This window comes from Bos javanicus, chromosome 21, assembly GCF_032452875.1.
Source record: "Bos javanicus breed banteng chromosome 21, ARS-OSU_banteng_1.0, whole genome shotgun sequence".
Lineage (NCBI taxonomy): Eukaryota > Metazoa > Chordata > Mammalia > Artiodactyla > Bovidae > Bos > Bos javanicus.
This window is the reverse complement of record NC_083888.1, coordinates 27386263-27530441: the sequence shown is the minus strand read 5'-3', so window position 1 is coordinate 27530441 and position 144179 is coordinate 27386263. Positions and strand designations below refer to the sequence as shown.

The 144179-nt window shown below is 41.9% G+C and overlaps 1 protein-coding gene and 2 long non-coding RNA genes across 3 annotated transcripts; 1 reads left to right on the top strand and 2 right to left on the bottom strand.

The window, feature by feature from the left end:
* The first annotated feature begins 45511 nt into the window (after positions 1–45511).
* Positions 45512–46106, top strand: LOC133234282 (large ribosomal subunit protein uL22-like). The gene has a single exon (XM_061394621.1). The coding sequence runs from the start codon at positions 45551–45553 to the stop codon at positions 46103–46105; it is 555 nt and encodes a 184-aa protein (XP_061250605.1). The 5' UTR covers positions 45512–45550; the 3' UTR covers position 46106.
* Positions 46107–53435: 7329 nt separating this feature from the next.
* LOC133234280 (uncharacterized) lies at positions 53436–88933 on the bottom strand. The gene is made up of 3 exons (XR_009732095.1): positions 88531–88933; positions 57569–57767; positions 53436–57119 (listed from the first exon to the last, which is right to left on the bottom strand). It is a non-coding gene; the product is annotated as an uncharacterized LOC133234280 (long non-coding RNA).
* A 13637-nt stretch (positions 88934–102570) lies between these two features.
* On the bottom strand, positions 102571–128911 carry LOC133234279 (uncharacterized). The gene is made up of 3 exons (XR_009732094.1): positions 128406–128911; positions 103483–105095; positions 102571–102863 (listed from the first exon to the last, which is right to left on the bottom strand). It is a non-coding gene; the product is annotated as an uncharacterized LOC133234279 (long non-coding RNA).
* Between the last annotated feature and the right edge of the window lie 15268 nt (positions 128912–144179).

Below are 144179 nucleotides of genomic sequence, written 5' to 3'. Positions count from 1 at the left end.
ATACTGTTCTCCCTAGTGGATCTCCTTTGTACATTTCCAACCACAGTGCAGGATAATTCTCTTCTCTCCACACCATCTCTAGCATTTACTTTTGGACATATCTTGAGATGGCCATTATGACCTGTGTGAGGTAATACCTTGTTGGATTTGCTTTGTGTTTGTGTAAGAATTAGTGATGCTGAGAATGTTCTCAGGTGCCTAATCACAGTCTGTATGACTTCCTCCAAGAAACACCTATTTCTGTGTTTGGCCCATTTGTGTCTTGAGTTGTTTGTGTCTTTGATATTGAGCTGTATGAGCTGTCTGTATGTTTCAGAGATGAATTCCTTGTGAGTATCTTCATTTGCAAACATTTCTTCCCATTCTGGGTTGCATTTGTCTTTCATTTAGGGTTTCCTTTGCTATATAAATGTTTTATGGTTAATTAGATCCCCTTTTTTTACTTTTTATTTATTTTTCATTCATCTAAGAGGTGTATTCAGAAAAACCTCACTGTGATTTATGTCTATGTGTGTCCTGCCTATGTTTTCATTAAGCCTTCATAGTATCCATCCTCACATTTAGATCTTTATATTTTTTGGAGTTTATTTTGTGTATGGTGTTAGGGAGTATTCTAACTTCATTTTCTTTGCCTCAATAACCACCACACCATCCTCCACACATCCTCTATTACCCGTTTATATTCCCAACATCAGGGGAGGAACATTCCCTTTTCTCCACACCTTCACTGGCGGTGATTTGTAGAGTTTCTGAGAATGGCCACTCTGACTGGTGTGAGGTGATTACTTGCTGTGGTTTCGATTTGCATTTCTAATATTTAACAATGTTGACATCTTTTCATGTGATTCTTTTTAAAGGATCAAAAATTACATTTGACATTCTGTGAAAAATGACAGAATGATCTCACTTCATATTCAAGGCAAACCATTCAACATCACAGTAATCCAAGTCTATGCCCCAACCACTGATGCCAAAGAAGCTGAAGTTGGATGGTTCTGTGAAGACCTACAAGACTTTCTAGAACTAACACCAGAGAAAAGATGTCCTTTTCATCATAGGGGATTGGAATGAAAAAGTCAGAAGTCAAGAAATACCTGGACTAACAGGCAAGTTTAGCCTTGGAGTACAAAATGAAGCAGGGCAAAGGCTAACAGAGTTTTGTTAAGAAAACACACTGGTCATAGCAAACATCTTCTTCCAACAACACAAGAGACAGCTCTACACATGAACATCATCAGATGGCCAATACCAAAATCAGATTGATCATATTCTTTGCAGCCAAAGATGGAGAATCTCTATACAGTCAGCAAAAACAAGACCATGAGCTCCTTATTGGCAAATTGAAGAAAGTAGGGGAAACCACTCAGTCGTTCAGGTATGACCTAAGTCAAAGCCCTTACAATTATACAGTGGAAGTGACAGATGCAAGGAATTAGAGCTGATAGAGTGCCTGAAGAACTGTGCATGGAGGTTCGTAACGCTGTACAAGAGGCAGTGATCAAAACCATCCCCAAGGAAAAGGAAATGCAACAAATCAACATGGTTGGCTGAGGAAGCCTTATGAATAGCTGAGAAAAGAAGAGACGCAAAAGGCAAAGGAGAAAGGGTAAGATACACTTACCTGAATGCAGAGTTCCAGAGAATAGCAAGGAGAGATAAGAAACCTTTCATTAGTGAACAATACAAAGAAATAGAGGAAAACAATAGAATGGGAAAGACTAGAGATTCTTTAAGAAAATTGGAGATACCAAGGGAACATTTCATGAAAAGACAGACACAATAAAGGAAAGAAATGTCAAGGACCTGACAGAAGCAGAAAATAAGAAGAGGTGGCAAGGATACACAAAAGAACTATAATACAAAAAAGATCTTAACGACTTGGATAACCACCATGGTCTTGTCACTCACCTAGAGCCAGACATCCTGGAATGTAAAGTCAAGTGGGTCTTAGGAAGGATTACTATGAACAAAGCTAGTGGAAGTGATGGAATTCCAGCTGAGCTACTCAGATCCTAAAAGATGATGCTGTTAAAGTTGCACTCAATATACAATCAAATTTGGAAAACTCAGCAGTGCCCACAGGAGTGGAAAGGGTCAGTTTTCATTCCAATCCCAAAGAAAGGCAATGCTAAAGAAAGTTCAGACTACCACACAATTGTACTCATCTCCCACGCTAGCAAAGTAATGCTCAAAATCCATCAAGCTAGGCTTCAACAGTACGTGAACCAAGAACTTCCAGATGTACAAGCTGGGTTTAGAAAAGGCAGAAGAACTAGAGATTGCCAACATTCATTGGATCATAAAGAAAACAAGGGAATTCCAGAAGAATATCTACTTCTGCTTCACTGACAGCACTTAAGCCTTTGACTGTGTGAATCAAAACAAGTTGTGAAAAATTCTTAAATAGTTGAGAATACCAGATTACCTTACCTGCCTCCTGAGAAACCTGTATGCAGGTCAAAAGCAACAGTTAGAACTGGACATGGAACAATGGACTGGTTCCAAATTGGGAAAGGAGTACGTCAAGGCTGTATATTGTCACCCTGCTTATTTAACTTATATGCAGAGTATGTTATGCAAAATGCTGGGCTGGATGACTCACAAGCTGGAATCAAGATTGTCAGGAGAAATATCAACAACCACAGATATGCAGTTGATACCACTCTAATGACAGAAAGTGAAGAAGAACTAAAGAGCTTCCTAATGAGGGTAAAAGAGGAGAGTGAAAAAGGTGGCTTAAACTCAACATTCAAAAAACTAAAATCATGGCATCTGGTCCCATAATTTCATGGCAAATAGATGGGAAAAAAGTGGAAACAGTGACAGACTTTATTTTCTTGGGCTCCATAATCACTGCAGATGATGACTGCAGCCGTAAAATTAACAGACACTTGCTCCTCGAAAGACAAGCTATGACAAACGTTTCTTCAGTCGTTCAGTCATGTATGACTCTGCGAACTCATGGACTGCAGCATGCCAAGCTTCCCTTTCCTTCACCATCTCCCAGAGTTTTCTCAAACTCATGTCCTTTGAGTCGGTGATGCCATCCAGCCATCTAATCCTCTGTTGCCCCCTTCTCCTCTTGCCCGCAATCTTTCCCAGCATCACAGTCTTTTCCACTGAGTTGGCTCTTCGCATCAGGTGGTCAAAATATTGGAGCTTATTTTCAGCATCAGCCCTTCCAATGAATATACAGGGTTGATTTCCTTTAGTATTGACTGGTTTGATATCCTTGCAGTCCAAAAGACTCTCAAGAGTCTTCTCTAGCACCACATTTCAAAAGCATCAATTCTTCACTGCTCAACCTTCTTTTTGGTCCAACTCTCACATCCATATATGACTGCTGGCAAAACAAGTAGCTTTTACTCTAACATATGGGATATTAAATTTGTCTTCACACATTGTCTGCTATATTTAGACTCTTGGTTCATACTCCATGTAACCATGTACTGTGGTAATTAAATACAATTAGAAACAAAGCTTTATTTTACAGATATGGTTTGCCTACCAGCAGCATAGGAATGTTCCATTTTCTCCAGCCCCTATTACCCTGGTATGACATCTCAAAACTCAGAAACTTGTTGATATGATTATCAATTTTGTTTTAGCTCAGTTTGAACAGAGAGCAAAAAAATGAGGGGGGCCAGTTTTTTCAGGTCTCTTTAGGGAGAAAGGAATCTATTAGAAGACAAAGTACATGCAGCCTGTGTGCTCTTTTGAGTCACCCATTTTTTGCAGGAGTTTTCTTGTATTTGTTTTCAAGTGTGATCTTTCATTCATATCATAACCAATATCAGAAGAAACTAATTTGAAACAATGGCTTACTTCTACTCAGAAAATCTGAACACAAAGGAACCAATGTGAACTGCAAAGATCAGGGTGCCAAACTTTTAAGAATATTTTAGGTTTGCAAATAATAACTAGTATTGTTTTTTCAAGAGTATATTTTTACTCTAATAAATAATCTTTTCCAGAAAGCTTTTAGTGTGGCCACCTCCTGCTGGAAGCCTGGGATGCTGGAATCAGGCCACTTCCTGTCTGTCTGTACAGCACACTGTGCTGCACTCTAAGAATATGTGGGCTCTCCCCAGGATCTGGACCATCACAGGGCCATAGAAATTGGTAACAGTTTTGTTTTGCTTGTTGAAACATTTAATGACAAAAGTTCTTTCAATTCCTGATGTGGCTGAAATGTGGAGCCCAGTGATGATTTCTTTAAGAAATGTACATCCTAGTTCCCACATGAAGGTGAGCCCTCAGTCCAACGATGAGAGACCCTGCATGTGTGTGGCCTGTGGCTCCTAGGAGAGCAGCTTTAAGCTAGTTTAAACCTGACCAAGTTCTGTCTACATGGTAGATTGAGACCTCTCCAGTTCCTGTCTAGGGGTTCCCTTGTGGCTCAGATGGAAAAGAATGGCCTGCAACGCAGGAGACCCAGGTTTGACCCCTGAGTTGGGAGGATCACCTGGAGAAGTGAATGGTTACCCACTACCAATGGACAGGAGAGCCTGGCAGGCTGCAGTCCATGGGGTCACAAGTGTCAGGCATGATAATATTTTCATTTCACTTTTCAAGTCCTGTCTACACTGATTATGTTTAGACAAGACCGTGTGCTTTCTGCAAAAGAGAACATTTAGACCTGATCCTGTTTTGTGTGCACTAAGACAAGGAGACCTGAGTACAGAGCTGGCCTGGCCTCTGTCGGGGAAACTCCGTGCCTGCGTCTGAGCGTCAGTGCTCAGATGCCTGGGCTCTGGAGCTGGGGTGGGCTTCTCTGGGTGACCATGCTCTCCTCTGAGTGGGCTTCCATGGCCCTCCTGGGGGTCAGTGCTGCGGTCAGGCTCCTAGTCTGTCCCCCGCCAGGTTCACCTCCCTGCGGTTCCTGGAGACCCCTCAGGTGGCTACCTGGTAATCATTCCAATTTTCCAGCACATTCAGGTTGAGTAGGGAGGCAGGTTCACCTGGTGAATTGGTTCCAGGGCACAGGGATTGACAGGCAAAAAGTCAATGGGCAGCAGGTGAGGTTGCTGCTGTGCTCTCCTTCCAGTTGACTCTCTCCTCGGAAGGGAACAGAGCTGCCCCTCGTCTTTCAGCCCAGCTCTCCTGTTTTCTCAGCACCTCAGTGGGGCAAGAAAGACAGAGCCTGCCAGAACCAAGGTAGTGTGTTCAACTCTAGCATGAGCTTTCAAACCAGCAAAAAATCACACAGAACCAGAGTGAAAACAGGAGAGACCTAACTTCTCAGGGACAATTGTGAGGAGAGGAGACAGTCACTACACTTCTTTCTAGGATCTTAGGGGGTCTCGGAGATCTGGCTTGTTTACATATTGGGGGCCCTCTGACCACAGCCATGGTTTCCTTGTCCTGACTGAGGGGACATGTGACCCCAGGCAGGGGGTCTGGGGACCATGTGAGTCTTACCCCATCTCCATGGGTCAGGATCACGTGTATGGGGAGACCACACACACACAAAGCTAATAAAAAGGGAAGAATACATGACAGCTTCACTTGTGTGCAGGAATTAATACTTTACAGTGTTCACTTTATACAGGCCTGTGCCTGTTTGCCTCTTTACCCCTGCGAGGTTCACCCTCTGTGGGGTTCCTGGGGCTCCCTCAGGTGGCCACCTGGTAATGATTCCAATTTTTCAGCACATTCAGGTTTAGTAGGGAGGCAGGTTCACCTGGTGAGTTGATTGCAGGGCACATGGATCTGGCAAAAAGCCAATGGGCAGCAGCTGAGGTTGCTGCTGTGATCTCCTTCCAGTCGACCATCCCTCCTGAGCAGACAGCAGACCTCCCCCTCGTCTCCCAGCCCTGCGCCTGGCGTGTTTTCTCAACACCTCAGTGGAACAAGAAAGGACTGAGCCTGCCAGACCCAAGGTAGTGTGTTCAACATTATCAAGACACCTGTAAAAACAGTTAATATCACACAGAACCAAAGGGAAGAGAGGAGGACTTCTCTGGGACAAGCATCGGGAGAGGAGACCAACCCCACACTTCTTTCTACCATCCCAGGAGATTACAGGAACCCACTCGTTTCCACCTTAGGGGCCCAGCAGAGACCTGGTGTCCTAACCGAGGGTCGTGCGAGCCCAGGTGCAGGGTCTGGGGAGGTGGTGTCACCTGGAGAGTGTGGAAGTGTGTCCCCAGGTTCAGGGTCTGGGGACTGTGTGGGTCTCACCCCATCCATGTGGGTCAGGATCCCGTGTACACAGAGACCACAGGTCTGCTCTTTCCCTGCAGTGTGTCCTGTCCCCTCGGAGATTCCCAGCATCTGAATTGAGAGTATTGCCCTGAATAACCTGTGGTCCTTTTCCTTCTCTTCATCTTGTCGCATTCACATGAGGTCAGGCGGGTTGCTGCTCTGTGTTCTGCTGAGTGAAAACCTTTGGTGGTGTCGTGTTAATATCAGCATATCCCATATCTAATCATAGGGGTCACCACTGTCTGGTGTCCCCTGGACCGAGCTCAGGTAATTTATTTTATATTGGAGCAGAGTTGATTTCCAGTGTTTTGTTTGTTTTAGGTATATATGAACTTCATTCAGTTATACATAGACATATATCTATCCTTTTACTGTTTTTTCCCTCATGTAAGATATTACCATTTTTTCAGTAGAGTTGCCTGTTCTTTTCCATAGGTCCTTTTTCATTATCAACTTGATATATATCAGTGTGTATATTTTCATTCCAAACTCTTAATTTATCCCTCCCTTCTAGCTTTGTTTTCATAATCGTAATTTGGTGTTCTCAGTCTATGAGTCTGTTTCTGTTTTGTTCATTAGTTTATTGGTATGAATTTAAAGATCCCACTTGTCTGTGATATCTTAGGGTAGTAGTGTTTCTCCCTGACTTACCTTACTTACTATGATAATTTCTTGGTACATCTATGCTGTTGCCAGTATCATTATTTTTTCTATTTTTTGACTGAGTAGTATTCCAGTTTATAGATGTACCACATAGTCTTCATTTTTCTGTCACTGGACATTTTGGTGGATTCTATGTCTTGGCTATTGTAAATTGTGCTACCTTGAAAATTGGGGTGCACGTGTCATTTCAAATGATGAATTTCTCCAGATCTAAGCCTGGGAAGGGATTGCAGGATCATATGATACATCTATGTTTAGTTTTTCAGGGAACCTCCACGCTGTTTTCCATAGTGGCTTCACCATTTACATTCCTACCGAGACTGTAGGAGGATGCCCTTTTCTGTACATCCTCTGCAGTATTTATTCTTTGTAGATCTTTTCAATGATGGCTATTGTGACCAGTGTGAGGTGATACGTCATTGTAGTTTGATTGGCATTGATTTAATAATTACTGATATGGAGTATCTTTCCTTGTGCTTTTATTATTTTATGCCTTATGAGTACAGTTTACCTCTTGAAACTGACTTCTTCAAACTTGGCCCTGTTTTGGAATGCTTTCTCCTAACTTACCCCAGGACATTTCTTAAGGTCAGGTGTCATTTACAGCCTTGTCTGACTTGTGACTATTAAGAGCCCTTCAGCACCTGTTTTATGACTTCCCAGGTGGCTCAGTGGTAAAATATGCGCCTGCAATGCAGGAGACTTGCAGGAGACACGGGTTCAATCCCTGGGTCAGGAAGATCCCCTGGAGCAGGAAATGGCAACCCACTCCAGTATTCTTGCCTGGGAAATCCCGTGGACAGAGTAGCCTGATGGGCTACAGACCATGGGGTCACAAAGAGTTGGAGACAACTGAGTGACTAAACAACAGCAGCAGCACCTGTTCTAAGGTGTATATGTTGATCTGAACCAGCTAATCACTCTCTGCAACCCCCTCCTTTCCATTTTGGCAACCGTAACTCTCTTTCCTAAGTCTGTGAATCTGTTTCTCTTTTGTAATGAAGTTCATTGGTATCCATTTTTAGATTCCACCAGAAGGGATATTCTATGATATCTGTCTTTCCATCTCACTTCACTTAGTATGGTCACCTCTGGTTTCTTCCCTGTAACTGCAAATGGCATTGTTTCATCCTTATATATGTCTGAGTAATACTGCACTGGGTATATGTGCCCCATTTCCTGTAGCCTTTCATCTGTCCTAGTATACTTGAGTTGCTTCCTTGTTGTGGCTGTTGTACCTAGTGCTGCCATGATCTTTGCGGTACAGGTGTGTTTTTAAATTTTGGTTTTCTCTGTATCTAAACCTAGGTATGTAATTGTTGGGTCACTTGGTACTTCTATATTTCGTTTTTTAAGACCCTCCATAATGTATTCCCTAGTGGATGTACCATTTTATATTCCTACCAACAGGGTAGGAGGGTTTCCTTCTCTTTATACCCTCTGCAGAATTTGTTCCTGTAGGTTTTTTGATGTGGCCATTCTGATCAGTGTTAGGTGACACCTCGTTGTACATTTGATTTGTTTTTCTCTAAGAACTCGTGATGCTGAGCATCTTTTTATGTGCTTTATGACCATCTCTATGACCTCTCTGGAGAAATGTGCAGTTAGATTTTGGGGCATTTTTAATTGAGTTTTTTGTTGTTGTTTATGCTGGGCTGTACTAGTGATTTGTATGTGTTTGTTTCAGATGTACAGGAACTTGGTTCAGTTACATTAATACATAATATATATCTATTCTCGTTTGGGTTCTTTTTTCATATAGGTGACTAGAGTGTGTTCAGTAAACTTCCTTATGCTATTCCATAGGTACTTGATGATCGTCTATTTGATGTATATTAATGTGTATATGTTAATTCCAATCCCTTAAATTATCCCTCCTGCCTGCATCTGGAGGACAACAGGTCACTCCAGATCCATTGTGGAGGCACACGGCCTGCTACATGCTCCCTCAGCACCAGGACGCTCCAGCCTTGGGACCCAAGCCAATCAGGCTCCAGGGATGTGACACTAGCCTTTTTTTAAAAAAAATTTTTTGACCCTTTCCTACTTAAAATCTTTTTCTTTTAAAAAATTTTTATTTTTTAATTAATTTTATTTGTAGAATAAGTACTTTACAATATTGTGATGGTTTTTGCCATACATCAACATGAATCTGAGTTGTCCCCGAGTACCAGCTTTGGGTGCCCTGCTTCATGCGTGGAACTTGTGCTGGTTGTCTGTTTTACATGTGCTAATGTACATGTTTCAGTGCTATTCTCTCTCTCAAATCATCCCACACTTGCCTTCTCCCACTAAGTCCACAAGTCTGTTCTTTACATCGGTGTCTCTGATTAGAGTCAGCATTTCTTTTTTGTTTTTTCTGTTTTTTTCCATCATTTGAACTGAAGTATGTAGGTGAATTACTATCTTGTGGGTGTTTTTTTTTTTTCTACCACAACTTGTTTCATTTCTATTAATACGTAAATATATATATATTTTGGGGGTTTTCCCATATAGGTTATTACAGAGTGCAGAGTAAGTTTACTTGTGTTATACAGTGGGTCCTGGTCATTTATTTTATAAACAGTATTGGGCATATATTAGTCTGAAGTTACTCATTTCTTCATGCCCCACATCTTTATATATTTGTGACTGGAAATTTCTAAGTCTATGAGGCAGTGTCTCCAGGCAAGAAATTAATTTTTATGCATCTTTAGATTCCACCTAGGAGCAATATCATAGGATACTCGTCTCTCCCTGTCTGCCTTCCCATGGCTGAACATGGCATTATTTCCTACTTCTTTATTATTGAGAAATATTGTGTTATGTATATGTACCCCATTGTCTGTATCCATTCATCTGTTCTTCTACAATTAACTTGATTCCCTGTCTTAGCTGTTGTATGTAGTGGGGCCAAAATCACAGGGTTACCCATTTCTTTTAAAATTTTGGTTGTTTCCACCTAGCTTTCTCGATGCTATCCCAGTCCAGACATGAGATACAGCCTGCTCAGGCTCCAGGGATGGGATAGCAGCCTAAGAGAGGGAGGTTGCAGGGAATAAAGTAGGCATTGCTTTTTTTCTTTTCCTCATGCTGGTCCTATGTTGGAATATAGTCAATTTGTAGTTTTGTGCTTACTGTCAGTGTAAAACACTTGATTCAGTATTGACATATACATACAGGATGTCTGTTCTTTGGATTCTTTTTCCATAGAATTTACTGCAGAAGGTTGAGCAAAGTTCCATGTGTGTATATGTACCACATCTTCTTTAAGCTTTAATCTGTCAGTGGACATTTTCATGGCTGTGTATCTCGGCTATTTTAAGTAGTGCTGCAGTGAACATTGGGGTGTGTGTGTCATTTTGAATGATGGTTTTATCAGGATACCAGGCCCAGGTGTGGGAATGTCAGATTCTAGGCGTAGTTCTCTTGAAAGTGTTCTTTTTTTGGCATGTGATGACTGTCCCTTTCTAGTGACTATTGCCAGTGTCCCTTCCCACCAGTGGTGTAGGGAGGTTCCCTCTCCTCCTGGCCCTCTCCCCCATTTATTGTTTGTGGACTTCTGAGGGTGGTCATCCTGACTGATGGGATTCGATTTCTTGTTTTGATTGGCATTCCTCCTGTAATAATTTGAGATGCTGAGCATATTGTCCTGTGAATGTATGGTTTTTTACTTTTCTTTTTTTTTCTCCTTCATGGTTGTGCGGAAAATATACCTGTTGCAGTTGACGTTTTGATAGTGGGTTGTGTTTGTAATTTATTTCTGGAATATTCTCCCTAGGACCTTTCCTGAGGGTAACTGTCATTAACAGCCCCTGAGGTCTTGTGAATTGGAGGTGCCAGTAAGCACAGGTCTGGCTTCCCTGGTGGCTCAGATGGTAAAGAATCTGCCTGCAATGCAGGAGACCCAGGTTCAATCCCTGGGTCGGGAAGGTCCCCTGGAGAAGGGAATGGCAACCTACTCCACCATTCGTGCCTGGAGAACCCCACGTTCAGAGGAACCTGGCAGGTAAGCACAGGTGGTCAAGTTATAGTTACAGAAAATATCCACACGGTGGCAGCAGTTTTCATTCCCAACTCTGGTTCTTGGGGCAACCAGAACCTAAGGAAGAGTTGGCTTACTAGGCTGTGAACTGGAGTGGAATGTACCTGAGCAAACACCCAAGGGCCTGCGTCTCACTACTCGTTCCCCCTAAAGCTTCACCCCTTTCCTCAGACTTTCCTTATCCCAACCGGGGCCACAGCACCCTGCTGAGGTGCTAGGAGGCTGCACTCTCAAGAAGGAGGCTTAAGCTGTGAACCCCAGCACCAGGAGAACTGAAAGCTAGGTGGCATTTCCAGGGTCCTTGAGGCCAGATGATCGTCATATCGTTTGGGTGCACTAGGGACTATGATCCCTGTCAGAGCAAACCAGAAGTTACAAGTTTAAGAGGGGGCTCAATTAAGGGCACCCTGTCTGGCGGTTTCAACCCCACCCCAGTCCAGCCTTTGGACCGAAGCCTGCTCAGGCTGCAGCAATGGGATAGCAGCCAGGATCAGAAAAGTTGACAGGAATAAACGGGCAAGGTTTTTCTTTTTCTATTCTTTCCTTGAATTTCATGCCTATGGCATGCTGGAGTATAGTTGGTGTGCAATGTTGTGCCTGTTGTCAGTATCCAGCTACCTGAATGAGTTATGATCTGTATGTAAAGCATATGTATTCTTTTTCAGATTCATCTGCTGTAAAAGTTATTGCAGAAGGTGGAGTAAGTTCTCTGTGCTGAATATCGTGTCCTTGTGGAGTATCACATATACAGATTTCTGTGGATATGGTAGAGAGATGGATTTCTGTGGAAGGAAAAAAGGGGAAGGAGACAATGCTTGTGGATTATCTATTACAGATATACATTTCTGTGTATATGTTAGTCCTGACTTCCTAATTCATCTTTGGCCCTTTGGGTTTTTTAAGTTGTAATTGAATTCCTTTGTATCTCTTTTTTTCTTTTGCGTAGAAGCGATATCACTTGCTATATAGTCTTCCTCTGTCTGTCTGACTTCACTTAGTGTTTGATCCTCCAAGATATATCCCTGTGGCTCCCAGTGGCATAATTTCATGATTTCAATAATAGTTTTTCATGGTTGAGTAATAGTTCATTTTCATCATTCTTTTTAAGCTTTAATCTGAAGGTGGACATTTTGCTGGATATTTTAACTAGTGTTGAAGTGAACGTTGGGGTGCATATGACTTCTTGAAAGATGGTTTTCCTGGGATATAGGTAAATGTATGGGAATGTCAGATGGTAGGCTTAGCTTGCATTTATTGTTTGTAGACTTTTGAGGATGGCCAGTCTGGTGAGATTTGGTTCCTTGTTGTCATTTTGGTTGGCATTCCTCCTGTTATAATTAGGGATGCTCAGCATCTTGTCCTGTGGCAGTAAGTTTTTTCTTTCTTTCTTTTTTTTTTTCTCCTTTATGGTTGTGAAGAAAATTTACCTCTTGTAGTTGATTTTTTGAAAGTTAGTTGGATTTGTAATTTTTTCTGCAGTACTCGACCCAGGACCTTTCATGAAGGCATGTGGTGTGGAAGTCGCTCAGTTGTGTCTGATGCTTTGTGACCCCATGGACTATAGCCTGCCAGGCTCCTCTGTCCATAGAATTCCTCAGGCAAGAATACTTGAGTAGGTTGCCATTCCCTTCTCCAGGTATCTTCCCTACTCAGGGATTGAACCCGGGTCTCCTGCATTGCAGGCAGATTCTTTACCACCTGAGCCATCAGGGAAGCCTTCCTGAAGGCAGCTTTCATTAACAGCCCCCGAGGTCTGTTGCATTGGAAGGAACAGTAAGCACAGGTGGCCAACTTGCAGTTACAGAAAATGTCCACAAGGCGGCAGCACTTTCCCACACCCAACTCAGGCAACCAGAGCTTAAGTTTGGGCTTGCTAGGCTGTGATTTAGAGTGGAATGTGCCTAAACATGGAACAACAGACTGGTTCCAAATAGGAAAAGGAGTATGTCAAGGCTGTATATTGTCACCCCGCTTATTTAACTTATACGCAGAATACATCATGAGAAACACTGGGCTGGAAGAAGCACAAGCTGGAATCAAGATTGCCTGGAAAAATATCTATAATCTCAGATATGCAGATGACACCACCCTTATGGCAGAAAGTGAAGAAGAACTAAAGAGCCTCTTGATGAAAGTGAAAGAGGAGAGTGAAAAAGTTGGCTTAAAGCTGAGTATTCAGAAAACTAAGATCATGGCATCTGGTCCCACCACTTCATGGCAACTAGATGGGGATACAGTGGCTGACTTTATTTTTGGGAGCTCCAAAATCACTGCAGATAGCAATTGCATCCATGAAATTAAAAAACACTTACTCCTTGGAAGGAAAGTTATGGCCAACCTAGACAACATATTGAAAAGCAGAGACATTACTTTGTCAACAAAGTTCCATCTAGTCAAGGCTATGGTTTTTCCAGTAGTCATGTATGGATGTGAGAGTTGGACGGTGAAGAAAGCTGAGCACCAAAGAATTGATGCTTTTGAACTGTGGTGTTGGAGAAGACTCTTGAGTGTCCCTCAGACTGCAAGGAGGTCCAATCAGTCCATCCTAAAGGAGATCAGTCCTGGGTGTTCATTGGAAGGACTGATGTTGAAGCTGAAACTACAATACTTTGGTCACCTGATGCAAAGAGCTGACTCATCTGAAAAGACCCTGATGCTGGGAAAGATTGAGGGCAGGAGGAGAAGGGGACAACAGAGGATGAGATGGTTGGATGGCATCACCAACTCAATGGACATGAGTTTGGGTGAACTCCAGGAGTTGGTGATGGACAGGGAGGCCTGGCATGCTGCAGTTCATGGGGTCACAAAGAGTCGGAGATGACTGAGCGACTGAACTGAATTGTGCCTGAACAAGGGCTTAGTCTCAGTACTTCTTCCCCCTCAAGCTTCACTCCTTTCCTGCAGACTAATCCCAGCCTGGACCACAGCACCCTGATGAGGTGCCTAGGAGACAGCACTCTCAGGAAGGAGACTAAGCTGCGGACCCCAGCACCAGGAGATGTGAAAGCTAGGTGACTTTTCCAAGGTCATTGAGGCCAAAGTGTCAGGACACCATCAATTGTGTGCCCTAGGGACTGTGGTCCCTGCCACATCATACCTGAAAATACAGATTTCAGAGGGGCCTTAATGAAGAGCAACCAGCCTGGTCGATTCAACATCACCACAGTCCAGCCATGAAGACAACCTGCTGAGGCTCCAGGATTAAGATAGAAGCCCAAGTCGGGTGAATGTTTCATATATGAAAATAGAATTTTCTGTATATTCTATATAAACACAGTGCAAATTTAATGAATGAAAATACAATTTTCTATATTTCATATATGAAAATATATGTGCATACTTAATGTAAAAAATATAATTTTCTATTTCTTATATGAAAGTATGATACATGCATGAATTTTCATGTATCAAAAGATGAGTGCACATTACATGGATAAAAAGTAGAATTTTTGATATTTCATATATGAAGAGATGGGTGCATATATTACAAATGAAAATATACTCTTCTATATTTCTTATATGAAAACATGGGTGCATAGTTCATGGATGAAAATGAAATTTTCCATGTTTCATATATAAAAACATGCATGATTTCAAAGATGAAAATAGAATTTTCTATACTTCATATGTAAATCATGGGTGCATATTTCAAGGATGAAAATAGAACTTTCTTGATGTCATGTATGAAAATGTGCATATTTCATGGATGAAGATTGAATTTTTAGTATTTTATATATGTAAACATGGGTGAATAGTTCATGGATGAATATAGAATTTTCTTATTACATATGTGAAAACATGGGTGCATATTTCATATATGAAAACATTTTTGATAGTTCATATATGAGGCTATGGGTGCATATTTCATATGAAAATAGAATTTTTTATATTTCATATATGACACTGGGTGCATGTTTCATATATGAACATAAATTTCCCATATTTCTCATGTGAAAATATGGGTGCATGTCATACATAGAAATAGAATTCTTTGTATTTCATAGATGAAAATATAAATGCATATTTCATATAAGAAAATATTTTCTGTATTTCACAGATGAAAATATAAGTGCATATTTCATATATGAAGAGAATTTTCTATATTTCACAGATATAAATATAAGTGCATATTTCATATGTGAAAGAGAATTTTTCTATATTTCATAAATGAAAAGATAGGCACAAATTTTATGCATGAAAGTGGAATTTTCTAAATTTCGTATAGGATAAGCCCAAGTGTAGTAATGTCAGACCCTAGGCTTAGTGTCTTGATAGCTTTTCTTCAGGCATGCTGACGTGTCCTTTGTTGTGGTTGTTGCCAGTGTACATTCCCATCGACAGTGTGGGAGGTTTCCCTTTACTCCAAACTCACTCCTGCATTTATTGTTTGTACATGTGAGTATGGCCATTCTGACTGGTGGGATTTGATTTTTCTTTGTCATTTTCATTGGCATTCCTCCTGTAATGATTAGGGATGCTGAGCATCCTGTCCTAGGTGGAGGTATGGGGTTTGTTGGGGTTTTTTTACCCTTTATGGGTGTGAGGAAAATAGACCTGTGTCAGCTGGCTTCCTGAAAGTCGTTTGTGTTTGGAATTATCTTGCAGTACCCAACACAGGACATTTCCTGAGGGCAGCCGTCAAGAACAGTCCCCTAGCCCTTGTGAATCAGAGGTGCCAGTAAGCACTGGTGGTCAGTTGTAGTTACAGGAAATGTCCACAAGGCGGCAGCACTTTTCGATGCCCACCTCTGGTTCTTGGGGCAAGCAGAGGCTTCGGGAAAGTCGGCTTCTCCGCCTGTGAGTGGAATGTGCCTGAGCAACCACTGAAGGGTTTGTGTCTCACTGCTTTTTCCTCTTAAAACATCAAACACATATCCATCTTGATAGCATCAGTTTTTCCACCTTAGCCCTCTTGATAGCTTTTTTGTGATCATTCAGAGACTGTCCACATACTGGTTGTAGTCAGTGTATATTTCCACCTACAGCTTGAGGAATTCTTTTCCTTCCATGCTGTCTCCCATAGTTCTAGTTTGTCAAATTTTGACAGTAGCCTTTGTGAGTGGTGGGATCTGACTTCTCATTGTCGTTTTGATTGGCATTCCTGCAGCCTTTAGGGATGCTGAGCATCTTGTCCTGTGGTGGAAGTTTGATTTTGTTTTTGTTTTCTCTTTAAAGGGTGTGAGGACAATTTACCTTTGGGAATTGGCTTCCTGACAGTTGGCTGGTTTGGGAATATATTTCTCCAACACCTGCCCCATGGCATTTCCTGAGGGCAGCTATCATGAACAGAACCTCAACCCTGGTGAATTGAGGTGCCTGCGTGTGCCCATGATCAAGTTGTAGTTACAGAAAATGTCCACAAGGCGGCAGCACTTCCGCCTGCCCAGCATTGGTTCCTGGGGCAACCAGATCCTTAGGGCCCGTTGGCTTCCTGGGCCGTGAAATAGAGTGGAGTGTGCCTGAGCAAGAAGGAAAGGGCTTGAGACTCACTACTTTTCCCCCTAAAGCCTCACACAAGCTAATGTCCAGACTAATGCCTTCCAGGTCCAGAGCACAGTGCTGAGGGCACTTAGGTGCCTAGAAGACTGCCCTCTCAGGAAAAGAGGCTTGAGCTGGGAACCCCAGCGCCAGGAGAGGTCAAGCCTAGCTGAATCTTGTCTTCAAATTCCCGGAGGGCTTCATGCCATGTGGGACTCTGGTCCCAGCCAGAACATAACAGATAGTAGTCCTTTAAAAATGGTTCAACAAAGGGCACCGTGCCAGGCTGTGTCCACCCCTCCCCAGTCCAGAGTGGGACCCAAGCTTACTCAGCCTCCAGGGATGGGATAGCATCCCAAATCAGGGAGGTCATTTATAATAGAGGAGGCCCTGCTTTCCTTTCCTTTAACATCTTGCCAATACTACATTGCAGCATTAGTTCAGTTCAGTCACTCAGTCGTGTCCGACTCTCTGCGACCCCATGAATCGCAGCAAGCCAGGCCTCCCTGTCCATCACCAACTCCCGGAGTTCACTCAGACTCGCGTCCATCGAGTCAGTGATGCCATCCAGCCATCTCATCCTTTGTCGGTATAATATTGTTGTTGTCAGCGTACAGCTGTTTAATTCAGGTATTTCGTATCTATGGGGTATCTCTATTGTGTGTTTGGACTTTGTACAATAGCAAGTTGAGTGGCGTGCTTAGCATCAGGTCCTTGTGAATACCCCCTATTTCCTGCAGCAAAAACATGAGCTCAGGTTCTCCTGCATGAAATACGGAATTCTCCATATTGCCTTTTCCCTGCATCTTCATCAGCAGTTATTGTTTGTCGAGTTTCTGACCATAGCCACTCTGCCTTCTGTGAGGTGATACCTTCCTGGGGTTTCAATTTGCTTTTCTAATATTTAGTGATGTTGACCTCTTTTCATGTGATTTGTTTTCAAGGAAGAGTTCAACTCACCTCTCCAGAATGGCTTCTTTGAACTCAGACCTGTTTTAAATTTTTTCTGATGACCACCCCTAGGACATTTATGGAGATCAGCTGTTTTTTACCTCCAGACCCTCTGACTTTGAGAGTACTCAATGCCCAGTACAGCTTTTCAAGTTGTATGGAAAATGGCCTGGAGATGGCAGCTTTATTCAGCCCCACACGTTTTATTTCCGTGTAATTTCATTTTAGAAAAGAGATGGTTTCTGAATGTATATGTTTCAGGTGTACAGGAAATTGACCCATTGGTGTTTAGGCCTTCATCTGTTCTCTTCCAAGTTCTTGCTCCCATCTAGGTGATTACAGTGTGTTGAGTAAACTTCCATCTACTATTCAGTAGGTTGTTTTCAATCATCTGTTTGATACATATATGTTTGTCTACGTTAATTCAAATCTCTTAATCTATTTTGCCTGTGTCTAGGATTGGGGACTCGTGCAGAGGACAAAGGGACTCCAGGAACATCATGGGGTCACATTGCCTGCCACATCCTCCCAGGATCCTGAGCCCCACAACAATCCAGCTGTGGACCCCCAAGCCTGCCCAGTCTCCAGAGATGTGAAACCAGCCAAGGTAACCATGGGATGAGGGGAATAGAGTCAGCATATCTTTCTATATTTTTTGTGTTTATCCAGTTATTTGAACTTGATATATGGGTTAATTACAGCATGATGGGTGTTTTTTTTTTAATTCATAGCAACTTGATTCACTCATATATAGATGTATATTTGTTGTATTTTGAGTTCTTTTCCTGCATAGATTATTACAGAGAGTGGAGTATCATTCCTTTTGTGGGTCCTTGGGATTGATTTTGGAGAAGGAAGTGGCAACCCACTCCAGTATTCTTGCCTGGAGAATCCCATGGATGGAGGAGTCTGGTGATTTATTTTCTAAATAGTAGTGTGCATATGTTAGTTCAAGTAGCTCTTTTCTATGGGTCAAATATGTTTCTTCTCTGCTAACAATAAGTTCTTTTTTTCTAAGTCTGTGAACTGTATATCTTTGCTCAAGGAGCTCACATGTTTTCAATTAGATTCCACCTAGAAGTGATATCATATCATATTTGTTGCTCACTGTCTCTCTTACTTCAGTTGGTTGCTATGATCATCTCTACCTTCTTCCCTGTGCCTGAAGATTCCATTGTTTCATTGCTTTTTATGGCTGAGTCATATAGCATTGTGTGTGTATCCCATGTTCTTTGTTCATTTCTGTGTCCTTCCACACTTAGGTTGCAGCAGTGTCTTTGCTATGGAAACCAGTCCAGCCGGGATGGCATGGGTACCCTTGTCTTTGAAAATGTCGCTTCTCCCTGACTGTATGCCCAGGCATGTGACTGCTGTTTCTGAACACAATTCTATTTTTAGTTTTAAGGAACCTCCATATTGTTTTTTTCTAGTGGATGAACCATGAACATTTTTAATAATCTCCAGATTAGTTTCTAGACAGGATCTTTATTTTTAAAACTTTCCCATTTCAATTTTACTGATGTTTCTTGATTGTTTTCTGTGTTTGTAGCTATCCATTCATTATTTCTTTTCAAATTGAAGTACAGTTGATTAATATTACTATGTTTACTGAACATAGCAATTCAGTATTTTAATGGAATACACTCCACTTAAGGATATTACAAAATTGTGGCTTTATTTTCATCTGCTGCATACTATATCCTATTCATTTACTTACAGTATTCATAGTGTTTTTATCTCTCAACCTCTACCCCAGTCTGGCAGTTCCCACAAACAAATCCCCACAGGTATCCGTTCATTTCTATATTTGTGGTTCTCTTTCTGTTTTGTTGTTGCTGTTGTTCAGTCGTTCAGCCATGTCTGACCCTTTGCAACCCCATGGACTGCAGCATGCCAGACTTCCCTGTCCTTCACCATCTCCTGGAGTTTTCCATCCAACCATCTCATCCTCTGTCCTTCCCTTCTCCTCCTGCCTTCAATCTTTCTCAGCATCAGGGTCTTTTCCAATGAGTTGTCTCTTTTCATCAGGTGACCAACGTATTGGAGCTTCAGTAACAGTCCTTCCAATGAGTATTCAGGGTTGATCTCCTTTGGGATGGACTAGTTGGATCTCCTTGCAGTCCAAGGGACTCTCAAGAGTCTTCTCCAGCACCACAGGTCAAAGGCGTCAATTCTTCAGTGCTCAGCCTTTTGTATTGTCTAGCTCTCATGTCCATACATGACTGCTGGAAAAACCATAGCTTTGACTATACAGACCTTTGTAGGTAAAGTAATGTCTGCTTTTTAACATGCTGTCTAGGTTTGTCATTGTATTTCTTCCAAGGAGCAAGCGACTTTTAATTTCACGGTTGCAGTCACCATCTGCAGTGATTTTGGTGCCCAAGGAAATAAAATCTGTAACTGTTTCCATTGTTTCCCCATCTGTTTGCCATGAAGTGATGGAACCAGATACCATGATCTTCATTTTTTGAATGTTGATTTTTTTTCACTCTCCTCTTTCACCTTCATCAAGAGGCTCTTTAATTCCTCTTTGCTTTCTGCCATAAGGGTGGTGTCATCTTCATATCTGAGGTTATTGATATTACTCCTGGCATTTTGCATGATGTACTCTGCATAAGTTAAATGAGCAGGGTGACAATATACAGCCTTGATGTACTCCTTTCCCAATTTTGAACCAGTCCATTGTTGCATGTCCGATTCTAACTGTTGCTTCTTGACCTGCGTACAGGTTTCTCAGGAGGCAGGTCAGGTGCTTTGATATTCCCATTTCTTTCAAAGAATTTTCCACAGTTTGCTGTGATCTACACAATCAAAGGCTTTAATTCTTTGAAAGTTTTTAATTCTTAAAAGTTTTTAACTTTATCAAAGTTTTTAATTTTATGACTTAAAAATATATACCTGTATTTTATATATGACACATATACCTCTTTTTATATGTTATGCACCTATATTGTCATATAAGGGATATATACTGATGTTTTCACAATACATATGTACTTATATTGCCATATATGAAATATATACCTCTAGTTCCATATATGAAATATATATTGAATACTACTGAGCTAAATAGCAAATGAAAATTGGAAAGTTTTATAAATAGAAGATTCCATCAAGAAACTGATTTTGAGATTTTAAAAAGTCACATTAAGTAGTTTTACTCTTTTAATTTATGCTTTACAAAGAACTTATCAGTGAAGTCAAGGCAATTAATCTAAATACAGGATAATTTTCTTATTTTTACTTAAGATGCTTCTGTCAATGTTCTCTGACAAAACATTTTATTTTCATTATTTCTGATGCCTACATATTGATTTAAGTTTACAGTGCCCTCTAAATAGAAGTCATTTAGCAATCGTCTAGTTTCAAATTAAGACTTTTGTATGTATAAAGATGTAAGCCTGTGTACTTAATTAGAAGGATTATCTTGTCTCTAAAAGCATTACTCAAAAGGCACAATGATTTTCATTATGGTCCATGGACTGGTATTTGCAAATATAAATCAGAAGCTCTGGAACTGCTGTCTGAGAATTTTAGTTAATAAGCCATCCAGGTGATTCTGAAGCACTGAAGTTTTAGAACTATAGCCCTGGAAGTCCCAGCAAAACTCACATTTTACCAAGCCCAAATTGTACGAATTAGTATCATTATAAGTTACAGTAAAATTTTCATTCTTTTGGTTAAAGAACAATAGCAAATAAGTGTATTTTGCAAATATATATGTATATTTTCATATATGAAATACATACCTACGTTTTCATATATGAAATATATGCTGAACACTACTCAATCATAAAAAAGATTAAAATAATGGCATTTTCAGCATTATAATCCTAGAGATTATCATAAGTGATATAAGTCAGAAAGACAAAGAGAAATACCATATGATATCACTTATACATGAACTCTAAAGTATAACACCAATGAACTTATCTATGAAATGGAAACAGACTCACAGATACAGAGAATTAGTGTTTACCAGTGGGGATAGGCAGTGGGAGGGGCAAGAGAGGTGTAGAGGATTAACAGAAACTACTCTGTATAAAATCAATATGCTATAAGGATATATTATACAGCACAAGGAAATACAGTCTTTATTTATAATACCTTTAAATGGAGCATAATCCATAAAAATAGTGAATCACTATGTTGTATACTCCAAACTAATATAGTATTGTAAATATACTGTACTTCAACTTAAAAAATTGTTGATGGCTATCTACACAAAGAATGAAGTAATCAAAAAGAGTAAAAAATAAGCAAAATAAAAATGTGAAATTTTTAAAAATAGAAGATTCCATCAAGAAACTAATTTTGATGAGAATTTTAAAAATCACATAAAGTAGCTTTACTCTTGTAATTTTTGCCTTCCAGGAACTCATTAGTCAAGTCAAGCCAACTAATCTAACTAACATTAAACCTTACCAAGCTAAGGGCACTGAGCACATTTTGTCACCAAGTTTTTCCAAGATGCCTCTAGTTGGCAAAGGTTTTTTTGACTTTAACCTTTCTTATCACTAATTGTAGCTATTTCAGAACAGTATTGTTCTGGTAGCAATATCATGTGGTCTAATAGGTCCTAAGATCACATTACCAAGGGTTTTCTTTTTAAATGAACAATTTAAAAAAAAGTCATGCTATACTTCATCTTGTCAATGTTAAATTTCTCATTGGAGAGGAAGTCACTTGTGAAGCTGTTAGCCCCAAAGCCTTCTATTCTCAACCCAAGGTGCTCCTGTCTTGCATTATTAGGAATCTGAGAACTGCAAAGTGAAGAGATTATCGTGTTGAAGCAGCTGGGAAGTGACCAGTTTGAAGTAGTCTCTCTGGGCAGGTGGGAGGGGCAGTATGATGTTCTGTTAAGATGATCAAGGAGGGCTCCATGCCAGATGATTTCTTCCAGGAGGCCCAGACCACCAGGTAAGTTTCTTCTGGGGAATCGTGGTTTAGCCCTCACTATGAGAGGACGTTCATGCTAACAGGTCTGAGTGTAACATCTGTAGGGCCTGAATCAAGAGTCCACATATCATAGAATATATAATGGAATATTACTCAGTCATAAAAATGAAATAATGCCATTTCAGCAGCATGATTGGATGTAGAGATTAACACATTAAGTGAAAACAGAAACACAAATATCATAGGATATCATTTATGTGTGAACTCTAAACTATGATGCACATGAATTTCTTGACAAATCAGAAACAGTCTCAGACAGAGAAAACAAACAACATTTCCAAAGGGGAAAGAGATGGGAGATTAATTAGGAATTTGGTATTAACAGATAGATACTACTATATATAAAATAGATAAGCCCCTCCTGTATAGCACAGGGAGCTGTATTCAATATTTGGAATCACCTAATAACCTGAAAGCATGTATGTGTGTATGTTTATATGTATATATATTATATATCTTTATATATAATAAACATAATGTATATTATATACTATATACATGTAATATATCTAACTGAATCCCTTTGGTATACTCCTGGAACTAACGCAGCAACATGAAACAACTATTCTTCAATTAAAAATGTACCCATTTTTAATAGAAAAAAGAAGAGTCTACATATCATTGATACAAATATTTGAAGTTTAAATCAATTTAAAACACATCTTTACATCTTTAAAACTGCTTAAAGATGCATAACTGAGCTCATCGCCTTGAGTAACATGGTAACTCATGTCCCTATAGTTAGACTAAGAAGAAAGGAAATAACTAAATATGTAATCCTTATCTGTGATAAAATTGTCAAGTTGACATGTTAAACTTAATTTATTTTACACATCTGAAAAGTAAAGAATTTATCCTATAATGCTCCTCATTGTTAATTATTTGAGAAGTACAAATCAAGACTTCAATGAGGTACCACCTCACCCTGGTAGGATGGCTGTCATTAAAAAAATCTCAAAACCAATACAATATTGTAAAGTTTAAAAATAAAATAAAATTTTTAAAAAATCTTCAAATAACAAGAGTTGCAGAGGGTGTGGAAAAAAGGGAATCCTCCGACACTGTTGGTGGGAACGTAAATCAGTGCAGTCACTCTAGAGAACAGTATGGCAGTTCCTCAAAAAACTAAAAATAGAGTTAGCACGTGGTCCAGCAATCCCACTTCTAGCCATACATCCAGACAAAGCTATAGTTCAAAAAGATGCGTGCAGTATTCTAAAGAATGTGTGCATACCAACTCCAGATCTGACAAGAAACCTTACTCTCACACCTGAGATATGAAATTTGTTTTCACATATAGTCTACTATATTTAGATTCCTGGTTCATACTCCATGTAACACCATAGTGTCATAATTAAGTCCAATTTGAATTTTAGTTTTATTTTTCAGATGTGGTTTCCCTCCAGCAGCGTAGGAGCACTCCCTTTTCTCCAGGTCCTGTTTCCCTGGTATGACATTTCAGACCTCCAAAACTCTTACCTGCTGATATGAATATCAATTTCATTTTAGCTTAGTTTGAACAGAAAAGCAAAATATCAGGGGGCCTATGTTTTCTGCTTTCTTCATGGAGAAAAATGACATTGTTAGAAGAAAAAGTACCTGCAGCTCATGTACTCTTTGAGTCACTAATTGTTTGCAGGAATTTTCTTACATATATATGTGTGACCCTCGTAGCTCAGTTGGTAAAGAATCTGTCTGCAATGCAAGAGACCCAGGTTCAATTCCTGAGTTGGAAAGATCCTCTCAAGAAGGAAATGGCAATCCACTCCAGTATTCTTGCCTGGAAAATCCCACGGACAGAGGAGCTTGTCTGGTTACAGTCCATGGGGTCACAAGAGTCAGATGGGACTTAGTGACTAAACCACCACTAAACCACTGTCATACAGCTAATTACAATTTTGTGGGTGGTTTGCTTTTTCCTTTTCCTTCTATCACAGCTTGTTTCACTTTTACATAGATGTATAAATGATTTATTGAGGTTTTTTTCTGTATAGGTTATTACAGAGCATGCAGTAAGTTTCCTTGTGTTACACAGTGGGTCCTGGTCACTTACTTTATCAATAGTAATGTGTATATATTAGTCTGAAGCAACTCATTTCTCCATGCCCCACATCTTTATATCTTGGTGACCGAAAGTTTCCTTTCTTAGTCTGTGAGGCTGTGTCGCAGGCAGTAAGCTCATTTGTACCTATCTTCAGTTTATACCTGGAAGTGATACTATAGGATACTTCTCTGTCCTTGTCTCCCTTACTTCACTTGGGATGATTCTCTCTACTTTCTTTCCTGAAGCTGTACTTGGCATTATTCATGAATAAGCTGTACTTATTCATGGTTGGAAATATTGCATTGTGTACACGTGCCCCATTCTTTGTTTCCATTCATGTGCTTCTATAATTAGCTTGCTTCCCTGTCTTGGTTGTTGTACCTAGTGGGGCGAAAATCATAGGGTCACTCATCACTATTAAAATTTTCTTTGTCAAAACCCAGCTGCCTGGACCCCAGCCTAGTACAGACATTAGACCAAAGCCTGCTCAGGCTCCCAGAATGGGAGAGCAGCCCAAGTCAGGGAGGTCAGAGGGAATAAAATAGCCATTGCTTTTCTTTCCCTTTTCTTCTTTTTACTCTCATGCCGATGTTCTGTTGAAGTTTAGTCAACTTGCAGTTTTGTGCTTCTCAGTGTCCAGCCAACTGATTAAGTTATGAAATATATATACAGCATATTTTTACTCTTTTTTATCTTTTGACATAGTTTATTGAACAAGGTCGAGTAGAGTTCTCGGTGCTGAATATCTGGTCATTGTGGAATATCTATGACAGCTACAGATTTCTACGTATATTGGAGAAAAATATTTCTGTGAATACGTGCATGGAAGGAAGAAAGAAGGAAGGTAGGAGATAATCCTTGGGAATTATCTAAATCAGACGTACATTTGTGTTTGAATCTCAGAGTCCCTTTTTGTGTTGTAAATTAGTTCCCTGTTATCTCTTTCTTTTATTTTGCTTAGAAGGGACATCATCTGCTATTTTCTTTGCTGTTGCTGACTTCACTTAGCGTATGATCCTCCAAGGTCCATCCTTGTGGGAAAAACTGGTGTAAATTTATAATTTCAGTGGTGGCCCTTTATGTCTGAGTAATAGCCCATTGTATATATGTACCACATTTCTTTAAGATTTCACTTGTCAATGAACTTCTTCTTGGGTCTATATCTTGAGTATTGGAAGTAGCACTGCAGTGAACATTGGGGTGCATGTGTCATTTTGAATGGTGTTTTTCATAATACAGGCCCAGGTGTGGGTATTAAAATCTTAGGTTTAGCTCTCTTGAAATTTTTTATTCTTGCCTGTTGAGGCTGTCCTTTCTAGGGCCTGCTGCCAATGTCCCTTCCCACATCGTGTTTAGGAGGGTTCTGTCATCTCCCGGCTCTCTCTCCCATTAACTGTTTTCAGACAGTATGGCCATTCTGTCAGATGGGATTTGATTTCTTGTTGTCATTTTGATTGGAATTCCTCCTGTAATAATTAGGAATGCTGAGCATCTTGTCCTGTGGCTGTTTGCAGGGTTTTTTTCTTTTCTTTTCTTTTGACTTAAACGGTGTGAGGAAAATTTACCTGTTGCAATTTGTTTCTTGAAAGTTGAGTATGGAATTTATTTGTGCAGTACTGGCCACAGGACTTTTCCTGAGGGCCACTGTCACTAACGGCACCCCAAGGCCTTGTGAATTGGAATGGAGGTACCAGTAAGAACCTGTGGTCAAGTTGCAGTTATAGGATATGACCACAAGGCGGCAGCACTTCTTCATACGCAACTCTGGTCGAAGCAACCTTAGAAGTAGTTGGCTTCCTGGGCTGTGAATTCGAGTGGAATATACCTGAACAAACAAACACCCAAGGGCTTAAGTCTTACTACTTCTTTCCCCTAAAGCTTTACCCCTCCCCTCCAGACTCATGGCTACCTGGAGCACCGCTCCCTGTTGAGGTGCCTACGAGGCTGCACTCCCAGGAAGGAGCCCTTAGCTGGGTCCCAGCACCAGATCCCTGGATACTTGGTGACTTTACCCTGGTCCTCGAGGCCAAGGGTCAGGCCACCATAGTTGAGGCACACTAGGGATTCTGACTCCAGCCAGAGAAAACCCCGACAGTACAGGTTTAAGAGGAGTCTCAATGCAGGGCACCCTGTGCGGCTGTGTCGGCCCCACCCTAGTCCAGCCCTGGGACTCAAGCCTATTCAGGTTCCAGGGATCAGAGAGCATCTCAAGTCAGGGAGGTTGGAGGGAATATACTAAGTCTTACTTTCTTTCCTTTAATCTCAAGCTGATGGTATGTTGAAGTATAGTTGATTTGCAGTTTTGTGCTTGTTCTCAGTGTACAATGGACTGATTCAGTTATGCGTGTGCTGTGCTTACTCGCTCAGTCGTGTCTGACTCTTTGCATGGACTGCATACATAGACTGCATACAGCATATTTGTACTTTTAAAAAAATGTTTTGTCATAGAGGTTATTGAACAAGGTGGAGTAAATTTCTCAGTGCTGAGCATCAGATCTTTGTGGAGTATCTATTAGAGATACAGATTTTTTGTACATGTGCAAAAGAAGGAAAGAGATAGTCCTTTTCGATTATCTATTACAGCTACAGATTTCTATCTATATGTTAGAGATAAAGATTTCTTTGTATATGTGCATGGAAGGAAAGAAGAAAGAAAAAGTAGGAGGAAGGCAGGAGATAATCCTTGTGAATTACCTAGTGAATATTTCTGTGGGTATGTTAGAGGTAGATTTTAGTGCTTATGTGGAAGGAAGAAGATAATTCTTGTGGATTATGTATTATAGATACTGATTTCTGTGTATACATTAGTACCAACCTCCTAATTCATACCTGGCCCTTTCCTTTTTTTTCTGAAAGCTTTGTGTTTGAATCTTAGTGTCTCTTGTTGTATGGTAAATTACTTCCCCTGTATGTCTTTTTTTTTTTTTTTGGAGAAGGGACACCATCTGCTATGTTTTTTCTATGTTGCTGACTACACTAAATATATGATCCTCTAACATCCATCCTTGTCTGGATAATAATTTCATAATTTCATGGTGGTTTTTCATGTCTGAGTAAAAGCCTAATGTATATATGTACCATATTTCTTTAAGATTTAATCTTTCAGTGGAACGTTTCTTTGGTCTGTGTCTTGGCAATTAGAAGTAGCACTGCAATGAATGTTGGGGTGCATGTGTCATTTGATGGATGGATTTTTGTAATACCGGCTCAAGTGTCGGTCTTAATGTCTTAGACTTAGCTCTCTTGAAATTTTTCTTGGTTGCCTGTGGAGGCTGTCCTTTCTAGGGGCTGTTGCCAATGTCCATTCCCACGGACCATGTAGGAGTTTCCATCATCTCTGGCCTCTCTCCCCCATTTACTGTTTGCATACAGTCAAGGTGGCCATTCTGTCAGATGGTATTTGATTACTTGTGATTTTTATTAGGATTCCTACGGTAATCATTAGGGATAGTGAGTATCTTGTCCTGGGACATTTGGGGTCTTTTATTTTATGTTTTCCTTAAATGGTGTGAGGAAAATTTTATCTGTTCCAATTGGTTTCTTGACAGTTGGTTGTGTTTGGAATTTATTTCTACAATACTGGCCGCAGGTATTTTCCTGAGGGCATCTGTCATTAAGAGTCACACAGTCTTATGAATTGGAGGTGCTAGGAAGCAAGCGTTTCTCTGAAATGCGGGAGACCTGGGTTCGATCCCTGGGTTGGGAAGATCCCCTGGAGAAGGGAAAGGATACTCACTCCAGAATTCTGGCCTGGAGAATTCCATAAACTTTATAGCCGAAGGAGTCCCAAAGAGTCAGACTGGACTGAGTGGCTTTCACTTTCAGGAAGCAAGCATGGGCAACATATAGTTACAGGAATTGTCCACAAGGGGGCAGCACTTCTTCAGGCTCAACTGTGATTCCAAGCAACCAGAGCCTTGAGGAAAGTCGCCTTCCTTTTGGGTGAATTAGAGTGGACTGTGCCTGAGCAAACACCCAATGGCTTAAGTCTCACTATTTCTTCCCCCAAAACTCCATCCCTCCCCTCCAGACTCATCTCACTGCTCCCTGCTGAGGGACCTGGGAGGCTGCCCTCTCAGGAAGGAGGCTTTAGCTGGGGACCCCAGCACCAGGGGCCCTGGATACTTGGTGACTTTACCCTGTATCCTTGAGGCCAGAAGATCAGGCACCATTGTTGGGATGTAGTAGGGATTGTGGTTCCAGCCAAGGCAAGCCAGGTAAAACAGTTTTAAGAGACATCTCAATGAAGGGCCCCAGTCTAGCCATGGGACTCAACACCACCCAGGTTCCAGGGATCGGATACTGTTCCAAATTAGAGAGGTTGAAGGAGTCAACTAGGCTTTACTTTTTGTTTCTTTACTCTCATGCTGATGCTATTTTCAAGTATAGCTGATTTGCCTTTTTGTGCTTGTCCTCAGTGTATGATGGACTGATATAGTTATGGCATATACATACAGTGTATTTGCATTTTTTTATTCTTTTGCCATAGAGGTTGTTGAACAAGGTTGAGTAAAGTTCTCTGTGTTGAACATCAGTTTCCTCTGGAATATCTATTAGAGATACAGATTTTTTTGTACATGTGTAAGTAACGAAGGAGATACTATTGTTGGATTATCTATTACATATACATATTTAGATGTATGTGTTAGAGATAAGTGTTTCTGCATATATGTGTGTGGTAGGAAGGAAAGAAGTCAAGAGATAAACCTTGTAGAAAACTCATACACATACATATTTGTGTGAGTATGTTATGGATACAAAATTTAGTGCCTTTGTGGAAGGAGAGTGAAAAAGCTGGCTTAAAACTCAACATTCAAAAAACAAAGGTCATGGCATCCAGTCCCATCACTTCATGGCAAATAAGTGGGGAAACAATGGAAACAGTGACAGACTTATTTTCTTAGGCCCCAAAATCACTACAGATGGTAACTGCAACCATGAAATTAAAAGACTGTTGCTCCTTGGAAGAAAATACATAACAAACCTAGGCAGCATATTAAAAAGCAGAGACAATACTTTGCTGACAAAGGTCCGTCTAGTCAAAGCTATGGTTTTTTCCAGGAGTCATATATGGATGTGAGAGTTGGACCGTAAAGAAAGCTGAGCACCGAAGAATTGATGCTTTTGAACTATGGTGTTGGAGAAGACTCTTGAGAGTCCCTTGGACTGCAAGGAGATTAAACCAGTCAATCCTAAAGGAAATCAATCCTGAATGTTCATTGGAAGGACTGATGCTGAAGCTGAAGCTCCAATACTTTGACCACCTGATGCAAAGAACTGACTCTTTAAGAAAGACCCTGATGCTGGGAAAGATTGAAGGCGTGAGGAGAAGGGGATGACAGAGGATGAGATGGTTGGATGGCATCACCAACTCAATGGACATGAGTTTAAGCAAGCTCCAGGAGTTGATGATGGACAGGAAGGCCTGGCATGCTGCAGTCCATAGAGTCGCAAAGAGTCAGACGTGACTGAGCGACTGAACTGAACTGATGTGAAAAGGAAGAAGGAAGGAGATAATCTTTCCAGATTATCTGCTACAACTACAGATTTCTGTGTATACATTAGTACTGACCTCTTAATTCATCCCTGGACCTTTCGTTTTGAGGATTTTTTGGGAATTCTTTGTGTTTGAATCTCAGAGTCTCTTTTTATGTTGTAAATTACTTACTGTGTATCTCTCTTTTTAAAATTTTGCCTAGAAGGGACATCATCTGCTATTTTCTTCCTCTGTTGCTGATTTAGCTTAGTTTATGATCCTCCAAGGTTCCTCCTTGTGGGAACCATTGGCATAATTTCATGGCAGTTTTTCAAGTCTGAGTAATAGTCCATTGTATATATGTACCATATTTCTTTAAGATTTAGTCTTTCTATGGAATGTTTCTTTGGTCTGTGACTTGCCTATTGGAAGTAGCACTGAAGTGAACGTTGGGGTACATGTGTCATTTGATCTTTTTCATAACATAGGCCCAGGTGTGGGTATTAAAATCCTAGGCTTAGTTCTCTTGAAATTTTTCTTTTTTTTTTTTTTTTTTGAAATTTTTCATTGTTGCCTGTGGAGGCTGTCCTTTCTAGGGGCTGTTGCCAATGTCCATTCCCATGGAGCATGTAGGGGGATTCCATCATCTCTCAGCTCTTTCCCTCATTTACTGTTTGCATACAGTCAAGATAACCATTCTCTCAGATGGAATTTGATTTCTTGTTGTCGTTTTGATTGGTATTCCTCCTGTGATAAATAGGGATGCTGAGCATCTTGTCCCATGATCATTCAGTAGTTTTTCTTTCTTTTTTCCTTAAAGGGTATGAGGAAAACTGACCTTTGAAACTGGCTTCTTGAAAGTCAGTTGTGTTTGGAATTTATGTCTGCAATACCTACCGTAGGACGTTTTCTGATGGCAGCTATCATTAACAGCCCCTTGCGCCTTGTGAACTGGAGATGCCAATAAGCACCTGCCTTTAAGTTGTAGTTATAGAAAATGTCCACAAGGCGGCGGTACTTTTTCATGCCCAACTCTGGTTCCATCTGCAACCAGAGCCTTAGGGAAAGTAGGTTTCCTGTTGGGTGAATTAGAGTAGAATGTGCCTGAGCAAACACTCAAGGGCCTGTATCTCACTACTTCTTCCTCCTAAAGCTTCACCCCTCCTCTCCAGACTCATCAGTACCTGGGGAAGGGCTCCCTGGTGGGTGCTTAGGAGGCTGCCCTCTCAGGAGGGAGGCTTCAGCCGGGGTTCCAGCACCAGGGCCCTGGATACTTGGGGACTTTACCCTGGCCCTCAAAGCCAGAGGGTTGGGCCACCATTGTTGGAATGCACTACGGATTCTGGTCCCAGTCAGATCAAACCAGACAGTATAGGTTTAAGAGGAGTCTCTACAAAGGGCACTCTGCCAGGCTGTCTTGACTCACCCCAGTCCAGCCCTGGGACTCAAGCCTACTCAGATTCCAGTGATGGGACAGCAGCCCAAGTCACGGTGGTCAAAGGGAATAAACCAGGCATTACTTTTCTTTCCTTTAATCTCATGCTGATGCTATGCTAAAGTATACTCGATTTGCAGTTTTGTGCTTGTCCTAAGTGTACAATACCAGGACTTCCCTGGTGGCTTAGATGGTAAAGCGTCTGTCTACAATGCGAGAGACCTGGGTTCGATATCTGGGTCGGGAAGATTCCCTGGAGAAGGAAATGGCAACCCACTCCACTACTCGTGCCTAGAAAATCCCATGGACGGAGGAGCCTGGTGCAGGGTACTGCCCATGGGGTCACAAAGAGTCGGACACGACTTCACTTTAAGTGTACAATGGACTGATTCAGTTATGACGTATATATACAGCATATATACTTTTAAAAAATCCTTTTAAAAAACAGGATCCTTGTACTTTTAAATCCTTGTACTTTTAATAAATCCTTTCACCATAGAGGTTATTGAACAAGGTCGATTAAGGTTCTCTGCTGAACATCAGGGGCTTGTGGAACATTAAATTAAAGCTTTTTTTGTTCATGTGCAAGGAATGAAGGAAGGAGATAATCCTTGTGGATTATCTATTACAGCAACAGATTTTTATGTATATGTTAGAGATAAGTATTTTTGTGTATATGTGCATGGAGGAAGGATGGAAGGAAGGCAGGGGATAATTCTTGTGGATTACCTAATACAGATATTGATTTCTCTGGGTATGTTAGAGACAAAGATTTCTGTGCATATGTGGAAGGAAGGAGGTAATTATTTTGAATTCTCTATTACAGATAGAGATTCCTCTGTATATGTTAGAGATACAAATTTCTGTGTATATTTCAAAAGAAGGAAAGAGATAATCCTTCTGGATTATCTATTACAGATACAGATTTCTGTGTATATGCTAGCATTGACCTCCTAATTCATTATTTTGCTGTCACTTTTTCTTGGAACCTTCTGATTGTGTTTGAATTCTGAGTCACTGTGTTGTACATATGTTCCTTTGTATCTCTTTTTTTAATTTTTCCTAAAAATGGCATTATATGGTATTTTGTTTCTGTGTCTGGTTGACTTCACTTAGTCTATAGTCATCCAAATTATGATAGTTGCATAATAATTTCAGCAGCCATTTTTCATGGCTGAATAAGAGCCCATTGTATATATGTACCACATCTTCTCTAACCTTTAATCTTTCAAAAGACGTCTTGCTGGTTCTGTATCTTGACTATTGTAAGTAGTGCTGCAGTGAGCGCTGGGGTACGTGTGAATTTTTGAATGATGGTTTTCTCAGGATATAGGCCCAGGTGTGAGTATGTCATGCCTGAACTCTCATGGGCTGAACTCTCTTGAAATTTTATTTTCTGGCCTACAGAAGCTGTCCTTTCTATGGCTGTTGTCAATGTTCATTCCTACCGACCATTTAAGGGAGTTCCCTCTTCTCCCATCTCTCTCCCACATTTAATATTTGTAGACCTGTGAGGATGCCCATTCTGACAGGTAGGATGTAATTTCTTGTTGTCATTTTGATTGGCATTCCTCCTGTAATATTTAGGGATGTAGAGCATCTTGTCCTGTGGCCATTTGTTTGTTTGTTTGTTTGTTTTTTCATTAAAGGGTGTGAGGAAAATTTACCTGTTACAGTTGGCTTCTTGAAAGTCAGTTGTGTTTGGAATTTATTTCTGCAATACCTGCCCCAGGACCTTTCTAGTGGGCAGCTGTCATTAATAGCTCCACAAGCCTTGTAAATTGGAGGTGCTAGTAAGCACCAGTGCTCAATTTGTAGTTATAGGAGATGTCCACAAGATGGCAGCACTTTTCCATGCCCCATTCTGGTTCCTTGGGCAGTCTGATCCTTAAGGAAAGTCAGCTTCCTGTGCTGTGAATTAGAGTGGAATATGCCTGAGCAAACCCGCAAGGGCTTGTGTCTCACTACCTCTTCCCCCTAAAGCTGCACACTTTCCCTCCAGACCCATCCACACCTGGGCCAGAGCACCTGGTGAGGTGCCTAGGAGGCTGTGCTCACAGGAAGGAGGCTTGAATTGGGATCCCCAGCACCAACAGACTTGGAGTCTAAGTTACTTTTCCAGGGTTTGAGGCCAGATGGTCAGACAACCATCCTTTGGTTGAACTAGGGACTCTGGTCCCAGCTGGAGCAAACCAGACGGTACTCAGTTAAGGACACCCTGCTCAGCTGTTTGACCCCACTACATGGCAGTCATGGCTTCGAAGGCTGCTCAGACTCCAGGCATGGGTTAGCTATCCAAGTCAGGGAGGCGGGAGGAAATTAACTAGGCTTTGACTTCCTTTCCTTTTCTTTAATCTAATGCCAATGCTATATGGGAATATAGTTGATTTGTCATTTTTTGCTTGTCATCAGTATACAACCACCTGATTCTGTTATGATGTATGATTATATAAAGCATACCTGTTCTTTTTTTGGATTGTTTTGCCCTAGATGTTACTGCAGAATTTCAAGCAAAATTCCCTGTGCTGAACATCAGGTATTTGTGGAGTATCTGTTAGACATACAGATTTCTGTGTAAATGTGGATGGAATAAAGGAAGGAGATAATCCTTGCAAATTGTCTATTACAGATATAGATTTCTGTGTATATGTTAGAGATGCAAATTTTGTGTTTATGTGGGAGGGAGGAGCAAGGAAGGAGATATTCCTTGTGGATTATCTATTGAAGATACTGATTTACATATATATGAGGAAGGAAGGAGGTAATCCTTGTGGATTTTCTATTATAGATACAGATTTCTGTGTATATGTTAGAGATACAGATTTCTTTGTATGTATGGAAGAAAGGAATGAAGGTAGGAGATACTCCCTGTGGATTATCTATTACAGATACATATAGCTGTGTATATGTTAGTCACAAATTTCTAATTCATCCCTGGCCCTTCACTTTTTTGTGGAGGGGTGGGGAACACTTTGTGTCTGAATTCTCAGAGTCTCCTTTTGTGTTGTAAATGAGTTCCTTTGCATCTCTTTTATCATCTTGCATAGAAGAGAGGTAGTGTACTATTGTCTTCTCTTGACTGGCTGATTTGGTTAGTGTAAGTCAGACCTTCTTCATTATCCATCCCCGTGGCAACCAAGGGCACAGTTTCATAATTTCAGTGGCAGTTTTTCATGGCTGAGTAATAGTCCATTGTATACATGTATTGCGTCTTCTTTAAGCTTTAATCTGTCAGTGGACATTTTCCTGGGTCTGTGTTTTGTTATTGTAAGTAGTGCTGCAGTGAATATTGCATGATGGTTTTTTGAATGATGGTTTTTCAGATAAGCCAGGTGTGGGTATGTCAGAATTTAGGCTTAGTGGTTTTTTTTTGAAGATCTTTTTCTAGCATGTGGACTCTACACTTCTAGGGCTGTTGGTAATTTCCATTCCCACTGTGTTGGGTAGATTCCATCACTACCTGACTCTCTCCCACATGTATTGTTGCAGGCTTGTGAGGATGCCATTCTGATAGGTTGGATTTGGTTTCTTGTCATTTTGATTGGCATTTCTTCTGTAACAATTAGGGATGATGAGAATATTGTCCTGTGGCAGTTTGGGTGGTTTGTTTTTTTTTTTTCTTAAAGGATGTGAGGAATATTTACCTTTTCCAAGTGTCTTCTTGACAATCAATTGTGTTTGAAATTTATTTCTGCAATCTCTGCTGCAGGAGCATTTCTGAGAGTGTGCATGAGTGCATGCTAAGTCGCTTCAGTTGTGTCTGACTCTTTGCAACCCTATGGACCATAGCCCACCAGGCTCCTCTGTCCATGGGATTCTCCAGGCAAGAATACTGGAGTGGGTTATCAAGCCCTCCTCCAGGGGATCTTCCTGACCCAGGGATCAAACCAGCACCCTTACGTCTCCTGCATTGGCAGGCAGTTCTTTACCACTTTTGCCACCTAGGAAGCCCCAGTAGAATCGTAAAAAGTCATTAACAATTCACCTAGTCATATAGAAAGAGGTCAAGCTGTATCACCAGGGCAAACTATTAAACTTCACATGGAATGGTCAGACTGAAGCCTGCGATGTGGGAAGTATCCATTGACATGGTGGTCTCACCATGTGCCCCCTTGGCGATGACTGTATTGGCTCAAGGAACAGCTTATTGGGTAGTGGACCTTGGTCCCACCACAAGCCTTCCCTTTGAAGGAAGCAGTGCATATCTTTAAAACTGCTCAAAGATGCAAAACAGAGCGCATCGCCTTGAGTAACATGATATCGCATGTCCCTATAGTCAGACTAAGAAGAAAGGGAATAACTAAATATTTAATAAATCCTTATCTGTGAAAAAATTGTGAAGTTGAGATGTTAAACCTAATTTACTTTACACATCTGAAAATTAAAGAATCATCCTATAGTGCTCCTCATTGTTAATTGTTAGAGAAATGCATATCAAAACTTCAATGAGATACTACCTCAAACTGGTCAGAAAGGCCATCATTTAAAAATCTCCAAATAACAAGTGTTGCAGAGGGTGTGGAGAAAAGGGAAGGGAACCCTCCGACACTGTTGCTGGGAATGTAAATTGGTGCAGTCACTGTAGAGAACAGTATGGCGGTTCCTCAAAAACACTAAAAAGAGAGTTAGCATATGATCCAGCAATCCCACTTCTAGCCATACATCCAGACAAAGCAATAATTTGAAAAGACACATGCAGTATTCTAAAAGAATTTGTGCATACCAGCTGCAGATCTGACAAGAAACCTTACTCTCACGTCTGAGGTATGAAATTTGTTTTCACATATTGTCTACCATTTTTAGACTCTTGGTTCATACTCCATATAACCACACACTGTCATAATTAAATCCAATTTGAATTTTAGTTTTACTTTTCAGATGTGGTTTCCCTCCAGAAGCATAGGAACACTCCCTTTTCTCCAGGTCCTGTTTCCCTGGTATGGCATTTCAGACCTCAAAAACTGTTACTTGTTGAGAAGAATATCAATTTCATTCTAGTTCAGTTTGAAGAGAGAAGCAAAAAATCACTGGGCCTATTTTTTCTGTTTTCTTCATGATCACGGGGCCTATTTTTTCCATTTTCTTCATGGAGAAAAATAAAACTGTTAGAAGAAAAAGTACCAGTAGCTGATGTGCTCTTTGAGTCACTAATTACTTGCAGGAATTTTTTTTTTTCCCCAAGTGTGACCTTTCATTCATCTAGCAACAAATAACAGAAGAAAGTAGTTTGAAACGATGGCTTGCTTCTACCTAGAAATTCTAAACCAAAGAAACAACAGAAACTGCAAAATCGGATCGGGGTGCCAAGCTTTTAAGAATATTTTAGGTTTTCAAATAACTAGTATGCTTGCAATTACAACAATATATTTTAATTCTGATAAAGACTAAACTTTTCCAGAAGGTTTCCAGTTTGATCACCTCCTGCTGGAAACTTGGGATGCAGGAACCAGGCCAATTCCCGTCTATCTTTACAGGACACTGGGCTGCACTCATCTCCTCTGGATCCTGACCATCATGTGGCCATAGAAATTGGTAACATTGTTGTTTTGCCTGTTGAAGTATTTAATGACATAGATCCTTTCAGTTTCCTGATGTGGGTGAAGTGTGGAGCCCAGTGATGATTTCTTCTTCAAGAAATGTAGATCCTAGTTCCCACATAAGGGTGAGCCCCCTGTCCAACGATGAGAGACCCTGCATGTGGGTGACCTGTGCCTCCTGGGAGACCAGCCCTAGACTAGTTTGAACCTGACCAAGTTCTGTCTACATGGTAGATTTAGACCTCTCTAAGTCCTGTCTACACTGATGATGTTAAGACGAGATGTTTAGACATGTGCTTTCTGCAATGACATTTAGGCCTGACTGTACTCTCTGCACTGGGACATGGGGACCCGGGTGGAGGCCTGGCCTGGCCTCTGTCTAGGAAACTCCGTGCCTGCGTCTGAGCGTCAACACTCAGATGTCTGGGCTCTGGGGCTGGGGTGGGCTTCTCTGGGAACCGTGGTCTCCTCTGCGTGGGCTTCCCTGGCCCTCCCAGGGGTCAGTGCTGCGGTCGGGCTCCTAGTCTGTTTCCTGCCAGGTTCACCTCCCTGGGGCTCATGGAGACCCCTCAGGTGGCTACCTGGTAATCATTCCAATGTTCCAGCACATTCAGGTTGAGTAGGAAGGCAGGGTCACCTGGTGAATTGATTGCAGGGTGCAGGGATCGGGCAAAAAGTCAATGGGCAGCAGGTGAGGTTGCTGCCGTGCTCTCCTTCCAGTCAACTCTCTCCTCCAAAGAGAACAGACCTGCCCCTTGTCTCCCCGCCCTGCGTCTGGCGTGTGTTCTCAACACCTCAGTGGAACAAGAAAGGAGCAACCCTGCCAGACCCAAGGTAGTGTGTTCAACATTATCATGACAGCTGTAAAAACAGTTAATATCACAGCAGAACCAAAGTGGGGTGGGGGAAAGGAGAACTTCTCTGGGACAAGTGTGGGGACAGGAGACCAAGCCTACACTTATTTCTGCCATCCCAGCAGTGACAGGAACCCACTTGTTTCCACCTCTGGGGCCCAACCAGCAGAGACTCGGTGTCCTAACCAAGGGCCGTGGGCCCCGGTGCAGGGTCTGGGGATCGTGTGGGTCTCACCCCTTCCACGTGGGTCAGGATCCTGTGTACACGGAGACCACATGTCTGCTCTTTACCTGCAGTGTGTCCGGTCTCCTCTGAGATTCTGTGTCTGAGTTGAGGGTGTTGCCCTGATTAATCTGTGGTTCTTTTTCTACTCTTTAACTTTGGCATTCACATGAGGTCAGGCATCTTTGGGCAGGTTGCTGCTCTGTGTTCTGCTGGTGGTGTCACATTAATATCAGCATATCACACAGCTTATCATAGGGGTCACCACTGTCTGGTGTCCCCTAGATTGAGCTCAAGTAATTCAATTTGTGATTTGTTATTTTATATTGGAGCAGAGTTGATTTCCAGTGTGTGTTTGTCTTAGGTGTATATGTTATACATAGACATATATCTATCCTTTTATCAATTTTGCCTCATAGGATATTACCATTTTTTTTCAGTAGAGTTCCCTGTTCTATTCTATAGGTCCTTTTTCATTATCAATTTGATATATATTAGTGTGTATATTTTCATTCCAAACTTGTAATTTATCCCTCCCTTCTAACTTTGTTTTGATAATCGTAATTTTGTTTTCTCAGTCTATGAGTCTGTTTCTATTTTGTTCGTTAGTTCATTGGTATGAATTTATAGACCCAACCTGTCTGTGATGTCTTAGGATATTTGTCTTTTTGCCTGACTTACCTTACTTAGTATGATAATTTCATGGCACATCTATGCTGCTGTCAAAATCATTATTTTTTCTGTTTTTTGACTGAGTAGTATTCCAGTTTATAGATGTACCATGTAGTCTTCATTTTTCTGTCACATTTTGGTGGATTGTATATCTTGGCTGTTGTAAATGGTGCTACCTTGAAAATTGGAGGGCATGTGTCATTTCAAATGAATTTCTCCAGATCTAAGCCTGGGAGGGATTGCAGGATCATATGATACATCTATGTTTAGTTTTTCAGGGAACCTCCATGCTGTTTTCCATAGTGGCTTCACCATTTACATTCCCACTGAGACTGTAGGAGGATTCCCTTTTAAGTACATCCTCTGCAGTATTATTCTTGGTAGACCTTTTCAATGATGGACATTGTGACCAGTGTGAGGTGATATCTTATTGTAGTTTGATTGGCATTGATTTAATAATTACTGATGTGGAGTATCTTTCCATATGCTTTTATTATTTTATACCTTATGAGTACAATTTACCTCTTGAAACTGACTTCTTGAAACTTGGCCCTGTCTGGAATTCTTTTCTCCTAACTTACCCCAGGACATTTCTTGAGGGCAGGTGTCATTTACAGCCCCGTCAGACTTGTGACTATTAAGAGCCTTTCAGCACCTGTTTTATGGCTTCCCTGCTGGCTCAGTGGTAAAGAATAAGCCTGCAAAGCAGGAGACTTGCAAGAGACATTGGTTCAATCCCTGGGTCAGGAAGATCCCCTGGGGAAGGAAATGGCAACCCACTCCAGTATTTTTGCCTGGGAAATCCTATGGACAGAGTGGCCTGATGGGCTGCAGACCATGGGGTCACAAAACAGTTGGACACAACTGAGTAACTAAACAACAACGGCACCTGTTTTAAGGTGTATATATTGATCTGAACCAGCTAACCACTCCCTGCCCCCCCTTTCCCTTTTGGCAAGCATAACTTTCTTTCCTAAGTCTGTGAATCTGTTTCTCTTTTGTAATGAAGGTCATTTGTATCCATTTTTAGACTCCACCAGAAGGGATATTCTATGATATCTCTCTTTCCCTGTCTCACTTACTTCACTTAGTATGATGGTCTCTGGTTTCTTCCCTGTAACTGCAAATGGCATATTTCATCCTTATATATGTCTGAGTAATACTGCTCTGGGTATATGTACCCCATTTCCTGTATCCTTTCATCTGTCCTAGTATACTTAAGTTGCTTCCTTGTCTTGGCTATTGTCATGATCTTTGGAGTGCAAGTGTGTTTTTAAATTTTGGTTTTCTCTGCATCTAATCCTAGATATGAAATTGCTACATGGCTTGGTACTTCTATGTTTAATTTTTTAAGACCTTCCATAATGTATTCCCTAGTGGGTGTACCATATTATATTCCTACCAACAGTGTACAAGAGTTTCCTTTTCTTCACATCCTCTGCAGAATTTATTGCTCTAGGTTTTTTGATATAGCCATTCTGATCAGTGTTGGGTGACACCTTGTTGAACATTTGATTTGTCTTTCTCTAAGAACTATTGAAGCTGAGCAACTTTTGATGTGCTTTATGGCCATCTCTATGACCTCTCTGGAGAAATGTGCATTTAGATCTTTTGGCAATTTTTTATTGAGATTTTTTATTGTTGTTGTTGTTTATATGAGGTTGTACTAGTGATTTGTATGTGTTTGTTTCAGGTATACAGGAACTCGGTTCAGTTATATTAATACATAATATTCATCTTTTGTTAGAGTGATCATTCTGACTGATGGGATTTGATTTCTCATCGTCATTTTGATTGGCATTCCTCTTGTAATAATTAGGGATGCTGAGCATCTTGTCCTGTGAAGGTATGGTTTTTTGTTGTTTTTCCTCGTTATCATTGTGAGGAAACTATACCTATTGGACTTAACTTTTTGATAATGGGTTGTGCTTCTAATTTATTTCTGGAATATTCTCCCGAGGACCTTTCTGTCCTAGGGGCAACTGTCACTGATAGCCCCCAGGGTCTTGTGAATTGGAGGTATCAGTAAGCACAGTTCAGGCTTCCTGGTGACTCAGATGGTAAAGAATCTGCCTGCAATGTAGAAGACCCGGGTTCAGTCCCTGGGTCGGGAAGATTCCATGGAGAAAGGAATGGCAACCCACTCCAGTATTCTTGTCTGGGCAATCCCATGTTCAGAGTAGCCTGGCGGGTAAGCACAGGTGGTCAAGTTGTAGTTACAGAAAATGTCCACACAGTGGCAACAGATTTTCATTCCCAACTCTGGTTTTTGGGACAACTGGAATCTAAGAAAAAGCTGGCTTCCTAGGCTGTGAACTGGAGTGGAATGTGCCTGAGCAAACTCCCAAGGGCTTGTGTCTCACTACTTGTTCCCCCTAAAGCTTTACCTGTTTCCTCCAGACTCATCCCAGCTGGGACATCCCTGCTGAGGTGCTGCACTCTCAAGAAGGAGGCTTAAGCTGTGAACCCCAGCACCAGAACTGAAAGCTAGGTGGCATTTCCAAGGTCCTTGAGGCCAGATGATTGTCACATCCTTGGGTGCACTAGGGACTATGATCCATGTCACAGCAAGCCAGAATATACACGTTTAAGAGGGGGCTCAGTTAAGGGCACCCTGTTTGGTGGTTTCAGCCCCACCCCAGTGCAGCCTTTGGACCAAAGCCTGCTCAGGCTGCAGCAATGGGATAGCAGCCAGGGTCAGGAAGTCGGCAGGAATAAACTAGACAAGGCTTTTCTTTTTTTATTCTTTTTTTAAATTTCATGCCTGTGGCATGCTGGAGTATAGTCACTGTGTGCAGTGCTGTGCCTGTTGTCAGAATCCAGCCACCTGATTGAGTTATGACGTGTACGTAAAGCATGTGCATTCTTTTTGGATTCATCTGCTGTAGGAGTTATTGCAGAAGGTGGAGCAAAGTTCCCTGTGTTGAATACCTGATACCATACAAGGACATGGTATCTGTTACATATACAGAGTTCTGTGGATATGGCAGAGATACAGATTTCTATGGAAGGAAGATATATATTTCTGTGGAAGGGGATAATCCTTGTGGGTTATCTACTACAGATACACATTTCTGTGTTTATGTTAATCCTGACTTCCTAATTCATCCCTGGCCCTTTGGTTTTATTTATTTACTTATTTGTTTATTGGAATTCTTTGTGTTGAATTCTCACAGTCTCTCTTTATGTTGTAATTGAATTCCTTTGTATCTCATTTTGCCTAGAAGGAACATCATAGTCTTCCTTTGTCTGGCTGACTTCACTTAGTGTATGATCCTCCAAGATCTATCCCTGTGGCTACCAGAGACATAATTTCATGATTTCAGCAGTTGTTCTTCATGGCTAAGTTCATTTTCTGAATATACCATATCATTCTTTTTAGGCTTCAATCTAAAAGTGGACATTTTGCTGGGTCTTTGTTCAGGCTGCTTTAACTAGTGCTGAAGTGAACACTGGGGTGCATGTGGCTTCTTGAAAGATGGTTTTCTTGGGATATAGGCCCAGGTGTGGGAATGTCAGATGGTAGGCTTAGCTCACATTTATTTTTTGTAGACTTGTGAGGGTGGCCAATCTGGTGAGATTTGGTTTCTCATTGTCATTTTGGTTGGCATTTTTCCTGTAATAATTAGGGATGCTCAGCATCTTGTCCTGTGGCAGTAAGTTTGTTTATTTTTCTCCTTCATGGTTGTGAGGAAAATTTACCAGTTGTAGTTGACTTTTTTGAAAGTCAGTCGGGTTTGTAATTTTTCTGCAATACTCACTCCAAGACCTTTCCTGAAGGCAGCTGTCATTAACAGCCCCCGAGGTCTGGTGAATCGGAGGTAATGGTAAGCGCAGGTGGTCAAGTTGTAGTTACAAAAAATGTCCACAAGGCGGCAGCACTTTTCCACACCCAAATGATTCCTCAGGCAACCAGAGCCTAAGGAAGTGTCGGCTTCCTAGGCTGTGAATTAGAGTGGAATGTGCCTGAACAAACACCCAAGGGCTTAGTCTCAATACTTGTTCCCTCTAAAGCTTCACCCCTTTCCTGCAGACTAATCCCAACCTGACCACAGCACCCTGATGAGATGCCTAGGAGGCTGCACTCTCAGGAAGAAGGCTTGACCAGGGGACCCCAGCACCAGAAGATGTGGAAGCTAGGTGACTTCTCCAAGGTCATTGAGGCCAAAGTGTCAGGACACCATCAATTGTGTGCCCTAGGAACTGTGGTCCCTGCCACATCAAACCATAAAGTACAGATTTAAGAGGGGCCTTAATGAAGAGCAACCAGCCTGGTCGATTCAACCCCATCACAGTCCAGCCATGAAGACAACCTGCTGAAGCTCCAAAATTGGGATGGAAGCCCAAGTCAGGTGAATATTTCATGTCTGAGGACGAGATTGTTGGATGGCATCTATTATTCATGTACAGAATGAGATGGTTGGATGGCATCGCCGACTTAATGGACATGAGTTTGAGCAAGCTCCAGGAGATGGTGAAGGACAGGGAAACCTAGCGTGCTGCAGTCCATAGGGTCGCAAAGGGTCAGACATGACTAAGTGACTAAACAACAGTATATCCTATATGAACACACAGGTGAAAATTTAATGAATGAAAATTCAATTTTCTATATTTCAGATGTGAAAAACATGTGCATATTTCATATAAGAAAATAGAATTTTCTGTATTTCTTATACCAAAGTAGGCATGACTTTTCATGTATAAAAAGATGGGTGTGTAATTCATGGGTGAAAATGGAATTTTAAAAATTTTATATATGAAAACATGGGTGTATATTTCATGGATGAAAATGGAATTTTCCATATTTCATATATGGAAACATGGATGCACATTTCACATATGAAAATAGAATTTTCTGTATTTCATGTATAAGTCATCAGTGCATATTTCAAGGATGAAAATAGAACTTTATGTCATGTATGAAAACATGGGTACATATTTCATATATGAAAAAGAATTTTTGATATTTCATATATGAAGCTTTGGGTGCATATTTCATATAAAAATAAGATTTTTATACTTCATATATGACACTGGGTGCATGTTTCATATATGAACATAGAATTTTCCATATTTCTCATATGAAAATATGGGTGTGTGTCATACATAGAAATAGAATTTTTTGTATTTCATAGATGAAAATATAGATGCATTTTTCATATATGAAAGCATTTTTCACATTTCACACAGCAAAATATATGTGTATATTTAATATATGAATAGACAATTTTCTATATTTCACAGATATACATATAGGTGCAAATTTCATATATGAATAGAGAATTTCCTATATCATAGGTGAAAATATAGGTGCATATTTCATATGCAAAACAGAATTTTATATATTTCATAAATGAAAAGATAGGTGAAAATTTTATATATGAAAATAGAATTTTCTATATCATAGCTGAAAATAGTTGTATATTTCATATATGAAAGTAGAATTTTCTATATTTCTATAAGCCCAGCTGTGATAATGTCAGATCCTAGGCTTAGTGTCTTGATAGCTTTTATTCAGGCATGCCGACATTGTCCTTTTTTGTGGTTGTTGCCAGTGTACGTTCCCACTGACAGTGTAGGAGTTTTCCCATTACTCCAAACTCACTCCTGCATTTATTGTTTGTACACTTGAGGATGGCCATTCTGACTGGTGGGATTTAATTTCTCTTTGTCAGTTTGATTGGCTTTCCTCCTGTAATGATTAAGGATGCTGAGCATACATCCTGTCCTAGGTGGAGGTATGGGGTTTGTTGGGTTTTTTTTACCCTTTAAGGGTGTAAGGAAAATAGACCTGTGGCAGCTGGCTTCCTGGAAGTTGTTTTGTGTTTGGGACTTAATCTTGCAGTACCCGCCACAGACATTTCCTGAGGGCAGCGGTCAAGAGCAGCCGCCCAGCCCTTGTGAATTAGAGGTGCCAGTAAGCGCCGGTGATCCGTTGTAGTTACAGGAAATGTCCACAAGGCGGCAGCACTTTTGATGCCCACCTCTAGTTCTTGGAGCAAGCAGAGGCTTCGAGAAGTCAGCTTCCTGTGCTGTGAAAAAGAGTGGAATGTGCCTGAGCAACCACTGAAGGGCTTGTGTCTCACTGCTTTTTCCTCCTAAAGTATCACACACACACCCTTCTTGATAGCATCACTTTTTCCACCTTAGCCCTCTTGATAGCTTTCTTTGTGAACATTCAGAGACTGTCCATGTACTAGTTATAGTCAGTGTATATTTCCACCTACAGCTTAGGGGATCCTTTTCCTTCCATGCTGTCTCCCGTATTTATAGTTTGTCAAATTTGACAATGGCCATTGTGATTGGTGGGATCTGATTTACATTGTCGTTTTGATTGGCATTCCTGCAGCCTTTAGGGATGCTGAGCATCTTGTCTTGCAGTGGAGGTTTGATTTTGTTTTTTTGTTTTGTTTTGTTTTTTCTTTAAAGGGTGTGAGGACAATTTACCTTTGGCAGTTGGCTTTCTGACAGTTGGCTGGTTTGGGAATATATTTCTCCAATACCTGCCCCAAGGCATTTCCTGAGGACAGCTATCATGAACAGAACTTCAACCCCTGTGAATTGAGGTACATCATCAAGTTGTAGTTACAGAAAATGTCCACAAGAAGGCAGCACTTTTGCCTGCCCAGCATTGGTACCTGGGGCAACCAGATCCTTAGGGCCCGTTGGCTTCCTGGGCTGTGAAACAGAGTGGAATGTGACTGAGCAAGCAGGAAAGGGCTTGAGACTCACTACTTCGTCCCCTGAAAGCCTCACACACGCATCCTGTCCAGATTAATGTTTTCCAGGTCCAGAGCACACTGCTGAGAGTGCTTAGGTGCCTAGGAGGCTGCCCTCTCAGGAAGGAGGCTTGAGCTGGGAACCCCAGTGCCAGGAAAGGTCGAGGTTAGCTGAATCTTGCCTTCAAATTCCTGGAGGCCTTCATACCATGTGGGACTCTGGTCCCAGCCAGAATGTAGCAGATAGTGGGCCTTTAAAAATGGTTCAACAGCCTTTTCCAGTAAGTGGCCTGAGGTGACCCCTAAAAATGGTGCGCTATTCACTTGACCCAGAAAACCCCACAAAATCATGCAAATCAAGAGGTTCAAATCTTCGTGTTCACTTTAAGAACACTCGTGAAACTGCCCAGGCCATAAAGGGAATGCATATCCGAAAAGCCACCAAGTATCTGAAGGATGTCACTTTACAGAAACAATGTGTGCCATTCCGTCGTTACAACGGTGGAGTTGGTAGGTATGCACAGGCTAAACAGTGGGGCTGGACGCAGGGTCGGTGGCCCAAAAAGAGTGCTGAATTTTTACTACACATGCTCAAAAATGCAGAGAGTCATGCTGAACTTAAGGGCTCAGATGTAGATTCTCTGGTCGTTGAGCACATCCAAGTGAACAAAGCCCCCAAGATGCGGCGCAGGACTTACAGAGCTCACGGTCAGATCAACCCCTACATAAGCTCTCCATGCCACATTGAGATGATCCTTACTGAAAAAGAACAGATTGTTCCTAAACCAGAAGAGGAGGTTGCACAGAAGAAAAAGATATCCCAGAAGAAACTGAAGAAACAAAAACTTATGGCCCAGGAATAAATGCCACAAAAAAATAAATGCAAATAAAAGTAAAAAAAAAAAAAATGGTTCAACAAAGGGCACTGTGCCAGGCTGTGTCAACCCCACCCCAGTCTGGGAGTGGGACCCCAGCCTGCTCAGCTTCCAGGGATGGGATTGCATCCCAAGTCAGGGAGATAGATAAGAGAGCAGGCACTCCGTTTCTTTCCTGTGCTTTAACCTTTTGCCAATGCTACTTTGCAGAATAGTTGATCTGCAGTGTTGTGACTGTTGTCAGTGTACAGCTGCCTGACTCAGTATTACGTATCTGTGAGGTATCTCTTTTTTTTTTTTTTTTTTAACCTTTGCCATAGAAGTTCAAGCAAAGTGCTGAGCATCAGGTCCTTGTGGAATATCTATCTCAGATACACTTCTGTGATACAAAGAAGGAAGGTAGTAGATCATTTTTGTGAATTCTCTCAGAGATAACAATTTCTTTGTATAGGTTAGAGATACGGATCTGTGTACATGTGGAAGGAAGGAAAATAGGAAGAAAGGGTAATCCTTGTGGATTATCTACTACAGATACAGATTTCTTGTCTGTGTAGGTACCTACCTCCTAATTCATTCCAGACCCTTCAATTTTTTTGTTTCTGGAACCCTTTGTTTGACTTTGAATTCTCAGAGTCCCTCTTTGGGTTGTAAATTTGTTGCCTTCTATGTCTGTTTTTATTTTTCCTGGAAGGTATCTCATATACCATCATCTTCCTTTGCCTGACTGACTTCCCTTGGTGCATGATCCTTCAAGGTCCTTCCCTGTGGCTACCAGTGTCATAATTCCCTAATTTCAGTGAACGTTTTTTAGGAGTGAGAAATAGTCTACCGTTTATATGTATGACATCTTGCTTAAGCTTTAATCTCAGTGGAGATTTTGCTGGTTGTATGGCTTGGCTATTGGAAGTAGTCCTGCAGTGTTCGATGGGGTTCATGTACCTTTTGACTGATGGTTTGCTCAGCATATAGGCCCAAGAGTGAGAACATGAGATCCTAGGTTTAGCCTAGGTGATTACAGTGTTCAGTAAACTTCCATCTGCTATTCAGTAGGTCGTTTTCCCTATCATCTATTTGATACATATAAGTGTGTCTATGTTAATTCAAATCTCTTAATTTACTTCACCTGTATCTAGAGACTGAGAACTCCTGCAGATGGCAAGAGGCACTCCAGGAACATCGTGGGGTCACCGGGCTGCCACATCCTCCCAGGACCCTGAGCCCACAGCAATCCAGCTGTGAGCCCCCAAGCCTGCCCAGTCTCCAGAGATGTGATACCAGCCAAGGTAACCATGGGATGAGGGGAACAGCGTATGTTTCTATATTTATTCTGTTTATCCAGTTATTTGAACTTGAGCATATAGGTGAATTACAATTCAGTGGGTGTTTTTTTTTTAATTCATAGCAACTTGATTCATTCATACATAGATGTGTACATGTTGCATTTTGGATTCTATTCCTGTATATGTTACTACAGAGAGTGGAGTATCATTCCTTTTGTTACCCAGTGGGTCCTTGTGATTTATTTTCTAAATGGTAGTGTGCATATGTTAGTTCAAGTAGCTCTTTTCTATGGGCCCAATACATTTCTTCTCTGCTAACAATAAGTTCTTTTTTCTAAGTCTGTGAACTCTGTATCTTTGCTCAAGGAGCTCATACGTATCCATTGTTAGATTCCACCTAGAAGTGATATCATATTACATTTGTTGCTCACTGTCTGTCTTCAGCTGCTATGATCATCTCTACCTTCTTCCCTGTGCCTGAAGATCCCATTGTTTCATTGCTTTTTATGGCTGAGTAATATAGCATTGTGTGTGTATCCCATTTTCTTTGTTCATTTCTGTGTCCTTCCACACTTAGGTTGCAGCAGTGTCTTTGCTATGGAAGCCAGTCCGCCCGGGATGGCATGGGTACCCTTGTCTCTGAAAATGTCACTTCTCCCTGACTGTATACCCAGGCATGTGACTGCTGTTTCTGAATGCACTTCTATTTTTAGTTTTAAGGAAACTCCATGTTGTTTTTTTCTAGTGGATGAACCATGGACATTTTTAATAATCTCCAGATTAATTTCTAGGTGGGATCTTTATTTTTAAAACTTTCCCATTTGAATTTTGCTAATGTTTCTTCTTGAATATGTTTTGTGTTTGAAGCTATCCACCCATTATTTCTTTTCAAATTGAACTACAGTTGATTGATACTACTATATTTGCTTTGGGTTACAACATAGTGATTCAGTATTTTAATGGAATATACTCCATTTAAATATATTGCAAAGTCATGGCTATATTTTCCTCTGCTGCATACTATATGCTATTAGTTTACTTACATTATTTATAGTGTTTTTATCTCTTAACCTGTATCCCAGTCTGGCAACTCACATAGACAAATCCCCACAGGCATCAATTAATTTCTATATTTGTAGGTCTCTTTCTGTTTCGTAGATAAGTTCATCTGTGTAATAATTTAGATTCAACATAAATATTATTTCATATAGTAGTTGCCTGTGTCTTTCTGAGAAATTTGGCTTAGTATGAGAATACGTAGTTTCATTTTCCTCAAAATAGCATTATTTCAATTAGAATTTTCCATATTCATACAGGAAATATGGTCGCAGATTTTCCTATAAGAAATATTAAAGTTGCCATGTTTCATACAGGAAAACATGAATGGAGATATTCCTGCATGGAACTTGGAGTTTTCCATCTGGGCACACATTTTCCTGCATGGAATTTGGAGTTTTCCATATTTCATACAGGAAAATCTGGGCACATATAAAAATATGGGAAATACATTTTTAGAATGAACTCCTTTTGAATCATTCTCTAAAGAAAATAGTCAAAAAAATTTATATCTTATAATGGTACTAATTATCACAATGTGGGCTTGGTAAAATGTGGGTTTATCCTGGCCTTTTGGCATATTTGCTTCGTTGATAAATTAATTGGATTGCTTTGAATAATTAGTTCTTCCTGAAGCAATGATTAAAAGGGTCAATCTAGCTTCTGTCAGTTTTAGTAATCTCATTCAAATTAATTTCTTGATTGGATCTTCTATTGTTAAGAATTTCCCACTTTCATTTTGCTACTTTTTCTGCTTGATTTTCTTTTGTGTTTGTAGCTATCCATCAAGTATTTTTTTAATTTAAATCAGTTGATTAACATAACTCTATTTGTTTGCAGTTACAACATAATGATTCAATATTTTTACCGAATAACTCCATTTATGCACGCATGTGTGCCTGGAAACATGTGTATACACATACACATGCTATTGTTTAGTCGTTCATTCGTGTCTGACTCTTTGTGACGCTGTGGTCTGTAGCCCGCCAGGCTCCTCTGTCCATGGGATTCTGCAGGCAAGAATACTGGAGTGGATTGCAATGCCCTCCTCCATGGGATTGTCCTGACCCAGGGATCGAGCCCACATGTCTCATGTCTCCTGCACTGGCAGGTGGGTTCTTTACCACTAACACTACCTGGGAAGCCCTAAATTCTATTTAAATATTACAAAATTATGAGCTGTTTATTGGTTTTGGAGATGAATTCCTTGTGGGTATCTTGGTTTGCACATATTTCTTTCCATTCTGGATTGCTTTTGCTGGGCACCTGCTTTTAAATTGAAGTAGGTCACATTTTCCTATTTTTGGTTTCTTTTTCATTGCTCTGTGAGATAGATTAAAAAAGACGTTGCAGTTTTTATCATCACGTGTCCTGCCTATGTTTTCCTTAAGACTCTCATAGAATCTCTCCTGAACTTTAGATCTCTCTTATTTGAAGTTAATTTCATGTGTTGTGTTAGAGAAGTATTCTAACTTCATTCTCATTTTCTTTATTTTAATAACCCTTGCTCAACCCTTCACAATGTCTGTTACCAGTTTATATTTCTGGCATCAGGGGAGGAACATTCTCTTTTCTCCACATCTTCATCAGCATTTATTGTTTGTTGAGTTTCTAACAATGCCATTCTGCCTTCTGTGAGGTGATACCTTCCTGGGGTTTCAATTTGCATTTCTAATATTTAGTGATATTGACCTCTTTTCAGGTGATTTGTTTTCAAGGGTGAATTCAGCTTACCTGTCAAGACTGGCTTCTTGTAACTCGGCCCTGTTTTGAATCCTTTTCCGATGACCACCACTAGGGTGTTCGTTGAGATCATCTGTTTTGTATTTGTCACTCCCTGTCTCTCTTACTTCACTTACTATGATCATCTCTACCTTCTTCCCTGTGCCTGAACATGGCATTGTTTCATTCGTCCTTCTGGCTGATTAATAAACCATTGTGTGTATATATATCCCATTTTCTTTATTCATTTCTGTGTCCTTGAACACTTAGGTTGCAGCAATGTCCTTGCTATGGAAACCGGTCTGGCAGGGATGGCATGGGTACCCCTGTCTTTGAAAATGTTGCTTCTCCCTGACTCTATGCCCAGGCACATGACTGCTGTTTCCTAAGGCACTTCTGTGTTTTATTTTTTCAAGATCCTCCATGTTGTTCATTCTAGTGGATGAATCAATGGACATTTTCAGTAATCTCATCCAAATTAATTTCCTGATGGGAATTTCTATTCCTAAAATTTTCCCATTATTTTGCTAACCTTCATTCTTGATTATTTTTTGTGTTTGTAGTTATCAGTCCACTATTTCTTTTTCCACTGAAGTATGGGATACAACATAGTGATTCAGTATTTTAATGGAATATTATCCATTTAAAGATATTACAAAATTATGGCTATATTTCTCTCCACTGCATACTATATCCTATTATTTTCTTACATTTCAGATAGTGATTTTATCTCTTAACCTCTACCCCAGCCTGGCCACGCCTACAACCAAATCCCCACTGGCAACCACTAGCTCCTAAATTTGTGAGTCTCTCTCTGTTTCGTGTGTGTGTGTGTGTGTGTGTTAGTTGCTTAGTCGTGTCTGACTCTTTGCGACCCCATGGACTGTAGCCTACCAGGCTCCTCCATCCATGGAATTTTCCAGACAAGAGTACTGGAGTGGGTTGCCATTTCCTTCTCCATCTCTGTTTCATAGGTAGGTTCATTTGTCTCGTATTTTAGATTCTACACAAATGTGATTTCTTATGGCCATTTTCTGTGTGTTTCTGGCAACCTTGCCTTAGAATATGTAGATTCATTTTCCTGAAAATAGTATAATTTCAATCAGAATTTTCCATATTTCATACAGGAAATAATGAGCAGAGATTCTCCTGCATGGAATATGAAATTTGCCATATTTCACAGAGGAAATTATGGGCATAGATTTTCCTGCATGAAGTATGAAATTTTCCTGCATGAAATATGAAATTTTCCATATATCATGCAGGAAAATATTGGCACATATAAAATATGGAAATTACTCTTCAGAGTAAACTCCTTTTGATTCATTCTTTAAAGAAAATCATCAAAAATTGTCGGTATTTTTTAATGGTATTAATTATCACAATGTCATAAAATGTGTCTGGTAAAATGTCTTCACCTGCTTTCTTGTCCATATTTATCTTGTTGTTATCCTGTTGGTAGATTAATTGGCCTCATTTGACTAATTAGTTCTTTTTGAAATATAGATTAAAGCAGTAAATCTAGTTTCTGTTTTTTTCAAATAATCTCATGCAAGGAAACTTCTCAGATCTTCTGTTGTAAGAAATATCCTATTTTCATTTTGCTAGTCTTTTCTTCTTGATTTTCTACTGTGTTTGTAGCTATATTTCAAGTATATGTTTTCAAATTGCAGTGCAGTGTTTAACACAACCACGCGGTTTTCTCAGGATATAGGCTTTTCTCAAATCCTAGGCTTAGTCCCCCTTGATAGTTTTTTTCCAGTCATTCAAAGACCGTGCATTATACTGGCTGATGCCATTGCATCTTCCCACCAACAGCTTAGGATGATTCTTTTTCCTCCAGGCTCTCTCCCAAATTTATTTTTTGTAGACTTGTGATGATGGCCATTGTGAGTGGTGAAATTTGATTTTCCATTGTCATTTTGATTGACATTCCTCCAGCATTTAGGGAATATTAGCATCATGTCCTGTGGTGGAGATTTGCATTTGTTTTTTTTTTTTTTTTGTTTTTTTTGCCTTAAAGGGTATGAACACAATTTACCTTTGGCAGTTGGTTTCCTGAAAGTCAGCTGTGTTTCAAATTTTTCTCCAGTAATCTGTCCTGGACATTTCCTCAGGGCAGTTGTCATTCCACATTCCAGGCTCTGCCACACATTCCAGAAGTCGGACAGAAGCCTGCTCAGCCTCCAGGGATGGGATAGCACCCCAAGTCAGGGAGGTTGGGGATCATAGAGTAGGAACTGATACTCTTTCCTTTAATATTTTCCAGACACTACCTTGCAGTAGAGTCAATTTGAAGTGTGATTTTTGTCAGTATACAGCTCACTGATCAGGTATTTAATGATCATGTGGTATCTCTATTCTTTTTTTATTTTGGCCACAGAATGTCAAGCAGAGTGCTGAGCATCAGGTCCTCGTAGATTATGTATCCCAGATGCACTTTTTTGTGCATAAAAAAAAGAAAATACTTAATTTTTGAGGTATGTCTCTTAGAGATTTCTGTGTATAGGTTGGAGATACAGATTCCTGTGTACATGTAGAATGAAGGAAGGACGAGGATAATCCTCATGGATTATCTATTACAACATTTCTTGTCTATACAACATTTCTTGTCTATACAACATTTCTTGTCTATGTAGGTGCAGTTCAGTTCACTTCAGTCGCTCAGTCGTGTCCGACTCTTTGCGACCCCATGAATCGCAGCACGCCAGGCCTCCCTGTCCATCACCAACTCCCTGAGTTCACCCAGATGCACGTCCATCGAGTCAGTGATGCCATCCAGCCATCTCATCCTCTGGCATCCCCTTCTCCTCCTGCCCCCAATCCCTCCCAGCATCAGAGTCTTTTCCAATGAGTCAACTCTTCGCATGAGGTGGCCAAAGTACTGCAGTTTCAGCTTTAGCATCATTCCTGCCAAAGAAATCCCAGGGCTGATCTCCTTCAGAATGGACTGGTTGGATCTCCTTGCAGTCCAAGGGACTCTCAAGAGTCTTCTCCAACACCACAGTTCAAAAGCATCAGTTCTTCGGCGCTCAGCCTTCTTCACTGTCCAACTCTCACATCCATACATGACCACAGGAAAAACCATAGCCTTGACTAGCCGGAACTTTGTTGGCAAAGTAATGTCTCTGCTTTTGAATATGCTATCTAGGTTGGTCATAACTTTCCTTCCAAGGAGTAAGCGTCTTTTAATTTCATGGCTGCAGTCACCATCTGCAGTGATTTTGGAGCCCAGAAAAATAAAGTCTGACACTGTTTCCACTGTTTCCCCATCTATTTCCCATGAAATGATGGGACCGGATGCCGTGATCTTTGTTTTCTGAATGTTGAGCTTTAAGCCAACTTTTTCACTCTCCTCTTTCACTTTCATCAAGAGGCTTTTTAGTTCCTCTTCACTTTCTGCCATAAGGGTGGTGTCATCTGCATATCTGAGGTTATTGATATTTCTCCCCACAATCTTGATTCCAGCTTGTGTTTCTTCCAGTCCAGTGTTTCTCATGATGTACTCTGCATAGAAGTTAAATAAGCAGGGTGACAATATACAGCCTTGACGTACTCCTTTTCCTATTTGGAACCAGTCTGTTGTTCCATGTCCAGTTCTAACTGTTGCTTCCTGACCTGCATACAGATTTCTCAAGAGGCAGGTCAGGTGTTCTGGTATTCCCATCTCTTTCAGAATTTTCCACAGTTTATTGTGATCCACACAGTCAAAGGCTTTGGCATAGTCAATAAAGCAGAAATAGATGTTTTTCTGGAACTCTCTCGCTTTTTGATGATCCAGCGAATGTTGGCAATTTGATCTCTGGTTCCTCTGCCTTTTCTAAAACCAGCTTGAACATCAGGAAGTTCACGGTTCACATACTGCTGAAGCCTGGCTTGGAGAATTTTGAGCATTACTTTACTAGCGTGTGAGATAAGTGCAATCGTGCGGTAGTTTGAGCATTCTTTGGCATTGCCTTTCTTTGGGATTGGACAGAACTCCTAATTCATTCAAGGCCCTTTACTTACTGTTTTTTTCTTGAAGACTGTTTGACTTTGGATTCTCAGAGTCTCTTTTTGGACTGTAAATATGTTGCCTTGTATGTTTGTATTTGTTTTGCTGGGAGTGTACCTCATATACCATAGTCTTCCTCTGCCTGACTGACTCACCTTAGTGTATGATCCTTCAAGGTCCATCCATGTAGCTCCCAGTGTCCTAATTCCCTAATTTCAGTGGTGATTTTTAATGAGTGAGAAATAGTCTGCTGTATATATGTACACTTCTTGTCTAAGCTTTAACTTCTTGTTGGAGATTTTGTGGGTGTGCGTCTCAGCTACTGGAAGTCGTGCTGCAGGTTTGTTGGGGTGCTGGTGCCTTTGGATGGACGGTTTTCTCAGGATACAGGCCAAAGTGGGGGAATGTCGGATCCTCAGTTTAGTAGGACTTGATTGTTTTGTTTTGTTTTGTTTTTTCAGGCATTTGGAGACTGGCCATGATACTGGCTGCTGCTGATGTATATTCCCACTGAGAGCTTAGGGCAATTCTTTGTCCCCCAGACTCCATCCCATATTAATTGTTGGCCATTGGGAGTGGTAGGATTTAATTTCCCATCGTCTTTTTGATTGGCATTTCTGTAGCAATTAGGAATGTTGAGCATCTTGTATGGTGGGGGAGCTTTGGGTTTGTATTGTCCCTTTTTTTTTTCCTTAAAGGGTGTGAGGACAATTTAGCTTTGGTTCAGCTTCCTGAAAGTCGGCTGTGTTTGGAATTTATTTCTCTGGTACGGCCACAGGACGTTTCCTGAGGATGGCTGTCATTCACAGAACCCCAGGCCTTGGGAACTGAGATGCCTGTGAGCAAGAGTGATCAAGTTGTAGTTCCAGGAAATGTTCACAAAATGGCAGCGCTTTTTCAGACCCACCTTGGTTCCTGGGGGCAACCAGAGCCTTAGGGCAAGTTGGCTTCCTGGGCTGTGAGAAGGAGTGGAATGTGCCTGAGCAAATAGGAAAGTGCTTGAGTCTCACTACTTTTTCCCCCTAAAGCCTCACACAAACACTGTGTCCAGACTAATCCCTTCAGGGTCCACAGTACACTGCTGAGGGTGCTTAGGTACTAGGAGGCTGCACTCAGGAAGGAGGCTTGGACTGGGTTCCCCAGCACCAGGGGAGGTTGAGGCTAGCTGAATTTTGCCTTGAAATTCCTCGGGGCCTAGATGCCACGTGGACTCTTGTCCTAGCCAAACAGAGCACCCTGAAGCCCTTTCAAAAGGGTTCAGTGAAGGGTTCCCTGCCAGGCTGTATCGACCCCACCCTGATTCAGCAGTGGGACCCAAGCCTGCTCAGCATCCCAAGTCAGGGAGGTTGGGGTGGGGGGGTGGTCATACAGTAGGAACTGCTATTCTTTCTTTTTCTTTAACATTTTCCAGATGCTACCTTGCAGTATAGTCAATTTAAAGTGTTGTGATTTTTGTCAGTATACAGCTCCCAATTAGGTATTTAATCATCATGTGGTATCTCTATTCTTTTTTGATTTTTGCCATGGAATGTCAAGCAGAGTGCTGAGCATCAGGTCCTTGCGGATTATGTATCCCAGATACACCTTTTTGTGTATACAAAGAAGGAAGACACTTAATTTTTGAGGTGTGTCTCTTAGAGATTTCTGTGTATAGGTTGGAAATACAGATTCCTGTGAACATGTAGAAAAAAGGAAGGACGAGGATACTCCTCATGGATTATCTGTTACAGACACGCATTTCTTGTCTGTGTAGGTACGGAACTTCTAATTCATTCAAGGCCCTTCATCGATTGTCTTTTTTTTCTTGAACACTGTGTTTGACTTTGGATTCTGAGTCTCTTTTTGAATTGTAAATATGTTGCCTTGTATGTTTATATTTGTTTTTCCTGGAACATACCTCATATACCATAGTTTTCCTCTGCCTGACTGATTTCCTTTGTGTAGAATCCTTCAAGGTCCATCCCTGTGGCTCCAAATGTCCTAATTCCCTAATTTCAATGAGAAATAGTCTACCAGACATACGTACCACATCATGTTTAAGTTTTAACCTCTCACTGGAGAGTTTGATGGTTGTGTGTCTTGGTTACCGGAAGTAGCGCTGCAGTGTTCCTTGGGGTGCCTTTTGACCAGTGGTTCTCTCAGGATCTAGGCCCAGGTGTGGGAATGTCAGATCCTGTACTTAACCTCTTTGGAGAGTCCATTTTCCAGGCTGTTGCCATCGTATTTATCCAGAGACCTTAGCGGCATTCCTTTTCCTCCAGGCTCTCTCCCGAATCTATTGCTTGTAGATTTGTGGTGATCGTGATTGTGACATTTGATTTACCATTGTGTTTTGACTGACATTCCTTCAGCAATTAGGGATCCTTAGCACCTTGTCCCGCTGTGGAGGTTTGATTTTTTTTTTTTTTCCTTAATGGGTGTCAGGACAACTTGCCTCTGACAATTGGGTTCCTGAAAGTTGGGTGTGTTTGGAAATTATGTTTCCAGTACTGCCCCAGGACATTTTCTCAGGGCATCTGTCATTAACATAACCCTAGTCCTTGTGACGGAGAAGGCAATGGCACCCCACTCCAGTACTCTTGCCTGGAAAATCCCATGGATGGAGGAGCCTGGTAGGCTGCAGTCCACGGGGTTGCAAAGAGTCAGACACGACTGAGCGACTTCACTTTCACTTTTCACTTTCATGCACTGGAGAAGGAAATGGCAACCCACTCCAGTGTTCTTGCCTGGAGAGTCCCAGGGACGGCAGAGCCTGGTGGGCTGCTGTCTAGGGGTCACACAGAGTCAGACACGACTGAAGTGACTTAGCAGCAGGAGTCCTTGTGAACTGAGGTGCCAGTGAACTCCGGAGATAAAATAGTAGTTACTGAAATTGCCCACAAGACGACAGCACTATTCAGGCCTCCCTTTGGTTCCTAGAGTAACCAAAGCCTTAGAGAAAGTTGGTTTCCTGGGAAGAGAAATAGAGTGGAATGTGCCTGAGCAAACACGAAAGACCTTGAGTGTCAGGACTTTTTCCCTCTAAAGCATCACACAGACACCTGGTCCAGGCTCATCCCTTCAGGGTCCACAGCACACTGCTGAGGGTGCTTGGGTGCTAGGAGGCTGCACTGTCAGGAACGAGCCTTGAGCTGGGAACTTCAGCATCATGCAAGGACTAGGCTTGCTGAGCCTTGCCTGCAATTGCTTAAGGCCTTGACGCCACTCACAGCCCTGACCCCAGCCAGAATGTAGGAGACAGTAGACATTTCAACAGGGTTCAACACAGGGCACCGTGCCAGGCTGTGTCAACCACCCCCAGAGCCAAAGTGGGACCCAAGCCACCTCAGCCTCCAGAGATGGGACAGCATCCCATGCCAGGGAGGTTGGAGATCATGGAAAAGGCACTGGTTTACTTACCTTTCTTTAACATCTCGTTGATGCTACAGCACAGCATTGTCAATTTGCCATGTTGCGACCGTTGTCAGTGGACATCACAGGATCCAGGTATCACATGTCTATGAGGTATGTCTATGGTTGTTTGGATTTTTGCCATAGAATAATGAGCAGAGTGCTGAGCATAGGGGCCTTTGAAATTATCCATCTCAGATACACTTTTCTGTGGATACAAAGAAGGAAGATAGTTAATTTTTGTGTTATATCTCTTCGAGAAAGAGATTTCTGTATATAGGTTCGAGATACATATTTCTGTGTATATGTGGAAGGAAGAAGGAAGGAAGTGGATCATCCTTGTGGATTATCTTCTGCAGATATACCTTTCCTGTCTGTGTAGGTACAGACCTCCTATTTCATTCACAACCCTTCAGTTGGGCTCGATAAAGGACAGAAATTGTATGGACCTAACAGAAGCAGAAGATATTAAGAAGAGGTGGCAAGAACAGATAGAAGAACTGTACAAAAAAGATCTTCACGACCCAGATAATCACCATGGTGTGATCACTCACCTAGAGCCAGACATCCTGGAGTGTGAAGTCAAGTGGGCCTTAGAAAGCATCACTGCAAACAAAGCTGGTGGAGGTGATGGAATTCCAGTTGAGCTATTTCAAATCCTGAAAGATGATGCTGGGAAAGTGCTGCACTCAATATGCCAGCAAATTTGGAAAACTTAGCAGCGGCCACAGGACTAGAAAAGGTCAGTTTCCATTCCAATCCCAAAGAAAGGCAATGCCAAACAATGCTCAGACTACCGAACAATTGCACTCATCTCACAAGCTAGTAAAGTAATGCTCAAAATTCTCCAAGCCAGGCTTCAGCAATACGTGAACCGTGAACTTCCAGATGTTCAAGCTGGTTTTAGAAAAGGCAGAGGAACCAGAGATCAAATTGCCAACATCCGCTGGATCATCGAAAAAGCAAGAGAGTTCCAGAAAAACATCTATTTCTGCTTTATTGACTATGCCAAAAGCCTTTGACTGTGTGGATCACAATAAACTGTGGAAAATTCTGAAAGAGATGGGAATACCAGACCACCTGACCTGCCTCTTGAGAAATCTGTATGCAGGTCAGGAAGCAACAGAACTGGACATGGAACAACAGACTGGTTCCAAATAGGAAAAGGAGTATGTCAAAGCTGTATATTGTCACCCTGCCTATTTAACTTATATGCAGAGTATATCATGAGAAACGCTGGGCTGGAAGGAACCACAAGCGGGAATCAAGATTGCTGGGAGAAATATCAATAACCTCAGATATGCAGAAGACACCACCCTTATGGCAGAAAGTGAAGAGGAATTAAAAAGCCTCTTGATGAAAGTGAAAGTGGAGAGTGAAAAAGTTGGCTTAAAGCTCAACATTCAGAAAACTAAGATCATGGCATCTGGTCCCATCACTTCATGGGAAATATGGGGAAACAATGGAAACAGTGTCAGACTTTATTTTTTTGGGCTCCAAAATCACTGAAGATGGTGACTGCAGCCAAGAAATTAAAAGACGCTTACTCCTTGGAAGGAAAGTTATGACCAACCTAGACAGCATATTAAAAAGCAGAAACATTACTTTGCCAACAAAGGTCCATCTAGTCAAGGCTGTGGTTTTTCCAGTGGTCATGTATGGATGTGAGAGTTGGACTGTGAAGAAAGCTGAGCACTGAAGAATTGATGCTTTTGAACTGTGGTGTTGGAGAAGACTCTTGAGAGTCCCTTGGACTGCAAGGAGATCCAACCAGTCCATCCTAAAGGAGATCAGTCCTGGGTGTTCATGTTGAAGCTGAAACTCCAATACTTTGGCCACTTCATGCGAAGAGTTGATTCATTGGAAAAGACCCTAATGCTGGGAGGGATTGGCGGCAGGAGGAGAAGGGGATGACAGAGGATGAGATGGCTGGATGGTATCACCGACTCAATGGACATGAGTTTGGGTAAACTCCGGGAGTTGGTGATGGACAGGGAGGCCTGGCGTGCTGCGATTCATGGGGTTGCAAAGAGTCGGACACGACTGAGCGACTTGACTGATGTTTGACTTTGAATCTTCAGAGTCTCTCTTTGGGTTATAAATTTCTTGACTTGCATGTCTTTTCATTTTGCCTGGAATGTATCTCATATACCATTTTCTTCCTCTGCCTGATTCCCCTTAGTATACGGTCTTTCAAGGTCTATCCCTGTGGCTCCCAGTGTCCTAATTCCCTAATTTCAGTGGTGATTTTTAATGAATGAGAAATAGTCTGTTGTATATATGTACACTTCTTGTTTAAGCTTTAACTTCTTGTTGGAGATTTTGTGGTTGTGCGTCTCGGCTATTGGAAGTCACGCTGGAGGTTTGTTGGGGTGCTGGTGCCTTTTGATCGATGGCTTTCTCAGGATACAGGCCCAAGTTGGGGGATGTTGGATCCTTGGCTTAGCAGGACTTGATCATTCTGTTTCAGGCATTCGGAGACTGGCATGATACTGGCTGCTGCCAATGTATATTCCCACCGAGAGTTTAGGGCGATTTTTCCTCCCTCAGACTCCATCCCGTATTTATTGTTGCAGATGTGTGACATTGGCCATTGTGAGTGGTGGGATTTGATTTCCCATCATCTTTTCGGTTGGCATTTCTGCAGCAATTAGGAATGCTGAACATCTTGTTTGGTGGGGGAGGTTTGGGTTTGTGTTTTCTTTTTCTTTTTCTTTCCTTAAAGGATGTGAGGACAATTTAGCTTTGGGCATTGGCTTCCTGAAAGTCGGCTGTGTTTGGAGTTTATTTCTCTAGTGCCAGCTGTAGGCCGTTTCCTGAGGTCAGCTGTTATTGTCCCTTGTGGGTATCTTTCTTTGCAAATATTTCTTCCTAGTTTGAGGGTTGTTGTTCTCCTTCGTTTAGGGTTTCCTTTGATACACAAATGTTTTATGGTTAATTTGGTCCCATTTTCTGCTTTGTGGTTTATTTTCCATTATTTTAAGAGGTGGATCCACAAAGAATTTGCTGCCTGTACTTTAAATCATGTCCTGTTTATATTTTTTCTCAATAATTTCATAGTATCTGTCTTTGCGTTTAGGTACTTATACTATTTGGGGTTTATTTTGTATATAGTGTTAAGAAGGAGTTTTCTGATTTCATTCTCCTCATGGTTGAAGGAACTCTCACAGAGTTCTTCATAAAGACTGTTACAATTTCCATCCCAAGCATGGGTAGAGGAGTGTTCCTTTTATCTCCACACCCTCTCCAGCACTTATTGTTTGTACAGATTTTGACAGTTGTCATTCTGACTGGTGTGATGTGTTACCTTGGTGTAGTTTAGATTTGCTTCTCTCTAATGTTTAGCACGAACACTGGAGTGGGTTGCCATTTCCTTCTCCAGTGCATGAAAGTGAAAAGTGAAAGTGAAGTTTCTCAGTCATGTCTGACTCTTAGCGACCCCATGGACTGCAGCCTACCAGGCTCCTCCGTCCATGGGATTTTCCAGGCAAGAGTACTGGAGTGGGGTGCCATTGCCTTCTCCAATGTTTAGCAATGTTGACATCATTTCGTTAAGATTTTTTTTAAAAGGGTGTAAGTTAAATTTATGTCTCAAAATTGGCTTCTTTAATGCCTGCCTTGTTTTGGATTCTTTTCCGATGATAAGCCCTAGGACCTTTCCTTAGGGCAGCTGTTTTTTATTACCATCTTGGAGCCTTGTGAATACTGAATGCCCAGCAGCACAACTCTCCATAGTGTTCTTACAGAAAATTCCCACACGGTGGCAGCACTACATCATGCCACACTTTTTCCGCCCCCCCCCATAATTTCCTTATTTCCTATTGAAATAGAGTGGATTTCAGATATTGTGTATGTTTAAGGTGTACAAGAACTCTATTCAGTTATACATAGACATTTATCTATTCAGTCTAGCATTCTTTTCTGCATATGGGTGATTACAGTGTGTTCAATAAACTTCTCTATGCCATTCAGTAGGTACTTTTTATCAACTACTTGATGTATATTAATGTGTATTTGTTAATTCTAGTCTCTTAATTTATCCCAAATGTACCTGGATGTTGGGGGCTCTCCAGACAGTCCCCAACCAGGTCCTTTTAGGAGGCACACTGCCAGCTACATGCTCCTAGCTTCCTCAGCCCCAGGACACTCCAGCCTTGGGAACCAAACCAGTCAGGCTCCAGGGATGTGACACCAGCCCAGCACAGTATGTCCTGAGGAGAAGAGAGTCAGAATGTCTTTTTTGTTCTGTTTTCGTCCCATCATACCTGGAGTATACAGTGAATTACAATCTTCTGGGTGTTTTGTTTTTTCCTTTTCCTTCTACTACAACTTGTTTCATTTCTACATAGATGTATATATGATTTGTTGGGGGTTTTTTCTTTATAGGTTATTACAGAGCATGCAGTAAGTTTCCTTGTGTTACACAGTGGGTCCTGGTCACTTATCAACAGAAGTGTGATACTCCATGCCCCACACCTTTGTATCTTGGTGACCTTCCGGAAGTTTCCTTTCTAAGTCGTCTCGGGCAATAGGCTCATTTGTATCCAACTTTAGTTTATACCTAGAAGTGATATCATAGTGTCAGGGGAGTGTAATCTCCTCAGTTCTGTCCCATCTCAACAAAAAATTGAAGCGATGGAAGTTAAAGCCCTCAACGTGGCACAGCTCTCAGACAGCCCGTGTTATAGCTCTTGGACAGATCAGTGTTACAGCTCTGTGTTACAGCTCACTTTTATGTAGAAAATAACAGGAAAATACATCCTCTAGGCGTGAGGGCATGCCGACCCAAAGACGCAAAAAGAGAGAGCCCTGGCCCTTTGGCTCCTCTTTTTATATGTCTTCTCTCCCCCTGGGCCTACCCTATGTAAACTGGGCTAGCCAGGAGTGCTGTTTGTCCCACTCGAGGTCCTCATCCGGTCCTCGGATCTTCCTTTGTTCTATTTTCGTGGGCTTTTCCCTTCCTTGTCTTTTAGCCACCGCCATTCTGGACTCCTGTCTCCTATTCTACCTACGTAACAATAGAATACTTGTCTGTCCTGGTCTCCCATACTTCACTTGGGATGATTCTGCTTTCTTTCCTGAAGCTGTACTTGGCATTATTTCTTACTTCTCATGGTTGGAAATATTGCATTGTGTACATGTGCCCCATCCTCTGTTTCCATTCATGTGCTTCTATAATTAGCTTGCTTCCCTGTCTTGGTGGTCGTACCTCATGAGGTGAAAATCATAGGGTTACCTGTCTCTCTTAAAATTTTGGTTGTCATGACCCGGCTGCCTGGACCCCAGCCCAGTCCAGACATGAGACCCAAGCCTGCTCAGGCTCCAGGAATGGGAGAGCAGCCCAAGTCAGGGAGGCTGGAGGGAATAAAATAGCCATTACTTTTCTTTGCCTTTCTTTCCTTTAATCTCATGCCAATGCTCTTTTGAAATATAGCCAACTTGCAGTTTTGTGCGTCTCAGTGTACAGCCAACTGATTATGAAATATACATACAGCATATTTGTACTCTTTTTATTCTTTTGACATATACTATTGAACCAAGGTTGAGTAAAATTCTCTGTGCTGAACTTGTAGAGTACCTATTACAGCTACAGATTTCTTTGTATATTGGAGAAAAATATTTCTGTGAATATGTGCATGAAAGGAAGGCAGAGGAAAGAAGGAGTTAATCCTTGTGGATTATCTAAATCAGATATACCTTTGTGTTTGAATCTCAGAGTCTCTTTTCATGCTGTAATTTGCTTCCCCTGTATCTCTATTTTTCCTAGAAAGGACATCATCTGCTATTCACTGTTGTTGACTTTACTTAGCGTATGATCCTTGAAGGTCCATCCTTGTGGGAAAAATTGGCATGATTTTATAATTTCAGGGGTGGTTTTTTATGTCTGAGTAATAGCCCATTGTATATATGTACTACATTTCTTGAAGATTTAACCTGTCAATGGACTTCTTGGATCTGTACCTTGAGTATTAGAAGTAGCACTGCAGTGAAGGTTGGGGTACATATGTGTGTCATTTTGAATGATGTTTTTTCATTATATAGGCCAGGTGTGGGTATTAAAATCTTAGGTTTAGCTCTCTTGAAGTTTTTTGTTCTGGCCTGCAGAGGCTGCCCCTTCAAGGGGCTGTTTCCAATGTCTATTCCCATAGAGCCTGTAGGGGTATTCCATCATCTCCCTGCTTTCTCCCCCCATTAACTGTTTGCAGACAGGATAGCCATTCTGTCAGATGGAATATGATTTCTTCTTGTCATTTTGATTGGCATTCCTCCCGTAATAATTAAGGATGCTGAGCATCTTGTCCTGTGGCCTTCTGAGTTTTGTTTTTTTCCTTAAAGGGTGTTGGGGAAAATTTACCTGTTGCAACTGGCTTCTTGAAAGTTGGTTGTTTCTGGAATTTATATCTGCCAAATCCACTGCAGGACCTTTCCTGAGGGCAGTTGTCATTAACAGCCCCCCAGGCCTTGTGAATTGGAGTGGAGATTCCAGTAAGCACCGGTGGTCAAGTTGCAGTTACAGGAAATGACCACAACTCTGGTTGAAGCAACCAGAGCCTTAGGAATAGTTGGCTTCCTGGGCTCTGAATTAGAGTGGAATGTGCCTGAGCAAACACCCAAGGGCTTAAATATCACTACTTCTTCCCCCCAAAGCTTTACCCCTCCCCTCCAGACTCATGCCTACCTGGGGCACCGCTCCCTGCTGAGGTGCCTAGGAGGCTGCACCCTCAGGAAGGAGTCCTCAGCTGGGGTCCTAGCACGAGGGCCCTGGATGCTTGGTGACTTTACCCTGGTCCTCGAGGCCAGAGGGTCGGGCCACCATCGTTGGGGTGCACTAGGGATTCTGGTCCCAGCCAGAGAAAACTCAACAGTACAGGTTTAAGAGAGGTCTCAATGCAGGGCATCCTGCCTGGCTGTGTCAGCCCCACCCTAGTCCAGCTCTGGGACTCAAGCCTACTCAGGTTCCACAGATCAGACAGCATCCCAAGTCAGGGAGGTTGGAGGAAATAAACTAGGTATTACTTTTCTTTCCTTTAATCACAAGCTGATGGTATATTGAAGCATAGTTGATTTGCAGTGTTGTGCTCGTCCTCAGTGTACAATGGACTGATTCAGTTATGACATATACATGTAGCATCTTTGTACTTAAAATTTTTTTGCCATAAAGGTTATCGAACAAGGTGGAGTAAATTTCTCAGTGCTGAAAATCAAATCCTTGTGGAGTATCTATTAGAGATACAGATATTTTGTACAAGAAATGAGGGAAAGAGACTGTCCTTTTAGATTATCTATTACAGCTACAGATTTCTATGTGTATGTTAGAGATAAAGATTTCTTTGTATATGTGCATGGAAGGAAAGAAGAAAGAAAAGAAGGAAGGAGGAAGACAGGAGATAACCCTTGTGAATTACCTAGTAAAGATTTCTGAAGGTATGTTAGAGACACAGATTTCAGTGCATATGTGGAAGGAAGAAAGAAAAGAGAGAACTCTTGTAGATTATGTATTACAGATACTGATTTCTATCTATACATTAATACCAACCTCCTAATTCATATCTGGCCCATTCCTTTCATTTTTTTTTTTTTTCAAAAGCTTTGTGTTTGAAAGTTAGGGTCTCCTGTGTGGTAAATTACTTCCCCTTATGTCTTCTTTTTGTGGAGAAGAGGCATCATCTGTTATGTTTTTTTCTATGTTGCTGACTACACTACATATATGATCCTCTAACATCCATCCTTGTTTGGACCAGTGGCATAATTTCATGGCAGTTTTTCATGTCTGAGTAAAAGCCTAAGGTATATATGTACCACATTTCTTTAAGATTTAATTTTTCAATGGAATGTTTCTTTGGTCTTTGTCTTGGCTATTGGAAGTAGCATTGCAGTGAACGTTGGGGTACGTGTGTCATTTGAATGGTGGTTTTTTTGTAATATAGGCTCAAGTGTGGGTATTAAAATCCTAGACTTAGCTCTCGAAATTTTTCATTGTCGTCTGTGGAGGCTGACCTTTCTAGGGGCTGTTGCCAATATCCATTCCCATGGAGCATGTAGGAGGTTCCATTATCTCCCAGCTTTCTCCCCCATTTACTGTTTGCATACAGTCAGGGTAGCTATTCCGTCAGAGGGTATTTGATTACTTGTTGTCGTTTTGATTGGGATTCCTATGGTAATCATTCCATAGGATGATTGAGTGTCTTGTCCTGGGGCCATTTGGGGTCTTTTATTTTACTTTTTTTTTTTTTTTTTAAGGGTGTGAGAAAAATTTTATCTGTTCCAATTGAGTTCTTTACAGTCAGTTGTGTTTGGAATTTATTTCTACAATACTGGCGGCAGGACTTTTCCTGAGGCCCCACAAGTCTTGCGAGTTGGAGGTGGTAGGAAGCAAGCATGGTCAACATGTATTTACAGGAACTGTCCACAAGGAGGCAGCACTTATTCATGCTCAACTGTGATTCGACATGCAACCAGAGCCTTGGGGAAAGTTGGCTTCCTGGGCTCTGAATTAGAGTGGAATGTGCTGAGCAACCAAGGGTTTAAGTCTCACTATTTCTTCCCTCAAAGGTCTACCCGGCCCTCCAGACTCATGCCAACCTGGGGCACCGCTCCCTGCGGAGGGGCCTAGGAGTCTGCACACTTAGCAAGGAGGCTTCAGCTGGGGACGCCAGCACCAGGGGACCTGAATACTTGGTGACTTCACCTTGGTCCCCAGGCCTGATTGTCAAGCCACCATCTTTTGGGTGCACTCTGGATTCTAGTCACAGCCAGGGAAAACCAGGCAAAACAGGTTTAAGAGGTGTCTCATGAAGGGCAATCTGCTGGCCCCAGTCCAGCCATGGGACTCAACACTACCCACATTCCATGGATCGGATACTATCCCAAATTATGAAGGTCAGTGGGTGTAAACTGGGCTTTACTTTTCATTCTTGTTCTTTTCTTTACTCTCATGCCAATGCTATTTTGAAGTATAGCTGATTTGCCTTTTTGTGCTTGTCCCCAGTGTCCAATGGACTGATTCAGTTATGACATATACATAGAGCATAATTGTACTTTTTTGGATTCTTTTGCCATAGAGGTTATTGAACAAGGTTGAGTAAAATTCTCTGTGCTGAACATCAGTTCCCTGTGGAATATCTATTAGAGATACAGATTGTTTTATACGTGTACAAGGAACCAAGGAAGGAAAGAGTCCTTGTGGATTATCCATTATGGCTACAGATTTCTATGTATATGTTAGAGATATACATATATTCTTGCATATATGTGTATGGTAGGAAGGAAAGAGGCTGGACATAAACCTTGTAGATTACCTAATACAGACACATATTTCTGTGGGTATGTTAGAGATAGAGTTTAGTGCTTATGTAGAAGAAAAGAAGAAAGGAGATAATTTTTCCAGATTATCTATTACAACTACAGATTTCTGTCTATATGTTAGTACTGACTTCCTGATTCATCCCTGGCCCTTTCCTTTTTTAAAAAAATTCTTTGTGTTTTAATCTCAGAGTCTCGTTTTATATTGTAAAATACTTCCTGTGGATCTTTTTTTAAAATTTTACCTAGAAGGGACATCATCTGCTATTTTCTTCCTCTGTTGCTGATTCTGCTTAGTTTATGATCCTCCTAGGTTCTTCCTCGCAGGAACCATTGGCATAATTTCATGGGGTTTTTTCGAGTCTGAGTAATAGCCCATTGTATATATGCACAATATTTCATTAAGATTTAATCTGTCGATGGAACGTATCTTTGGTCTGTGTCTTGGTTATTGGAAGTAGCACTGCAGTGAATGTTGGGGTGCATGTATCATTTGAATGATGGATTTTCATAATATAGGCCCAGGTGTGGGTATTAAAATCCTAGGCTTAGCTGTCTTGAAATTTTTCACTGTTGCCTATGGAGGCTGTCCTTTCTAGAGCCTGTTGCCAATATCCATTCATTCCCATGGAGTGTGAAGTGGGATTCCATCATCTCTCAGCTCTCTCCCCCATTTTACTGTTCATACAGTTAGGATACCATTCTCTCAGATGGAATTTGATTGCTTGTTGTCATTTTAATTGGTATTCCTCCTGTAATAAATAGGGATGTTGGATATCTTGTCCCATGACCATTTGGTGTTTTTCCTTTTTTTTCCTTAAAGGGTATGAGGAAAATTTACCTGTCACAATTGGCTTCTTGAAAGTCAGTTGTGTTTGGAATTTATGTCTGCAATATCTACCGTAGGGCCTTTTCTGACAGCAGCTATCATTAACAGCCCCTTGCACCTTGTGAATTGGAGATGCCAGTAAGCACCTGTGGAAGTTGTAGTTATAGAAAATGTCCACAAGGTGGCAGTACTTCTTCATGCCCAACTCTAGTTCCATGTGCAAGCAGTCTTAGGGAAAGAAGGCTTCCTGGACAGTGAATTAAGAGTGGAATGTGCCTGAGCAAACACCCAAGGGCCTGTGTCTTACTACAACTTCACCCTGAAACTTCACCCCTCCCCTCCAGACTCCTGCTTACCTGGGGCACTGCTCCCTGCTGAGGTAGGTGCCTAGGAGACTGAACTCTCAGGAAGGAGGCTTGAAATGGGGACCCCAGCACCAGCACCAATAGACCTGGAATCTAGATTACTTTTCCAGGGTTTGAGGCCAGATGGTCGACCATCCTTTTGTTGTACTGGTCCCAGTCAGAGCAAACCAGACAGTACTCAATTAAGGACACCCTGCCCAGCTATTTGACACTTCAAGGCAGTCATGGGTTCCAAGGCTGCTCAGACTCCAGGGATGGGGTAGCAGCCCGTCAGGGAGGTGGAAGGAAATAAACTAGGCTTTGACTTCCTTTCCTTTTCTTTAATCTAATGCCAATGCTATATGGGAATATAGTTGATGTGTCATTTTTTGCTTGTTATCAGTATACAACCACCTGATTCTATTATGACATATGATTATATACAGCATATCTGTCTTTTTTGGATTGTTTTGCCCTAGACGTTATTGCAGAGTTCCGAGCAAAGTTCCCTGTGCTGAACATCAGGTGTTTGTGGAGTATCTGTTAGATATGCAAATTTCTGTGTAAATGTGGAAAGAATGAAGGAAGGAGATAATCCTTGCAAACTGTCTATTAACAGATATAGATTTCTGTGTATATGTTAGAGATGCAGATTTTGTGTTTATGTGGGAGGGAGGAGCAAGGAAGGAGATACTCCTTATGGATTATCTATTGAAGATACTGGTTTATGTGCATATGAGGAAGGAAGGAAATAATCCTTGTGGATTTTCTATTACAGATACAGATTTCTTTGTATATGTGGAAGGAAGGAATGGACGAGGGAAGGTAGGAGAGATTGCTTATGGATTATCTATTAAAGATACATATTCCTGTGTATATGTTTGTCCTGAATTTCTAATTCATCCCTGGCCCTTCACTTTTTCTGTGGGGAGGGCACTTTCTGTTTGAGTGCTCAGAGTCTCTTTTTGTGTTGTAAATTAGTTCCTTTGTATCTCTTTTTTCATTTTGCATAGAAGGGAGACAGTCTACTATTGTCTTTCCTTGACTGGCTGACTTGGTTAGTGTAAGATTCTTCAAGGTCCATCACTGTGGCAACCTGGGGCATAGTTTCATAATTTCAGTGGCAGTTTTTCATAGTCCATTTTATACATGTACTGCATCTTCTTTAAGCTTTAATCTGTCAGTGGATATTTTCTGGGTCTGTGTTTTGCTATTTTAAGTAGGGCTGCCGTGAATGTTGGGGGTGCATGTGTCTTTTTGAATGGTGGTATTTTGTATATAAGCTCACATGAGGGTATGTCAGAGTCTAGGCTTAGATTTTCTGAAGATCTTTTTCTAGCAATGTGGAGGCTGTACTTTCTAGGGCTGTTGGCAATCTCCATCACTACCCAGCTCTCTCCCACATGTATTGTTGCAGACTTGTGAGGATGGCCATTCTGACGGGTTGGATTTGATTTCTTGTTGTCATTTTCTGATTGGCATTTCTCCTGTAATATTAGGGATGCAGAGCATATTGTCCTGTGGCAGTTTGGGGTTTTTATTCTTAAGGGAATGAGGAAATTTTACCTTTTGCCATTGGCTTCTTGAAAGTTGGCTGTGCTTGCAATTTATTTCCGCAGTATTCACTGCAGAGCCTTTCCTGGGGGTGTGCATGTCTGTGTGCTAAGTCGCTTCAATCTTGTACATCTTTGTGACCCTATGGACCATAGACCAGCAGTCTCCTCTGTCCATGGGATTCTCCAGGAAAGAATACTGGAGTGGGTTATCATGCCCTCCTCCAAGGGATCTTCCTGACCTAGGGATTGAACCAGCATCTTTTGTGTCTCCTGCATTGGCAGGCAGTTCTTTACCACTAGTGCCACCTGGGAAGCCCCAGTAGAATCATAAAAAGTCATTAACAACTCACCTAGTCATACAGAAAGAGGTCAAGCTGTATCACCAGGGCAACAAAAAGTCATTAACAACTCACCTAGTCATACAGAAAGAGGTCAAGCTGTATCACCAGGGCAACTGTTAAACCTCAAATGGAATGTTCACACTGAGGCCTGAGATGTGGGAAGGATCAATAGACAAGGTGGTCTCACCATGTGCCCCCTTGGCAGTGACTGTATTTGATCAAGGAACAGCTTGTATTGGATGGTGGAACTTGGTCCCACCAAAACTAAGCCTTCCCTTTGAAAGGAGCAGTGCACATCTTTAAAACTGCTCAAAGATGCAAAACTGAGCCCATCGCCTTGAGTAACATGATAATGCATGTACCTATCATTAGACTAGAAAGGAAATAACTAAATATTTAATAAAGCCTCATGTGTAAAAAAAAAAAAATGTCAAGTTGAGATGTCAAACCTATTTTACATCTGAAAATTAAAGAATCATTCTATAATGCTCATTAATTATTTGAGAAATTCAAATCAAAACTTCAGTGAGGTACCACCTCAAAATGGTCAGAATTCCATCACTTAAAAATCTCCAAATAACAAGTGTTGCAGAGGGTGTGGAGAAAAGGGAACCCTCCGACACTGTTGCTGGGAATGTAAATTGGTGCAGTCACTGCAGAGAACAGTATGGCGGTTCCTCAAAAAAACTAGAGTTACCATCAGATCAGATCAGATGCTCAGTCGTGTCCGACTCTTTGCAACCCCATGAATCGCAGAACGCCAGGCCTCCCTGTCCATCACCAACTCACAGAGTTCACTGAGACTCACGTCCATCGAGTCAGTGATGCCATCCAGCCATCTCATCCTCCGTCGTCCCCTTCTCCTCTTGCCCCCAATCCCTCCAAGCATCAGAGTCTTTTCCAATGAGTCAACTCTTCGCATGAGGTGGCCAAAGTACTGCAGTTTCAGCTTTAGCATCATTCCTTCCAAAGAAATCCCAGGGCTGATCTCCTTCAGAATGGACTGGTTGGATCTCCTTGCAGTCCAAGGGACTCTCAAGAGTCTTCTCCAACACCACAGTTCAAAAGCATCAATTCTTCAGTGCTCAGTCTTCTTCACAGTCTAACTCTCACATCCATACATGACCACAGGAAAAACCATAGCCTTGACTAGATGGACCTTTGTTGGCAAAGTAATGTCTCTGCTTTTGAATATGCTATCTAGGTTGGTCATAACTTTCCTTCCAAGGAGTAAGCGTCTTTTAACTTCATGGCTGCAGTCACCATCTGCAGTGATTTTGGAGCCCAGAAAAATAAAGTCTGACACTGTTTCCACTGTTTCCCCATCTATTTGCCATGAAGTGATGGGACCAGATGCCATGATCTTCATTTTCTGAATGTTGAGCTTTAAGCCAACTTTTTCACTCTCTACTTTCATCATCCAGCAATCCCACTTCTAGCCATACATCCAAAGCTATAATTTGAAAAGATACATGAAGTATGTGCATACGAGCTGCAGCTCTGACAAGAAACCTTACTCTCAAATCCTAGATATCAAATTTGTTTTCACATATTGTCTGCCATATTTAGTCTCTTGGTTCATACTCCATATAACCACATACTGTCATAATTAAATCCAGTTTTAATTTTAGCCTTATTTTTAGGATGTGGTTTCTCTCCAGCAGCATAGAAAGATTCCATTTTCTCCAGGACAGCACTTCTTCATGCCCAACTCTAGTTCCACCTGCAACCAGAACCTTAGAGGAGTCGGCTTCCTGGGTACTGTATACATGCGTGAGGGAGACGAAGCAGGCAGAGAAGAATCCTTGTGGATTAGCTAATAGAGATACATATTTCTGTGGGTATGTTAGAGATACTGGAGAAGGAAATGGCAACCTACTCCTGTAGTCTTTCCTGGGAAATCCCATGGGCAGAGGAGCCTGGTGGGCTACAGTCCATGGGATCACAAAGTGTCAGACATGACTAGCGACCAAACAGCAGCAAGCATGTTAGAGATACAGATTTTGGTGCATACATGAAAGGAAGGAAGGAGGTAATCTTTGTGGTTTATCTAATACAGGTACAGATTTCTGTGTATGGTTAGTAGCAACTTCCTAATTCATCCCTCATAGTTTCCTGTTATTTATTTTTGGCCGGGAGGAATCCTTTGTGTTAGAATTCAGACTCTCTTTTTGTGTTGTACATTACTTCCCCTGTACCTTTTCATTATTTTGCCTTGGAGGGACATCATCTGTCACTTTCTTCATCCATTGCTGGCTTCGCTTAGTGTATGATGCTCCAAAGTGCATCCTGTGGGGATCACTGGCCTGATTTCATAATTTCAGTGGCAGTCTTTCAAGTCTGAGTAATAGCCCGTTAATATACCACATTTCTTTAAGATTTCATCTGTGGATGAACCTATTCTCACGTCTCTCTTTTGGCATCTGGAGGTCCCACTACAGTGAACGTTGGGGTACATGAATCATTCTCAGTGATGGTTTCTCGTAACAGAGGCCCAAGTGTGAATTTTAAATTCCTAGGCTTAGCTCTCTTGAAATTTTTAGTTCTGGCCTGCAGAGGCTGTCTTTTTCTAGGGGCTGTTGCCAGTGTCCATTCCCATGGCACTTGTTGGGAGTTTCCATCATCTCCCTGCTCTCTCCACCATTTACCGCTTGCCAACAGTCAGGATGGTCGCTCTGTCAGATGGGATTTGATTTCCCTTCCTCCTGTCATAATTAGGGTTGCTGAGCCTCTTGTCTTCTGGCTGATTGGATTTTTTTTTTTTTCCTTAAAGGGTATGAGGAGAATTTACCTGTTGCCATTGGCTTGTTGAAAGTTGGCTGTTTTGGGAATTTATTTCTGCAAAACCTGCTGAAAGACCTTTCTTGAGGGCAGCCGTTGCTAAGGGCACCAGAGGTCTTGTGAATTCAAAGTGCAGATAGAACCGGAGTCACGTTGTAGTTAAAGGAAATGTCCACAGGCGGCAGCACTTCATGCCCAACTCCAGTTCCACCTGCAACCAGAACCTTAGGAGAGTAGGCTTCCTGGGCCATGAATTAGAGTGGAATATGACTGAGCAAACATCCAAAGGCTTATGCTTCACTGCTTCTTACCCATAAAGCTTTACTCCTCGCCTGAAGACTCATGCCTACCTGGAGTACCACTCTCTGGGGAGGTGCCTGAAGACTCATGCCTACCTGGAGTACCACTCTCTGGGGAGGTGCCTAGGAAGCTGCACCCTCAGGAAAGAGGCTTCAGCTGGCATCCCCAGTGCCCAGACCCTGGATACTTGGTGACTTTACCCTGTATCCTCAAGGCCAGAGGGTCAGGCCACCATTGTTGGGGTACACTAGGGATTCTGGTCCCAGCCAGAAACAGACAGACAGTACAGGTTTAAGAGGCATCTCTATGAAGGGCACCCTGCCGGGCCATCTCGACCCCACCACAGGCCAGCCCTGGGACTCAAGTTTCCTAATGGTTCAGGGATGGGATAAGACCCCAAGTCTCAGAGGTCAGAGGGAATAAAGAAGGCATTACTCTTTCTTTCCTTTTCCTTAGTCTCATGCTGATGCTGTGTTGAAGTCTAGTCGATTTGCAGTTTTGTGCTTGTCCTCTGTGTACAATGAACTGATTCAATTATGACAGATATTCAGCATATGTGTAGTTTTTTATTTTTGTCCATGGAGTTTATTGAACAAGGCCCGGTAAAGTTCTCTATTCTGATCATCAGGTCCCTGTGGACTATTAGAGATACAGATTGTTTGTACATGTGCAAGGAAGGAAGGGCAGAGATAAGCCTTGTGGATTAGCTCATACAGTAGCAGATTTCTGGATATATGTTGAATATACAGATTTCAGTGCCTGTGTGAAAGGAAGGAAGAATGGAGAAAGGATGGGAGGAGGAGATAATCCTTGTGAATTATCTATTACAGACACAGATTTCCATGGATACATTAGTACTGACCTCCTAATCCACCCCTGGCTCTTTCCCCTTTTATTCCCCCCCCTTTGGAATTCTGGGTTTGTGTTTGCATCTCAGAGTGTCTATGTTGTAAACGACTTCCTCTGTTTTTTTTTCAATTTCTCCTTCCACGGCATCTGCTATTTTCTTTCCTTGTTGCTAATTTCTCTTAGAATACTTTCCACCAAGGTCCATCCCTGTGGGGACTGTTGGCCTAATTTCATAATTTCAGTGTTGGTTTTTCAAGTCCATTTTAATAATTATATATAAAATGGGCTATTTTTCTATTGTTAAAATCTTAAATGTAGTACATATATATTATATCTGTGATTGGCCCTTATCTTGGGCAATTGGAGGTACCACTGCAGTGAACGCTGGGGTGCATTTTTTCATTTTGAATCATGGTTTTTCATAATATAGGCCCAGGTGTGGGTATTAGAATTCTAGGTTTAGCTGTCTTGAAATTTTTTCTTCTTGCCTGTGGAGGCTGTCCCTTCAAGGGGTTGTTGCCCATGTCTGTTCCCAGGGAACATGAAAACGGGTTCCTTCATTTTGTTGCAGGGAGAAAGCCAATTCTGACTCCACACTGAAAACTTTTTGACTTGGTTTTCATTCTTTAATTATTATAATTGTACTCAATGGCTTGCCTGGAGGCCCCATCCCCCTGCTTGACTATAAACTCAAGTGTCTTTGTTCAGCTCAGGGAGAGATACTTTGTCCCTGCCCACCTAGAAATAGAAGAGATTAGCACCCCTTCTGAAGGCTTTTCATTCCCTTTTGCAAGACTGAAGACCCTCTCACTTTACTTCCCCACTGCATCTCCCTCTCCTTCTGCCTTTTGACTTTACTCATTGTTTCTTTCTCTCTGATCTATAAAACAATCTGGCATTTAATTTGAGGCACTAGCCTGCCATCCTTTCCATCTTTTGGCTCCCCAATTAAAGTCCCTTCCTTGCCTCAGCAGCTCATCTCTGGGATTCATTGGCCTATATTGTGCAGTGAGCAGAACAAGCTTGGACTCAGGAACAATTTGCCTTAGCCAGCCAGGAGCCTTGCTGCTTGTGGCTAGCTGGACCTGATCAGGGAATATTGGGGCAAGACCCTAGCAGCTACTGGGACCATTTGTTGTCCTGAAGTGGCACCGGCTAACCCCAGCATTTGGCAGTTGAGACAAGGAACCAAAAAACTAGAGTCCAGGAACTCAATTTCATTTGTAGGGTAAGTATATGCAATTCGATAGCTGGTTCAGCCAGTATGATGTTTTGTGTGTCCTTTTGTGTTAAGAGCCAACAGGCTCGATTTTGGAGGGTAAGTCAGCTCTGGTGTGCACATGGGAACATATTTTCCCCTCAATCTGGGCTTTTCCTTTATGGGATAAGCAAATTTTCTTGGGTACCCATTTGCAGAGAGGAGGTGGTGTTGGACTCTACCCTGAACCAGTTCATTGGGAACTAGCCCTCATGGGGCATGCCCGCCCTAGTTGCAGTTAGCTCAATTGTAGGGTAAATTGTAGGGTAGATGGGTTTCCCTTGTGGCTCAGCTGGTAAAGAATCCTCCTGCAATGCGGGAGACCTGGGTTTGATCCCTGGGGTGGAAAGATCCCCTGGAAAAGGGAAAGGCCACCCACTCCAGTATTCTGGCCTGGAGAATTCCACGGACTGTATAGTCCATGGGGTTGCAAAGAGACACGACTGAGCGACTTTCGCTGCTGCTGCTGCTAAGTCGCCTCAGTCATGTCCGACTCTGTGCGACCCCGTGGACTGCAGCCTACCAGGTTTCTCTGTCCCTGGGATTCTCCAGGCAAGAACACTGGAGTGGGTTGGCATTTCCTTCTCCAATGCATGAAAGTGGAAAGTGAAAGTGAAGTCACTCAGTCGTGTCTGACTCTTAGCGACCCCATGGACTGCAGCCTACCAGGCTCTTCCGTCCATGGGATTTTCCGGGCAACAGGGTAAATGTATTTACCTGATTTGGGAACTGGTCTAGTTGGAACAGGTTCATTTGGGAGGTAACTCTTGTGGAGGTGGGTAGCCTAGTTAGAATTAGTTCATTTGCTTTATAGGGTAAACTGATTTACCCAATCTGGGAATCAGTTCATCTGGATGCATCAATGCTGAAATCTGTTTGTGCCGATTTTGTTGAAATCTGTCTGAATCTTCTGTGTTTGGCATTATACAGCTGATAAAAGTGGGAAAATTAGATATGTTAAGATCAGAAGAACAAAGTCCCTGAATGGCTCAGAATTAAACAATTTGGCCTCATAGTCACCCACGAGCTGAGCATCTCTCAGAGGCCCAATATACACACATGAGCTGAGCGTCTGCCTAGCAGGGTTTAAACACAAGCTTAGCACCTGTTAGAGGCCTCAAAGACACACAGGAGCTGAGCATCTGCCTAGAGAACTTATAGTCACCCATGAGCTGAGTCTCTGCCCAGAGTTGTCCTAGACACACAAGAGCTGAGTCTCTGCCTGGAAGTGTAAAGTGAAAGTGTAAGTCGCTCAGTTGTGTCCAACTCTTTGCAACCCCATGGACTATACAGTCCATGGAATTCTCTAGGCCAGAATACTGGAGTGGATAGCCTTTCCCTTCTCCAAGGGATCTTCCCACCCCAGGGATTGAACCCAGGTCTCCCGCATTGCAGGTGGATTCTTTACCAACTGAGCTATCAGGGAGCGACTGCCTAGCAGCCTCATAAACACAGAGAAGCTGAGTATCTGCTTAGAGGCCTCATAGACACATACAAGCTGAGTGTCTGCCTAGAGGCCTCATAGACACACGAACTGAGCGTCTGCTTGGAGGCCTCATAGACACACATGAGCTGAGTGTCTGCCTAGAGACCTCATAGAAACACTGAGTTGAGTGCATAGCCAGAGGCCTCATAGACACAAACGAGCTGAGCATCTGTCTAGAGGCCTCCTAGTCACACACGACCTGAACATCAGCCTAGAGGCATTTAGATATATACAAGCTTAGCATCTGTTAGAGGCCTCAAAGACACACAGGAGCTGAGCATCTGCATAAGAGGCCTCCTAGACCTATATGAGATGAACTACCCCCTAGAGGTCATATCCTGTCACAGCTGCCCTCAGGAAAGGAAATATGCCCACACATATTACAAAAATGAATTCCAAACACAACCAACTTTTAAAAACCAATTTCAAAGGTCAATTTTCCTCACGCCTTTTAAGGAAAAAAAGAAAAAGAGAACCCACATGGCCAAGGACAAGATGCTAGTGTCCCAAATTATTACAGGACAGATGCTGATCAAAATGACAATAAGAAACCAAATCCTGTCTAACCGAATGGCCATCCTAACTGTCTGCCAACAGTACACAGAGGAGAGAGCCAGGAGATGACGGAATTCTCCTTCATGTTCCCTGCAAACAGACATTGGCAACAGTTGCTTGAAGGGACAGCCTGCACAGGTCATAACAAAAAAACGTCAAGAGAGCTCGGACTCTGATACCCACACCTGGACCTATATTATGTAAAACCATCATTCAAAATGACAATATGTACCCCAACCTTCACTGCAGTGGTACCTCCAACTGCCAAGACACAGAACAAAGAAAAGGTCAACTGACAGGTTAAATCTGAAAGAAATATGGTATATATATTCAAGGTGCTATTACTCAGACTTCAAATATTGCCATGGAAATAATGAAATTATGCCAATGGTCCGAACAAAGATGGACTTTGGAGGAAAATACACTAAGTGAAGTAAGCAATAGAGGAAGAAAATAGTAGGTGATGTCCCTTGAGGGTGAAATTGAAAGAAAGAAATACAGAGGAAGTAATTTACAACAGAAAAAGTGACTCTGAGATACAAAGAATTATAAAAAAAAAAGTGCCAGGGATGAATTAGGAGGTTGTTACTAACCTATACACAGAAATCTGTAATAGATAATCCATAAGGATTATCTCCTTCCTTCCTTCCCCATATGCACTGAAATGTATATCTCTAATGTTGTTATTGTTTGGTTGCTAAGTTGTGTACAACACTGTGAACCCCATGGACTATATAGCCTGGCAGGCTCTTCTGCCCACTGCATTTCCCAGGAAAGTATACTGGACTGAGCTGCCATTTCCTTCTCCAGGATCTGAACATACACACCGAAATACATATCGGTATTTGCTAGTACACAAGGAGTATCTTCCACCTTCCTTCCATGCACATATACAATGAAATCTGTAGCTGTAATAGATAATCCACAAGGATTATCTCCTTCCCTCGTTCCTTGCACATGTACAAAAACATTGTACCTCTAATAAATGTCCCATAGGGATCTGAGGTTCAGCAGAGAACTTTACTTGACCTTGTTCAATAACCTCAATGGCAAAAGAATCAATAAAGAGTATTAAAGCTTGTATGCGTACGTCAAAGCTAAATCAGCCAATTGTACCCTGTGGACAAGGACAGAACTGCAGATTGACTAGATTTCAACATAGAATTGCCATGAAATTAAAGGAAAGAATAGTAATGTCTAGTGTATTCCCTTCGACTGCTTGACTTAGGATCCTATCCATATCCTGGAACCTGGTAGGCTTGAGTTTCAGGGCTGGACTGGGGTGGAGTCAAGACAGCCGAGCAGGGTGTCGTTCATAGGAGCCCTCTTAAACCTGTACTGTCTGGTTTGCCTTAGCTGGGGCCAGAATCCCTAGTGAACCCCAATCTTAATGGCCTGACCCTCTGACTTGGAGGAACATGGAAAATCACCCAGACCCCAGGTCTCCTGGTGCTGGGGGTCCCCAGCTCAAGACTCCTTCCTGAGAGTGCAGCCTCCTAGGCACCTCATCAGGGAGCAGTGCCCCAGGTAGGCATGAGGCTAGAGGAGAGGGAAAGGTGAAGCTTCAGCGGGGAAGTAGTAGTGAGACAGAAGCCCTTGGGTGTTTCCTCATTCACATTCCTCTCCACAGCCCAGGCTCTGGTTGCAGGTAGAACCAGAGTTGGGTATGGGGAGGTGCTGCCACCTTGTGGACATTTCCTGTAACAACAACTGACTGGCACCTCCAATTCAAAAAGCCTGTGGGGCAGGTACCCTCAGAAAGGACCTGCAGCAGGTACTGCAGAAATGAATTCCAAACCACAACTGACTTTCAAAAAGCCAATTTCAAAGGTCAATTTTCTCACACCCTTTAAGGAAAGAAAAAAAGAACCCAGAGCACCACAGGACAAGATGCTTAGCATTCTGAATTATAGGAGTGATACTGATCAAAAAGACAACAAGAAATGAAATCCTGCCAGAATGGCCATCTTAACTGTCTGCAAAGAGTACATGGAGGAGAGTCCTGGGAGATGATGGAAACCGCCCCCCCCATCATGTTCCCTGGGAACAGACATTGGCAACAATTCCTTGAAGGGACAGCCTGCACAGGCCAGAACGAAAAAAGTCAAGAGAGCTAAACCTAGGATTCTAATACCCACACCCGGGCCTACATTACAAAAAAACATCATTCAAAATTACATATGAACCCCAACTTTCACTGCAGTGGTACCTCCAACTGCCAAGACACAGACATAAGAAAAGGCCCACTGACAGTTTAAAGAAATGTGGTACATATATAGAAAGGGCTATTACTCAGACTTGAAGTATTGCCACTGAAATAATGAAATTATGTCAATGGTCCCCACAAGGATGGACCTTGGAGGAAAGTATAGGAAGTGAAGTCAGCAACAGAAGAAAACAGCTGATGATGTTCCTTTGAGAAAGTCAATTCCCAGGCAGGTTGACAAGAAGTCCAGGGTCCCCACGGAGGAGAAAGGGATCTGGGGTTCTCAAGGAGGAGGAAAGGACAAACTTTTTTCCCACATTCCTTAGTAAGGATTCTATAACAATAATGTGTCCTGCTTGAGGATATATTTCTCCTTGCTGAAAATGTTCTGACTAATCCTGTTATCTTGAAGAAAGTGAAAGTCACTCAGTCATGTCCAATTCTTTGTAACCCCAAAGTGAAAGTTGCTCAGTCATGTCCGACTCTTTGCAACCCCATGGACTATACAGTCTATGGAATTCTCCAGGCCAGAATACTGGAGTGGGTAGCCTTTCCCTTCTCCAGGGGATCTTCCCAACCCAGGGATCAAACGCAGGTCTCCCTCATTGCAGGCAGATTCTTTACCAGCTGAGCCACAAGGGAAGCCAAATGTATATTATGGGAGTGAGTCTAGTTAGATCTTTACAACCTTGAGACCTTCTTTTGATTTACTGTAATAACCAATTAAAAAGTATATAATTCCCTTGCTAAGACTAGGGATTGGGGCACTCTCCATCCCCCTTCTGATGTCTATGTCAGAAGTGTTCTCTGTTCCTTTTCATACTTTAATAAAACTCTGCTATACAAAAGCTCTGAGTGATCAAGCCTCATCACTGGCCCCAGATTGAATTCCTCTCCTCCAGAGACCAAGAATCCCAGGTCTTTCATGGCTCAGCAACGACCTATCACCTTGAGGGCAAAACTGAAAAAAGAAAAGAACGAGATACAGAGGAAGTAATTTATAACATAAAAAGAAACTCTGAGATTCAAACACAATGAATTCTAAAAAGAAAGCAAAGTGCCAGGGATGAATTAGGAGGTTGTTACTCTCTTTACACAGAAATCTGTATCTGTAATAGTAATCCACAAGGATTATCTCCTTCCTTCTACATATGTACTGAAATGTGTATCTCTGTCATTGTTTTTTGGCCTCTAAGTCATGTCCAACACTTTGCAAACCCCATGGACTATAGCCCGCCAGGCTCCTCTGCTCATGACATTTCCCAGGCAAGAATACTGGAGTGGGTTGCCTTTTCCTTCTCTGATATCTCTAACGTACCCACAGATATATGTATGCCTATTAACTAATTCATAAGGATTATCTTTTGCCTTCCATACTTCCTTTGTTCTGAACACATCTACAGAGAAATATTTATCTCTAACATATACAATGAAATCTGTAGCTGTAACAGATAATCCACAAGGATTATCGCCTTTCTTTGCTCCTTGCATATGTACAAGGAAACTGTACCTCTAATAAATGTCCCATAGGGATCTGATATTCAGTACAGTGAACTTTACTTGACCTTGTTCAATGACCTCAATGGCAAAAGAATCAACAAAAAATACTAAAGCCTATTTGTATATGTCATAGCTGAATCAGTCCATTGTACCCTGCGGACAAGGACAAAAGTGCAAACCAACTAGATATCAACATAGCATTGGCATGAAATTAAAGGAAAGAAAAGTAATGCCTTGTTTGTTCCCTGTGACTGGCTTGACTTAGGATGCTATCCGAATCCTGGAACCTGAGTAGGCTTGAGTTCCAGGGCTGGATTAGGGTGGGGTCAAGACTGCTGAGCAGGGTGCCCATCGTGATAGCCCTCTTAAACTTGTACTGTCTGGTTTGCCCTGGCTGGAGCCAGAATTCCTAGTGACCACAAATCCTAATAGCAGGACCCACTGACTTGGAGGAACATGGAAAATCACCCAGACCCCAGGTCTCCTCGTGCTGGGGTCCCCAGCTCGACTCCTTCCTGGGAGTGCAGCCTCCTAGGCACCTCATCAGGGAGCAGTGACCCAGGCAGGCATGAAGCTAGAGGGGAGGGAGGGGTGAAGCTTCATGTGGGAAGGAGTCCTGAGATACAAGCCCTTGGGTGTATCCATTCCACCCTAATTCACAGCCCAGGAAGCCGACTTTCCCTAAGGCTCTGGTTGCAGGGCATGAAGAGATGCTGCCGCTTTGTGGACATTTCCTGTAACTACAACTTGCCCACTGGGGCTGCCTGGCACCTCCAATTCAAAAGGCCTGTGGGGCAGTGAATGACAGCTGCCCTCAGGAAAGGTCCTGCCACAGGTATTGCAGAAATGATTCCAAACACAACTGACTTTCAAGAAGCCAATTTCAGAGGTCAATTTTCCTCATACCCTTTAAGGAAAGAAAAAAAAGGAGAGAGAAAAAAGAACACAAATGGCCACAGGACAAGATGTAGACAAGAGTTGAGAGTCTTTCTACATGTCCACAGTCTCACACAAGTTGAGCAAGAGCTTTGAGGCCTCTAGATAGACAGGAGCTGAGCGTCCACCTAGAGGCCTCATAGACACACACAAGAGGAGCATCAGTCTTGAGCCCTCAAGATAGACATGAACTGAGTGTCTTCATACAAGCCTTATAGTCAAACAGAAGGTGAGGATCTGCTTAGAGGCCTCATACACACAATCAATCTGAGCAAGAGGCTGGAGGCCTCTAGATAAATACAAGCTGAGTGTCTGCCTAGAGGTCTCATAGACACAATGAGCTGAGCTTCTGACTAGATGCCTTGTAGACACACACAAGCTGAGCGAGAGCCTTGAGGCCATAGACATGAGCTGAGCATCTGCCTAGAAACCTTATAGTCAAACATGAGGTAAGCATTTGCTCTGAGGCCACTTAGTCACACATGAGCTGAGAGTCCACCTAGAGGCCTCACACACACACAAGCTGAGCATCAGCCTTAAGATCTCTAACTGAGCATCTGCTTGGAGGTGTCATAGACACAAGAAGCTAAAAGTCTGCCTCAAGGCCTCATAGTCACACATGAGCTGAGCCTCTGCTTAGAGGCCTCATAGATACAATAAGCTGAGTGTCTACCTAGAGGCCTGTTCTTGCCTGGAGAATTCATGGAAAGAGAATCCCAGTGGGCTTCAGCCCTTGGGGTCCCATAGGGTCAGAATAGATACTTCAGAAGGACATAATGTTCAGCACAAGGAGTTTACTGGACCTTGTTTAATAACCTCTCTGGCAAATAATTGAAAAAAACAGATATGCTGTATGTATATGGCATAACAGAATAAGGAGCCTATATAATGACAATAAGAACAAAACTGCAAATCAAATATAGGACTACATTGTATCAGCATGAGGTTAAAGAGCAGAAAAGAGTGATGCCTATTTTATCCCCTCTGATCTCCCCGACATGCGCTGTTTGCCATACCTGGAACCTGAGCAGGCTTGGGTCCCATGACTGGACTGGAGAGGATTTGAGACAGTAGGGCCAGGTATCCTTAATTTTGAGCCCCCTCTTAAACCTGTACTATCTGGTTTTCCCTAGCTTGGACTATAGACCTTAGTGCATCGAAAGAATGGTAGCCTGAGCCTCTGAGCACGAGAACTTTTGAAAAGTCACCTGGCCTCCAGGTCCCCTGGTGCTGGGGTCTCTAGCTGAAGCCTCTTTTCTGAGAGTGCAGCCTCCTAGGCGTTTCAGCAGGGAGCAGTGCCCCAGGTTGGGATGAGTCTGAAAGGGAGGGGTGAAGCCTTAAGGGGAAGAAGTAGGGAGACACAAGGCATTGAGTGTTTGCTCAGGCAAGTTCCACTCTAATTCTCAGCTCAGGAAGCCAACTTTCCCAAAGGCTCAGTTTGCCCGAGGAACCAGAGTTGGACATGAAACAGTGCTGCTCCCTTGTGGCCATTTTCTGTAATAACACCATGAAGAGCTGTGCTGCTGCTGCTGCTGCTGCTGCGTCACTTCAGTCGTGTCCGACTCTGTGCGACCCCATAGAGGGCAGCCCAGCAGGCTCCCCCGTCCCTGGGATTCTCCAGGCAAGAACACTGGAGTGGGTTGCCATTTCCTTCTCCAACTCGTGAAAGTGAATTCGCTCAGTCATGTCCGACTCTTAGCGACCCCATGGACTGCAGCCTACTGGGCTCCTCCATCCATGGGATTTTCCAGGCAAGAGTACTGGAGTGGGGTGCTTACTGGACATTTAACATTCACAAGGATCTAGGTAGGGGCTGTAAATAAATAAATAAATAAAACACATGCTCTCAAGAAGTGTCCTAGGGGTAATCATGAACAAAGAACTCAAAACAAGGCAGGCATTAAAGAAGCCAATTTCAAGATGTAAGCTTAACTTACACCCTTAAAGAAAAAAAACAAAACACATGAAATGATGTCAACATCACTAGAGAAATGCAAATCTAAACTACAGCAAGGCATCACATCACCCTGGTCAGAATGGCCATTACCAAGCATTCTACAAACAATAAGTGCTGGAGAGGATGTGCAGACAAGGGAGCCCTTCTCCACTGATGCTTGGGATGGAAATTGGTAACGGCCACTATGGAAGACACAGTGAGGGTTCCTTCAGACATGAAAATGAGAATGAAGTTAGAAAACATCATACACAAAATAAACTCCAAATAGTATTATATATCTAAAAGTAATGATGGACACTATGAAATTCTTGAGAAAAACATAAACAGGACATGATTTGACATAAAATGCAGCCAAGTTTGCTGTGGATCTACCTCTCAGAATAATGAAAAATAAACCACAAATCAGAAAATGGGACCTCATTAACCTTAAAACCATTTGTCTACCAAAGGAAACCCTAACCGTGAGACAAGCACAACCCTCAGAATAGGGAGAAAGATTTGCAATGAAGATTCCCACAGGGAATTCATCTCCAAAATATACAAGCAGCTCATGCAACTCAATATAAAAAAATAAATACAACCCAAGAACAAAGTGAACCAAGACCGAAATGAATATTTCTCCAAGGAAGGCCTACAGATTGCAGTTAGGCACATGAAAAGATGCTCAGCATCACTAATTATCAGAAAGACGCAAATTAAAAGTCCAATGAGCTAAGCACTCACATTGGTCAGAATGGCCATTTCAAAACATCTTAAAGAATAAATGCTAGGATTTCCCTGGTGGTGTAGTGGTTAAGAATCAGCCTGCAAATGCAGGAGACGCGGGTTTGATCCCTGGTCTGGGAAGACTCCACACATGTGAAACAATTAAGCCAATGGGCCAAAACTGTTGAGCCTGTGCTCTAGAGCCCTTGAACCACAACTATTGAGCCCGCCTGATGCAACTACCGAAGCCTGGCACTCTAGAGCCCACATTCTGTGACCAGAAGCTACCATAAGGAGAAGCTGAAAAGTGAAACTAGAGAGTAGCCCCCGCTTGCTGCAGATAGAGAAAGCCTACGTTCAGCAACCAAGACTCAGTGCAACCAAAGATAAATGAATAAAATTATTTTAAAAAGAATAAATCCTAGAGAGAGTGCAGAGACAAGGGAGTCCTCCTGCACCGTTGATTGCAATGTACATAAATTCATCCAGTAGGGAGAACACATGGAGTTTTATTCAAAAAATACCATAGAAGTACTTCAGGACCCAGCAATCCCACATCTGGGCATAAATCTGGAGAAAATAAAAAATTTAAAAGCTACGGGAACCACAGGAATTTCAGCTCCACAAGGTACAATAGCCACATCTGGGTAGCAAGCTAACTCATGAAATTACAGATAAATGGATACATGATGGGGTGTATATACACAATGTGATATTTCTCAACCATAAAGAAATAGGAAATAATTCCAAGTCCAGCCACAGAAAAGAAAGTCAAGGCGATCATTCCAAGTGAAGGAAGGAAGACAGGTACAGACAAGTATCATATGATATCACTCCTAGGTGTAATTTAAAAATGGATGCAGGAGAAGGAAATGGCAACCCCCTCCAGTATTCTTGCCTGGAAAATCCCATGGACAGAGGAGTCTGTGGGCTACAGTCCATGGGGGTGCAAAGAATCAGACACAACTGAGTACCTGAGCATGTTAGATGAGGACCCCTAAACTTCCCTCTCTCATTCCTGGGTGGGAGTCCACCTGTTTCTGCACATTCCAGCATGGACCTGGCACAAGCAAGAATGCTTCAGACCCAGAATGCCCATCTGCTCCCCTGCAGGTGTGTGGGAGCCTTGGGCTTCTTGGGGAGGCAGTGATGCTCTTAGTTATGGGAGTTGGTGCTGCCTTGAGTCAAGGATGGTTAGGGAGGGGAAGTGCAGCATCAAATTAAGGGTGCAATGGCTGGCTAATAGCTTTCTTATAGATCAGTAATCAACAATTAGAATTAAAAACCCAGAAACAAAAAGAAGGAAAAAAATAACATTAAAAACCCAATACCATTTACATTAGCACCAATAAAGAAGAAGAAACAAATATTTGGGTATAAATGTAACAAAATATGTACAAGATCTCTGTGAGGGCAAACTACAAAGCTCTAGATCTACAGGTACAATGGAACGTTATTCAGCCTTTAAAAGATATTCTGAAACATGCTACAACATAAGTGAATCTTGAAGACACTAAGCTACATGAAATAATCCTGGGGCAAAGGACAAATGCTGTAGGATTCCATGTATATGAGAGGCCAAGAGTAGTCAGATTCACAGACACAGAAAGTAGAATGGTTACTGCCAAGGATGAGGAAGGAGGGAATGGGAAGTTACTGTCTAATGGGTTCAGAGTTTCAGTCTGAAAAGGCGAAGTTCTGGACATGAGTGATGGTGATGTGGTACAACAAGGTGAATGTCTGTAATACTACTGAACTGGAAATTTTAAAACATTAAATTTCATTTTCTGTATATTTTCTCACAATAAAAAAAGGACCAAAAAAAGGATGCAAATGAACTTTTTTACAAAAGAGAAACAGATTTAGACTTAGAAAAGAAACTTATGGTTACCAAAAGAGAAATGTGGAGGGGCAGGAAGTAATTAGCTGGTTCAGATCAATATATACACATTAAAACAGGTGCTATTGTTGTTCAGTCACTCAGTCATGTCTGACTCTGTGTGACCCCATGGACTGTAGCCTGCCAGGCTCCTCTATCCATGGGGTTTCCCAGGCAAGAATATTGGAGTGAGGTGCAATTTCCTGCACAAGGGGATCTTCCTGACCCAGGGATCAAACCCGTATCTCCTGCAAGTCTCCTGCATTGCAGGTGGACTGAGCCAGCAGGAAAGCCATAAAACAGGTGCTGAAGGGCCCTTAATAGTCACAAGTCCAACAGGGCTTTAAATGACACCTGCACTCAAGAAATGTCCTGGGGAAAATCATTGCAAAAGCATTCCAAACAGGGCCAAGTTTCAAGAAGCCAGTTTCAAGAGGTAAATTGTATTCACAAGGTGTAAAATAATAAAAGCACATAGGAAGATACTCCACATCAATAATTATTAAATCAATGCCAATCAAAACTTCAATAAGCTATCACCTTACATAGTCACAATGGCCATCATCGAAAATACCTGCAAAGAATAAATGCTGTAGAGAACGTACAGAAAATGGAATCTTCCTATGGTCTTGGTGGGACTGTAAGTGGTGAAGCCATGATGGAAAACAGCATGGAGGTTCCTTGAAACATTAAACACAGAGGTATCATATGATCCTGCAATCCCATTCCTGGGCTTCGATCCAAAGAAAATCATCATTCAAAATGACACGTGCACCTCGATTTTCAGGGCAGCACTATTTACAATAGTCCAAACACAAAACCCACCAAAATGTCCACTGACACAAATATGAAGACTACATTGTACATCTGTACACTAAAATACTACTCAGCCACAAGACAGAACGAAATAATCATATTGGCAGCAGCATGGATGAACCAAGAAATTATAATTCTATGTGAGGTAAGTCAAAGACAAAAAGACAAATATCTTAAGATATCAGATACAGGTGGGATCTATAAATTCATACCAATGAACTAATGCACAAAACAGAAACAGCCTGAGAAAACCAAATTCTGATTATCAAAAGAAAGTTAGAAAGGAAGGATAAATTAAGAATTTAGGATGAAAATATACACATGAATATATATCAAGTTGATAATGAAAAAGGACCTACTTTTTCTAGACCAGGGAACTCTCCTGAACAAACTGTTATAGCCTATATGAGAAAAAAACAGAAAAAGAATGTATGTATGGCCATGTATAACTGAATCGAGTTCATGTACACCTAAAAATAAACATTGGAAATCAACTCTACTCCAATATAAAATAATAATTCAATAACAAACTAAATTAGCTGAGCTTGGTCTAGGGGAAACCAGACAATCATGACCCTATTAATTAGCATGTGATATGCTATGATATTAATATGACACCTCCAAAGGTTTTTACTCAGCAAAACACAGAGCAGCAACGCACTCAAAGGTGCCTGACCTCATGTGAATGCGACAAGGTGAAGAGAAGGAAAAGGACCACAGGTTAATCAGGGAAACACCCTCAATTCAGATGCGGGAATCTCTGAGGAGACAGGACACACAGCAGGTGAAGAGCAGACATGTGGTCTCCGTGTACACAGGATCCTGACCCACGTGGAAGGGGTGAGACCCACACAATCCCCAGACCCTGCACCTGGGGTCGCACGACCCTTGGTTAGGACACCAAGTCTCTGCTGGGCCCCTAAAGTGGAAACGAGTGGGTTCCTGTAATCTCCTACTGCTACTGCTAAGTCACTTCAGTCGTGTCTGACTCTGTGCAACCCCATAGACGGCAGCCCACCAGGCTCCCCCGTCCCTGGGATTCTCCAGGCAAGAACACTGGAGTGGGTTGCCATTTCCTTCTCCAATGCATTAAAGTGAAAAGTGAAAGTGAAGTCGCTCAGTCGTGTCCAACTCTTAGCGACCCCATGGACTGCAGCCTACCAGGCTCCTCCGTCCATGGGATTTTCCAGGCAAGAGTACTAGAGTGGGGTGCCACTGCCTTCTCCGGCAATCTCCTAGGATGATAGAAAGAAGTGTGGGGTTGGTCTCCTCTCCCGATGCTTGTCCCAGAGAAGTCCTCCTCTCTTCCCTTTGGTTCTGTGTGATATTAACTGTTTTTACAGCTGTCATGATAATGTTGAACACACTACCGTGGTTCTGGCAGGCTCAGTCCTGTCTTGTTCCACTGAGGCGTTGAGAAAACACACCAGACGCAGGGCTGGGAGAGACGGGGAGGTCTGCTCTCTGCTCAGGAAGGATGGTCGACTGGAAGGAAATCACAGCAACAACCTCACCTGCCACCCATTGACTTTTTGCCTGATTCCTGTGCCCTGGAATCAATTCACCAGGTGAACCTGCCTCCCTACTCACCTGAATGTGCTAGAACATTGGAGTAATTACCAGGTAGCCACCTGAGGGTTCTCCAGGAGCCCCAGGGAGGTGAACCTGGCAGGGAACAGACTAGGAGCCCTACCTCAGCACTGACCCCCGGGAGGGCCAGGGAAGCCCACTCAGAGGAGAGCACAGTTCCCAAAGAAGCCCACCCCAGCCCCAGACCCCAGACATCTGAGCACTGACGCTCAGACGCAGGCGTGGAGTTTTCAGACAGAGGCCAGGCCAGGCCTGCACCTGGGTCTCCACGTCCCAGCACACACGGAACAGTCAGGTCTAAATGTCCTCATTGCAGAAAGTGCACGGTCTCATCCAAACATAATCAGTGTAGACAGGACTTTGTTCAGTCGCTCTATTTTCATATATGAAGTAAAGGAAATTCTACCACTTTCATAGATGAAATATGCAGCTCTTCTTTCATATATAAAATACAGAAAATTTTAGCACTTTTCAATTTGTGCCTCTATTTTCATATATGAAATATAGAATATTCCCTTTTCAGAGATGAAATGTGCACATATAATTTCATATATGAAATATAGAAAATATTAATATAATTCAATTTTCAGCAACATAAACCTAGAGATTATTCTACCAAGTGAAGTAGGCCAGAAAGACAATGACAAATATCATATGATTTCACTTATATGTGGAATCTAATATATGATGCAAATGAATTTATCTATGAAACAGAAACTGATATAGAGACCTAATGGTTACTAGTGCAGAGAGACAGGTAGGAGGGACAAGATAGGAGTAGGGGAATAAGAGATACACACTGCTCTCTGTAAAATATATAAGCTGGACAGGGAGGCCTGGTGTGCTGCAATTCATGGGGTCGCAGAGAGTTGGACACGACTGAGCAACTGAACTGAACTGACAATGTAGTTTACAGCACAGTGAAATAAAGCCATTATTTTCTGATAACTTTAAATAGAGTACATTCCATAAAAATATTGAATCACTATGTTGTAGACCCAAAACAAATATAGGAATATAAATCAGCTGTACTTCAGTTTTAAAATATAGTTGATGGCCAGTTACAAACACATAAAATAATTTAAAAAAATAGGAAAATAAAACTGGGGTATTTTTAAAAATAGAAGATTCCATCCATGAAGAAGTTAATTTTGATGACATTTAAAGTAATTATATAAGTAGCTTTAGTCTTTTAAAATTTGCTTCACAAGGAACTAATTAAAGTCAAGCCAATTAATCTAACTACAGAATAAAAATGGTTTTTTCAAAGTTGCTTTTTTCAGTGTTCTCCGACAAAACACTTTATTTAATGTTATTTTTGATGCCTACATATTGATTTCAGTTCACAATGACATATAAATAGAAGTCACTTAGCAATCCTCTAGTTTCAAATTAAGACTTTCGTATGTATTAGGATGTAAGGCAGTATAACTGATTTAGAAGACTTATTTTAAGTCTTTAAAAGGATTATGCAAAAGGCACAATTATTTTCATTCTGGTCCCTGGACTGGTATTAAGCTCTGGAATTGCCTGCCATCTGACAATTTGAATTCACAAGCCCTCCAGGTGATTCTGAAGCACTGAAGTAAACTGAAGTTTGAGAACTCTTGCCCTAGAAATCCAGGCGAAACTCACAATTTACCAAGCCCAAGTTGTAAGACTTAGTATCATTATAAATTACAGTAAATTTTTTATTCTTTTGCTTAAAGAACAATAGCAAATGAGTTAACTTTACAAATGTAAATACCTATATTTTCATACGTAAAATATAGAAAATTCCATTTTCATATGTGACATATGTACCTATATTTTCTATATGAAATATAGAAAATTCAGTTTTCATACTGAAATACACACCTATATTTTCATACGTGAGATACAGAAAATCTATTTTCATACATGAAATAACGCACCTATATATGTTCATATATGAAATACAGAAATATAGACCCGGGTTTGATCTCTGGGTTAGGAAGATCTCCTGGAGAAGGGAATGGCTACCCACTCCAGCATTCTTGCCTGGAGAATTCCATGGACAGAGAAGCCTGGCGGACTATGCTTGCTCCTTGTGAGGAAAGTTATGACCAACCTAGATAGTGTTTTAAAAAGCAGAGACATCACTTTGCCGACAAAGATTTTTGTAGTCAAAGCTAACAGCCAAGACAGGGAAGCAAGCTAATTATAGAAGCGCACGTGAATGGAGACAGGAGGTGGGGTACATGTACACAGTGCAGCGTACCTCCACCATAGAAAGTAGGATATAACACAAAGTCCAGCCACAGAAAAGGAAGGCGACATGGTTATTCCAAGAGAACTAAGGGAGACAGTGAGATACAAGTATCGCCTGGTATCACTTCTATGTATAATCTGAAAATGGATACAAATGAACGTCTTTCAGAAAGAGACATAGCCTCAAAGACTTAGAAGAGAAACTTCCAGTCACCAAGAAAGTAAGATGTGGAGCAGGGAGAAATGAGCTGCTTCAGACTAACATATGCACATAACTATTTCTAAAGTAAGACACCAGGACCCACTGTGTAACAAAAGGAATCTTACACAACACTATGTAATTACCTATATGGAAAAGAACCCCCCAAAATTATGTTTACATCTATGTGGAAATGAACCAGTTGCAGCACATTGAAAAGAAAAACAAAACAAGATTTTAATTCACTTTTATACTCTAGTTTAAATTATAGATTAAAAACAGAAAATATGGGGGAAAAAAGTGCTACCTCTATTCCCTCCAGGCAATAGTGACCTGGGCTGGTGTCACATCCCTGGAGCCAGATTGGCTTGTGTCCTAAGGATGGAGTGTGCTGGGGCTGAGGGAGCTGGTAGCTTGTGGCAGGCAGTGTACCTCCAAAATGCGCCTGGAGTATCTCTTCCTTTCTGTAAAGCCCCCAACCCCCAGATACAGGCAGGAGAAATCAAGAGTTTGGAGTTAACATATATGCATGAATACATATCAAATAGGTGATCCAAAAGTAACTACTGAGAAGCAGAAGGAAGGTTATTGAACACGTTGTAATCACCTATATGCAGAGAAAGACCTGAAAGAAAACAGATAAACATCTATGTATAACTGAATCAAGTTCCTGGACACCTGAAACAAAAACATCAGAAATCAACTATATTCTGGTATAAAATTACAAGGAAATTCAGTTCAGCTCAGTCGTGTCTGACTCTTTCTGACCCCATGAATCACAGCACGCCAGGCTTCCCTATCCATCACCAACTCCTGGAGTTTACTCAAACTCATGTCCATTGGGTCAGAGATGCCATCCAACCATCTCATCCTCTGTGTCCCCTTCTCCTCCCGTCTTCAATCTTTCCCAGCATCAGGGTCTTTTCAAATAAGTTAGTTCTTCACATTAGGTGGCCAAAGTATTGGAGTTTCAGCTTCAACATCAGTCCTTCCAATGAATATTCAGGACTGATTTCCTTTAGGATGGACTGGTTGGATCTCCTTGGAGTCCAAGGGACTCTCAATAATCTTCTCCAACACCACAGTTCAAAACCATCAATTCTTCTGTGCTCAGCTTTCTTTATAGTCCAAAGCTCACATTCATACATGACTACTGGAAAAACCATAGCCTTAACTAGACAGACCTTTGTTGGCAAAGTACTGTCTCTGCTTTTTAATATGCTGTCTAGGTTGGTCATAACTCTTCTTCCAAGGAGTGAGTGTCTTTTAATTTCATGGCTGCAGTCACCATCTGCAGTGATTTTGGAGACCCCCAAAATAAAGGCAGCCACTGTTTCCACTGTTTCCCCATCTATTTGCCATGAAGTGATGAGACTGGATGCCAAGATCTTCGTTTTCTGAATGTTGAGCTTTAAGCCAACTTTTTCACTCTCCTCTTTCAGTTTCATCAAGAGGCTCTTTAGTTCTTCACTTTCTGCCATAAGGGTTGTGTCACCTGCATATCTGAGGTTATTGATATTTCTCCCGGCAATCTTGATTCCAGCTTGTGTTCATCCAGCCCAGCATTTCTCAAGATGTACTCTGCATATAAGTTAAATAAGCAGGGTGACTATACAGCCTTGATGTACACCTTCTCCTATTTGGAACGAGTCTGTTGTTCCATGTCCTGTTCTAATTGTTGCTTCCTGACCTACATACATATTTCTCGGGAGGAGGAATTACAGAATTTAAAAAAGTGGCAGGCGGGGTAGGGGGGGTGGAGATTGTGGCAGGGAGAAGTGCTGCTGACTTGTGGCCATTTTCTGTACCGACCCCATGAAGAGCTGTGCTGCTGGCTATTTAATATTCACACAGATACAGGGGCTGTAAGTAAGAAACACCTACCCTCCAGCAACGTCCTAAGAGTGGGCATTGAAAAATAATTCAAAATTAGGAAGGCTTTCAAGAACCCAGCTTCAAGAGGTAAGTTTAATTCACACCCTTTAAAAATAATCACATGAAAAGACATCAACATCACTAAACATTCAGTTCAGTCGCTCAGTCGTGTCTGACTCTTTGTGACCCCATGAATCACAGCACGCCAGACCTCCCTGTCCATCACCAACTCTCAGAGTTCACTCAAACTCATGTCCATCGAGTCGGTGACTCCATCCAGCCATCTCATCCTCTGTCTTCCCCTTTGCCTCCTGCCCCTAATCCCTCCCAGCATCAGGGTCTTTTCCAATAAGTCAACTCTTCACATGAGGTGGCCAAAGTATTGGAGTTTCAGCTTCAGCATCAGTCCTTCCAATGAACACCTAGGACTGATCTCCTTTAGAATGGACTGGTTGGATCTCCTTGCAGTCCAAGGGACTCTCAAGAGTCTTCTCCAACACCACAGTTCAAAAGCATCAATTCTTTGGCATTCAGCTTTCTTCACAGTCCAACTCTCACATCCGTACATCAACACTGGAAAAACCATAGCCTTGACTAGATGGACCTTTGCTGGCAAAGTAATATCTCTGCTTTTCAATATGCTATCTAAGTTGGTCATAACTTTCCTTAAGGAAATGCAGTGCTAAACTACAATGAGGTATCACACCACACTGGGAAGAATGGTCATTGCCCAACACACTACAAACAATAAATGCTGGAGAGGGTGTGAAGACAAGGGAACCCTCTTCCACGGATGCTTGGGATGTAAATTGGAAACAACCACTATGAGGGACACTATGAAGGTTCCTTCAGCCATGGAAGGAAGAATGAGGTTAGAACACTCCCTATCACCACACACAAAAATAAACTCCAAATAGTATAAATATCTAAATATAAGGATGGATACTATGAAATCCTTGAGAAAAATATAAACAGAACATACTTTGACATAAAATGCAGCAAGTTCTTTGTGGACCCACATTTTTAGAATAAACAAAAATAAACTACAAATCAGAAACCAGGCCAAACTAACCTTAAAAGGATTTGCATAACAAGGAAAACCCTAAACAAAAGACAAGGACAACACTCAGAATAGGGAAAAAAAAATTGCACTGAGATCCCTACAAGGAATTCATCTCCAAACCATGCAAGAAGTCTGTGCAACTCAATGTTAAAAATATGTACACCTCTCCCTCCCCACACACAAAAATGGGCCAAATATCAAAATGGATATTTCTCTGAGGAATGCCAACAGACTGCAATCTGGCACATGAAAAGATGCTCAGTATCACTAATATTCAGTTCAGTCTCTCAATCGTGTCTGACCCTTCTCGACCCCATGAATCGCACCACGCCAGGCCTCCCTGTCCATCACCAACTCCCAGAGTCCACCCAAACTCATGTGCATCGAATTGGTGATGCCATACAGTCACCTCATCCTCTGTCATCCCCTTCTCCTCCTGCCCTCAATCCCTCCCAGCATCAGAGTCTTTTCCAATGAGTCACCTCTTCGCATGAGGTGGCCAAAGTATTGGAATTTCAGCCTCAGCATCAGTCCTTCCAATGAACACCCAGGACTGATCTCCTTTAGGATGGACTGGTTGGATCTCCTTGCAGTCCAAGGGACTCTCAAGAGTCTTCTCCAACACCACAGTTTAAAAGTATCAATTCTTTGGCGTCAGCTTTCTTCACAGTCTAACTCTCACATCCATACATGACATCACTAATATTAGAGAAAGGGGAATCAAAACTCTAATGAGGATTGAGCTCACATTTGTCAGAAAAGCCATCTTAAAGAATAAATGCTTGAGAGGTTATGGAGAGAAGGGAATCCTCCTGCACTGTTGATTGCAATGTACATAGATAATCTGGTAGAGAGAAGACTATATAGGTTCATTTTAAAAATAACATAGAAACACTTTTAGACCCAGAAATCCCATGATAGGGCATAAATCTGGGGAAAATAAAAAAATGTTAAAAGATGTGGGTCCCCCTTCCCTCTTGGCCTCACTAGGTACAATAGCCAAGTCAGGGAAGCAAGTTAACTGTAGAAATTACAGACGAATGGATACAGACAATCAAGTACGTATACACAATGCAATATTACTCAAACATAAGAAAGTAGGAAATAATGCCAAGTCTAACCACAGGAAAGAATGTAGAGATGATCATTCCAAGAAAAGTAAGGCAGACAGGGAGAGACAAGTATATGATGTCACTTCAAGGTGTAATTAAAAATGCATAAAAATAAACTTTCCCAAAGAGACACAGCCTCACAGACTTAGAAAATAAACTTTCAGTCATCAAGAAAGTAAGAGGGGGAGCAGGGAGAAACATGCTGCTTCAGACTAACAAATGCACACTACTATTTATAAAATAACTCACTAGGACCCACTGTGTAACACAAGGAAACTTACAGTACTCTATAATGACCTATATAGAAAACAATCCAAAAAAAAAAAAATACATGTATACAACCATGTGGAAGTGAATCAAATTGCAGTAGACTGGGAAAAAAAAAAAAAAACCCCACAAGGTTGTAATTCAAATTATAGGATAAAAGCAGTTCAAATTATAGAATTAAAACAGAGGGAAAACATGCTGACTATTCCCCTCAGGCCATAGTGACGTGGGTTGGTGCCACATCCCTGGAGCCCGACTGGCTTTGGTCCCATATCTGGAGTGTAGTGAGTCTCAGAGAGCTGGGAAAATGTGCTGGCAGTGTGCTACCACCATGGACACGGAGTCTCTTTTGACTTCTGCATGAGCCGACAGTCTCCAGATACAGGTGGGAGAAATTAAGAGTCTTGAGTTACCATATACTGTTAATATATATCAAGTAGATGATCAAAAATTAACTACTGAAGAGCATAGGGAAGTTTATGTACACTGTAGTCACCTATATGCAAAAAAGCTGAAAGAGAATAAATGAACATCTACATATAACTGAATCACATTCCTCTACAACTGAAACAAACACTACATACAAATCAACTTTATTCCAACATAAAATAACAAGGAAATAAGAGGGGAAAAAGAACAGTGAGGCATGAAGTCATGCTCTTCCCCTGTGACCTTTATCCGCACAAAGCCACGAAAAGCAGAGCTGCTGGGCATTTAATATTCACAAGGATGGGGTAGGGGATGTAAGTAAAAACACCTGCTCTGGAGAAATGACCTAGGGGTTGTCATCAAAAAGAATTCAAAACAAAGCAGGCATTTAAGTGGACAATTTCAAGAGGTATGTTTAATTCACACCCTTTAAAAAAATCATGTGAAAAGATGAAAACATTGCTAAATAATAGAGAAATGCAAATCTAAACTGGTGAGGTATCACATCACACCGGGAGAAATGGTCATTGTCAAACACTCTACAATCAACAAGAGCTGAAGAGGGTGTGGAGACAAAGGGAACCCTTCTCCACAGATGCTTGGGATAGAATTTGGTAATGGCCACTATGAAGGGCACGCTGAAGGTTTCTTCAGCCATGAAAATGAGAATGAGATTAGAATATTCCCTGACACCATACTCAAAAATAAACGCCAAATAGTATATCTAAAAGTAAGGACAGACACTATAAAATTCTTGAGGAAAATATAAACAGGATATGATTTGACATATATTACAGCAAATTCCTTGTGCATCCATATCTTAGAATAATGAAAAATAAACTACAAACCAGAAAAAGGGATTAAACTTAAAAGCATTGGAATACCAAAGGAAATAAAAAATGAAACACTCAGAATAGGAAAAAATATTTGCAAATGAAGATACCCACAAGGAATTCATCTCCAAAATATACAAACAGCCCCTGCCACTCAATATAAAAAATACATACAGCACGAGAAAAAATGAGACGAACTTTGAATGAGAACAGTTCAAATGACAGGATGAAAACAGAATAAACAACAAAAAATGCTGACTCTATTCCATTAAGGCCATAGTGACCTGAGCTGCTGTCACATCCCTGAAGCCTGGGAGGCTTGTTTCCCAAGGATGGACTGTCATGGGGCTGACAGAGCTGGGGAGGATGTGCCAACCAATGAGCCCTGCCCCATGGTCTGGGTGAGCCTGCTCCCCTCTACACGGGCCCACAACCTCCAGATCCAGGAGGGTCCTCCTGCAGTGAAACTATGGCTACTGCACCCAAAGGATGTGGAGCCTCTGGGCTTAAAGAGCTTTGAAAAACCCCGTGGGCTCCATGTCTCCTGGTGGTGGGCTTCCTACCTCCAGCCTCCTTCCTTAGGGTCCTCCCATCTACAGATGAAAGTACTCTCCCCAGAGTGGTGTTGCAGGAAAGGGGATGTGTCCAGGGGACAAGGGTAAAGAAGGAAGAAGGAATGGGACACAAGCTTTAAGTGCTTCTTCTGGCACTTTCCACTCTTGACAATCCAGAAACAGGACTTTCCCCAAGGCTCTGGTTCCCTCAGTAACCAGAGTTGAGCATAAAGACATGCTGCCACCTTGTGTCCATTTTCCATAACAACAACTTTGAAACCATATTCCCAAGGCCTGCAGTTCAGTTCAGTTCAATTGCTCTGCTGCTGCTGCTGCTAAGACGCTTCAGTCGTGTCCGACTCTGTGTGACCCCATAGACAGCAGCCAACCAGGCTCCCCCATCCCTGGGATTCTCCAGGCAAGAACACTGGAGTGGGTTGCCATTTCCTGCTCCAATGCGTGAAAGTGAAAAGTGAAAGTGAAGTCACTCAGTCGTGTCCAACTCTTCACGACCCCATGGACTGCAGCCCACCAGGCTCCTCCGCCCATGGGATTTTCCAGGCAAGAGTACTGGAGTGGGGTGCCATCAGTTGCTCAGTCGTGTCCAACTCTTTGCGACCCCATGAACTGCAGCATGCCAGGCCTCCCTGTCCATCACCAGCTCCCAGAGTTCACTGAAACTCATGTCCGTCGAATCGGGGATGCCATCCAGCCATCTCATCCTGTCGTCCCCTTCTCCTCCTGCCCCCAATCCCTGCCAGCATCAGAGTCTTTTCCAATGAGTCAACTCTTCGCATGAGGTGGCCAAAGTATTGGAGTTTCAGCTTTAGCATCAGTCCTTCCAAGGAACACCCAGGACTGATCTCCTTTAGAATGGACTGGTTGGATCTCCTTGCAGTCCAAGGGACTCTCAAGAGTCTTCTCCAACACCACAGTTCAAAAGCATCAATTCTTCGGCGTTCAGCTTTCTTCACAGTCCAACTCTCACATCCATACACGACCACTGGAAAAACCACAGCCTTGACTAGACGGACCTTTGTTGGCCAAGTAATGTCTCTGCTTTTGAATATGCTATCTAGGTTGGTCATAACTTTCCTTCCAAGGAGTAAGCGTCTTTTAATTTCATGGTTGCAATTACCATCTGCAGTGATTTTGGAGCCCAAGAAAATAAAGTCTGACACTGTTTCCACTGTTTCCCCATCTATTTCCCATGAAGTGATGGGCCTGCAGGGCTGTAAGTAAAAAACACCTGCCCTCAAGAAATGTCCTAAGGGAGATTATCGGAAAAATTTCCAAACAGGGAAGACATTTTGAATATTCATTCAAGAAACTAACTTGAATAAGTAAGTTTAACTTACACTGTTTAAAAAAAACACATGAAAATATGTCAACATCACTAAATATGAGAGAAATGCAAATCAAAATTTCAATAAGGTATCACCTCACACTGATGAGAATGGCCACAGGCAGAAATTCTACAAACAATAAATGCTGGAGCGAGTGTAGGGCACAGGGAACCCTCCCACACTGATGCTGGGAATGGAAATTGGGAGCAGCCACTGTGGAGGACACGGGGCAGGTTCCTTAGCATGAAAATGAGAATGAAATTAGACTACTCCCTAAAACCATACACAAAATTAACTTCAAATAGATTAAATATCTAAATGAAAGATTTTATGAAAGTACTGAAGAAAAAAACAGAACACACTTTGACATAAAACGCAGCATTTGTGGTCCACCTCTAATCATCATGAAAAATAAAACACAAACAAATGGGACCTAATAAGCATTAAAAGCAATTGCACAGAAAAGGAAATCACAAGTGAAAGAAAAAAGACAACCCTCATAATGGAAAAAATTCTTGCAAACGAAGATACAGGGAATTTATCTCCAACACATACAAACAACTTGTACAGCACAATATCAGAAAACAAACAATCCAATAAAAAAATCAAAGGTCTAAATGCACATTTCTCCAAAGAAGGCATAGACATGGCTATAAAGCACATAAAAATATGCTCAGTCTCACGAGTTCTTCAGTTCAGTCACTCAGTCGTGTCCGACTCTTTACAACCCCATGGACTACAGCATGCCAGTTTCCCTGTCCATCACCAACTCCCAGAGCTTACTCAAACTCACATCCATCAAGTTGGTAATGCCATCCAATCATCTCATCCTCTCTTATCACCTTCTCCTCCCGCCTTCAATCCTTCCCAGTATCAGGGTCTTTTCCAAGGAGTCAGTTCTTCGCATCAGGTGGCCAAAGTATTGGAGTTTCAGCTTCAGCGTCAGTCCTTCCAATGACTATTCAGGACTGATCTCCTTGAGGATGGACTGGTTGGATCTCCTTGCAGTCCAAGGGACTCTCAAGAGTCTTCTCCAACACCACAGTTCAAAGGCATCAATTTGGCAGATTCATTTTGATATATGGCAAAACCAATACAATATTGTAAAGTTAAATAAAATAAAATGAAACCATTTAGGGAAAAAAAAAAGCATCAGTTCTTCTGTGCTCAGCTTTCTTTATACTCCAACTCTCACACCCATACATGACTACTGGAAAAACCGTAGCTTTGACTAGACGGATCTTTGTTTACAAAGTAATGTCTCTGCTTTATAATATGTTGTCTAGGTTGGTCATAACTTTTTTCCCAAGGAGCACACGTCTTTTAATTTCATGGCTGCAGTCACCATCTGCAGTGATTTTGGAGCCCAAAAAATAAAGTCTGACACTGTTTTCCCATCTATTTGCCATGAAGTGATGGGACCAGATGCCATGATCTTAGTTTTCTGAATGTTGAGCTTTAAGCCAACTTTTTCACTCTCCTCTTTCACTTTCATCAAGAGGCTCTTTAGTTCTTCTTCACTTTCTGCCCTAAGGGTGGTGTCATCTACATATCTGAGGTTATTGATATTTCTCCTAGCAAACTTGATTCCAGCTTGTGCTTCTTCCAGCCCAGCGTTTCTCATGATGTACTCTGCATATAAGTTAAATAAGCAGGGTGACAATATACAGCCTTGACGTACTCCTTTTCCTATTTGGAACCAATCTATTGCTCCATGTCCAGTTTAACTGTTGATTTCTGACCTGCATACAGATTTCTCAAGAGGCAGGTCAGGTGGTCTGGTATTCCCATCTCTTTCAGAATTTTCCACAGTTTATTGTGATCCACACAGTCAAAGGCTTTGGCATAGTCAATAAAACAGAAATGGATGGTTTTTTTTTTGGAACTCTTGCTTTTTCGATGATCCAGCGAATGTTGGCAATTTGATCTCTGGTTCCTCTGCCTTTTCTAAAACCAGCTTGAACATCTGGAAGTTCACAGTTCACATACTGCTGAAGCCTGGCTTGGAGAATTTTGAGCATTACTTTACTAGCGTGTGAGATGAGTGCAATTGTGCAGTAATTTGAGCATTCTTTGGCATTACCTTTCTTTGTCATTGGAAAGGCAATATGGTTGATCTAAATGACCATATCAAAAAACCTACAACAGTAAATTCTCCAGAGGCGGTGGAGAGAAGGGAACCCTCTTACACTGTTGGTGGGAATGTAAATCGTACACCCACTATGGAGAACATTATGGAGGTTTATAGAAAACTAAAAATAGAAGTACCAAGTGATCCAGCAATACCATACCTAGGTGTAGATCCAGAGAGAACCAAAATATAAAAAGAAACCTGCACCCCAAAGGTCATGGCAGCCCTAGGTACAGTGGCAAAGATACAGAAGCAACTTAAGTGTACAAAGACAGATGAATGGATACAGAAGATGGGGTACATATACACAATGCAATATTACTCAGAAATAAAAAAGGATGAAACAATGACATTTCTAGTTACAGGGAAGAAACCAGAGGTGATTTACAGTAAGTGAAGAAAGTGAAACAGGGAGACAAGCATCATAGGATATCACTTCCGGCAGAATCTAAAAATGGATACAAATGAACTTCATTACAGAAGAGAAACAGATTCACAGACTTAGAAAAGAAACTTGATGTTTACCAAAAAGAAATGTCAGGGGGCAGGGAGTAATTAGGGGGTTCAGATCAATATATACACATTAAAACAGCTGCTGTTTTGTTTAGTCACTCGTGTCCAGCTCTTTGGAACCCCATGGACTGTAGCCTGCCAGGCTCATCTGTCATGGGATTTCCCAGGCAAGAAGACTGGAGTGGGTTGCCGTTTCCTTCTCCAGGGGATCTTCCCAACCCAGGCATCAAAACTGTGTCTCCTCAAGTCTCTTGCATTGCAGGTGGATTTCTTACCGCTGATCCAACAGGGAAGCCATAAAACACGTGCTGAAGGGCTCTTAATAGTCAAAAGTCCAGCAGGACTTTAAATGACACCTGCACTCAAGGAATGTCCTGAGGTAAATCATCGCAAAAGAATTCCAAACAGGGTCAAGTTTCTAGAAGCCAGTTTCAAGAGGTAAACTGTACTCACAAGGTGTAAAATAATAAAAGCACATGGAAAGATACTCCACATCAATAATTATTAAATCAATGCCAATCAAAACTTCAATAAGGTATTGCCTTAGTCACAGTGGCCATCATCGAAAAGATCTACAAAGAACAAACACTGTAGAGAATGTACAGAAAAAGGAATCCTCCTACAATCCTGGTGGGAATGTAAATGGTGAAGCCACTATGGAAAACATCATGGACGTTCCTTGAAACACTAAACAGAGAGGTATCATATGATCCTGAAATCCCATTCCTGGACTCAGGTCCAGAAAAAAATCATCATTCAAAATGACACGTGCACCTCAACTTTCAGGGCAACACTATTTACAATAGCCAAGATATAGAATCCACCAAAATGTCCAGTGACAGAAAGGTGAAGGCTATGAGGTACACCTATACACTGGAATACTACTCAGTCGTAAAACAAAATGAAATGATGACATTGGCAGCAGCATGGATGAACCAAGAAATTATAATTCTATGTGAGGTAAGTCAGAGACAAATATGTGATACGTACAGGTGCAATCTATACATTCATACCAGTGAACTAATGTACCAGACAGACTCACAGCCTGAGAAAACCAAATTCCAATTATCAAAAGAAAGTTAGAAGAGAGGGATAAATTAATAGTTTGGGATGGAAATGTATGCACTAATATATATCAAGTTGATAATACATTAAGTTTTCTGAATAGAACAGGAAACTGTACTGGAAAAAATGTAATAACCTATATGAGTAAAAAAGCAGAAAAAGAATAGATAAACATCTAGGTATAACTGCGGAGAAGGCAATGGCACCCCACTCCAGTACTCTTGCCTGGAAAATCCCATGGATAGAGGAGCCTGGTAGGCTGCAGTCCATGGGGTCGCTAGAGTCGGACACGTCTGAACGACTTAACTTTCACTTTTCACTTTCATGCATTGGAGAAGGAAATGGCAACCCACTCCAGTGTTCTTGCCTGGAGAATCCCAGGGACGGGAAGCCTGGTGGGCTGCCGTTTATGGGGTCGCACAGAGTCGGACACGACTAAAGCGAGGCGGCGGCAGCAGCAGCAGCAGCAGGTATAACTGAATCAAGTTCATATACACCTAAACAAACAAAACAACAGAAATCAACTGTGCTCCAATATAAAATAACAGTTAAATTACAAATTAAATTATCTGAGCTCAGTGTAGGGGACACCAGGCGGTGGTGACCCCTATGATTAGATAAGGGATATGCTATGATATTAATTTGACACCAAAGATTTTCACTCAGCAAAACACAGAGCAGCAGTCCACTCAAAGGTGCCTGACCTCATGTGAATGCGACAAGGTGAAGAGAAGAAAAAGGACCACAGGTTAATCAGATCAACACCCTCAATTCAGACGTTGGGAATCTCCAAGGGTACAAAACACACTGCAGGTAAAGGACATATATGGTGTTTCCAGGTACAGGATCCTGACCCATGTGGATGGGGTGAGACCCACACAATCCCCAGACCCCGTACCTGGGGTTGCACGACCTTTGGTTAGGACCCATGTCACTGCTGGTTGGGCCCCTAAAGTGAAACGAGTGAGTTTCTGTAAACTTCTGTGGTGGTAGAAAGAAGTGTATAGTCAGTCTTCTCTCCTCACAACTTTCCCAGAGAAGTCCTCCTCTTCTCCCTTTCGTTCTGTGTGACAGTAACTGTTTTTAGAGCCGTCGTGATAATGTTGAACACACTACCTTGGTTCTTGCAGGCTTGGTCCTTTCTTGTTCCACTGAAGTGTTGACAAAACACACACCAGGCGCAGGGCTGGGAGACGAGGGGCAGGTCTGGTCTCTGCTGAGAAGGGACGGTCGACTGGAAGGAGATCACAGCAGCAACTTCACTTGCTGCCCATTGGCTTTTCACCTGATCCGTGTGCCCTGCAATCAATTCACCAGGTGAACCTGCCTCCCTTCCCGCCATGCTCGTGCTGGTGAATTGGAATAATTACCAGGTAGCCACGGGAGGAGTCTCCAGGAGCCCCAGGGAAGGTGAACCTCACGGGGGTAAAGAATAAAACAGGCACAGGCCTGTATAAAGTGAATACCATAAAGCATTAATTCCTAAACACAAGTGAAACTCTCATGTAGTCTCCCCTTTTTCTTAGCTTTGTACGTATGGTCTCCCCACACACATGATCCTGACCCATGGAGATGGGGTGAGACTCACACAATCCCAAACCATCCACCTGGGGTCACATGTCCCTGCAGTCAGGACACCATGGCTGTGGTCGGTGGGCCCCCAATGTAAACAAGCCTGGTCCGTGGGGCCTCTGGGACCCTAGAAAGAAGTGTAGGGACCATCTCCTCTCCCCACAATTGTCCCTGAGAAGTCAGGCCCCTCCTATTTTCACTTTGGTTCTGCGTGATTTTTTACTGGTTTGAAAGCTCATGCTAGAGGTGAACACACTACCTTGGTTCTGGCAGGCTCTGTCTTTCTTGTCCTGCTGAAGTGCTGAGAAAACAGGAGAGCTGGGCTGAAAGACGAGGGGAAGCTCTGTTCTCTTTGGAGGCGAGAGTCGACTGGAAGGAGGTCACAGCAGCACCCTCACCTGCTGCCCATTGACTTTTTGCCTGATCCCTGTGCCCTGGAATCAATTCGCCAGGTGAACCTGCCTCCCTATTAAACCTAAATGTGCTGGAACATTGGAATAATTACTAGTCAGCCCACCTGAGGAGTCTCAAGGAGCCCCAGGGAAGGTCAATCTGGCAGGGAGAAAGACTACGAACCCTACCACAACACTGACCCCTGGGAGGGCCATGGAACCCCACTCAGAGAAGAGCACGGTTACCCAGAGAAGCCCATCTCAGCTCCAGACCCCTGAGCATTGACGTTCAGATGCAGGCATAGAGTTTTCCAGGACAGAGGCCAGGCCAGGTCTCTACCCAGGTCTCCATGACCTAGTGCAGAGAGTACAAGGTCAGGCCTAAATGTCCTCACTGCAGAAAGCACACGCTCTCGTCTAAACATCAGTGTAGACAAGACTTGGAGAGGTCTAAATCTACCATATAGACAGAACTTGGTCAGGTTCAAACTAGTTTAGGGCTGGTCTCCCAGGAGGCACAGGTCACACACATGCAGGGTCTCTCACCGTTGGTAGGGGGCCCACCCTCCTAGGGGAGCAAGAATGTAGATTTCTTGAAGAAGAAATCATCACTGGGCTCCACACTTCACACACATCAGGAAACTGAAAGAATCCATGTCATTAAACATTTCAACAGGCAAAACAACAATGTTACCAAGTTCTCTGGCCACATGATGGTCAGGTCCAGGGGAGATCCAGGAACTTCTCAGAGTGCAGCCCAGTGTCCTGTAAAGACAAATAGGAAGTAGCCTGATTCCAGCATCACAGGCTTCCAGCAGGAGGTGACCACACTGGAAATACTCTGGAAAAATACATTATCAGTATAAAAATATATTGTTGAAATTGCAAGCATATTATTTGCAAACCTAAAATATTCTTAAAATCTTGATCTTTGTGCATCCTGATCTTTGCGGTTTCTATTGTTTCCTTTGGCTCATATTTTCTAGGTAGAAGCAAGCCATCATTTCAAACTACTTTCATCTAATTCTGTTATTTGTTATATGAATGAAGAATCACACTTAAAAATAAAATTCCTGCCAAAAATTAGTGACTCAAAGAGCACATGAGCTGCAGGAACTTTTTCTTCTAACAGTTTCATTTTTCTCCATAAAGAAAACAGAAAACATAGGCCCCCTGATTTTTTGCTTCTCTGTTCAAACTGAGCTAGAATGAAATTGATATTCATATCAACAGGTAACATTTTGGAGGTTTGAAATGTCATACGAGGGTAACAGGGCCTGGCGAAAAGGGAATGCTCCTATGCTGCTGGAGGGAAAGCCTATCATAAAAATAAAGCTAAAACTCAAATTGGACTTAATTATGACAGTATGTGAAAAATATGGAGTATGAACCAAGGGTCTACATATAGCAGGCAATATGTGAAAACAAATCTGATATCTCAGATGTGAGAATAAAGGTTTTTTGTCAGATACGCAGCAAGGTATTCACAAATTCTTTTAGAATACTGCATGTATCTTTTCAAATTATAGCTTTGTCTGGATGTATGGCTAGGAGTGGGATTGTTGGATCATATGGTAACTGCAGTCATGAAATGAAAAGATGCTTGCTATGAAGAAAAGCTATGACCAACCTAGACAGCATACTAAACAGCAGAGACATTACCCTGCTGACAAAGGTCTATCTAGTTAAAGCTATGGTTTTTCCAGTAGTCATGTATGGATGTGAGACTATAAAGCTGAGCACTGAAGAATTGATGCTTTTGAACTGTGGTGTTGGAGAAGACTCTTGAGAGTCCCTTGGACTGCAAGGAGATCCAACCAGTCCATCCTAAAGGAAATCAGTCCTGAATATTCATTGGAAGGACTGATGCTGAAGCTGAAGCTCCAAAACTTTGACCACCTGATGCAAAGAACTGACTTTAAAAAAGACCCTGATGATGGGAAAGATTGAGGGCAGGAGGAGAAGGGGTCAACAGAGTATGAGATGGTTGGATGGCATCACCGACTCAATGGACATGAGTTTGAGCAAGCTCTGGGAGTTGATGATGGACAGGGAAGCCTGGCATGCTACAGTCCATGTGGTCACAAAGAGTCAGACACGACTGAGCAACTAACACACACACATGTGCATCTTTGAGCAGTTTTAGAGACGTGCATTGCTCCCTATAAAGGTCCCATTGTGTTGGGACCAAGGTCCACTTCCCAATAAAAGCTGTTCCTTGAGCAAATTCAGTCACTGACCAGGTGGCTCATGGTGAGACCACCATGTCAGCTGACATTTCCTACATCTCAGGCCTCAGATTGACCATTCCATTTGAGGTGTAACAGTTTGCCCTGCTGATACAGCTTCACCTCTTTCTGTATGACTAGATGAGTTGTTAATGATGTTTTTAGGATTCTGTAAGATTAACAGCCCTCTGATAGCAAGATATATGTCTTAAAGTTACACCAGGACATGGGGATTACACCATGAGCCTAAGGGAGTTTTTCACCAAAATTAGTTTCTTGATGGAATCTTCTATTTTTAAAAATTTCCCATTTTTATTTATTTATTTATTTATTTTGATTAGTTTGTTTTTGTAGAGAACCATCAACTTTTTTTTTTTAATTGAAGTACAGTTTATTTTGGAGAAGGCAATGGCACCCCACTCCAGTACTCTTGCCTGGAAAATCCCATGGATGGAGGAGTCTGGTAGGCTATAGTCCATGGGGTCGCTAAGAGTCGGACACAACTGAGCGACTTCACTTTCACTTTTCACTTTCATGCACTGGAGAAGGAAATGGCAACCCACTCCAGCGTTCTTGCCTGGAGAATCCCAGGGACGGGGAGCCTGGTGGGCTGCCGTCTGTGGGGTCGCACAGAGTCGACATGACTGAAGCGACTTAGCAGCAGCAGCAGCACAGTTTATTTACAACACTATATTAGTTTGGGGTATACAACAGAGTGAATCACTATTTTTATGGATTATACTCCATTTAAAGTTACTACAAATAGAGTCTATATTTCCTTGTGCTGTAGAATATATCCCTGTAGCTTATTGACTGTATACCTAGCAGTTTCTGTCTCTGTCCCGACACCGGTCTTGCCCCTCCCACCTCCCTCTCCCCCCGGCACCTCTAGTTCTCTGTATCTGTGAGTCTGTTTCTGTTTCATGGATAACCTCACTGGTGTCATGTTTTAGATTTCACATAGAAGTGATAACACACGGTATTTCTTTTTGTCTTTCTGACTTACATCACTTACTATGATAATGCCTAGGGTTATATTGCTGAAAACCCGTTATTTTAATCTTTTTTATAGCTGAGTAGTATTCAGTATGTATCTCATATATGAAAACCTAGGTATATATTTCATATATGAAAACTAGGTATATATTTCATATATGAAAATATGAGTATATATATTTGGAGTGTGGAATTTTACTATAACTTATAATGATAATAATTCTTACAACTTGGGCTTGGTAAAATGTGTTTCACTGGGACTTCTACAGCAGTAGTTTTTAAACTTCGGGGTGCTTCAGAATCAGTTTGAGGATTTATGAACCCAAATTGTCAGATTGCAGTTTCAGAGCTTCTGATTTAGTAGATTTGCAAATACCAGTCTGGTGATTATAATGAAAATCACTGTGTCTTTTGAGTAATGCTGTTAGAGACTGAAGATAACCCTTCTAATTCAAGTATACTGTCTTACATCTTAATACATACAAAACTTTTACTTTGAAACTAGCAGATTGCTAAGTGATTTCCATTTATAGGGCATTGCAAACTGAAATCAATATGTAGGTATCAAAAATAATGAAAATAAAATGTGTTTTCAGAGACACTGATAGAGGAACTTAAGTTTTAAAAAAACATATTTATCCTCTAATTAGATTCATTGGCTACACTTGACTGATAAATTCTTTGTAAAGCAAAAATTGTGATTTTTAAAAATTCTCATCAAAATTAGTTTCCTAATGGAATCTCCTATTTTAAAAAAATCTCCCGCTTTTATTTTGCTATTTGCTGAGTAATATCTATATATCTTTCATATATGAAAAGACACATATATTTCATATATAGCAATACAGATATGTATGTCCTATATGAAAATATAGGTATATATCTCTTGTATGACAATATAGGAACATATCTCATATATGAAAATAGAGGTATGTATTTTTATATCATAAAATTAAAAACCTTCATAAATTAAAATTTTTCAAACAATTAAAGTCTGTCATTGCATGGTTCCCAACAAACTGTGGAAAATCCTTAAAGAGATGGGAATACTAGACCACCTTACCTGCCTCCTGAGAAACCTGGATGCAAGTCAAGAAGCAACAGTTAGAACCAGACATGGAACAATGGACCGGTTCCAACTGGGAAAGGAGTACGTCAACGCTGTTTATTATTACCCTGCTTATTTAACTTATATGCAGTGTTGTTGTTGTTCAGTTGCCCAGTCGTGTCTGACTCTTTGCGACCCCATGGACTGCAGCACACCAGGCCTCCCTGTCCCTCACCATCTGCCAGAGTTTGCGCAAGTTCATTGCACTGGTGATGCCATCCAGCCATCTCATCCTCTGATGCCCTCTTCTCCTTTTACCCTCAGTCTTTCCCAGCATCAGGGGCTTTTCCAATGAGTCATTTGTTTGCATCAGATGACCAAAATCCTGGAGCTTCAGCTTCAGCATCAGTTCTTCCAGTGAATATTTAGGGCTGATCGCCCTTAAGATCAGAGAAGGTGATGGCACCCCACTCCAGTACTCTTGCCTGGAAAATCCCATGGGCAGAGGAGCCTGGTAGGCTGCAGTCCATGGGGTCATGAAGAGTCGGACATGACTGAGCGACTTCACTTTCACTTTTCACTTTCATGCATTGGAGAAGGAAATGGCAACCTACTTTAGTGTTCTTGCCTGGAGAATCCCAGGGATGGGGGAGCCTAGTGAGCTGCTGTCTATGGGGTCGCACAGAGTTGGACAGGACTGAAGGGACTTAGGAGCAGCAGCAGCCCTCAGGAAAGTCCTGTGGCAGGTATTAGAGATAAATTTCAAACACAACTGACTTTCATGAAACCAATGTCAAAGGTCAATTTTCCTCATACCCTTTAAGGAAATAAGAAAAGAGAAAAAAAGAACCCAAACAACCACAGGAAAAAATGCTCGGCATCCTGAATTATTACAGGAATGATGCCCATCAAAACGATAACAAGAAATCAAATCTCATTTGACAGAATGGCCATCCTATCAGTCTGCAAACAGTACGTGGAGGAGAGAGCCGGGAGATAATGGAATCCCCCTTCAAGTTCCCTGTGAACATACATTGGCAACAACCCCTTGAAGGGATAGCCTGCATAGGGCAGAACAAAACAGTCGAGAGAGGTAAAGCTAGGATTCTAATACCCACACCTGGCCTACATTACAAAACACCATCATTCAAATGACACAACCACCCCAAACTTCGCTGGAGTTGTACTTCCAATTGCCAAGACAGACCCAAGTAAAGGTCCACTGGCAGATAAAGTCTTAAAGAAATGTGGTACATATATACAAGGAGCTATTACTCAGATTTCAATTATCGCCACTGAAATTATGAAATGATGCCAATGGTTCCCACAAGGATGGACCTTAGAGGAAAATACACTAAGTGAAGTCAGCAACAGAAGAAGAAAATAGCAGATGATGTCCTTTGAGGACAAAATTGAAAAAAAAAAAAGAGATACAGAGGAAGTAATTTACAACCTAAAAAGAGACTCTAAGATCAAACACAAACAATTCCAAAGGAAAAAAAAGGAAAGTGCCAGATACATATTAGGAGGTTGCTACTACCTTATACACAGAAATGTATATCTGTTATAGGTAATCCAGAAGGATTATCTCCTTTCACATATACAAAAATCTGTATCTCTAATAGATATTCCACAAGGACCTGATTTTCAGCACAAGGAATTCTACTCAACCTTGTTCAATAGCTTCTATGTCAAAAGAATTGATAAAAAGAACAGATATGCTGTGTGTGTGTGTGTGTGTGTATATATATATATATGTCTTAACTGAATCAGCTGACTGTACACTGAGAATCACAAAACTGCAAATTGACTACAACACAGCATTGGTATGAGATTAAAGAAAAGAAAGAAAAGTAATGCCTATTATATCCCCTCTGACCTTGCTGACTTGCACTGCTATCCCATCCCTGGACTCTGAGTAGACTAGAGTTCCAGGACTGCACTGGGGTGGGGTCAAGACAGCCCAGCAGGGTGCCCTTCATAGAGACTCCTCTTAAACCTGTACTGTCTGGTTTGCCCTGGCTGGAACAGACTCCCTAGTGCACCCCAACGATGGTGGGTTGATCCTCTGGCCTCCAGGGCCAGGGTAAAGTTACCAAGTATCCAGGGCCCTGGTGCTGGGGTTCCCAACTGAAGCCTCCTTCCTGAGGGTGCAGCCTCCTGGGCACCTCAGCAGGGAGTGGTGCTCCAGGTAGGCATGAGTCTGGAGGGGAGGGGTAAAGCTTCAGGAGGAAGAAGTAGTGAGACTCAAGCGTTTGGGTGTTTTCTCAGGCACCTTCCACTCTAATTCACAGCCAGGAAGTCGCCATTCCCTAAGACTCTGGGTGTAGGGGGAACCAGAGTTAGGCATGAAGAAGTGCTGCCACCTTGTGGACATTTCTTGGAACTACACTTGTCCACCAGTGCTTACAGCTGCCCCCAGGAAACGTCATGCAGTGGGTATTGCAGAAATTAATTCCTAACACCACCGACTTTCAAGAAGCCAATTGTAACAGGTAAATTTCCTCACACCCTTTAGGGAGAAAAAAGGACCCAATCAGCCCAAGGACATGATACTCCGCATCCCTACTTATTACAGGAGGAATGCCAATCAACACAAGAACTCAATTCCCATCTGACAGAATGGCCATCCTGACTATCGGCAAACAATAAATATGAGAGAGACCATGGAGATGATCGAACCCTCCTTCATATTCCATGGGAATGGACAGTGACAACAGCCCCTAGAAATGACAGCCTCCACAGGCCAGAAAGAAAATTTCAATAGAGCTAAGCCCAGAATTTCAATACCCACACCTGGGCCTATATTACGAAAAACAGTCATTCAAAATGACCCATGCACCCCAACGTTCACTGCAGTGTTATTTACAATAACCAAGACACAGATCCAAGAAAATGTCCCTCAACAGGTTAAATCTTAAAGAAATGTGGTACATATATATACACATATATACACATATACAATGGGCTTTACTCAGACATGAAAAACCGCCACTTAAATTATGAAATTCTGCCAATAGTCCCCACAAGGATGGACTTTGGAGGAGAGATCCAACCAGTCCATCCTAAAGGAGATCAGTCCTGGGTGTTCATCGGAAGGAATGATGCTGAAACTGAAACTCCAATACTTTGGCCACCTCATGCAAAGAGTTGACTCATTGGAAAAGACCCTGATGCTGGGAGGGATTGGGGGCAGGAGGAGAAGGGGAGAACAGAGAGGAAATCGCTGGATGGCATCACTAACTCGATGGACATGAGTTTGGGTAAACTCCGGGAGTTGGTGATGGACAGGGAGGCCTGGCGTGCTGCGATTCATGGGGTCGCAAAGAGTTGGACACGACTGAGCGACTGAACTGAACTGACTGACTGACACTAAGTGAAGTCAGCAACAGAGGAAGAAACTAGGCAAAATTTTGAAAAGAAATAAGGGGAAGTAATTTACAACACAAAAAGAGAGTCTGAGAATTGAAACACAAAGAATTTCAAAGGGGGAAAAAAAAAAAAGAAAACCTGGGGATGAATTAGGAGCTCAAGAAGAGAATGGCAACTCACTCCAGTATTCCTGTTAGGAGAATTCCATGGGCAGAAAAACCTGGTGGGCTACCATCCATGGGTTTGCAAAGAATCAGACATAACTGAGCAACTAACACTTAATACTAACATATACCCAAAAAGCTGTATCTGTAATATATAGTCCACAAGGATTATCTCCTTTCTTCATTCTTCCACATTTACACAGAAATCTGTGTATCTAACAGATAGTGCACAGACACCCAATGTTCAGCACAGGGAGTTCAATTCAGTTGCTCAGTCATGTCTGACTCTGCGACCCCATGACTGCAGCACCCCAGACCTCCCTGTCCATCACCAACTCCCGGAGCTTGTTCAAACTCATGTCCACTGAGTCAGTGATGCCATCCAACCATCTCATTCTCTGTCTTCCCCTTCTCCTCCTGCCTTCAATCTTTCCCAGCATCAGGGTCTTTTCAAATGAGTCAGTTCTTCGCATCAGGTGGCCAATGTACTGGAGTTTCAGCTTCAGCATCAGTCCTTCCAATGAATATTCAGGACTGATTTCCTTTAGGATGGACTGGTTTGATCTTCTTGCAGCCCAAGGGACACTCAAGAGTCTTCTCCAGCACCACAGTTCAAAAGCATCAACTCTTTGGCATTCAGCCTTTTTTATGGCATTCTTTATGGTTCAGCACAGGGAACTTTATTTGAAATTCTGCAATAACCTCTAGGGCAAAACAACCCCCAAAAAGAACAGTATGTTAATACATGCTTAGTCACTTCAGTCATGTCTGACTCTTTGCAACCCCATGGACTGTAGCCCACCAGGCTCCTCTGTCCGTGGGATTCTCCAAGCAAGAATACTGGAGTGAGTTGCCATTGCCTTCTCCAGCGGATCTTCCTGCTGCTGCTGCTGTTGCTGCTAAGTCGCTTCAGTCGTGTCCGACTCTGTGCGACCCCATAGACCGCAGCCCACCAGGCTCCCCCGTCCCTGGGATTTTCCAGGTAAGAACACTGGAGTGGGTTGCCATTTCCTTCTCCAATGCATGAAAGTGAAAAGTGAAAGTGAAGTCGCTCAGTCGTGCCCGACTCTTAGCGATCCCATGGACTGCAGCCTACCAGGCTCCTCCGCCCGTGGGATTTTCCAGGCAAGAGTACTGGAATGGGGTGCCATTGCCTTCTCCATGGATCTTCCTAGAGGATGTTAATATATGTCATTTTGAACCAGGTGCCTGTATACTGTAATACTGACGACAAGCACCAAATGGCAGATCAGCCATATTCCTGTATAGCATTGCCATTAAAGAAAATCAAAGCCTAGTTAATTTCCTCCCACCTCCCTGACTTGGGCTGCTATCCCAAGTCTGAGCAGCCTTGGCTGCTATGACTGGCCTGGAGTGGGACTGAACAGCTGGGCAGGTATCCTTAATTGAGCCCCCTCTTTAACCCATACTGTCTGGTTTGCTCTGGCTGTGACCAGACATCCTAGCTCAACCAACGGATGGTTGCCCGACCCCCTGGCCTTGAGCTTTGAAAAGTAACATAGTCCCCAAATCAATCCTCTTTCCTGAGAGTGCAGCCTCCTAGGCACCTCAGCAGGGTTCTGTGGGCAAGGCAGGGATGAGTTGAGATGTGAAGAGTGAAGTTTTAGGGGGAAGAAGAAGTGGGACACAAGCCCTTGGGTGTTTACTCAGGCACATTCCACTCTAATTCACAGCCCAGGAAGCAGGCATTCACTAAGGCTCTGGTTTCTCAAGAAACCAAAGTTGAGCATGAAGCTACAAGTTAACCAGCAGTGCTTACTCATACCTCCAGTTCACAAGGTCTCTGGAGCTGTTAATGAAAGCTGCCCTCAGGAAAGGATCTGGGGCTGGTACTGCAGAAGTAAATTCCAAACATAAACAGTTTTCAAGAAGTCAACTGCAAAAGGTAAATTTTCCTGACATCTTTAAAGAAGAAAGGGAAACAAACAAAAAACTCCCACCATGCAACAGGATAAGATGCTCAAGATTCCTAATCATAACAGGAGGATGCAGACCAAAATAACAATGACAAATCAAATCCCACCACTCAGAATGGCAATTCTTACATCACAAAAAGTAATGCTGGAGTGAGTCAGGAGGAGAGAGAACCCCCTACACAGTACATGGGAATGGACATCAACAATATCTGCTAGAAAGGACAGCCTCCCCATGACAGAGAAAAACCTTTCTAGACAGCTAAGCCTAGGATCTGACATTCCCACATGTGGGCCTGGATCCCAAGAAAAACCATCATTCCAAAACACACATACACCCCAATGTTCACTGCAGCACTACTTATGGTAGCCAAAACACAGACCCAGGAAAATGTCTACTGACACATTAAAGCTTAAAGAAGGTGTGGTACACATATACAATGGATCATTACTCAGCCTTGAAAAACCACCACTGAAATTATGAAATTATTCCATTGGTCACCACAAGGATGGACCTTGGAGGATCATACACTAAATAAAGTCAGGCAGACAGAGTAAGAAAATAGCATATGCTGTGAATTCCAGGCAAAATTAAAAGAAAAAATAGAAGAACACAAAAAGAGACTCTCAGAATTCAAACACAGAGGATTCCAAAAAAGTTCAAAGACCAAGGATGAATTAGGAGGACGGGACTAACATATACACAGAAATCAGTATCTAAAATAGATAATCCAAAAGGATTCCCTCCTTTCTTCTTTCTTTGCCCCTTCCTCCCACAAATGGGTTTCCCAGTGGCTCAAACAGTGAAGAATATGCCTGCAATGCACGGGACCTGGGTTCAATCCCAGGGTCAGGAAGATACCCAGAGAAGGAAATGTCTACCCACTCCAGTATTCTTGCCTGGAGAATTCCATGGACAGGCAGAGAGTCAAACATGACTGAGTGACTAATACTTTCACCTTTTTTTTAACTTTCCTCCCACAAATACAGAAATATCGGAATCTCTGAAAAATACACAGAAATGTATATCACTAACATATACACAACTCCAATACTTTGGCCACCTCATGTGAAGAGCTGACTCATTGGAAAAGACCCTGATGCTGGGAGGGATTGGGGGCAGGAGGAGAAGGGGACGACAGAGAGGAAATCGCTGGATGGCATCACTAACTCGATGGACATGAGTTTGGGTAAACTCCAGGAGTTGGTGATGGACAGGGAGGCCTGGCGTGCTGCGATTCATGGGGTTGCAAAGAGTCGGACACGACTGAGCAACTGAACATACACACAGAAATCTACATCTGTAATCGATAATCTGCAAGGATTATCTTCTTCCTTGCTTCCTTCCTACACATATTAACAAAAATCTGTATGTCTAACATATATACCAAAATCTGTATCTTTAACATATACACAGAAATCTGTATCTCTAATAGATACTTCACAAAGACCTGATGTTCAGCCCAGCAAACTCTACTAGACCTTTGCCAATTACTCTGTGGTAAAAGAATCAAAAAAAAAGAGATATGCTATATGTATATGTCATATTAAATCAGGCAGCAATATACTGAGATAAGCAACAAACTGCATATCAACTATACTCCAACATAGCACTGGCATGAGATTAAAGAAAAAGAAAAAAAATTCAATGACTGATATACTCCCCCTGACGTCCCTGACTTAGGGTGCTGTCCCATTCCTGGAGCCTGAGCAGGCTTGGGTTCAATGACTGGCCTGGAGTTGGGTTGAGAGAGCTAGGCAGGGTGTCTTTCATTGAGTCCCCTCTTAAACCTGTACTGTCTAGTTTGCTCTGGCTGGGACCAGAGTCCCAAATGCACCCAAAGGATGGCGAGTACCTCTAGCCTCGAACCTTGGAAAAGTAACCTAGCCTTCAGGTATTGTGGTACTGGTATTCCCAGTTCAAGCCTCCTCCTTGAGAGTGCAGCCTCCTAGATAGCTCAACAGGGAGCAGGGACCCAGGGTAGGAGTCTGGAGGGCAGGGGTGGAGTTTTAGGGGTAATAAGTAGTGAGACACAAGTCCTTGGGTGTTTGTTCACATTTCACTCTAATCCACAGCCCAGGAAACCATCTTTCCCTAGGCTCTGGTTGCAGGTGGAACCAGAGTTGGGCACAGAGAAGTGCTGCTACCTTGTGGACATTTCCTGGAACTACAACTTGCTCACCAGTGCTTACTGGCACCTCCAATTCAAAAGGCCTGTGGGGCTGTAAATGACAGCTGCCCTCAGGAAAGGTCCTGCGGCAGGTACTGCAGAAATAAATTCCAAGCACAGTCAACTTTCAAGAAGCCAATTTCAAAAATCAATTTGCCTCACACCCTCTTAGGAAAGAAAAAAACAACCCAGACGACCACAGGACAAGATACTCAGCATCCCTAATTATTATAGGAGAAATGTGAATCAAAATGACAACAAGAAATCAAATCCAACCTATCAGAATGGCTGTCGTCACAAGTCTGCAAACATTAAATGTGGGAGCCAGATAGTGATGGAACTTACTGATATAGTCAGTGGGAATGGAGATTGCCAAAGCCCTGGAAAGTACAGCCTCCACATGCTAGAAAAAGATCTTCAAAAAAACTAAGCCTAGAATCTGACATACCCCCATCTAGGCCTACATCCAAGAAAACCATCATTAAAAAAAACACGTGCACCCAGCGTTCACTGCAGCACTAGTTACAAGAGCTAAGACACAGAACCAGCAAAATGTCTTTTGATACATTAAAGGTTGAAGAAGATGTGGTACATATATACAATGGACTCTCATTCAGCCATGAAAAAAGGCTATTGAAATTATGAAACTAAGCCACTAAAAGTCACAAGGATGGACCTTGAAGTATTACAGACTAAGTGAAGTCAGCCAGGCAGAGAAAGAAAATAGCATATGCTCTCCCTTATGGACAAAAAAAAAAAAAAGATACAAAGGAACAAATTTACAACACAAAAAGTGACTCTGAGAATTCAAACACAAACAGAAGTCTCCAAGAAAAAGTGAAAGAGCAAGGATGAATTATGACATCAGAGCTATCATAGACACAGAAATCTGGATCTGTAATAGATAATTCATAAGGATTATCTTTCTTTCCTTCCTTCCTTCAAATATACACAGAAATTTGTATCTCTAACATGTACAGAGAAATCTCTATCTGTAATAGATAATCCAAGATCATTATCTCCTTCCTCCCTTCCAGATATGCTCTGAAATCTGTACTTCTAACATACTCACAGAAATCTGTATCTGTATTAGGTAATCCACAAGGATTATCTCTTGCTTCCCTTCCTTTCTTTCAGAAGTACACAGAAATACTTATCTCTAATGTATACATAGAAATCTGTCACTGTAATAAATAATCCACAAGGACTAAGCCTTCTTAAGTAAATAATGTTTAAGAAATAGAGGAAAACAATAGGAAAGATGAGACCTCTGCAAGAAAGTCAGAGATACCAAGGGAACATTTCATGCAAAGATGGGCACAATAAAGGACAGGAATGGTATGGACCTAACAGAGGCAGAAGATATTAAGAAGAAGTGGCAAGAATACACAGAAGAACTATACAAAGATGGTCTTTATGACCCAGATAGCCACGATGGTGTGATCACTCACCTAGAGCCAGACATCGTGGAGTGCAAAGTCAAGTGTGCCTTAGGAAGCATCAATACGAACAAAGCTAGTGGAGGTGACGGAATTCCAAATAAGCTATTTCAAATCCTAAAAAATAATGTGAAAGTGCTTCACTCAATATGAAGCTCCAATACTTTTGTTAGGGGAAGCACACTGACTGAAACCACCTACCCTGGCCAGGCACCATAGTAACTATTCGCATGAGTTGTTTTACGACAGGAGGTCCTGGTAAAAAACATGGAACTAATAAGCCACCACCAACAGGGAGAGCTCAGGAAAGATCAAAAAGTGACATCACATGTTCAACCACCTCCCAGAATCCTTCTCACTGGCATCCATCTTGGCTGAACAAGGTGTGCACCATGAGGAAGGACTCTGAGTCAGAATAATTGGCTAAAGACAACCTGGAAACTAATCCCATCACCATAAAAACCGAGACTGTAAGCCACGTGGCAGAGCAGTTCTCCTGGGTTCCCTTATCCTACAGCTCTCCGCCGGGTGCCCCTTCCCAGTAAAATCTCTTGCTTTGTCATGTGTCTCCTCAGAAAATTCATTTCCGAGTGTTAGACAAGAGCCCATTTTCAGGCCCTGGAAGGGGTCCCCCTTCCTGCAACATTTTGGTCACCTGATGGGAAGACCCCAATGCTGGGAAAGATTGAAGGCAGGAGGAGAAGGGGACAGTAGAAGATGAGATAGTTGGATGACATCACTGACTCAACGGACATGAGTGTGAGCAAACTCCGGGAAACACTGAAGGACAGGCAAGCCTGCATGCTGCGGTCCATGGGGTCGCAGAGAGTCGGACACAACTGAGCGACTGAGCAACAACTGTTGATAAAACAAGTGACCAGGACCCACTGTGTAACACAAGGAAACGTACTCCACACTCTGCAATAATCTATAAAGGAAAAAACCCCAACAAATCACATATACACCTACGTAGATGCAAAACAATTTGCAGTAGAAAGAAAAGGAAAAATCAAAACACCCACAAGGTTGTAATTCACTGTGCACTCCAGTTCAAAAGATGGGATGAAAACAGAAAAACCTAAAGGAAAGTCTGATTCTATTCCCCTCAGGACCTACTGGTGTAACATCCCTGGAGCCTGACTGGTCTGGTTCCCAAGTGGTGGCTCAGATGGTAAAGTATCTGCCTACAATGCAGGACACCTGGGTTTGATCCCTTGGTTGGGAAGATCCCTTGGAGAAGGAAATGACAACCCACTCCAGTACTCTTGCATGGAAAATTCCATGGATGGAGGAGCCTGGTAGCCTACAGTCCATGGAGTCACAAAGAGTTGGACACAACTGAGCGACTTCACTTTCTTTCTTTCTGGAGTGTCCTGGGGCTGAGGTAGCTGGGAGCATGCAGCAGGCAGTGTGTCTCCAAAACGGACCTGGAGTGCCTGTTGCCCTCTGGAGAGCCCCCAACCTCCAGATACAGGCAGGAGAAATTAAGAGATTGGAATTAACATATACATATTACTATGTATCAAATAGATGATAAAAGTACCTACTGGATAGTTTAGGAAAGTTTATTGAACACACCGTAATCACCTATATGCAAAAAAGAACCCAAAAGGAATAGATAAACGTCTGTGTGTAACTGAATCAAGTTCCTGTACACCTGAAATAAACACATCAGAAATTCACTCTATTCCAACAGAAAATAACAAAGAATTTACAGGGGAAAAAAAAAAAAAGTGGCATGAAGTAGTGCTGCCGCCTCGTGAGCATTGTCTGTAATAACACTATAAAGAGCTGTGCTGCTGCGAATTTAACATTCGCAAGGGTCCAGGGGCTGTAAGTAAAAAACACCTGCCTTCCAGAAATGTCCTAAGAGTGGTCATCGAAAAAGAATCCAAAACAAGGCAGGCATTAAAGAAGCCAATTTCAAGATGTAAGTTTAAGTCACACATTTAAAAAAACCACATGAAAAGATGTCAGCATTGCTCAACAGTAGAGAAATGCAATTCTAAAATACAATGAGGTATCACATCACACTGGTAGGAATGGCCATTGCCAAACATTCAACAAACAATAAATACTACAGAGGGTGTGCAGACAAGGGAACCCTCCTCCACCGATGCTTGGGATGTAAATGGGTAACAGCCACTCTGGAGGACACCGTGAGGATTCCTTCAACCATGAAAATGAGAATGAAATTAGAAAGCATCCTAATACCAAACACAAAATAAACCCCAGAGAGTATAAATATCTAAATGTAATGATGGATACTATGAAATTCTTGAGAAAATATAAACAGGACACAACTTGACATAAAATACAGCAAGTTCTTTATAGAATCACCTCTTAGAATAATGAGAAACCATAAATCACAAAGTGGGACTGAATTAACCTTAAAAGCATTTGCATGCCTAAAGCAAACCCTCAAGGAAAGACAAGGACAATCATCAGAATAGGAAAAAATATTTGCCAAGATACCCACAAGGAATTCATCTCCAAAACATACAAACAGCTTGCACAACTTAATATCAACAATACATACAACCAAGAACAAAATGGGCCAAAGACTGAAATGGTTATTTCTCTGAGGAAGGTCTACAGATTCACTTAGGCACATGAAAATGTGATCAGCATCACTAATTATTAGAAAAACACAAATCAAAGTCCAATGAGCTAAGCACTCACATTGGTCAGAATGGTCGTCTCAAAACATTTTAAAGAATAAATGCTAGGACTTTCCTGGTGGTGCAGCGTTAAGAATGCGCCTGCAAATGCAGGAGACACGGGTTGGAACCATGGTCTCAGAAGATTCCACGTAAGTAGGGCCACAAAGCCCATGTGCCACAACTACTGAGCCTGTGCTCTAGAGCCCTTAAACTACAACTACCGCAACTACTGAAGCCTGGTGCTCTAGAGCCTGCGTTCTGCAACCAAAAGCCACCACAATGAGAAGCCTGGACAGTGAAACTAGAGAGTAGCCCCTACTCACTGCAGATAGAGAAAGCTAGATTTCTGCAATCAAGGCCCAGTGCAACCAAAGACAAATGATTAAAATTATTTAGAAAAGAATAAATGCTGGAGAGGGTGTAGAGACAAGGAAATCCTCCAGCACTGTTGATCACGATGTACATAGGTTCATCCAGTAGGGAGAACAGTATGGAGGGTCATTTGAAAAATAACACACAGAAGTATCTTAGGACCCAACAATCCTATGCCTGGGCATAAATCCAGAGAAAATTAAAAATGTAAAAGACACCCCTGCAATCTTGGCTCACAAGGTGCAATAGCCAAGTCTGGGAAGCAAGCTAATTGTATAAATTTCAGATGAATGAATACACGATCAGGTACAAATACACAATGCAATATTTCTCAACCATAAGAAAGTAGGAAATAATGCCAAGACCAGTCACAGAAAAGAAAGTTGAGATGATCATTCGAAGTAAAGTAAGGGAGACAGAGACAGACAAGCATCATATGATATCACTTCTAGGTGTAATCTAACAATGGTTGAAAATGAACTTTTTTCTTAAATAGACACAGCCTCACAGACTTAGAAAAGTAACATCTGCTCACTGACATAGAAAACTATGGGTGAGGGAGAAACGAGCTGCTTCAGACTATATATACTACTACTCATAAAGTCACCAGGATCTACTGTATAACACAAGAAAACTTATGCAACACTGTAATTACCTATACAAAAAACCCCACACATACACTGGAGCAATGTCTTAGGAGTGGTCACTGGAAAAGAATTCAAAACAAGACAGGTGTTCAATTTCACCTGTCAAATTGGTGGCCAATTTCAGGTGGTAAGTTTAACTCATACCCCTTAAAAAAAAATCACATTAAAAGATGTCACCATTGCTAAACATTAGAGAAATGGAAATAAAACTCCAATGATGTATTTCCTCACATGATTTACAATCACCATTGTCCAAAAGTCAACAAACAGTAAGTGCTAGAAGGAGTGTGGGAAAAAGGGAACCCTCCTACATTAGTGAAAAGGTAAATTAGTAACAGCCACTATGGAGAATAGTGTGCCAGTTTTTAAAGAAATGAGAATGAGAATGCAATTGAAATACTCCCTGATGCATACACAAAAATAAACTCCAAATAGATTAAAGACCTAAATAAAAGGATCAGTCAGTTCAGTTCAGTTGCTCAGTTGTATCCAGCTCTTTGCAACCCCATGGACTGAAGCATGCCAGGCCTCCCTGTCCATCACCAACTCCCGGAGTTTACTCAAACTCATGTCCATTGAGTTGGTGATGACATGCAATCATTTCATCTTCTGTTGTCCCCTTCTCCTCCCACCTTCAATCTTTTCCAGCATGAGGGTCTTTTCAAATGAGTCAGTTCTTTGCATCAGGTGGCCAAAGTACTGGAGTTTCAGCTTCAACATCAGTCCTTCCAATGAATATTCAGGACTGATTTCCTTTAGGATGGACTGGTTGGATCTCCTTGCAGTCCAAGGGACTCTCAAGAGTCTTCTCCAACACCACAGTTCAAAAGCATCAATTCTTCAGCACTCAGCTTTCTTTATAGTCCAACTCTCACATCCATACATGACTACTGGAAAAACCATAGCTTTGACTAGATGGACCTTTGTTGGCAAAGTAATGTCTCTGCTTTTTAATATGCTGTCTAGGTTGGTCATAACTTTTTTTCCAAGGAGTACGTGTCTTTTAATTTCATGGCTGCAGTCACCATCTGCAGTGATTTTGGAGCCCCCAAAAATAAAGTCTGTCACTGTTTCCACTGTTTCCCCATCTATTTGCCATGGAGTGATGGGACCAGATGCCATGATCTTAGTTTTCTGAATGTTGAGCTTTAAGCCAACTTTTTCACTCTCCTCTTTCACTTTCATCAAGAGGCTCTTTAGTTCTTCTTCGCTTTCTGCCATAAGGGCAGAAATCCATAAAAGTATGGATACAATGAAACTCCTGAGGAAAAGAGCAGAACACACTTTGACATAAAATGCAGCAAGCCCTTTTCTGACTCATCTCTTAGAATCATGAAAAATAAAATAAAAATAAATAAATGGGACCTAATTACCCTTAAAAGCATTGTAACAGCAGAGAAAACCATAAACACAACAAAAAGACACCCTCATAATGAAAGTAATATTTGCAAAAGAAGACACCCTCAGGAATTTATCTCTAAGACGCACAAATAGCTTATGCACCTCAATAACAAAGAAACAAACCAATCAAACAGGGGCACAAGATTTAAATGGACTTTTCTCCAAAGAAGACATAAAGGTGGCCGTGAAGGACATGAAAAGATGCTCAGCATCTGTAAGTATTAGAGAACTGTGGATCAGTTGTACAATGTGGTATCGCCTCACACAGGGTCAGAATGGTCAGCATCAAAAAATCTACAACAATAAATTCTGGAGAGGGTATGGAGAAAAAATAACCCTCCTCCCTGTTGGTGGGAATGAAAGTCAGTAAATCACAAAGGAGAACAGGACAAAGGTTCATTAAAAACTAAACAGAGAAGCACCATAGGACCAGCAATTCCATTACCGGGCATAGATCCAGAGAAAACCATAATTTTAAAGACAGGTGCTCCCCAACGTTCATGGCAGCACTATGTACAACAGCCAAGACATGGAAGCAACCTTAGTGGATAAGGACAGATGAATGGGTAAACAAGATGGGGTACACGCACACAGTGAATTATTACTCAGCCATAAAAGGATGACATCATACCACATCCAGCAATAAGGAAGTGGAGATGATCATAGTAAGTGAAGTGAGACAAAGACAAGTATCATATGATATCACTTAGTGGTGAATTCTAACAATGGATACAAATGAACTTCTTTACCAAACAGAAATAGCCCCACGCATAGCAAAGCACCTTATGGTACCAAAAGGGAAAGGTGGTGGGCAATAAGAAATGAGCAGGTGTTGATGAACATACACACACTACTCTTTATAAATAAACAAAGAGGACCCCTAATCAATACTGCGTAATAAACTAAATGGGAAAAGAAACCAAAAAAGCACACGTACACATCTATGCATAAGTGAATCATGTTGCTGTCCACCTAAAATAAAAACAAGTAAACATACCCTACAACACCGTAAGTCACCTATACACCAATACAAAATACAAATTACAAAGAGTGAATGTCAACTCTATTCCCCTCAGGCCTTGGTGACCTGGGCTGCTGTCACATCCCTGAAGCCTGGGCAGGCTTGATTCCCAAGGATGGACTGTCATGGGGCTGATGGAGCTGGGGAGTGTGTGCCAGCCAATGAGCCCTGCCACATGGCCCTGGTGAGCCTGTTCCCCTCTGCTGCAACCCACAACCTCCAGATCCAGGTGGGTTCTCCTGCACTAAAACTACGCCTACTGCACCCAAAGGATGTGGAGCCTCTGGGCTGGAAGAGCTTTGAAAAGCCCCATGGGCTCCATGTCTCCTGGTGTTGGGGTTCCCACCTTCAGCCTCCTTCCTTAGGGTCACCCCACCTATGGATGAAAGCACCCTTCCCAGAGTGGTGTTGCAGGAATTGGGATTTGTCCAGGGGACAGGGGTAAGGAAGGAAGAAGGAATGGGACACAAGCATTAAGTGCTTCTTCTGGGACTTTCCACTCTGACAATCCAGGAACAAGACTTTACCCAAGGCTCTGGTTCCTTCGGGAGAAGGCGATGGCAACTCACTCCATTACTCTTGCCTGGAAAATCCCATGGACAGAGGAGCCTGGTATGCTGCAGTCCACGGGGTCGCGAAGAGTCGGATACAACTGTGCGACTTCACTTTCACTTTTCACTTTCATGCATTGGAGAAGGAAATGGCAACCCACTCCAGTGTTCTTGCCCGGAGAATCCCAGGGACGGCTGAGTCTGGTGGGCTGCCGTGTATGAGGTCGCACAGAGTCTGACACGACTGAAGCGACTTAGCAGCAGCAACAGCTGGTTCCCTCAGCAACCAGAGTTGGGCATAAAGACATGCTGCCACCTTGTGGCCATTTTTCCCATAACAACAACTTGGAAATCAATGCTCCTGGCCACTTAACATTCACAAGGCCTGAGGGGCTTAAGGAAAAAAACACCTGCCCTTAAGAAATCTCCTAGGGGAGGTCATCGGAAAAATATTAAAACAGGGAAGTCACTCAAGAAGCCAATTTGAATAAGTAAGTTTAACTCACACTGTTTTTAAAAAAAATTCATATGCAAAGATGTCAACATCACTAAATATGAGAGAAATGCAAATCAAAACTTCAACAAGGTATCACCTTACACCAGTCACAATGGCCATAGGCAGAAACTCTACAAACAATAAATACCGGAGAGGGTATAGAGCAAAGGGAACCCTCCTACAATGATGTTGGGGATGGAAACTGGGAGCAGCTACCGGGGAGGACACCAGACAGATTCCTTAGCGATGACTATGAGAATGAAATTAGACTACTCACTAACACCATACACAAAAATAAACTGCAAATAGATTAAATGTCTAAATAAAAGAACAGATACAATGGAACTCTTGAGGAAAAAAAGCAGAACACACTTTGACATAAAATGCAGTGAGATCTTTTTTGATCCACCTCTAAGAATCAGGACATAAAAAACAAAAACAAACAAATGGGACCTAATAGACATTAAAAGCATTTGCAAAACAAAGGACACCATCAGTGGGAAAAAAAAGACAACCAAGAATGGAAAAAATTCATGCAAACAAAGCCACAGGGAATTTATCTCCACACATAAAAACAACTTGTAAAACTCAGTATCAAAAAGCAATCCCATAAAAAATTGGCCAAAGATCTAAATGCACTTTACTCCACAGAAGGCATAGAGATGGCCATAAAGTAGAGGAAAAGATTCTAAAATCACTCGTTCTTAGAGGAAGGGAAGATGTCCAGTGAGATATCACATCAATCAGAATGAGCATCTCAAAAAATCTACAACAATAAATTCTGCAGAAAGTGTGGAGAGAAAAAAACCCTCCCACCATGGATGGGAATGTAAATGGGTACATTCACTAGGGAGAACATTATGGAGGTTCTTTAAAAAACTAAACACAGAAGTACCCAGTGACCCAGCAATCCCATACCTAGGCACAGATCCAGAGAAGACCAAAATTGTAAAAAAAATAGCTGCATCCCAACAATCATAGCAGCACTAGGTACAATAGCAAAGACAGGGAAGCAACTTAAATGTACAAGAACAGATGAATGGATACAGAAGATGTGATATATATACACACAAACACACATACACACACACACACACATACACAATGCAATATTACTCAGAAATAAATAGGGATGAGATAATACCATTTCCAGCTACAGGGAAGAAACTAGAGATGATCATACTAAGTGAAGTGAGACAGGGAAAGACAGGTATCATAGGATATCATTTCTGGTGGAATCTAAAAATGGATACAAATGAACTTTTTACAAGAGAATTAGCCTCAGAGACTTAAAAAAGAAACTTATGGTTACCAAAGAAGAAAGTTGAAGGGGGCAGAGGACAATTAGCTGGTTCAGATTAAAATAATACCATAATAGCCAGGACATGGAAGCAACCTAGATGTCCATCAGCAGATGAATGGATAAGAAAGCTGTGATACATATACACAATGGAGTATTACTCAGCCATTAAAAAGAATACACTTGAATCAGTTCTAATGAGGTGGATGAAACTGGAGCCTATTATACAGAGTGAAGTAAGCCAGAAAGAAAAACACCAATACAGTATACTAATGCATATATATGGAATTTAGAAAGATGGTAACGATAACCCTGTAAGCGAGACAGCAAAAGAGACACAGATGCATAGAACAGTCTTTTGGAGTCTGTGGGAGAGGGAGAGGGTGGGATGATTTGGGAGAATGGCATTGAAACATGTATAATATCATATATGAAACAAATCGCCAGTCCAGCCTTCGATGCATGATACTGAATGCTTGGGGCTGGTGCACTGGGATGACCCAGACGGATGGTACAGGGATGGAGGAGGGTTCAGGATGGGGAACATGTGTACACCCGTGGCGGATTCATGTTGATGTATGGCAAAACAAATACAACATTGTAAAGTAATTAACCTCCAATTAAAATAAATAAATTTATATTTAAAAATAAATATATAAAATAATACCACAAAAAACGTGCTCAATAGCCCAAAGTCTGACAGGGCTGTAAATGATACCTGCCCTCAAGAAATGTCACAGGGTAAATCATCGGAAAAGAATTCCTAACTGGGCCAACTTTCAAGAAAGCAGATTCAAGTGATAAATTGTACTCACAAAGTGTAAAATAACAAAAGCACATGGGAAGATACTCCACATCAGTAATTATTAAATCAATATGAATCAAAATTACAATGAGGTATCACTTCACACTGGTCACAATGGCCATCATCGAAAAGCTCTGCAAAGAATAAATACTGCAGAGAATGTACAGAAAAGGGAATCCTCCCACAGTCTTGGTGGGAATGTAACTGGTGAAGCCACTATTGAAAACAGTATGGAATTTCTTTGAACACTAAACATACAGGTATCATATGATCCTGCAATCCCACTCCCAGGTTTAGATCTGGAGAAATTCATCATTCAAAATGACATGTGCACCCCAATTTTCAGGCTAGCACTATTTACAACAGCCAAGACATAGAATCCACCAAAATGTCCATTGACAGAAAAATGAAGACTATGTGGTATATCTACATACTGGAATACTACTCAGTCATTAAAGAGAATGAAATGATGATATTGGCAGCCCCATGGATGGACTGAGAAATTTTCATACCAAGTGGGGTAAGTCAGAGAGAAAAAGACAAATATCCTAAGGTACCATGTACAGGTGGAATCTATAAATTCATACCGCTGAACTAATATACAAAACAGAAACAGCCTGAGAAAACCAAATTCTGATTATCGTGAGAAAGTTAGAAGGCAGGGATAAATTAAGAGTTTGGGATGAAAATATACACACTAATATATATCAAGTTGATAATGAAAAAGGACCTACTGAATACAACAGGGAACTCTCCTGAACAAACTGTAATACCCTGTATGAGGGAAAAAAAACAACAACAAAACAGAAAAAGAATAGATGTCTATGTATAACTGAATCAAGTTCAGGTACACCTAAAACAAAACATCGGAAATCAACTCTACTCCAATATAAAATAACAATTCAATTACAAATCAAGTTACCTGAGCTTGGTCTAAGGGAAACCAGACAGCCATGACCCTATGAATTAGACATGTGATATGCTATGATATTAATATGACACCACCAAAGGTTTTCACTCAGCAGAACACAGAGCAGCAACCCACACAAAGGTGCCTGACCTCATGTGAATGTGACAAGGTGAAGAGAACAAAAAGGACCACAGTTTAAACAGGGCAACACCCTCAATTCAGATGTTGGGAATCTCCAAGGGGACAAGACACACGGCAGGCAAAGAATAGATACACTGTCTCTGTGTACACAGGATCCTGACTCAGGCGGATGGGGTGAGACCCACACAATCCCCAGACTCTGCACCTGGGGTCCCATGACCCTTGGTTAGGACATCATGTCTCTGCTGGTTAGGCCCCCAAGGTGGAAATGGGTGCTTCCTGTAACCCCCTGGGATGATAGAAGTGTAGGGTCAGTCTCCTCCCCACTTACTGTCCCATAGAAGTCATCTCCTCCCTTTGGTTCTGTGTGATAGTAACAGTTTTTACAGCTGTCATGATAATGTTGAACACACTACCTTAGTTCTGGCAGGCTCAGTCCTTTCTTGTTCCACTGAGGTGTTGAGAAAACAAGCCAGAGGGCTGGGAGACGAAGGCCAGGTCTGGTCTCTGCTGAGGAGGGACAGTCGACTGGAAGGAGATCACAGCAGCAACCTCACCTGCTGCCCATTGGCCATTTGTCTGATCCATGTGCCCTGGAATCAATTCACCAGGTGAACCTGCCTCCCTTGCCACAATGCTTGTCCTGGAAAATTGGAATAATTACCAGGTAGCCACCTGAGGCGGAAAAGGCAATGGCACCCCACTCCAGTACTCTTGCCTGGAAAATCCCATGGACGGAGGAGCCTGGTGGGCTGCAGTCCGTGGGGTCGCTAAGAGTCGGACACGACTGGGCGACTTCACTTTCACTTTTCACTTTCATGCATTGGAGAAGGAAATGGCAACCCACTCCAGTGTTCTTGCCTGGAGAATCCCAGGGATGGGGGGGCCTGGTGGGCTGCCGTCTATGGGGTCGCACAGAGTCTGACACGACTGAAGCGACTTAGTAGCAGCAGCAGCCACCTGAGGAGTCTTTAGGAGCCCCAGGGAAGGTGAACCTCACAGGGATAAAGAAGCAAACAGGCACAGGCCTGTATAAAATGAATACTGTAAAGCATTAATTACTAAACACAAGTGAAGTTCTCATGTATTCATCCCTTTTTCTTAGTTGTGTATATGTGTGTGTGTGTGGTCTCTCATGATCCTGTCCCATGCAGATGGGGTGAGACTCACACAGTCCCCAGACCACCCACCTGGAGTCACACGTCCCCTTGATCAGGCACCATGGCTGTGGTCAGCAGGCCCCCAATGTGTAAACAAGCCAGGTCCCTGGGACCTGCTGGGACCCTAGAAAGAAATGTAGGGTCCATCTCCTCTCCCCACAATTGTCCCTGAGAAGTCAGGCCCCCTCCTGTTTTCACTCTGGTTCTGTGTGATTTTTTGCTGGTTTGAAAGCTCATGCTAGAGGTGAATACACTACCTTGGTTCGGGCAGGCTCTGTCTTTCTTGTCCTGCTGAGTTGCTGAGAAAACACAGAAGAGCTGGACTGAAAGACGAGGAGCAGCTCTGTTCTCTTCGGAGGAGAGAGTCGACTGGAAGGAGAGCACAGCAGCAACCTCACCTGCTGCCCATTGACTTTTTGCCTGATTCCTGTGCCCTGGAATCAATTCACCAGGTGAACCAGCTTCCCTACTCAACCTGAATGTGCTGGAAAATTGGAATGATTACCAGGTAGCCCACCTGAGGGGTCTCCAGGAGCCCCAGGAAGATGAACCTGGTGGGGGACAGACTAGGAGCACGACCGCAGCACTGACCCCCGGGAGGGCCATGGAACCCCACTCAGAGGAGAGCACGGACACCCAGAGAAGCCCACCTCAGCCCCAGACCCCAGACATCTGAGCGCTGACGTTCAGACGCAGGCACGGAGTTTCCCAGACAGAGGCCAGGCCAGGCCTCCACCCAAGTCCCCATGTCCCAATGCACAGAGTACAAGGTCAGGCCTAAATGTCCTCACTGCAGAAAGCGCACAGTCTCAGAAACATAATCAGTGTAGACAGGACTTAGAGAGGTCTAAATCTACCATGTAGACAGAACTTGGTCAGGTTCAGATGAGTTTACGGCTGGTCTCCCAGGAGGCACAGGTCACACACATTCAGGGTCTCTCATCGTTGGACATGGGAACTAGGATGTATATTTCTTGAAGAAGAAATCATCACTGGGATCCACACTTCACCCACATCAGAAAAGTGAAAGGTGTGTGTCATTACATATTTCAAAACAACAATGTTACAAATTTCTCTGGGCACATGATGGTCAGGATCCAGGGGAGATCCAGGAATTTCTTAGTATGAAGGCCAGTGTCCTGTAAAGACAGACAGGAAGCCGCCTGATTTCAGCATCCCAGGCTTCCAGCATGAGACAACCACACTGGAAGCCTTCTGGAAAAGTATATACTTTATCAGAATAAAAATATATTGTTGAAATTGCAAGCATACTAATTATTATTTGCAAACCTAAAATATTCTTAAAAGCTTGGCACCCTGATCGTTGCAGTTATCATTGGTTCCTTTGTATTCAGATTTTCTGGGTAGAAACAAGCCATCATTTCAAATTAGTTTGTTCTAATTATGTTATTTATTCTTACATGAATGAAAGGTCACAGATGAAAAAAAAGGAAGGATTTTTTTGTATTTTCAATACAAAAAAAGTATTGAATTTGCGAACACTAGTGACTCAAAGAGCCCATAAGCTTCATGTCCTTTGTCTTCTAATAGTCTCATTTTTTCCCTGAAGAAACCTGAACAAATAGGCCTCCTGATTTTTTTGCTTCTCTGTTCAAACTGAGCTAAAATGAAATTGATATTCATATCAAAAAGTAACAGTTTTTGAGTTTTGAGATGTCATACCAGCGTAACAGAGGCTGGAGAAAATGGAACGCTCCTATGCTACTGGTAGGCAAACCACATTTTAAAATAAAGCTTTGGATGTTGGTTCAAGTATGTGCCAGAATATTGTCTGAAGTGTTATTCATTCAGTCGTATCTCTGTGACCCCATGGACTGTAGCCCGCCAGGCTCCTCTGTCCATGGGCTTCTCCAGGCTAGAATACTGGAGTGGGTTGCCATTCCCTTCTCTAGGGGATCTTCCCGACTCAAGGATAGAGCCTGGGTCTCCTGCATTGCCAGCAGATTCTTTACTGTCTGAGCCACCAGAGAAGCCCAGAATATTGTACAGACCCAAATTAAAACTGTCTAAAGCTTTCTTTGGCAGGGTCACCACCTTTGGGCATGATGATGTCCTGCAGTTGTCTGACAATTCCCCACAACAGCAACCTTAAAGGTTTCGCTTTTGAGTACTTAATATTCACCAAAATTGCTGGGCACTAAATGACACTTGATGTCAAGAAGACTCCAGAGCTAAAGAATAAAAGATGCAAAAAGGGTCAAACTGTCAGAAGAAAATATCAGGAGGTAAATACAATCTATTAGATTTTCTTAAGAAAGCACAGGAAAAGGTTCTCAATTAGGTGAATAATTAGACACAGGACAATTGAAATGACAATGATGTATGGCCATAGAGAAGTCCAAAAGACCACTCTCAAAAAATCTAAGAACACGAGAGTGGGTGAAAAAAAAAGACCCTTAGTGCTGGTGAATATTTATTGGTAACTGTTGCTATGAGGATGTACTTAGATGTGCATTTTAATGGTTGAGATAGACAAACCATATAATCTGGCTGAGAGTATATGTGGAGAAAATCAGATTTTGGAAAACCCATGCACACAAACATGCACCACAGCAGATTGCAAAATAGCCCAGATGTGGAAGTAGGCAAACATACAGGGACAGATGAATGGATAAAGAAAAAGTAATACATGCAAAGAAATATGGCTCTGACTTTAAAAAATGAGATAATATCAACTGCAGGGACACAGACAAATCTAGAGGTAATATCATTAGGTAAAGTCAGTTAGATGGAGACAGAGTTATATGATATCATGTACAGGCAGGAAAGAGGTACTCATTGCATGCGTGCATGCATGCTAAGTTGCTTCAGTACTATGAGCTTACTGATGTGAAATAAATAGTCTCAGGCAACAAAGTTATGGTCACCAAAGGGGAATGGTGGGAATAAGGCATAAATTAGGAGGAAGGAATTAACTCATACCCACAAATACATAAAAAATAAATGATCAGTATGGGCCTACTTGAGAAAGGGTGTTGGACTAAACACACGCTAATAATCTACATGTTAAAAAAAAAAACCCAAAAGATGAATAGATATAGAAGTAAGTATAACTGAACAAGATTTTGTACACCTACAACAAACACAACCTGGTAAGTCATTTTTACTCCAATTAAAAAATACGTATTACTAGAAGAAACAAAAGTATTAAAGAGACACAAGCTTTGGATGGCTTCTTCTCACATACTCCACTCTAGTTTACAACTGTGCTCTAAGGCTACAACCCAAGCCTTGGATATCATAGTAACAAGACTTGGGCATGGAGGCGTTCCTCTGCCTTGTGCCCATTTTTCAAAACAGCAGCCTAAAAATATTGCTCTAAGTTACTTCATATTCACAAGCAGTGCTGGGGTCTAAATGATACATGAACTTAAAAAACTTTCAGGGGAATCCCATCAAAACAAGTTAAACATTGGTAGACTCTCAAGAAAAATACTTTCAACCATAAATTCTCAACATGCTGTTTAAAAAAAAAATAGCCAACGTGCTGAACATCATGATTTATAAGAGGCATGAGAATCAAGAGCACAAAAAAAAAAAAAAAAAGAATCAAGAGCACAATGAGGGATCATTTTGCACCAGTGTGAAAGGCCATCCTGAACATTTTGCAGAAAGGAAACGGTGAAAATGCACAGAGAATAGGGAACCCATTTATGGTGCTCATAGCATGTAAAAGATAAAACCAGTATAGAGATGAAAATGGAACTGCCTTAAAGAAATAAGGAAGCTTCTCTGGCAGCTTAGACAGTAAAGAATCTACCCGCAGTGCAGGAGACCTGGGTTTGATCCCTGGGTCAGGAAGATCCCCTGAAGAAGAAAATGGCAATCCACTCCAGTATTTTACTGGAGAATTCCATGGACAGAGGAGTCTGGCTGGCTACAATCCATAGGTAGGGTCACAAAAAGTCAGACACAACTGAGTGACTAACACACTTAAAGATATAAGATTTTGCAGAATTACTCCAAGGAATAGTTGAGAAGACAACGTTTTGAAACCTGTGTGCAACCAAACATTCACTGGACGACACTTTGCAATAGCCCCGAAATGGAAATAAACATATTGTTTATGGGGAGATAAATGAATAAAGAAAAAGAGATCCATGAACATAATGGAACATGACTCTACCAGAAGAAAATGAAATAATGTGATTTTCAGGAGCACTGATAAAACTAGGGATGATCAAACAACGTGAAGAAATCCAGAAAAAGATATATATCTTTAGATATCATTTATGCTGGAATTGATAAACACACAACAATTTATTCACTGAGAAACATGAAGACTTGGCAACCTAGAAAACAGTCTTCTGATTATTAAGGAGAAAGCAAGTGGAAAGGGATAAAATAAAAGGCTCATTGAAACATGTATAATATCATGTATGAAACGAGTCGCCAGTCCAGGTTTGATGCATGATACTGGATGCTTGGGGCTGGTACACTGGGACGACCCAGAGGGAGGGTATGGGGAGGGAGGAGGGAGGAGGGTTCAGGATGGGGAACACAGGTATACCTGTGGCGGATTCATTTCGATATTTGACAAAACTAATACAATATTGTAAAGTTCAAAAAAAAAAAAAAAGGTTCAGTTCAGTTCAGTCACTCAGTCGTGTCCAACTCTTTGCGACCCCATGAATCGCAGCACGCCAGGCCTCCCTGTCCATCACCAACTCCCGGAGTTCACCCAAACTCATATTAGAGTAAACAAATATAATCATTCCATGTAAAAAAGGTAATCATCAAAGACCTAGGTATAACAAAGGATTTCTGTGAACACATTGTAATGAACTGCACATGAAAAATGCAAATCTGGATACATGTATATGTATATATATATATATACATATATGTATATGTAAAACTGAAAACACATTCGGTTTACCTGCCACACACAGCACATTTTGTATCAGTGTTACTACAAAATGGAATAAAGCTTAATTTAAAAAAGAAAGCTAGGGAAGAACATACAAGCTTTTGGGTGTTTGCTCAGGTACATTCCACATTAAATTACAGTCCTGAATGAAAACTCTTAAAGCTTTCATTTCCAGGGTAACCACAATTGGGCATTAGAAAATCCTGCAGCCTTGTGGCCATTCCCAGCAACAGCAACTGTAAGTTTTCCTTATGAGCACCTTGTTGTTGTTCAGTCGCTAACCTGTGTTCAACTCTTTGCAACCCCATAGCCAGGCATGCCTGTCCTTCACTATCTCCCAAAGTTTGCTCAGATTCATGTCCACTGTGTCAGTGATGCTATCTAACCATCTCTTCCACTGTCTCCCCCTTCTCCTTTTGCCTTCAATTTTTCCCAGCATCAGGGTCTTTTCCAATGAGTCAGCTCTTCACATCAGGTGACCAAAGTAATGGAGCTTCAGCTTCAGCAACAGTCCTTTCAGTGAATATTCAGGGTTGATTTCCTTTAGGATTAACTGGTTTGATCTCCTTGCTGTCCAGGGGACTCTCAAGAGTCTTCTCCAGCACCAAAGTTCGAAACCATCAATTCTTCAGTGCTCCGCCTTCTTTACTGTCCAGCTCTCACATCCATACATGACTACTGGAAAGACCATAGCTTTGACTATACAGACCTTTGTTGGCAAAGTGGTATCTTTGCTTTCTAACACACAGTCCAGGTTTGTTATAGCTTTCCTGCTAAGAAGCAATTGATTTCTAATTTTATAGCTGCAGTCACCATCCACAGTGATTTTAGAGTCCAAGAAGAAATCTCACATCCATGCGTGACTACCGCAAAAAACCATAGCTTTGACTATATGGACCTTTGTCGGCAAAGCAATGTCTCTGCTTTTCAATACGCTGTCTAGGTTTGTCAGAGCTTTTCTTCCAAGGAGCAAGAGTCTTTTCATTTCATGCCTGCAGTCACCATGATCTTAGTATTTTTTAATATTGAGTTCTAAGCCGGCTGTTTCACTTTCCTCCTTCACCCTCATCAAGAGGCTCTTTAATTCTTTTTTGCTTTATGTCATTAGAATGGTATCATCTGCACATCTGTAGCTGTTGATATTTCTCCTGGAAATCTTGATTCCGCTTGTAACTCATCCAGCCGGGCACTGCTCATGATTTGCTCAGCATATAGGTTAAAATAAACAGGGTGACAGCAGGCATTCCTGTGTACTCCTTTCTCAATTCTGAACCAATCACTTGTTCCATACAGGGTTCTAACTGTTGCTTCTTGACCCGCATACAGGCTTCTCAGGAGACAGGTAAGGTGGTCTGGTATTCTCATCTCTTTATGAATTTTCCATAGTTTGTTACAATGCACACAGTCAAAGGCTTTAGCGTAGTCAATGAAACAGAAATAGGTGTTTTTTTCTGGAGTTCCCTTGCTTTCTCTATGATCCAGCGAATGTTGGCAATTTGATCTCTTGTTCCTCTGCCTTTCCTAATTCCAGCTTGATTGTCTGGAAGTTCTTGGTTCACATACTGCTGAAGCCTAGCGGAGGATTTTGAACATAATCTTACTAGCATGGTATGTGACTGCAATTGTCCAGTGGATTTGAACATTCCTTAATACTGCCCTTCTTGGGGATTGGGATAAGGATTGATCTTATCCAGTCCTGTAGCCACTGCTGGATTTTCCAAATTTCCTGACATATTGAGTGCTGTACTTTAATAGCATCATCTTTCAGGATTTTAGATAACTGCTGGAATTCCATCCCCTCCACTAGCTTTATTGGCAGCATTGCTTCATAAGGCCCACTTGACTTCACACTCAAGGATGTCTGGCTCTGAATGAGAGACTACACCATCCCATCATGGTTATCCAGGTCACTGAGATATTTTTTTGTACAGTTCTTCAGTGTATTCTTTCTCTTTTCTTGATCTCTTCTGCTTCTATTAGGTCATTACCAATTCCATCCTTTATTGTGCCCATCTTTGGATGAAATGTTCCTTTGATATTCTAATTTTCTATGTCTACCAACTTAAAAAAAAATCACTTATCTGTGTACCCACTGGATTAGGCACCAACTTTGCCAACTTCCTGTTCATACTCCAGCGCTAGCCCCCAACATAAGGAAATCATGAACATGTGCTGATGCAGAAGAACAGAAATTCTGAGGTCAAGAATCCTTATCCTTAAACAGTTTGCTCTAAAAAAATTCTCCATAACATCCTTAGGAAGCCCTTCATCCCAGATAGGTGGCCCTGAGGCTGTCAGCTGTCCTCTATGCCTTCATCCTGCCCCCGCTTCCACATAGCAGACACACTGTACTCAACCACCCCATTTCAGAACAGGAGTAATTTATTTCTATGGATACGATTTTAATAATATTCAATAAGTATTCAGTAATCAAAGCTTTCTCTAAATCAGGAAAAAAAGAATCCAAAGTAATCAGCAAATATTTTGTGTGTATATATACACACATATAATTTTTTAAATCTCTTTCCATAATTTAGTTCTGACTTCTAAGTGACAGAAGCAGTGAAGGACTTGATGTTGAAGCACCCTGTGATAAGGTTTTTTCAGGGTGATCAGGTTCTTGTGGATTATTCATCAGGCTTGCTCCAATTCCACAAGGACTCCACCACAGTCACTGGGATGGAGAAAGATCACTGGTTTTCTGTGTGCTCCTATTTTGGCCTCTTCACTTAGAATACAAAACTTCTTTTCTTTCAAATCCATCACAGCTTCATTTATATTATCCGCCTTCAGAAAAGGAAATAAACAAGAACACTTCTGAGACCACACACAAAAAAAAACAACACCAAATTATAGTATCATAAGACTTAGAAAAAACTTTGCAAACTCATGTGTCTAACTCCTCTGCTTTGGGGCAGAATAAGTCTTTAACCATCACAAAAATCAGCTTAATACTTCTAGAGACCAAATAAGAGGTTGCTAAATTTTCATAGGTGAGGAACCACAATGCTTAAGAATTTTCTCCATTAGTAACTATTTCTCCTTAGGACCTAAATGATGTCTGCTCCACTCCATAGCATGTTCCTGTGGCAGCTCTATTGATAATTCTTCACAAATTATTCTTCCTAAGAGCCCTGGGTGCCTCATTTACAAGAGGGAGATGAGGCCTGCCATATAAATGGCCAAGAGATCAAAATGAGATAACAGATAACAAGTTCTTAGCATAATTTACAGAAGGTACTCAACAAATATGAGTACTTCCCTAATCTCCAAACCTCCCTTCTGCTCAACTGTCTGATTATTTTATTTTGACTGTGCAGTGCAGCATGTGGGATCCTAGTTCCCTGACTAGGGAATTATGAGCATTTCTAGGGAGTTACTGAGCATGAGGGTGGGTTTGGAAAACCCTAAATTTGCAGATGGTATCGAGGGAAGATGGTCTTCTGAAGGACTGTGTCCTCTAAACCTGAATTCTGTTGTTGTTGTTGTTCAATTGCTCAGTTATGTCCAACTCTTTGCAACCCCATGAACTGGAGCATGCCAGACTTCCCTGTCCTTCACTATCTCCCAGAGCTTACTCAAACTCATGTCCTTTGAGTCAATGATGCCATCCAACCATCTCATCCTCTGTCGCCCCCTTCTCCTCCTGTCCTCAATCTTTCCCAGAATCAGGGTCTTTTCCAATGAGTTGGCTCTCCACATCAGGTGGCCAAAGTACTGGAGCTTCAGCTTCAGCATGAAGTCCTTCCAATGAATATTCAGGGTTGATTTCCTTTAAGATTGACTGGTATTGATCTCCTTTCAGTCCAATGGACTCTCCAGAGTCTTCTCCAGCACCACAATTTGAAAGCATCAATTCTTTGATGATGGCTGACTTTGCAGCCAGCCATCTGACTGCAGTCTGACTAACAGGCATCATATTAATTAAAGTTTACATACATATGCATCCATGCTAAGTCACTTCAGTCATGTCTGACTCTTTTTGACCCTATGGACTGTAGCCTTCCAGGCTCCTCAGTCCATGGGATTCTCCAGACAAGAGTACTGGAGTAGGTTGCCATGTACACCTGTACGTGTGTGTGTATGTATGTATACATATATACACACACATACATTGTGTGTGTGTACAGGTGCACATGATGTCTATTGTATGCATTATCTGTGTTTCCTTTTTTATTTAAGATGTCTTAGCAATTTTTCCATGTCAGTATATACAGGTCAACAACTTTTAACCTACTACATAGTACCCTAAATAATTATTTTATAGAAATACAAAAGGTGACCTAATCCTTCCCAAACTAATAAACCTTTGGGTTATAAGAAGGGAAATAGGCTCTTCTCAATGGTTAGGTGATAAACTATGCTTCCCTGGTGTTGCCTGTTGAACAAGAGTTTGGTGCAAGTTTGTGGACAACACTCCACTGGCATCTGAGACCACATGCACACAGCAGGGACTGGCGGAGACAGAAACAATATACTAGAGTGAAATTAAGAGATCTGGTGTACAGCTTCAGATGTTCTAACAAACCTGAGCTAAAGAAAAAGGGACCAGATGGAGTAACAGTAGAAATATTTGAAGAGATACTTAATAATTCTATATAATCAAAGAGAGATATGAATTCTCAAAGTAAAAATGCACTTGTGAATGAAGCAGAATAAAGACAAATCAATACCAATACACATAGTAGAGAAACTGGATATCATCAGTGATACAAAGAATATCTTAAGAGCTCTGCAAGGCAGGAACAGAGGCACAGACATACAGAATGGGTTTGTGGACACAGGTGGGGGAGGGGAGGATGGGAAGAATTCAGAAAGTAGCACTGACATATACACACTACAATAGCTAGTGGGAAGCTGCTGTATAACACAAGGAGCTTAGCTCCGCACTCTGTGATGACCTAGAGGGGTGGGATGGGAGTGGAGGGTCACAGGGAGGCTCAAGAGGGAAGGGATATATGTATGCATACAACTGATTCACACTGTTGTACAGTGTTGTATGGCTTTTGACTATGCCAAAGCCTTTGACTGTGTGGATCACAATAAACTGGAAAATTCTGAAAGTGATGGGAATACCAGACCACCTGACCTGCCTCTTGAGAAATCTATATGCAGGTCAGGAAGCAACAGTTAGAACTGGACATGGAACAATAGACTTGTTCCAAATAGGAAAAGGAGTACGTCAAGGCCGTATATTGTCACCCTGCTTATTTAACTTATATGCAGAGTACATCATGAGAAATGCTGGGCTGGAAGAAACACAAGCTGGAATCAAGATTGCCGGGAGAAATATCAATAACCTCAGATATGCAGATGACACCACCCTTATGGCAGAAAGTGAAGAGGAACTAAAAAGCCTCTTGATGAAGGTGAAAGAGGAGAGTGAAAAAGTTGGCTTAAAGCTCAACATTCAGAAAATGAAGATCATGGCATCTGGTCCCATCACTTCATGGGAAATAGATGGGTAAACAGTGGAAACAGTGTCAGACTTTATTTTTCTGGGCTCCAAAATCACTACAGATGGTGACTGCAGCCATGAAATTAAAAGACGCTTACTCCTTGGAAGAAAAGTTATGACCAACCTAGATAGCATATTCAAAAGCAGAGACATTACTTTGCCAACAAAGGTTCGTCTAGTCAAGGCTATGGTTTTTCCAGTGGTCATGCATGGATGTGAGAGTTGGATTGTGAAGAAAGCTGAGCACCAAAGAATTGATGCTTTTGAACTGTGGTGTTGGAGAAGACTCTTGAGAGTCCCTTGGACTGCAAGGAGATCCAACCAGTCCATTCTGAAGGAGATCAGCCCTGGGATTTCTTTGGAAGGAATGATGCTAAAGCTGAAACTGCAGTACTTTGGCCACCTCATGTGAAGAGTTGACTCATTGGGAAAGACTCTGATGCTGGGAGGGATTAGGGGCAGGAGGAGAAGGGGACAACAGAGGATGAGATGGCTGGATGGCATCACTGACTCAATGGATGTGAGTCTGAGTGAACTCCGGGAGTTGGTGATGGACAGGGAGGCCTGGCGTGCTGTGATTCATGGGGTCACAAAGAGTCGGACACAACTGAGAGACTGAACTGAACTGAACTGAACAGCAGAGATTAACACAGCACTGTAAAGCAATTACATTCCAATTAAAAAACAGAAAAAAACCTGTATTTAAAGCAAACATTATCCCAATTGCTGATGAAAAAATACAGCTTGAGCTTGTTGTTATTCAGTCACTCAGTTGTGTCCAGTGCTTTGTGACCCCATGGACTGCAGCATGCCCAGCTTCCCTGTTCTTCACTATCTCCCAGAGTTTACTCAGACTCATGTCCCTTGAGTCAGTGATGCCATCCAACCAACTCATCCTTTGTCACCCCCTTCTCCTCCTGCCTTCAGTCTTTCCCAGCATCAGGGTCCTTTCCAATGAGTCAGTTCTTCACATCAGGTGGTCAAATTATTGGAGCTTCAGCTTCAACATCAATCCTTCCAATGAATATTCAGGGTTGATTTCCTTTAGGACTGACTGGTTTGATCTCCTTGCAGTCCAAGGGACTCTCAAGAATCTTCTCCAGCACCACAGTTTAAAACATCAGTTCTTCAGTGCTCAGCCTTCTTTATGGCCCAACACTCTCATCCGTATATGACTATGGGATAGCTTCAGCTGGCCGAACCAAATCTTTGTGTATCCCTTCATGTTGTTCATATATGTACCTGATCTCAAGGCCATCTTCAATATGCTTACTTGTATGTTCTGCATAACAGTTGTTGTTGTTCATTCACTCAGTAGTGTTCTATTCTTTGCGACCCCATGGACTGGAGCACACCAGACTTCCCTGTCCTTCACCATCTCCTGGAGTTTGCTCAAACTAATGCCTATTGAGTTGGTGATGCCGTCCAACCAACTTGTCCTCTGTCGTCCCCTTCTCCTCCTGCCTTCAATCTTTCCCAGCATCAGGGTCTTTTCCAATGAGTTCGATCTTCGGATTAGGTGGCCAAAGTATTGGAGCTTCAGCTTCAGCATCAGTCTTTCCAAGGAATATTCAGGGTTGATTTCCTTTAGGATTGACTGGTTTGATACCCTTGACGTCCAAGGGACTCTCAAGAGTCTTCTCCACGACCACAATTCGAATGCATCAATTCTTCAGGGCTCAACCTTCTTCATGATCCAACTCTCACATCCATGCATGACCACTGGAAAAACCATAACTTTGATTATATGAGCCTTTGTAGGCAAAGTGATGTTTCTGCTTTTTAATACGCTGTCTAGGTTTGTCACTGCTTTTCTTCCAAGGAGCTAGAAATTTCATGGCTGTGGTCACCGTCCTCAGTGATTTTGGAGCCCAGGAAAATAAAGTCTCTCACTGTTTTCATCGCTTTCCCGTCTATTTTCCATGAAGTGATGGAACCGGATGCCAAGATCTTAGTTTTTTGAATGTTGAGTTTTAAGCCAGCTTTTTCACTCTCCTCTTTCACCTTCATCAAGAGGCTCTTTAATTCCTCTTCACTTTCTGCCAGAAGGGTGGTGTCATCTGCATATGTGATGTTATTGATATTTCTCCCGGCAATCTTGATTCCAGCTTGTGCTTCATCCAGTCTGGCATTTCACATGAAGTACTCTGCATATAAGTTAAATAAGTAGGGTGACAATATATATCCTTGATGTACTCCTTTCCCAATTTGGAACCAGTCCATTGTTGCATGTCTGGTTCTAACTGTTGCTTCTTGACCTGCATACAGGTTTTTCAAGAGGCAGGTAAGGTGTTCCCATCTCTTCAAGAATTTTCCAGCTTGCTGTGATCCACACAGTCAAAGGCTTTAGTGTAGTCAATGGAGCAGAAGTAGATGTTTTTCTGGAACTCTCTTGCTTTTTCTATGATTCAACCAATGTTGGCAATTTGATATCTGGTTCCTCTGATTTTTCTGAATCCAGCTTGTACATCTGGAAGTTCTTGGTTGACATACTATTGAAGCCTAGCTTGAAGGATTTTGAGCATTACCTTGCTAGTATGTGAAATAAGTGCAATTGTGTGGTAGTTTGAACATCCTTTGGCATTGCCTTTCTTTGGGATTGGAATGAAAATGGACCTTTTCCAGTCCTGTGGCCACTGCTGAGTTTTCCATATTTTCTAGCATACTGAGTGTAGCACTTTAACAGCATCATCTTTAGGATTTGAAATGGCTCAGCTGGAATTCTATCACCTCCACTAGCTTTATTCATAATGATGCTTTCTAAGGCCCACTTGACTTCACACTCTAGATGTGTGGATCTAGGTGAGTGATCACACCATTGTGGCTATCTGGGTCATGAAGATCTTTTGTGTATAATAATTCATCTATGTATTCTTGCCACTTCTCCTTAATATCTTCTACCATTTATGTCTTTTATTGTGCCTATCTTTGCATGAAATGCTCCCTTGGTATCTCTGATTTTCTTGAAGAGATCTCTAGTCTTTCCCATTCTGTTGTTTTCCTCTATTTCTTTGCATTGTTCACTTATAAAGTCTTTCTTATCTCTCCTTGCTATTCTCTGGGACTCTAAATTCAGATAGGTATATCTTTCCTTTTCTCCTTTGCCTTTTGCTTCTCTTCTCTTCTAAGCTATTTGTAAGACCTCCTTAGACAACCATTTTGCCTTTTTGCATTTCTTTTTCTTGGGGGTGGTTTTGATACCTGCCTCCTGTACAATGTTATGAACCTCTGTCCATAGTTCTTCTGGCACTCTATCAGATCTAATCCCTTGGATCTATTTGTCACTTCCATTGTATAATCATAGGGGATTTGATTTTGGTCATACCTGAATGGCCCAGTGGTTTTCCCTACATTCTTCAATTTAAGCCTGAATTTTGCCATAAGAAAAATTTGAGCCACAGTCAGCTCCCAGTCTTATTTTTGCTGTCTGTTTCGAGTTTCTCTATCTTTGGAAACAAAGAATATAATCAATCTAATTTTGGGACTGATCATCTAGTGATGTCTATGTGTAGAGTCATCTCATGTTGTTGGAAGAAGGTGTTTGTTACATAGGTATACATTATACTTAAACTTACTTATAAATAAATAACGTTATTTTTAAGATATTATTTTTTTTTAAAGGAAGATTGCTGTTAAGGAAAGAGGTTTTCACCAGACACCTAATCTGCTTGCACCTTAACCTTGGACTTAACAGCCTCCAGACCTGAGAGAAATAAATGCATGCTGTTTCTAAGTCCCCTGGTTTATGATACTCTGGTTTAGCAGCCTGAAAGAACTAAGAACTCCTTCCACAAATGTTACTGCTTGGGCTAGATCCTAACTTTTCTGGCAGGAAGAGGACCATCACGTAGGGTAACAGACTCTCATCAAGGTGCCAGATACACAGTGGAGAAACCTCCAGGACTGCCACCTGCCTTGTGTTGGGTGCGTCCAAGAAATGGAAGAGATCCCCCCTCTGGGGGACGCAGTTTGGGCTTGGCCAGGGAACCCAGGCTGGCTGGACATCAGTGCCTCACACCATCCCACCCCCACCCCAACACCTCAGCATGGGGCCACAGCATGCAGTGACCACAGGCGACACAAGGTCTCAGGTCCACGTCAAAGGGCGGCTTCTCCCCAAAGCTTCCACAGCCTGGACCCTTCCCTCTGGAGCAACATTTCCTCTAAATCCCTTGGACCTCTCATCACCATGCAACCGCATCTCATGATAAACAGCTAGGGTTGTTTCCAGAGAGGCAGGGTACGGCTTCTGCTGATTTTCCTTGGGAGAACCCATCTGGTGCTCACGTCTTCATCTCACAGCTGGGGTGGGGGGCTTGACAGCAGGCGACACAGTGTCCAAAATGAGCATGGTTGGAGGCCCATGTGGATGTGGGGTCCTGGCATCTTAGAGGAAGATGCTATTCAACCCTTTGTGCCCTCCCCATGGCACAGCAGCCAGGCACACCTCCAAATAAAATGCCAGCCAGGGTTACCTCTGACTTTCACAGCCAACGCAGATAGCCAGGACACATCTCTCATTAAGTAACTCCGGTGAGGGGGTTTCAGTGCCAACCACTGGAATTCCTACCGTTCACCACTGGGTAGGGAGAGGTGAGTGAAATGTGTGAACTGAAATATGCTAATGTGGCAGGGACCTCCGAACCTGTCCTTCATGGAGCCCTGAGAGTAGAACACTATC

Coding starts and splice junctions, on each gene's coding strand:
- LOC133234282 (XM_061394621.1), top strand. CDS start 45,551: ATGGTGCGCTATTCACTTGACCCAGAAAACCCCACAAAATCATGCAAA.